General features: G+C 48.9%; 1 protein-coding gene across 2 annotated transcripts; it reads left to right on the forward strand.

Annotated features, from left to right (window-relative positions):
• The first annotated feature begins 11,048 nt into the window (after positions 1-11,048).
• On the forward strand, positions 11,049-90,532 carry LOC147122504 (cyclin-dependent kinase-like 2). Of its 2 annotated transcripts, XM_086006000.1 has the most exons (13): positions 11,052-11,377; positions 23,271-23,461; positions 44,433-44,627; positions 49,338-49,516; positions 50,581-50,693; positions 54,490-54,629; positions 60,040-60,128; positions 61,345-61,480; positions 66,830-67,155; positions 70,207-70,300; positions 74,052-74,205; positions 78,200-78,303; positions 82,789-90,532. In XM_086006000.1, the coding sequence occupies exons 2-13, from the start codon at positions 23,282-23,284 to the stop codon at positions 82,852-82,854; spliced, it is 1,776 nt and encodes a 591-aa protein (XP_085862126.1). In that variant the 5' UTR covers positions 11,052-11,377; positions 23,271-23,281; the 3' UTR covers positions 82,855-90,532. The 2 variants fall into 2 exon arrangements, with proteins under 2 accessions (XP_085862131.1, XP_085862126.1); XM_086006005.1 differs by lacking the exon at positions 78,200-78,303 and having other exon boundaries at positions 11,049-11,377.
• The last annotated feature ends 53,647 nt before the right edge of the window (positions 90,533-144,179 follow it).

Raw genomic sequence — 144,179 nt, forward strand, 5'->3', positions numbered from 1 at the left:
GTGCAGCACTCCCTCAGCACTGTCCCTCCGACAGTGCAGCACTCCCTCAGCACTGACCCTCCGACAGTGCAGCACTCCCTCAGCACTGCCCCTCCGACAGTGCAGCACTCCCTCAGCACTGCGCTGGGGTGTCAGCCTAGATTTTGTTTTTGTGCTCAATTCTCTGGAGTCCTTCTGACTCAGACGAGAGTGCTAATAATAATAATAATTCAACTTTATTGTCATTGCACAAGTACATGAACAACGAAATGTGATCTTGCAAGCTCCCATGACTGGGAGAAGCAAAGCCGCTGCGTCGGTGCGCGCCGCCATTCCATTTCCACCATTCCTCCTGTCCGACAATCTTCAGCCCAACGCCCGGGCCTGCTCACCAGCCGCTCCTCCCTCCATGACCTTCTCACCAACCGCCCCTCCTCGGGGCTCCTTCCGTGACCTTCTGCACCTGGTCTTCCCTGATGGTCACCCCTCCAGGTACTAACCAGGCCTGGCTCTGCTTAGCTTCCAAGCCTTGCCAGTGACCCTGTCCCTGGTGTTAGTGGTGTTGGCTGAAGGTTTGAATGTCTGTTGGGCCAGGATGATGGGAGAACTCCCTACACTTTTGGAAAAAGGCCACAAGATCTTTTATGTCCAGCGGAATAGTCGGGTGAGGCCTCGGTTTAACCGGCACCCCTGACAATGCAGTGCTCTCAGTACTGCACTGACGCGGCCCTTTAGATATACGTGCTCAATATCCTAGAATGGGGCTGGAGCCTCTGACTCGGGTGAGAGTGTTGCCACTGAGCCAAGCTGTCACTTAAATGTTTCTTTTGAGGTACAACCTGCAGATATTGACAGTAAAATGTTTATACCATAATCCTTGTGCACATTCTGTAATGGTCACCAGTCGACATTTGAAGTATTTCCAAAAACCTTGTGGCGCCGTTTCCAGTATGTGTTTGCAATCCCCTCTCTCTTTTGCTGTATCGCTGGATATTGAAAATACCTGGAATGATCGTCTGCGTAGGGCAGTGCAGCCAAAATCTGAAACCTTTTAGGAGGTAGTTGATTTGGGGTGGGGGGGGGGAGTGGGTGCTGTAGATTTATGTGGGTGGATCACCTAAAAGGCTTCCCTCGCTCCTTAATTTTGCAAATTAATTAATTGCGCAGGAAAATTAATCTAGAAACATGCTTGTTTAATCTTCGATCTAGATTTGAAACTCCGATTGCAGAATGTAAATGCAGACTCGCCAAACAGTTTGTTTCTTGTGTTAATGGCTGAATCTGGTTTCATATCAATTGTCGCATAAACATTTACTTACTGCAATTAAGAATTTAGTGATTCTTTATCCTGAACATTTTTGCTTCCTCTTTTTTCTGTTTGAAATGGACCGATTGTCCAGTGTTCTGTGTATGAAATATAAATAGAAAATGCTGGAGACACTCAGCAGGTCAGGCAGCATCTGTCAAGAGAGAAACAGAGTTAACGTTTCAGGTCGATGACCTTTCGTCAGAACTGAAAAAAGTTAGAGATGTGACAGGTTTTAAGCAAGTGTAGGGGCAGGGGGAGGGAGGAAAGAACAAAAGGGAAGGTCTGTGATCGGGTGGAGGACAGGAGAGATTAAATGACGAGGGATGATTGTACAAAGCAAAAGGAGATGGTAATGGGACAGGTGAAGAACCAAAAGATGGGTCTAGAGGAGGTGTAAATGGGAATATCAGAATCATCAACAGCTGTCATGTGGAAAAAGTAGTGGCCGAGGTTATGGTCTGAAATTGTTGAACTCTATGTTGAGTCCCGAAGGCTGTAAAGTGCCTCATCGAAAGATGAGCTGCTGTTCCTTGAGCTTACCAGACTGATACCTGGGATGGCAGGAATGACGTATGAGGAGAGATTGGGTCGATTGGGCTTATACTCGCTGGAGTTTAGAAGAATGAGAGGGGATCTCATTGAAACTTATAAAATTCTAACAGGACTAGACAGACTAGATGCAGGAAGGATGTTCCCGATGGTCGGGGAGTCCAGAACCAGGGGTCACAGTCTAAGGATAAGGGGTAAGCCATTTAGGACAGAAATGAGGAATTTCTTCACCCAGAGAGTGGTGAACCTGTGGAATTCTCTGCCACACAAGGCAGTTGAGGCCAATTCATTAAATATATTCAAGAAGGAGTTGGATATATTTCTTAAGGCTAAAGGGATCAAGGGATATGGGGAGAAGGCAGGGACAGGGTACTGAATTTGGATGATCAGCCATGATCTCATTGAATGGCGGAGCAGGCTCGAGGGGCCGAATGGCCGACTCCTGCTCCTATCTTCTATGTTTCTTACGTTGAGCTTCGTTGGAACAGTGTGAGACTGAGGTCAGAGTGGAAGTGGAGCGGAGAATTAAAGTGACAGGTTTTGTGTATGAAGTTAGCTCGAGTTCTTTGTTTTAAGAGTCAAATTTTTTGTTGTACTCAGTGGATTTGATGGTAAAAGATTTCTGTATTTAATGAATTCTATACCTGTGTTTTCTGTACATAAAACAATCGGCCCGTATTGTTGAGTATAATTCACATATAAAACTGCTACAGACTTGATGCAAATAAGATTGGAGTTAGCAACCATCATCGAGTTTACCCGTAGGGACTTCAAATTTCAGAAATTGACCTAATTGAATAGTTGTGAGAAGTCACACAACACCAGGTTATAGTCCAACAGCTTTATTTGAAATCACAAGCTTTCGGAGCGCTGCTTCTTCGTCAGGTGAAGTGAAGAGATGTATATAGACACAGCATATATAGTCAGAGAACACTGCCAGATGATTACAGGTAATCTTTCTAACTGCCCTTTATCCCACCTCGGCAGAGAGATAATCACAGCAGGTCCGGCCTGTGATTTCCAGCAAAAAAAATCTATTCTTTGTTTTTTGTTTTTCATATAGACCCCAACATCTGCAACATTTGACCCCTGGTGACCCCACCTCATTGTTCTTTGATGTAATGTTTTCCTGACTGACCTGTTTGGACACCATCCACACCTTTGATTGCTGTGATTATCTCTCTGCTGAGGTGGGATAAAGGGCAGTTGGAAAGATTACCTGTAATCATCTGGCAGTGTTCTCTGACTATATATGCTGTGTCTATATACATCTCTTCACTTCACCTGACGAAGGAGCAGCGCTCCGAAAGCTTGTGATTTTAAATAAAGCTGTTGGACTATAACCTGGTGTTGTGTGACTTCTCACATTTGTCCACCCCAGTCCAACACCGGCATCTCCACATCATAATTGAATAGTGAAAGAGGCTCAAGGGGCAGGATGGCCTCCACCTTGTTCCTATGTTTCCACACACCCACATCTCTATTCTCTTTGCGCCAGTCTCTCCTTATTTAATTAATTTAGACTCCCTGGCTGGGGAGTCTAGAACCAGGGGTCACAGTCTCAGGGTAAGGGGTCGGCCATTTAGGACTGAGATGAGGAGAAATTTCTTCACTCAGAGGGTGGTGAATCTTTGGAATTCTCTGCCCCAGAGGGCTGTGGAGGCTCAGTCGTTGAGTATATTCAAGGCTGAGATCGATAGATTTTTGGATATTAAGGGAACCAAGGGATATGGGGATCGGACGGGAAAGTGGAGATGAGGCAGAAGATCAGCCATGATCTTATTGAATGGCGGAGCAGGCTCGAGGGGCCAAATGGCCGACTCCTGCTCCTATTTCTTATGACCTGTTGTCTTTTGTCTCGTTCCCTCTCTCATTTCTTAAGTATACTAATAAGGACTACTGCATGGTCTTTATGTTTGGGAGTGTTGATTACTGCCTTAGACACTGACCCTGGATGCACCTACCTGGGTTTTGGCCATCATTCCATACCCAAACATCGCTGTTTATTTGCATCTTTCACAAGCTGATTAGCCTGTATTTCAGGTGAGTGGAAATAACAAAAGCAAAGTCTCTTCATAAAGTTACAGCCGAGATTCCTGCATTAGAGCCAAACTATGGGGAGACTGTTCCTCGAGTCTGGAATTCTCTCCTTAAACCTCTCCTCCTCTATTAAGACGCTCCCTAAAACCGACCTCTTTGACCAAGCTTTTGGTCACCTATCCTGATATCTCCTTATGTGGCTCGGTGTCAAATTTTGTTTGATAATCGCTCCTGTGAAGCAGCCTGGGACCTTTTACTACATTAAAGGCGCTATATAAATGCAAGTTCTGGTGCGATAGACAGGAGTTGTGTTCCTCAGTTCTATTTGGCTATTCACGCACCACGCAAACACACACAATCTTGATTTGCATGTGACTAAATTTTGTGCAAATTGTTTGCCCCCCACCCCATCCTTTCCACCCATTTTTCTTCTGGGATGTCATGCTTGGCAGAAGCCGCTGTGACCCCACCTCCCGCGTTGTGTAATCTCCAGCTTTCACACTTCTCTTCTGAGCAGAATTTTCTTGACTCCCAGGTCCAGTTCCTGCAGCTTTTAACGTATAACTTTCAACCTTTTTTAAAACCTTTTTTTCATGAGTTGGACTGGGCTCATTACATGCAAAACCTCTGTAGGTGGATTGGACTCTTGAAAGGATTAGAAATCGAGAACCCTTCACAAATGGAAAGAGCTGCTTCTCCCTGGCTTAGGCCAGCCACGTTTATAAAAAAAAAAAAAAAAATCATCAAAAATCTTCCGCTCTGTTTTTATGCTCGCCAGACTCGAGAGTTTAGGAATTCATAGAAATTATGTGTGTTTTATAACAACACGATGACTCTTGGCAGGCGACCCCCCCAATGAGTCCAATCTTTTCTTGCTCTAAAGGAACCTGGAGAGACGAGTCCAATTAAAGGGCCATTCCACTTGTACTGTGGCCATTTTTTAGGCATCCCTTGGCGAGGTCTCAATGGGCAATGTTTGTAAGGCAGCTCAAGGAATAGAATCATAGAACAGCACAGAATGAGGCCATTTGACCCATCGAGTCTGCGCCGGCTCTTTCGAAGAGCAATCCAGTCAGTCCCACTCCCCCGCTCTCTCCCCAGATCCCTGCAATTTGTTCTTCAAGTATCCTTCTTAGGCAGTCCCTTGGAACCGAGGATGACTTGCTTCTACACTAAAAATGAGTTCTCAGGTGACTGATGAGTCCAATGCGGGACCTACAGTCTCTGTCACAGGTGGGGCAGACGGTGGTTGAAAGGGCGGGTGGGTGGGGTGCTTGGGTTGACGTGCGCTGCCTGCGCTTGGCTTCCGCTTGCTCCCGGCGAAGAGACTCGAGGTGTTCGGTGCCTTCCTAGATGCTTCTCCACTTTGTGCGGTCTTGGGCCAGGGATTCCCAAGTGTCAGTGGGGATGTTCCACTTTTTCAAGGAGGCTTTGAGGGTGTCCTTGAAGCGTTTCCTCTGCCCACCTGGGGCTCTCTTGCCGTGCCGGAGCTCCGAGTAGAGCGCTTGTTTTGGGAGTCTCATATCGGGCATGCGGACAATGTGACCCGTCCATCGGAGCTGATTGAGCATGGTCAAAGCTTCGATGCTGGGGACGTTGGCCTGAGTGAGAACACTGACGTTGGTGTGCCTATCCTGCCAATGGATTTGCAGGATCTTGCGGAGGCACCGTCGGTGGTACCTCTCCAGTGCTTTGAGGTGCCTGCTGTACATGGTCCATGTATCTGAGGCATACAGCATGCCTCAGTTTCTTTCCACAGAACTCTCGAGGTCTGTTTTCCTTATCTGTTAAAAGGTAGCTGGCAGCCTTCACATCTTACAACCGTAGCAGTCTATTTTACATTTTTCAACAGAAAGACTGCTCCTGTTCGAGGTCTTCTTTATCTGTTAAAAGGGTTTGTACAAAGTTCTCACAGGAACCAGCCTGTCAGCCTCCCGAAGCATGCTGGTATATTAAATTTGGTCAACTTTTTTTGTAAAGTTTGGTTTAAGTTACAGCAAATGGCTTATTCTTAGTGTCATTATTATTGGTATCCGTTTGTTTGATTTTGACACTACAATGTCAAAAATGAGCGTACACACAATTAGTCAATTTAAAAACATCAGAAGTGGGGGATATTATGATTTTTTTTCAGAAAATGCTCTTTAGAAAGTGACGAGGGATCTTTAACACCCACTCTCTTGGTATTGCACTAAAGTGTCTGCCGAGCTTATGTGCTCAAGTCCTGGAGCAAGGCTTGAATCAGAGGCCTGATTCAGAGGTGAGCGCATTGCGTTCCCTGTAAACTGCACTTTGTTCTGCGTGGCCTGTTTCTTTTAGTGCACGATCTTTTCTGCGCAGGCACGGTAATTACAATAAGAACATAAGAAATAGGAGCAGGAGTCGGCCATTTGGCCCCTCGAGCCTGCTCCGCCATTCAATAAGATCATGGCTGATCTTCGACCTCAACTCCACTTTCCCGCCCGATCTCCATATCCCTCGATTCCCTTGAGTCCAAAAATCTATCGATCTCTGTCTTGAATATACTCAACGACTCGGCCTCCACAGCCCTCTGGGCTAGAGAATTCCAAAGATTCACCACCCTCTGAGTGAAGAAATTTCTCCTCATCTCAGTCCTAAATGGCCGACCCCTTATCTTGAGACTGTGACCCCTGGTTCTAGACTCTCCAGCCAGGGGAAACATCCTCCCTGCATCTACCCTGTCGATCCCTGTAAGAACAGTGGAGAAGCCGCTGAGCGGCCTGTGCTCGCCATTACTGCGCGGCCACGCTCAGTGGGAACATTGGGTGAGAGTGCAACCAACTGAGCCAAGCTGACACTCGATATTTATCATTCCCCATTTTAAAATGTTCCTCAATCTTTATTTCCAGTTAAGTATTTCCCAAACTCTCCACTACTAAATTTTAATAGCTGATGCAGAAAATAATTTCGACGCCAAGTTTTGTTGCGGGAATTGAGCACAAAATGTACTTTTTTGTGAGGTTCACTGAGTTGTGACATCTGTCACCGAGCCAGTGAGTGCCAGCGCAATGCTGACACCGTCCACTTATTCCAATTGACCATTGTTGATGTTCACCAAGAACCGTAGCCTAGCAACTGAGTGATTGCAGAGTAACTATGCTGTCCTTTCCAGTAAGAACTGAAGGGATTATAGTTGCTTTCAGGAAGGCAAGAACCATCTGATTTTCAGCAAGTGTGTGCTGCGAGTGTTTTAAGTTTTCTGAGCAGAACGATCGTCATTTAACAGCCCGTCCTCCCAAGGATATCATGACTTTTTATTACATCGAATGTACAGCCCAGAAACAGGCCATTCGGCCCAACTGGTCCGTGCCGGTGTTTATGCTCCACATGAGCCTCCTCCCACCCCTCTTCATCTCACCCTATCGGCACATCCTTCGATTCCCTTCTCCATGTACTTTTCTAGCAGGGTCAGCCGTGGCTCAGTGGGCAGCACTCTCGCCTCTGAGTCAGGAGGTTGTTGGTTCAAGTCCCACTCCAGAGACTTGAACGCAAAATTCTAGGCTGCCACTCCAGTGCAGTGCTGAGGGAGTGCCGCACTGTCGGAGGGGCAGTACTGAGGGAGCGCTGCACTGTTGGAGGATCAGTACTGAGGGAGCGCCGCACTGTCAGAGGGGCAGTACCAAGGGAGCGCTGCACTGTCGGAGGGGCAGTACTGAGGGAGCGCCGCACTGTCAAAGGGGCAGTACTGAGGGAGCGCTGCACTGTCGGAGGGGCAGTACCGAGGGAGCGCTGCACTGTCGGAGGGGCAGTACTGAGGGAGCGCCGCACTGTTGGAGGATCAGTACTGAGGGAGCGCCGCACTGTTGGAGGGGCAGTACTGAGGGAGCGCTGCACTGTCGGAGGGGCAGTACTGAAGGAGCGCCGCACTGTTGGAGGATCAGTACTGAGGGAGCGCCGCACTGTCGAAGGAGCAGTACTGAGGGAGTGCTGCACTGTCGGAGGTGCCGTCTTTCGGATTAGACATTAAACCGAGGCCCCGCCTGCTCTCTCAGGTGGACGTAAAAGATCCCACGGCACTATTTTGAAGAAGAGCAGGGGGAGTTCTCCCTGGTGTCCTGGGGCCAATATTTATCCCTCAACATCACTAAAAATAGATGATCTGGTCATTATCACATTAATGTTTGTGGGAGCTTACAATGCACAAATTGGCTGCCTCGTTTCCCACATTACAACTGTGATTACACTTCAAAAGTACTTCGTTGGTTGTCTGGCGGTCGTGAAAAGTGCTATATAAATGCAAGACTTTCTTTTTTCCCCTTAAATGTATTTATACTATTCGCCTCAACCACCCCCTGTGGCAGCGAGTTCCACATTCTCACCACTCTCTGGGTAAAGAAGTTTCTCCTGAATTCCTGATTGGATTTATTAGTCACTCTCTTATATTTATGGCCCCTAGTTCTGGTCTCCCCCACAAGTGGAAACATCTTCTCTATGGCCAACCTAGTGAAGCCCTTCATGATTTTAAAGACTGCTATCAGGTCACCCCTCAGCCTTCTCTTTTCTAGAGAAAAGAGCCCCCAGCCTGTTCAATCTTTCCTGATGGGTATAACCTCTCAGTCTGGTATCCTTGTGAATCTTATTCCCACCTTCTCCAGCGCCTCTACATTGTTTTTATAATATGGAGTCCAGTACTGTGCACAGTGCTCCAAGTGTGGAGGCCAGTACTGTGCACAGTGCTCCCAAGTGTGGAGGCCAGTACTGTGCACAGTGCTCCAAGTGTGGAGGCCAGTACTGTGCACAGTGCTCCAAGTGTGGAGGCCAGTACTGTGCACAGTGCTCCAAGTGTGGAGGCCAGTACTGTGCACAGTGCTCCCAAGTGTGGAGGCCAGTACTGTGTACTGTGCACAGTGCTCCAAGTGTGGTCTCACCAAGGTTCTGTGTTTAAAAAAGTAATGCAGGGATTATTTACTGGACCATTTAATAGAACTAAAATGAACAGAAAAGGTCATTACGAAATTGGATTGTGCACATTGGAAGGTAATTATCCCACATATGAGGGAGAAGCAATCCACTGCTGTACACCAGGTCTATCCAACATGAAGTTCCAAAGCCACATGCAACCTGGAGACTTGGTGAACTAGCCTTGGAAGCCCAGGCAGTTCAGTCTGATTTGTACTTGTATTTAAAATTTGAATTTTGTAAGCTGCAAGCGTGCAAAGGGTCGTTGGTGCTGTCGCTTCATTAGAAGACAATGTCAGCCATGGCTCAGTGGGCAGCACCCTCGCCTCTGGGTCCGAAGGTTGTGGGTTCAAGTCCCACTCCAGAGACTTGAGCACAAAAATCTAGGCTGACACTCCAGTGAAGTACTGAGGGAGCGCCACACTGTCGGAGGGGCAGTACTGAGGGAGCGCCGCACTGTCGGAGGATCAGTACTGAGGGAGCGCCGCACTGTCGGAGGGGCAGTACTAAGGGAGTGCTGCACTGTCGGAGGGGCAGTACTGAGGGAGCGCCGCACTGTCGGAGGGGCAGTACTGTCGGAGAGGCAGTACTAAGGGAGAGCTGCACTGGCGGAGGGGCAGTACTGAGGGAGCGCCGCACTGTCGGAGAGGCAATACTAAGGGAGAGCTGCACTGTCGGAGGGGCAGTACTAAGGGAGCGCTGCATTGTCAGAGGGGCAGTGCTGAGGGAGCACCGCACTGTCGGAGATGCAGTACTAAGGGAGAGCTGCACTGTCGGAGGGGCAGTACTGAGGGAGCGCCGCACTGTTGGAGGGGCAGTACTGAGGGAGCGCCGCACTGTCGGAGAGGCAGTACTAAGGGAGAGCTGCACTGTCGGAGGGGCAGTACTGAGGGAACGCCGCACTGTCGGAGGGGCAGTACTGAGGGAGCGCCGCACTGTCGGAGGGGCAGCACTGAGGGAGCGCCGCACTGTCGGAGGGGCAGTACTGAGGGAGTGCCGCACTGTCGGAGAGGCAGTACTGAGGGAGCGCCGCACTGTCGGAGAGGCAGTACTAAGGGAGAGCTACACTGTCGGAGGGGCAGTACTGAGGGAGCGCCGCACTGTCGGAGGGGCAGTACTGAGGGAGCACCGCACTGTCGGAGGGGCAGCACTGAGGGAGCGCCGCACTGTCGGAGGGGCAGTACTGAGGGAGTGCCGCACTGTCGGAGAGGCAGTACTGAGGGAGAGCCGCACTGTCGGAGGGGCAGTACTGAGGGAGTGCTACATTGTCGGAGGATCAGTACTGAGGGAGCGCCGCACTGTCGAAGGGACAGTACTGAGGGAGCGCCGCACTGTCAGAGGGGCAGTACTGAGGGAGCGCTACACTGTCGGAGGGTCAGTACTGACTTCTTCGTCAGAACTGGGATGAAAGATGTCTACTACTGCTAGACAACTTGAGGTGCATTTACCTGATTAGAAAATGTAAAAAAGGTGGCTGAGTTTATAACTCTACCAGATTGAGGAGGGGGTTCCAATATTTATAATGCATTTACTTCACTATTTGTGTTTGTGTCTAATTTTCAACTGTAGCAGCGCACAGGCTGTCTGCAGCTCACTGACTCGGTGCCAAGTATGTTGTTTTCTCCACAGATGCTGACTCACCTGCCCTGTGCTGCCAGCATTTTCTGTAAGGCATTTCCAGCATCTGCATGCAGTCTTTTCCTTTGTTCAGTCCCAGCTGTCCATCACCAACTGGGTGAACTTTTTGTGCAAACCTTTTTTTTTCCGACTTTTTTTCCCCCCCCAAAAAAGTTAATGAGGGAAATGGAACCAGAAACATAATCAAAGTTCCATGTTCTGTTGAAACATAGAAACATAGAAGATAGGAGCAGGAGTCGGCCATTCGGCCCCTCGAGCCTGCTCCGCCATTCAATGAGATCATGGCTGATCATCCAAACTCACTACCCTGTCCCTGCCTTCTCCCCATATCCCTTGATCCCTCTAGCCTTAAGAAATATATCTAACTCCTTCTTGAATATATTTAATGAATTGGCCTCAACTGCCTTCTGTGGTAGAGAATTCCACAGGTTCACCACTCTCTGGGTGAAGAAATTCCTCCTCATCTCAATGAAGATTTTGTACATAGAATAAAACTTATTTTATTGTGCGACAGAGCAATTTCAGCTAGTGTTTTTGTTTATGACTTGGTTCTGCAGCTGGGCTGGTGCATGGTGTTGTGGAGAGAGTCACTTGTTGCTGTTGGTAACACTAACACACACACACAGACTCCTTCTCTCTGTCCCGGTGGTGAGGGTGTCCTGCCCAGAGGGACGGGACTGGGACTGGGACTGGCCAGGCTCTCTGGTCCTTGGTCCTCGCAGGGTGAGAAGCACTGCCCAGGTGCTGAGCCTTATTCACTGTCACCAAAGGTTCAGCACAACCAGACGCAGCTCTGTCGGGCTTTTATGTGACGAGGGAGGGGAGGAGATCTGGAAATGACAAAAGGCGTCGAGTCTCTTCACAAATCCAGCGGCGGACCTCGGCTGCTCCCGCGGGTGCCCCGGGCCGATGGATGAGTTGAGCCGAACCCGACTTATGGAGGTACAGTGAGCAACGTCAGGGAGATCAGAAATCGAATCATAATCCAGAGAGTCACTGGGCAGAGAGAGACTTGGGGAGAATTGGGCTGCAGATTGAAAGTGGATGGAGATATTAGGCGGGTACTGAGAGACTCGGGGATGTTACTGGAAATAGTTTAGTCTGTAGTTTGATAATTGGATAATTAAAGCGGAGTTGGATAAACCCCGCCTTGAGGCATTGGTCCTGAGCCGGAGGGACATTAATATATTCAAGAAAAGTGGAGTCTTTACAGCATTTTCTCTCCGAGTTTATTGAGACATCTTTGCTTTTACTGATTTCAAAACTTTGAACGTTCAAAACTTTGCATAGTTCTGGGATTCAATCAAGCGTCCAGTGGAGTTACTGTGTCATTGAGTTAAATGTTCAAGACTCGCGGGTTCCAGAACCAGAGGAAGAAAGATGCACACTTTAGATTTAGTTCCTCTACACAGAGTGGGATGAACGCGGATAACAGACTGTCCAGGGAGAAAGTTAATGAAGGGAGAATTGGACAGATATGGAGAGTCTAGAACCAGGGGTCACAGTCTCAGGATAAGGGGTCGGCCATTTAGGACTGAGATGAGGAGGAATTTCTTCACTCAGAGGGTGGAGAATCATTGAAATTCTCTACCCCAGAGGGCTGTGGAGGCTCAGTCGTTGAGTATATTCAAGGCTGAGATCGATAGATTTTTGAATATTAAGGGAATCGAGGGATATGGGGATAGTGCAGGAAAGTGGAGTTGAGGTCGATGATCAGCCATGATCTCATTGAATGGTGGAGCAGGCTCGAGGGGCCGAATGGCCGACTCCTGCTCCTAATTCTTATATTCTTATATTTAATAGAGACATTCATATTTATGGGCTTTGATAGAGTTAATAAGGAGAAACTGTATCTAGTGGCAGGAGGGTCGGTAACCAGAGGACACAGAGTGAAGATAATTGGCAAAAGAACCAGAGGGGGAGAGGAGGAGAATTGTTTTTACCCAGCGAGTTGTTGTGATCTGGAACGCGCTGCCTGAAATGGTGGTGGAAGCAGATTCAATAGTGACTTTCAAAAGGGAATTGGATAAATACATGAAAGATTAAAATGTGCAGGGCTGTGGGGAAAGAGCAGGGGGAGTGGGACTAATTGGAGAGAATCTTTCAAAGAGCCGGCACAGGCACGATGGGCCGAATGGCCTCCCTCTGTGAGATTCTACGATTTGAGGGAATGAGCTCTTGAGAAGCTTTCACTTTCGGCACTGGCCAGATGGACGGCAGAGGGTTTTACTGACCTGTACTTTCTTATATTCCTCAATGGCAGTGTTACACAAGTAAACACACTCATTTACTGCAAGGGTGATAGTTAAGAACTTGCATTTATATAGCACCTTTCACATCCTCAGGATGCCCCAAAGTGCTTCACTGTCAATGAATTATTCTCAATTGCAGTCAGTGTTATGTAGGAAACGCAGCAGCCTGATTGTGCACAGCAAGCAAACAGCCAATTAGATCAATGACGAATTAATCTGGTTTTGCTGGTGGCGGTGGAGGGATACATGTCAGCTAGCACAATGGAAGAACTCTCCAACGCGTTTTCAAATAGCACCAGGGGAATCCCTTGACATTCACCTGCCTACGCAGACCGGGGCCTGGGTTTAATGTCTTATCCAAGAGACAGCATTCCCTCAGGAATGCAGCGCTCCCTCAGGAATGCACTGGAGTGGAAGCTTACACTAGGAGCACAAGTGGTGAAGGGGAGTGTGAACCCATGACCCACTGGCTCGGAGGCAAGAGTGTTACCTTACACCCAGAGCCAAAACTGACATTCAAAGCAAAGGATATTCTCGCACCGTTCAAGCTGACAGATGATGAAAGTGCACCAGAGTGACGGCAAAGCGCGACAGGTATTTCACGGTCAAGAAATTGTCCTTGTTTACAGCAGCTGATCCACTGTGAGTGCACAGACACAGTTCAAGCTCAAGAACAAGTGCGATTCATCCGGCCCATATAATAGACTCGTGCACCTGCCACAAGCAACGAGAACGGCCCAGCCATAAATGCTAAATAGAACAAATGTGCAGTTGTATGTTAGGAATGTAGGGGCAGGAGGAGGCCATTCAGCCCCTCTAGCCCGTTCCACCATTCAATGAGATCACAGTGGATCTGTACACAACTCCATTTCCACACCTCTGCTCCTTATCCCTTCATTCTCTATCGATCCCACTCTTGTAAACTTCAATTGACCCCCACCATCCACAGCCTTTTGGGGGTGAGATCTCCACTACCCTGATTATAAAAAGGATATCGCCATATTAGAGAAAGGACCTAGAGGCACTGGAGAGGGTGCAGAGAAGACTTACAAGGATGATACCAGAAATGCTTGTTTTTGTATGCAATATTTACAAAGCCAAGTATCCCAGACACTTTCTTACCCACCTTATCAACTTGCCCTGCCACCTTCAAAGATTTGTGAATATTTACCCCCCGGGTCCCTCTGCTCTTGTATCCTCCTCAAAATAGTACCATTTAGATTATTTCATAAGAACATAAGAAATAGGAGCAGGAGTCGGCCATTCAGCCCCTCGAGCCTGCTCCGCCATTCAATAAGATCACGGCTGATCTTCGACCTCAACTCCACTTTCCCGCCCAATCCCCATATCCCTCGATTCCCCTAGAGTCCAAAAATCTATCGATCTCTGTCTTGAATATACTCAACGACTGAGCCTCCACAGCCCTCTGGGGTAGAGAATTCCAAAGATTCACCACCCTCTGAGTGAAGAAATTCCTCCTCATCTCAGTCCTGAATGGCCGACCCCTTATCCTGAGACTGTGACCCCTGGTTCTAGACTCTCCAGCCGAAGATTGTTTTAGCAGGATTGAAGGAGCTTTTTGAGTTCAGGCCATGACCAGTTTGGACTAACAAGTACTGTACCAGCGTAAGGTATTCCCCCCATGTGATTTGATTCAAGCCCACCTGAATAGTAAACTTGGAATTTGAACAGTACCAGGAGTTCTGAGTTCAGGACAAGTTCAAACGATGCCAATCTGAGCCGAGTACAAGGGCAGCACAAGTAAAGAGAAGTCTCCAGCCTCAGTGGGAGTGTTCTGCCTGAGAACTGCTCAGCAAGTTGATTTGTAAAGTTCTATGCTGATACCAGCCCTGGAAACAACTTCATCTGTCTTTTGGACGAGATGTTAAACAGAGGTCCCACCCACCCTCTCAGGTGGACGTAAAAGATCCCACGGCCACTATTTCGAAGAAGAGCAGGGGAGTTCTCCCCGGTGTCCTGGCCAATATTTATCCCTCAACCAACATCATTAAAACAGATGATCTGGTCATTATCACATTGCTGTTTGTGGGAGCTTGCTGTGCACAAACTGGCTGCCGCGTTTCCTACATTACAACAGTGACTCCACTTCAAAAAGTACTTAATTGGCTGTAAAGCGCTTTGGGACGTCCTGAGGTTGTGAAAGGCGCTATAGAAATGCGAATCTTTCTTTCTTTACCTGGGGGTGGGGAGTGTTGTCTTAAATTAACTCTAACCTCTTCCTGTCTGACAATTTGTAACAGATTAGAATAGTTTATGATAACAAAACATCTGTTGCTTAGTTACCTAGTTTAGGTTGAGTGGTATCAGCTCTCAGTTCCCAATTATAGCATTAGACATGTCTGAACGTTCATTATTATCATTAGGAGATGATATTAGGTCATGATGTTGAGCGGTAAAGCAGAACTTAGTCAAGTGAGGCTGTGATCACAACTCACGATCCCTCACTCTCGTGGGCAGTTAGATTGCTTCCATCCAATCTTCTGTTGTCTTTTTGAAAGAGATGATTTGCCAGATGAGCCTTGATAATTGATCGAGCTGGAAATCATTCTTAAAATTAATCCTTATTTACCAGAAAGGGGAAAAAAATAACGTAAAGGGTGCATTACCTGAATAGGTGATCCTAGATCTTTGCTGTGGTAACTAAACCAAAGGCCAAGTTGATGTAAAGACTACTTGACGTAAGAAAACTACTAGGCACTTGGTCTAAGCATTAAACAAAGCTTTAATCAACTGTTTTACAACATGGCGGTCTAGTTGTGTCCTTCACTAGTTCCTGTTAAGAATGTCCTGCGCAAGCTGGGCCCGTGCCTGAGTATTTATACTCACCCTGGACAGCGCCACCCGTAGGCCGCTCAGTGTTATTTCATGTCTTTCTTTCATGAATGACTGATTCACGTCACTACTTTTCGGCTTCTTGATGTTACCAATTCACCTTGTGACATGTGTGCAGTATAATAAAGAGTAATGCAGTCAGGTAAGGTCAAATTCAGCAATCCCACATTCCCCGGAGGGAGCCTTGCTCGATGGGAGGACCATTCTCCGACCAATCTGAGAGCACAGTATCAATGAATAAACTCCATCAATATTTCCCCACAGTCAACCCATCCAATTAAATGACACCTCATTTCAGTTTAAGAACATAAGAATTAGGAGCAGGAGTCGGCCATTCGGCCCCTCGAGCCTGCTCCACCATTCAATAAGATCATGGCTGATCTTCGACCTCAACTCTACTGTCCCGCCTGATCCCCATATCCCTTGATTCCCCGACAGTCCGAAAATCTATCGATCTCAGCCTTGAATATACTCAACGACTCGGCATTCACAGCCCTCTGGGGCAGAGAATTCCAAAGATTCACAACCCTCTGAGTGAAGAAATTTCTCCTCATCTCAGCCTTAAATGGCCGACCCCTTATCCTGAGACTGTGACCCCTGGTTTGGGTCACACGGGATCCTCCTGATTAAATTCACTTTCTGCTGAACTCAATTCTGCAGCACTTTATCCGTTTTATTCTCCAAAAGCTTTTATTTTTGATTGTGAATAAAGAAAATACCAGCCTTGAATATGAATTAAGTCAGCAGCAAATCTTGGCAATCATAAATAATTCTCATAGATCACAAGGACCCCAATTGAGCCCCTGGATTATTACCACTTTGTTTGACTCTCCTGCAGTCAAGGTGCTGCTTATCTTGTATTATTGAAGACTATTGACCCAATCTTCCAAAATTAAGTCGATATGAACATATGGTATGAATCAGCGGACTTTAGATTTTGCCTCTGTTAAATTATTAGAAGTGAGAAAGACTTGTGCCCTGAACTTATACTGTGAATCCCAACATGTACAGCGTGTCCGTGGTTCAAGTCCCACTCCGCTGACACGCCAGTGCATTTGGAGGGAGTGATGTTGGTTGAGGGATAAATATTGGCCCCAGGACACCGGGGAGAACTCCCCTTCTCTTCTTCAAACTAGTGCCGTGGGATCTTTTACGTTGACCCGAGAGAGCAGATGGGGCCTCGGTTTAACGTCTTACCCGAAAGACAGCACCTCCGACAGTGCAGCACTCCCTCAGTACTGCCCCTCCGACAGTGGGGCGCTCCCTCAGTACTGCCCCTCTGACAGTGCGGCGCTCCCTCAGTACTGCCCCTCCGACAGTGCGGCGCTCCCTCAGTACTGCCCCTCTGACAGTGCGGCGCTCCCTCGGGACCTCAAAGGCAGTAATCTCAGGATTGCTACCAGTGCCACGTGCTGGTCAGAGTAGAAATAGAAGGATATTTCAGATGAATACGTGGCTAGAGGAATGGTGCCAGGGGGAGGGATTCAAATTCCTGGGACATTGGAACCGGTTCTGGGGGAGGTGGGACCAGTTCAAACCGGACGGTTTGCACCTGGGCAGGGCCGGGACCGATATCCTAGGGGGAGTGTTTGCTAGTGCTCTGGGGGAGGGTTTAAACTAAAATGGATGGGGGTTGGGAACCTGAGCGGGGAGACAGAGGAAAGGGAAACAAGGATAAAAGCAAAAGACAGGAAGGAGAAAAACAAAAGTGACAGGCAGAGAAATCAAGGGTTTAAATCAAGCATGGCCACAGTAAATAATAATTCTAATAGGTGTAAGAGCGTTAAAAAAACAAGCCTGAAGGCTTTGTGTCTTAATGCGAGGAGCATTCGTAATAAGGTGGATGAATTAGCTGCGCAAATAGAGGTAAACGAATATGATTTGATTGCGATTACGGAAACATGGCTCCAGGGTGACCAAGGCTGGGAACTCAACATCCAGGGGTATTCAATATTCAGGAAAGATAGGCAAAAAGGAAAGGGAGGTGGGGTAGCATTGCTGGTTAAAGAAGGGATTAACACAATTGTAAGGAAGGATATTAGCTCTGATGATGTGGAATCTATGGGTAGAACTGAGAAATACCAAGGGGCAGAAAACGTTAGTGGGAGTGGTATATAGACCTCCAAACAGTAATGCGAAGGTTGGGGACGGCATTAAAAGGGAAATTAGAGAAGCGTGCAATAAGGGCACAGCAGTCATCATGGGTGACTTTAATCTACATATAGATTGGGCTAACCAAATTAGTAACAATACAGTGGAGGAGGAATTCCTGGAGTGTTTAAGGGATGGTTTCCTGGACCAATATGTCGAGGAAACAACTAGAGATCAGACCATCTTAGACTGGGCATTATGTAACGAGAAAGGATTAATTAGCAATCTTGTTGTACGAGGCCCCTTGGGTCGGAGCGATCATAATATGATCGAATTCTTCATTAAGAAGGAGAATGAAGTAGTCGAATCAGAGACTAGGGCCCTAAATTTAAATAAAGGAAACTACGATGGTCTGAGGCGCGAGTTGGGTAGGATTGATTGGGGAATGTCACTCGAAGGGTTGACGGTGGATAGGCAATGGCAAACATTCAAAGACCGCATAGATGAACTACAGAATTTGTTCATCCCAGTTTGGCATAAAAATAAAACAAAGGTGACTCAACCGTGGCTAACAAGGGAAATTAGGGACAGCATAAGATCCAAGGAGAGGACATATAAATTGGCCTGAAAAAGCAGTAAACCTGAGGATTGGGAGCAGTTTAGGATTCAACAAAGGAGGACAAAGGGATTAATTAAGAAAGGGAAAATAGAATATGAGAGTAAGCCTGCAGGGAACATAAAAACTGACTGTAAAAGCTTTTATAGATATGTGAAGAGAAAAAGATTGGTGAAGTCAAGTGTAGGTCCCTTGCAGTCAGAATCAGGGGAATTTATAATGGGGAACAAAGAAATGGCAGACCAATTAAATACATATTTTGGTTCTGTCTTCACAAAGGAGGACACAAATAACCTCCCAGAGATGTCAGGGAACATAGGGTCTGATGAAAGAGAGGAACTGAAAGAAATCAGTATTTGTAGGGAAATGGTGTTAGGGAATTTGATGGGATTGAAGGCCGATAAATCCCCAGGGCCTGATAATCTACATCCTAGGGTACTTAAGGAAGTGGCTTTAGAAATAGTTGATGCTTTGCTGATCATCTTCCAGCATTCGATGGAATCTGGAACAGTACCCATGGATTGGAGGGTAGCTAATGTTACCCCACTATTCAAAAAAGGTGGTAGAGAGAAAACGGGGAATTACAGACCGGTAAGCCTGACATCGGTAGTGGGGAAAATGCTAGAGTCCATTATAAAAGATGTAATAGCAGAGCACTTGGAAAACCGTGACAGGATCGGACAAAGTCAACATGGATTTACAAAAGGTAAATCGTGCTTGACTAATCTACTGGAATTTTTTGAGGATGTAACTGGTAAAATAGGTAATGGAGAACCAGTGGATGTGGTGTATTTGGACTTTCAGAAGGCTTTCGATAAGGTCCCGCATAATAGATTAGCGTGTAAAGTTAAGGCACATGGGATTGGGGGCAAGGTATTGACTTGGATAGAGAACTGGTTGGCAGGCAGAAAGAAAAGAGTTGGAATAAACGGGTCTTTTTCCGAGTGGCAAGCAGTGACTAGTGGGGTACCGCAGGGATCGGTCCTTGGGCCCCAGCTATTCACAATATATATTAATGATCTAGACAAGGGAACTAGATGTAATATCTCCAAATTTGCAGACAACACAAAGCTGGGTGGGCGTGTGTGCTGTGAGGAGGATGCCGAGAAACTCCAGGATGATTTGGACAGGTTGGGTGATTGGGCAAAAGCATGGCAGATGCAATATAACGTGGATAAATGCGAGGTTATCCACTTTGGTGGCAAAAACAGGAAGGCAGATTATTATCTGAATGGCAATAGATTGGGAGAAGGGGAAGTGCAACGAGACCTGGGTGTCCTTGTGCACCAGTCGCTGAAGGTAAGCATGCAGGTGCAGCAGGCGGTTAAGAAGGCAAATGGCATGTTGGCCTTCGTAGCGAGAGGGTTTGAGTACAGGAACAAAGATGTCTTGCTGCAGTTGTACAGGGCCTTGGTGGGACCGCACCTTGAGTATTGTGTGCAGTTTTGGTCGCCTTATCTGAGGAAGGATATTCTTGCCATGGAAGGAGTTCAGCGAAGATTCACCAGGCTGATACCTGGGATGGCTGGAATGACGTATGAGGAGAGATTGGGTCGATTGGGCTTGTACTCGCTGGAGTTTAGAAGAATGAGAGGGGATCTCATTGAAACTTATAAAATTCTGACAGGACCGGACAGACTAGATGCAGGAAGGATGTTCCCGATGGTCGGGGGAGTCCAGAACCAGGGGTCACAGTCTAAGGATAAGGGGTAAGCCATTTAGGACAGAAATGAGGAGGAATTTCTTCACCCAGAGAGTGGTGAACCTGTGGAATTCACTGCCACAGAAGACAGTTGAGGCCAATACATTAAATATATTCAAGAAGGAGTTCGATATATTTCTTAAGGCTAAAGGGATCAAGGGGTATGGGGAGAAGGCAGGGACTGGGTACTGAATTTGGATGATCAGCCATGATCGCATTGAATGGCGGAGCAGGCTCGAGGGGCCGAATGGCCTACTCCTGCTCCTATCTTTTATGTTTCTATGTACTGCCCCTCCGACAGTGCAGCACTCCCTCAGTACCGCCACTCCGACAGTGCAGCACTCCCTCAGTATTGACCCTCCGACAGTGCAGCACTCCCTCAGTACTGCCCCTCCAACAGTGCAGCACTCCCTCAGTACTGCCCCTCCGACAGTGCAGCAATCCCTCAGTACTGACCCTCCAACAGTGCAGCACTCCCTCAGTACTGCCCCTCCGACAGTGCAGCGCTCCCTCAGTACTGCCCCTCCGACAGCGTGGTGCTCCCTTAGTACTGGCCCTCTGACAGTACAGCACTCCCTCAGTACTGCCCCTCTGACAGTACAGCACTCCCTCAGTACTGCCCCTCCGACAGTGCAGCACTCCGTCAGTACTGACCCGCCAACAGTGCAGCACTCCCTCAGTACAGCCCCTCCGACAGTACAGCACTCCGTCAGTACTGACCCGCCAACAGTGCAGCACTCCCTCAGTACTGCCCCTCCGACAGTGCAGCACTCCGTCAGTACTGACCCGCCAACAGTGCAGCACTCCCTCAGTACTGCCCCTCTGACAGTACAGCACTCCCTCAGTACTGCCCCTCCGACAGTGCAGCACTCCCTCAGTACTGCCCCTCCGACAGTGCAGCACTCCCTCAGTACTGACCCTCCGACAGTGCGGCGCTCCCTCAGTACTGCCCCTCCGACAGTGCAGCACTCCCTCAGTGCTGCCCCTCCGACAGTGCAGCACTCCCTCAGTACTGCCCCTCCGACAGTGCAGCACTCCCTCAGTACTGACCCTCCGACAGTGCAGCACTCCCTCTGTACTGCCCCTCCGACAGTGCAGCACTCCCTCAGTACTGCCCCTCCGACAGTGCAGCACTCCCTCAGTACTGACCCTCCGACAGTGCAGCACTCCCTCAGTACTGCGCTGGGAGTATCGGCCTTGATTACGGGCTCAAGTTCGAGCAGGGAGGTACGAGTCAGACTGAGCAGGAAAATGCTGAACTGCGACTGATTGCCTGGAAGCAGTTTCCGCAAGTGGTTAATTGTTAATGTGGGAGCTTGGCATCACTTCTCCCATTTAGTTATGAACGATTGATTTACTCTTCCTCCATGTCGTATATCCTGCTGACAAATCTAACCATCAAGCTCAGTTTTACAGTGTTGTCACTCCCACTGAGAAGAGTTTGGATTAAGAGGTGTTTGTGAGAATTATTCACGGCCCGCGTGACAGACGCTGGTGCATCACTGAAGCAGAGGCCTCGCTTTCGACAACACAATAACCTTTTGTATTGACCTGCCAGAAAGGTGCTCAGACCGTGTGACCGGGCATTGAGTTTCAAGGTCTCAATGTCTGTAACAATAACTCTGGTTTTCATTCTGAGCGGCCTTTGTGATCCACAGACTGACAGGAGTATGTTTCAAACCAGACATCCTGGTCATATCAGAGCAGCTCGTACTGAGGCTGCTACTTTCTTCCAAAGAGTGACTTTTTCCATTCGTTGTGGCAATTTGTAGATTCTTCGAATATTGAAGCTAAACTCTGAAGTTCTTCTACTTTGAAATATCTCATATCTCTAAGATTACCCACATGCCACAAATTTTCATCCTTATTTTCAAATCCCTCCATGGCCCTCGCCCCCCCCCCCCTCCCTATCTCCGTAACCTCCTCCAGCCCCACAACACTCCGAGATCTCTGCGCTCCTCCAACTCTGGCCTCTTGAACATCCCCGATTTTAATCGCTCCACCATTGGCGGCCGTGCCTTCAGCTGTCGAGGCCCCGAGCTCTGGAATTCCCTCCCTGATGTGCCAAATAGCTGCCCGAATCCGTGAAGTTAAAGCTTAAGACTGAAGCCTTTTATTAAGTAAGAATCATGGCAGAGTTAACAGAGTTCATCATCGACCGAGCCCTTGGTAGAACATACCAGAAGAGGGGCGGGGCCAGGGAGGAGCATTAGTGGTTCCCCCCGGTGGAACATTCCAGACATTACAAGTACAAGTACAAATATCAGAACACAGAGTTTATTTCATCACCCTCCCTAAACCTCTCCGCCTCTCCTCCTTTAAGGCACTCCTTAAAACCGACCTTTCACCTGTCCTAATATCTCTCTATGTGGCTCAATGCCAAATTATCTCTGAAATCGCTCCTGTGAAGCGCCTTGGGATGTTTTACAATGTTAAAGGCATGGTATCAATGCAAGTTGTAATGTGAAGTTAAGATTTATATTTTGCTCTCTCGGCAGGGTACGGGTTAAAGCACATATTGTGTACCATCATTGTTGAATTTTCTGGTGATTGAGACAGCCGCCACTCATGGTAATTAATGCTATTGGTCACCTTGTCATCGAATGCCTGTAAATGGCAAGTATTCTTTCATTACATTACATAGAATGTCCACCACAGAAACAGGCCATTCGGCCCAACTGGTCCGTGCCGGTGTTTCTGCTCCACACCACCCTCCTCCCACCCCTCTTCATCTCACCCCATCTGCATATCCTTCGATTCCTTTCTCCCTCATGTGTTTATCCAGCCTCCCCTTAAATGTATCGATACTATTTGCCTCAACCACTCCCTGTGGCAGCGAGTTCCACATTCTCACCACTCTCTGGGGAAAGAAGTTTCTCCTGAATTCCCGATTGGATTTATTAGTGACTCTCTTATATTGATGGCCCCTAGTTCTGGTCTCCCCCACAAGTGGAAACATCTTCTTTACGTCTACCCTATCGAATCCCGGCATAATTTTAAAGATCTCCATCAGGTCGCCCCTCGGCCTTCTCTTTTCTGGAGAAGAGCCCCAGCCTGCTCAATCTTTCCTGATGGGTAGAACCTCTCCGTTCAGGTATCATCCTGGTAAATCATTTTAGCACCTTCTCCAGTGCCTTGATATCCTTTTTGTAATATTGTGCGATACAAGTTTAACATCGCCGCTTTTCAATTGAATCCCTCTGGAGACGAACCCCTTGTGTTTGTTTTTTGCATTTTTATTGTGGCCGTTAACGTAATTTAGAAAACACGAGAATACATTTTAAAAAATCGCCTTCCATGTTAATGTTTGTGTGCTTACAGTTCACAGGTGGATGTTAACAGGTATGGAAAAGTATGAACAGCTGGGCCTGGTGGGGGAAGGGAGCTATGGAATGGTGATAAAATGCAGGAACAAAGAGAATGGAAGAATTGTAGCCATCAAAAAATTCCTCGATAGCGATGATGACAAAATGGTGAAAAAAATTGCCACGAGGGAAATAAGGTTATTAAAGGTGAGTTATTTCATGCTTCTAAAATAGTAATTAATTCTCGGGATGTGGGCGTCGCTGGCAAGGCCCGGCGTTTATTGCTCGTCCCCCTCACTGCTCTCGAGAAGGTGGCGGTGTTGCATATTGTTTAACCGCAGCAGAAGCCATGCTGTTACTCACAGGGAGCGGAAACTGGAAAGGAAGAGCCACACCTGAGCCATTCTCACTCCTGCAGCAGTTGGATACAGGGCAGTGCTGGCGCTCACCAGTCAGAATGGGTCGCGTGAAACGGGGGAAATGTTCAAAAAGTAAAGAGCATTTCACAAATATAAACTTGAAAGGTTTAGAAAAGTGAAAGAGGGCATTACAGTAAATAGCTTTCAATTGGGTTGCAAAGCCAGCTTCTACTATTTAGTAATTTATTACAACCAAGCAACATTTTCATATCCATTGAGCTTATTGTTTGTCCAACTTCCCCTGAAATACATCTATACTATTCGCTTCAACCATTCTCACCACCCTCTGGGTAAAGAAGATTTTCCTGAATTCTCTATTGGATTTATTTTTTTATTTGTTCCTGGGATGTGGGCATCGTGGGCAAGGCCAGCATTTATTGCCCATCCCTAATTGCCCTTGAGAAGGTGGTGGTGAGCCGCCTTCTTGACCCGCTGCAGTCCGTGTGGTGAAGGTACTCCCACAGTGCTGTCAGGGAGGGAGTTCCAGGATTTTGACCCAGCGACGATGAAGGATCGGCAATCTATTCCCAAGTCAGGATGGTGTGTGACTTGGAGGGGAACTTGGAGGTGGTGGTGTTCCCATGCGCCTGCTGCCCTTGTCCTTCTAAGTGGAAGAGGTCGCGGGTTTGGGAGGTGCTGCCGAAGAAGCCTTGGCGAGTTGCTGCAGTGCATCTTGTAGATGATACATACTGCAGCCACGGTACGCCGGTGGTGGAGGGAGTGAATGTTTAAGGTGGTGGATGGGGTGAATGTTTAAGGGTTTAAGGTGCTGGATAGGGTGAATGTTTAAGGGTTTAAGGTGCTGGATGGGTTGAATGTTTAAGGGTTTAAGGTGCTGGATGGGGTGCCAATTAAGCTGCTCACAAGCTGTCTGATTATAACCTACAGTTGCCAGTTAGCAATAAAGATCAATCTTCCAGGGATTTACAAAGGTAGGGTGTGTCTCTACACATGGCCAGGACCCATATCCACTTCCCACTTGCTCTGAGATGACACATCAGCCAGCATGTTCAGATACGCTGTGAGTTGCGAATCGCTAGAACTTGCCAGTTGGTTTACATCGCTCCGCCCTCAGCCTCCCCGTTACTTTTAGGATCATAGAATTATAACCGCACAGAAAGAGGCCATTCAGCCCGTCGAGCCCGTGCCAGCTCTCTGCAAGAGCACTTCAGCTAGTCCCAACCCCCGCACTTTCCCCGGAGCCCTGCAAATGTTTTTCCTTCAGGTACTTATCCAATTCCCTTTTGAAAGCCACGATTGAATCTGCCTCCACCACCCTTTCAGGCAGCGCATTCCAGATCCTAACCACTCGCTGCGTGAAAATGTTTTTCCTCATGTCGCCTTTGGTTCTTCTGCCAATCACCTTAAATCTGTGTCCTCTGGTTCTCAACCCTTCCACCAATGGGAACAGTTTCTCTCTATCTACTCCGTCCAGACCCCTCATGATTTTGAACACCTCTATCAAATCTCCTCTCAATCTTCTCTTCTCTCAGGAGAACAACTCCAGCTTCTCCAGTCTATCCACGTAACTGAAGTCCCTCATCCCTGGAACCATTCTTGTAAATCTTTTCTGCACCCTCTCTAAGGCCTTCACATCCTTCCTAAAGTGCGGTGCCCAGAATTTTAATAAAGCTACTATCCCTCGACTGCCGAGGTTGAGAGAGCACCGAAGAATAGTCTTCATGAAACTGCCAGGAAGCAGAGATACTTACCCAGCACTGGATTACCGAGGATTTCAGATCAGTAGTCACCAGCAAATCATCATGGATTAAAAAGAAAATAGATAATTATTTCCTTATTAAGTACATAAGGAGGCATGGAATGGGAACAGGTCATATTACATCGTACTTACAGCACAGAAACAGGCCATTCGGCCCAACAGGCCTGTGCCGGTGTTTGTGCTCATAGATTGTGTTTACCCCTTTCAACAACAACTTGCATTTATATAGCGCCTTTAACGTAGTAAAACGTCCCAAGGTGCTTCACAGGAACGATTATCAAACACAATTTGACATCGAGCCACATAAGGAGATATTAGGACAGGTGACCAAAAGCTTGGTCAAAGAGGGAGGTTTTAAGGAGCGACTTAAAGGAGGAGGGAGAGGCGGAGAGGTTTAGGGAGGGAATTCCAGAGCTCAGGGCCCAGGCAGCTGAAGGCACGGCCGCCAGTGGTGGAGCGATTAAAATCGGGGACGCGCAAGAGGCCAGAATTGGAGGAGTGCAGAGATCTCGGGGGGTTGTGGGGCTGGAGGAGATTACAGAGATAGGGAGGGGGTGAGGAGGCCACGGAGGGAGTTGAAAACAAGGATGAGAATTTTGAAATCGAGGCGCTGCCGAACCGGGAGCCAATGTAGGTCAGCGAGCACAGAGGAGAGAGCGAATGGGGCGCTCCCGTGAAGCGTCTTGGGACGTTTTACTATGTTAAAGGCGCTATATAAATGCAAGTTGTTGTTGATAATGAAGATATTTATCGAACATTCACATGGCAGTGATACTTAAGCGATTCTTTTCTGAGGTGAATGCATAAGTGAGACAAAACCCCCAATGCACGCGGTGGAAGTGTTGGTGAAGAGGTTACGCAGGTTTATGAAAGAGTAACTGTTACATCTCTGTACCTGAGTATTGGAAAACACAACCTATTGTTCTCTAATTACTGCTGCCATTCAGCCTGTCGGTATCATTGACAGGCATAGACATAACATGTAAAGATGATATGGAACATTATACTGTTGTGCTGAGTTCTGATGTCCAGTTAGGCCATAAGTTTGAATTGGCAAGTATTCATTTAGCACTCTAGTTACACAACAACACATATTAGTAATCCTCAGCGCGTGCTTATGCTGTGGTTACTTCCTGTAGATTAAGCTGGTAAATTGGCCAGAGTCAGTTGATGAACATAAGTTTTTTTTTAATGGCCCTGAATTTGCGGTGGGTAATAAAGGGAATTGGAGAAGTACCTGAAGGAAAAACATTTGCAGGTTTACGGGGAAAGGTCGGGGGAGTGGGACTGGCTGAAGTGCTCTTGCAGAGGGCCAGCACGGGCTCGACGGGCCCAATGGCCTCCTTCTGTGTTGTAACCATTCTATGATTCTACTACCCCTCTGAAACTGACCGCAAGTTCAGGGCGTAACGCACGCGCGGCCTAACGCGGAAATCCTGAAGTTGCGGTCAGTCATTCACTGCTCCGACACTGGCTGCGCTGTGGCTCCACCCCACAGCCCCCCCCCCCCCCCCCCCACACAGCCGGCAATCAGGGAAACTGACAAAAACGTTGGCTTTTCCACGGTAATATCGCTGGGAAGGTGACATCATGTCCGTGCCGGCCGACAAAGAGTGATCCAGCTTAATCCCACTTTCCAGCTCTTGGTCCGTAGCCCTGCAGGTTACGGCACTTCAAGTTCATATCCAAATACTTTTTAAATGTGATGAGGGTTTCTGCCTCTCCCACCCTTTCAGGCAGTGAGTTCCAGACCCCCACCACCCTCTGGGTGAAAAAATTCTCCTCAACTCCCCTCTAAACCTCTGACCAATTACTTTAAACCTGTGCCCCCTGGTTATTGACCTCTCTGCTAAGGGAAATAGGTCCTTCCTATCCACTCTATCTAGGTCCCTCATAATTTTATACACCTCAATTAAATCTCTCCTCAGCCTCCTCTGTTCCAAAGAAAACAACCCCAGCCTCTCCAATCTTTCCTCATCGCTAAAATTCCCCAGTCCTGGCAACATCCTCGTAAATCTCCTCTGCACCCCCTCTAGTGCAATCACATCCTTCCTGTAATGTGGTGATGGTGATGGTGCAGATGGTTGCCAAGTTTGCAGTCAGTGGTTTTCGTGGTACTGTACTGAGCGACTACAAGCGGTGCAGAAACGTGAAGTGTAGGTAAATACAGCAGCTATACTGCAGCATGCGCCATCTGTTGCCCACAGTCTGTGATTCCACCAGTTACTGCCCAATTGATTAACTGCAGGGCTGCAAACAATGGTTGGTGAGATATGATGTGGCTGAGATACACAAACCATGGATATACTGTTACACCGCACTAACTGCCTGTTGGAAAGACAATTGCTTCATGTTTTATGGGGTGCTTGATGTATGCAGATAGATAAATTGTGTTCTCCGTGGATCGCCTCATTAGAGTGAGTATGACGTATTTTACCAGTACTATAAGTAAAAAGAAATAAAGAAAGACTTGCATTTATATATCGCCTTTCATGACCTCAGGACTTCCCAATTCAGCATTGCACAATTTACAACCAATGAAGTGTAGTCACTGTTGTAATGTAGGAAATGCAGCAGCCAATTTGTGCACAGCAAGCTCCCACAAACAACAACGTGATAATGACCCGATAATCTGTTTTTAGTGGTGTTGATTGAGGAATAAATATTGGCCCCAGGACACCGGGGAGAACTCCCCTGCTCTTCTTCGAAATAGTGCTGTGGGATCTTTTACATCCACCTGAGAGAGCAGACGGGGCCTCGGTTTAACGTCTCATCTGAAAGATGGCACCTCCGACAGTGTGGAGCTCCCTCAGTACTGCCCCTCCGACAGTGTGGAGCTCCCTCAGTACTGCCCCTCCGACAGTGCGGCGTTCCCACAGTACTGCCTCTCCGACAGTGTGGAGCTCCCTCAGTACTGCCCCTCCGACAGTGCCGCGCTCCCTCAGTACTGCCCCTCCGACAGTGCGGCGCTCCCTCAGTACTGCCCCTCCGACAGTGCCGCGCTCCCTCAGTACTGACCCTCCGACAGCGCGGCACTCCCTCAGCACTGCCCCTCCGACAGTGCAGCACTCACTCCGTATTGCTCCTCCGACAGTGCGGAGATCCCTCAGTACTGACCCTCCGACAGTGCAGCACTCACTCCGTACTGCTCCTCCGACAGTGCGGAGATCCCTCAGTACTGACCCTCCGACAGTGCAGCACTCACTCCGTACTGCTCCTCCGACAGTGCGGAGATCCCTCAGTACTGACCCTACGACAGTGCGGCACTCCCTCAGTACTGACCCTCCGACAGTGCGGCACTCCCTCAGTACTGCTCCTCCGACAGTGTGGTGGAGACTCCCTCAGTACTGCGCTGGAAGTGTAAGCCTAGATTTCTGTGATCAAGTCTCCGAGGGCCAATTCTGCATGAAGTGAGGCTCCCCGTCAGGCGCTCAGCATTGCAGAATTTGCTGTCGCATTCTTTCTTAACATTTATGTTTCACAGCATTAATAAGATAATATCCACTGCAGCAGAAACGTGCTTTGAGGTGAATTTAGATTTAGATGAACATTAAACCCGCTGAATATTGCTTTCATTAGTAAATTACCCATTGTCAGCTGATGAATATATATTTTTTTAATATACTCATTATGGGAATTGGCACCACCTGGGAGTTGACACAACAAATAGATGAGATAACAAGGTCTCAAATTAGACCTATTACAACTTCACTTATGTGGAGAGACTGGAGAAGCTGGGATTGTTCTCCGTGGAGCAGAGGTTTAAGGGGAGATTTAATAGAGGTGTTCAAAATTATGAAGGGTTGTGATAGAGTAAACAGGGAGAAAAACAGTTTCCAGTGGCAGGAGTGTCAGTAACCAGAGGACACAGGGTGAAGGTGATTGGTAAAAGACCCAGAGGGGAGATGAGGAGAATTTTATTTTACGCAGCGAGTTGTTGTGATCTGGAACGCGCTGCCTGAAAGGGCGGTGGAAGCAGATTCAACAGTAACTTTCAAAAAGGAATTGGATAAATACTTGAAAAGAAGGTATTACCTTTTGGTAAGAAAAATAGTGAGGTCACATATTACTTGGAAAATAAGAATCTAAATGAGGTAGAAGAGCAAAGGGATCTGGGAGTACAAATACACAAATCACTGAAAGTAGTGACATGGGTTAACAATAAGAACATAAGAAATAGGAGCAGGAGTAGGCCAATCGGCCCCTCGAGCCTGCTCCGCCATTCAATAAGATCATGGCTGATCTGATCCTAACCGCCAATCTACTATCGCAGAACCATCTCCTGAATCTAACAGAATTAGACACACGAAATAGGAGCAGGATCAGGCTACACGGCCCCTGGGCCCGCTCCGCTACCCACAGGGCCATGTCCGATCCGAACCTAGACTCATGTCCAAATTCCTGCCCGCTCCCCGTAACCCTCAATTCCCTTTACTTCTAGGAAACTGTCTATTTCTGCTAGGCCATAAAAAAAGCAAACCAAGCACTAGGGTTTATTTCTAGAGGGATAGAATTGAAAAGTAGGGAAGTTATGCTAAACCTGTATCGAACCTTGGTTAGACCACACTTGGAGTACTGCGCACAGTTCTAGTCGTCATATTATAAAAAGGATATAGAGGCACTGGAGAGGGTGCAGAGAAGATTTACAAGGATGATACCAGAAATGCGAGGGTATACATATCAGGAAAGGATGAACAGGCTGGGTCTCTTTTCTCCTGTAAAGAGAGGGCTGAGGGGTGACCTAATAGAGGTCTTTAAAATTATGAAAGGTTTTGATAGAGTGGATACAGAGAGAATGTTTCCACTTGTGGGGAAGAGCATAACTAGAGGCCATCAATATAAGATAGTCACCCAGAAATCCAATAGGGAATTCAGGAGAAACTTCTTTACCCAGAGAGTGGTGAGAATGTGGAACTCGCTACCACAGGGACTGGTTGCGGTGAATAGTATCGATGCATTTAAGGGGAGGCTGGACAAGCTCATGAGGAAGAAGGGAATAGAGGGTTATGCTGATAGATTTAGATGAGGAAAGACGGGAGGAGGCTCGAGTGGAGCATAAACACCGGCATGGACTGGTTGGACCGAATGGCCTGTTTCTGTGCCGTATATCCTATGTAAGAAATTTGCAGGGCTGTGGGGAAAGAGCAGGGGGGAGTGGGACTAATCGGAGAGCTCGTTCAAAGAGCCGGCACAGGCACGATGGGCCGAATGGCCTCCTTCTGTGCTGTATGATTCTACAATTCTAAAAAATGCACATTTATAAAATAAAAATATTAATGGATGGGTAGCTAGATATGAATTTGCCTTTTATTCTGTTAATTATTATGGTCCAGTTAAATACACTCCGCCCGTTATGTAACAGAGTTCTGTGGTAGTACTAATGAACGTGTTGGTTAATATGTTGTTGAAGTTATTTTAATCTCTTTGTTTAACGCGTTCTTGGGTATCTGGACAAGCCTGAACAAGTTTTGGAATGCAGTTTGCTTGTTGCGTAGGTTTAGTATCTGTTTTTCAGTTACCTACTAAAATAAGGAGATACAAGTCTGCTTAAGTTTATTTGATTTGTTTGAATGGCACAGATGATTGTTTTAATTAAGTGTTTGTTGGTTCTTTATGATGGATTTATTTTACATAGAATGTACAGCACAGAAACATTCGGCCCAACTGGTCCGTGCCGGTGTTTATGCTCCACACCAGCCTCCTCCCACCCCTCTTCATCTCAGCCTATCAGCATCTCCTTCTATTCAACAACAACAACTTGTATTTATATAGCGCCTTTAACGTAGTAAAATGTCCCAAGGTGCTTCACAGGAGTATTTTAAGACAACAAATTTGACACCGAGCCACATAAGGATAAATTAGGGCAGGTGACCAAAAGCTTGGTCAAAGAGGGAGGTTTTAAGGAGCGTCTTAAAGGAAGAAAGAGAGGTAGCGAGGTGGAGGAGTTTAGGGAGGGAATTCCAGAGCTTAGGGCCCAGGCAACAGAAGGCACGGCCACCAATGGTGGAGCGATTATAATTGGGGATGCTCAAGAGGGCAGAATTAGAGGAGCGCAGATATCTCGGGGGGGTTGTGGGGCTGAAGGAGATTACAGAGATAGGGAGGGGCGAGGCCATGGAGGGATTTGAAAACCAGGATGAGAATTTTGAAATCGAGATGTTGCTTAACCGGGAGCCAATGTAGGTCAGCGAGCACAGGGGTGATGGGCGAACGGGACTTGGTGCGAGTTAGGACATGGGCAGCCGAGTTTAGGATGAGCTCAAGTTTGTGTAGGGTGGAATGTGAAGTGCCATGGGACGTTTTGCTATTCCTTTCTCCCTCGTGTGTTTATCCAGCTTCCCCCTAAATGCATCTATACTATTTGCCTCAACCACTCCCTGTGGTAGCGAGTTCCACATTCTCACCACTCTCTGGGGAAAGAAGATTCTCCTGAATTCCCTATTGGATTTATTAGTGACTCTCTTATATTGATGGCCCCTAGTTCTGGTCTCCCCCCACAAGTGGAAACATCTTCTCTACGTCGACCCTATCGAACCCCTTCATAAATTTAAAGATCTCGATCAGGTCACTCTTCAGTCGCTTTTCTAGAGAAAAGAGCCCCAGTCTAGATACATAGATACATAGAAGATAGGAGCAGGAGTAGGCCATTCGGCCCTTCGTGCCTGCTCCGCCATTTAATGAGATCATGGCTGATCCTTTAATTCAGTATCCCGTCCCCGCCTTCTCTCCGTAACCCTTAACCCCTTTTGCCCGTAGAAATATATCTAATTCCCTCTTAAATATATTTAATGAGCTGGCGTACACTGCCCTCTGTGGCAATGAGTTCCACAGGTTCACCACTCTCTGAGTGAAGAAATTCCCCCTCATCTCTGTCCTAAATGGTTTAGCCCTTATCCTTAAATTATGTCCTCTAGTTCTGTTTTCACCCACCAAGGGAAACATTCCTTCTGCATCCAGTCTGTCTAGACCTGTCAGAATTTTATACACTTCTATGAGGTCCCCTCTCAATCTTCTAAACTCCAGTGTGTACATCCCTAAACTACATAGTCTCTCCTCATAGGTCATTCCCGCCATTCCTGGTATCAGCCTGGTGAATCGCCGCTGCACCCCCTCCATGGCAAGAACATCCTTCCTCAGATGAGGCGACCAAAACTGTACACAGTACTCGAGGTGTGGTCTCACCAGTGCCCTGTACAGCTGCAGCAAGGTATCCCTGTTCCTGTATTCTAACCCTTTTGCTATGAAGGCCAGCATACCGTTTGCCTTCTTGACCGCCTGTTGCACCTGCATGCTCGCCTTCAGTGACTGGTGTACAAGAACACCCAGGTCTCTCTGTACTTCCCCCTCTCCCAATCTATTGCCATTTAAATAATAATTTGCCCTCCCGTTCCTGCACCCAAGGTGGATAACTTCGCACTTGTCCACATTATAGTGCATCTGCCATTTATCCGCCCAATCGCCCAGTCTGTCCAAATCGCTCTGGAGCTTCCTGGTCTCTTCCTCTGAGCCCACCCCACCTCCTAGTTTAGTGTCGTCTGCAAATTTGGAAATGCTGCATCCGACTCCCTGATCCAGGTCATTAATGTAAATTGTGAACAGCTGGGGGCCCAGGACAGATCCCTGTGGTACCCCACTTGTTACTGCCTGCCATTCAGAAAATGAGCCGTTTATTCCAACTCTCTGTTTTCTATCTGACAGCCAGTTCCCTATCCACGCCAAAACTTTCCCCTTTATCCCATGAGCCTCAATTTTCCATGCTAATCTTTTATGTGGGACCTTATCGAAGGCCTTTTGGAAGTCCAGGTACACCACATCTACTGGCTCTCCCCCATCTATTCTACCAGTTACTCCCTCAAAAAATTCCAATAGATTAGTCAAGCACGATTTACCCTTTGTAAATCCATGTTGACTCTGTCCTATCCTGTCCCCATTTGCTAAGTGCTCCGCTATTTCATCCTTAATGATGGACTCCAGCATTTTGCCCACAACTGATGTAAGGCTTACAGGTCTGTAATTACCTGCTTTTTCCCTACCCCCCTTTTTGAATAGTGGGGTAACGTTAGCTACCCTCCAATCCATCGGCACTGTTCCCGAGTCTAATGAATTCTGAAAAATCATCCTTAGTGCATCCGCTATCTCTAGGGCCACCTCCTTCAGTACCCTAGGATGCATGTTATCAGGCCCTGGGGATTTGTCCACCTTCAATCCCTTTAGCTTCCTTAACACCATATCCTTAGAGATATTGATTTGCGTCAGTTCCTCCTTTGCCAATGTCCCTATTTTTCCCGATATCCCAGGGAGGTTTTTTGTGTCTTCCTTCGTAAAGACTGACCCAAAGTATGCATTTAGTTGATCTGCCATTTCCTTATTTCCCATTATATATTCCCCCGTATCTGACTGCAATGGACCAACTTTGGTTTTCACCAGTCTTTTCCTTTTGATATATTTATAAAAGCTTTTGGAGTTAGTTTTTATATTTTCCGCCAGCTTGTTTTCGTAAGCTATTTTGCCCCTCTTGATCATGCCCTTTGCCCTCCTTTGCTCTATCTTAAACTGTTCCCAATCTTCCGCTCTGGCGCTTTTTTTGGCTATTTTATACGCCCTATCTTTGGATTTTATGCTGTCTCTAATTTCCCCTGTTATCCACGGTTGAGTCACCTTTTTAGATTTCCTTTTATGCCAGATTGGTATAAACAATTTTTGCAATTTTGTCATTCTATCTTTAAATGTTTGCCATTGTTTATCTACCTCCAGTCCTCTCAGGAACGTTGTCCAATCAGACCTACTCAGTTCCCGTCTCATGGCATCATAATTCCCCTTGTTTAAATTCAGGACCTTAGTCTCTGAGTCAATTTCTTCGCTCTCCATTTCGAGTGAGAAATCGATCATGTTATGATCGCTCTGACCCAAGGGTCCCCGTACAACAAGATTACTGATTAGTCCCTTCTCATTGCACAGTACCCAGTCCAATATAGCCTGTTCCCGAGTTGGTTCCTCGACATATTGATCCAGATAACCATCCCTTAAACACTCAAGGAATTCCTCCTCCTCATTATTTTTACTGATTAGGCTAGTCCAATCTATATGTAAGTTAAAGTCACCTATGATGACAGCTGTGCTCTTATTGCACGCTTCTCTAATTTCCCTCGTGATGCCCTCCCTAACCTCTATTTTACTATTTGGAGGCCTATATACCACTCCTATTAATGTTTTTCGCCCCTCGCTATTTCTTAGCTCCACCCATATAGATTCTGTATTAACTGAGTTAATATCCTTCCTTTCAATTGCATTTATCCCCTCTTTTACTAGCAATGCTACCCCTCCTCCCTTTCTTTTTTGTCGATCCTTCCTAAATACTGAATACCCCTGTATGTTAAGCTCCCAGCCCTGCTCACCCTGCAACCATGTTTCCGTAATCCCAATTAGATCATAATTATTAACCTCTATTTCCACAGCTAATTCATCTACCTTGTTCCTGATGCTTCTCGCATTAAGGTATAAAACCCTCAGGCTTTTTTTATGCTCACATTTTTTATGAATTAGTTTGGCCCTTTGTTTTTTGTTCCTCACCCTTTTACCATTTATTTCTGTCTGCCTTTCACTTTCCTCTATTTCACTACATAGGTTTCTATCCCCCTGCCATACTAGTTTAAATGCTCCCGAACTGCTTTATCAAAAATTACCCCGAGAACATCAGTTCCATCTCTGCACAGGTGTAGACCGTCCCTTTTGTATAGGTCACACCTACCACAAAACTGGTTCCAATGCCTCAAAAATTTAAAACCCTCCCTCTTACACCACTGCTCAAGCCACGTATTTAGCCTAACTATCCTGTTCTCTGTACTCTTACTAGCACGTGGCACTGGTAGTAATCCAGAGATTACTACCTTCGAGGTCCTACTTTTTAGCTTGGCTCCTAACTCCCTAAATTCTACTTGTAGGACCTCTTCCCTTTTTTTAGCTACGTCGTTGGTACCAACATGTATCACGACAACTGGCTGTTCCCCCTCCCCCTCCAGAATGTTCTGCACCCGCGCCGAGACATCCTTGACCCTTGCACCAGGGAGGCAACATACCATCCTGGAGTCTCGGTCGCGACCACAGAAACCCCTATCTATTCCCCTTACAATCGAATCCCCTATTACTATAGCCCTGCCACTCTTTTTCCCTCCCTTCTTTGCAACAGAGCCAGTCATGGTGCCATGAGCCTGGCTGCTGGTGCCTTCCCCCGATGCGTCACCCCCCCCGACAACAGTACCTAAGACGGTGAACCTGTTGCTAAGGGAGACAACCCCAGGGGATTTCTGCACTACCTTCCTACCCTTGCTCTGCCTTTTGGTCACCCATGTACTGTCTACGCTGGCCTTAACCTGCGGTGTGACCAACTCACTAAATGTGCTATCCACACCCCTCTCAGAATCGTGGATGCTCCAAAGTGAGTCCATCTGCAGCTCAAGGGCCGTCATGCGGTCCCACATGAGCTGCAGCTGGACACACTTCCCGCACACATAGATTGTTACTTGTCTTAAAAGTATTACAATAGTGGGAATGAATGTGCTTGAAGGAGGTGATGTTCCTGCACAAATAAAATACAATCTTGGTTTGGATCCCTTCAAATAAAATTAATTATTTTAAAAATAATTGACATATATAGGAGTTAAATTCAGTGATGCTGCACTCCTCATGGGGAGGCTCCTTTTCGGGAACATGAGTCGGGGAATCAGCGCTACAGAAGTGTGGCCCTCTCTCTCTCTCTCTCTCTCTGACCTGTGTCCCATTGACTGGGGCTGCCAGCCAGGACTGTGGGAACGCTGGATTAACCGTGTACTCTTTGCGGGGCTGTGGGGAGAGAGCAGAGGGAGTGGGACTAATTGGACTGCTCTTTCAAAGAGCCGGCACAGGCACGATGGGCCGAATGGCCTCCTTCTGTGCTGTAAGATTCTTCTCAGGAATAATCTTAAACAGTTCAGCTTTTGATATGAACTTAGTTTTAGATGGATATTAAACTTTCTAAATCTTGTTTTAGTAGTAAATAGTTAGTTGATTACTCTATATTTTTTTTAATCTACAAGATGGTGACAGAGTTAAAGAAAGAAAGACTTGCATTTATATAGCACCTTTCTCAACCACTGGATGTCCCAAAGCGCTTTACAGCCAATGAAGTACTTTTTGAAGTGTAGTCACTGTTGTAATGTAGGAAACGCGGCAGCCAATTTGCACACAGCAAGCTCCCACAAACAGCAATGTGATAATGACCAGATAATCTGTTTTAATGATGTTGATTGAGGGATAAATATTGGCCCCAGGACACCGGGGAGAACTCCCCCCTACTCTTCTTCAAAATAGTGCCATGGGATCTTTTACGAGAGGGCAGGCGGGGCCTCGGTTTAATGTCTCATCCGAAAGACGGCCCCTCCAACAGTGCGGTGCTGCCTCAGTACTGCCCCTCCGACAGTGCAGCGCTCCCTCAGTACTGCCCCTCCGACAGTGCGGCGCTCCCTCAGTACTGACCCTCCGACAGTGCAGCACTCCCTCAGTACTGCCCCTCCGACAGTGCGGCGCTCCCTCAGTACTGCCCCTCCGACAGTGCGGCGCTCCCTCAGTACTGCCCCTCCGACATTGCGGCGCTCCCTCAGTACTGCCCCTCCGACAGTGCAGCGCTCCCTCAGTACTGCCCCTCCGACAGTGCAGCACTCCCTCAGTACTGACCCTCCGACAGTGCGGCGCTCCCGCAGTACTGCCCCGCCGACAGTGCGGCACTCCCTCAGTACTGCCCCTCCGACAGTGCGGCCCTCCCTCAGTACTGCCCCTCCGACAGTGCAGCGCTCCCTCAGTACTGCCCCTCCGACAGTGCAGCACTCCCTCAGTACTGCCCCTCCGACAGTGCGGCGCTCCCTCAGTACTGACCCTCCGACAGTGCGGCGCTCCCGCAGTACTGACCCTCCGACAGTGCGGCGCTCCCGCAGTACTGCCCCTCCGACAGTGCGGCGCTCCCTCAGTACTGCCCCTCCGACAGTGCGGCACTCCCTCAGTACTGCCCCTCCGACAGTGCGGCGCTCCCTCAGTACTGACCCTCCGACAGTGCGGCGCTCCCGCAGTACTGCCCCTCCGACAGTGCGGCGCTCCCTCAGTACTGCCCCTCCGACAGTGCGGCACTCCCTCAGTACTGCCCCTCCGACAGTGCAGCGCTCCCTCAGTACTGCCCCTCCGACAGTGCGGCGCTCCCTCAGTACTGACCCTCCGACAGTGCGGCGCTCCCTCAGTACTGCCCCTCCGACAGTGCGGCGCTCCCTCAGTACTGACCCTCCGACAGTGCGGCGCTCCCGCAGTACTGCCCCTCCGACAGTGCAGCACTCCCTCAGTACTGACCCTCCGACAGTGCGGCGCTCCCGCAGTACTGCACTGGGAATGTCAGCCTTGACTTTTGTGCTCAAGTCTCTGGAGTGGGGACTAACCAACAACCTTCTGACTCAGAGGCGAGAGTGCCGCCCACTGAGCCACAGCTGACACACCTGGAGATAGAATTCAGAAACTTGCTCCACAGCGCACTTACTGGCCAGAGCTTGTAACGGCATCTACTAACAACTATTTACAGACAAGGGGCTAGAAATTTGGTGCCTTAATGCCTCCTGTTAGCACCTCCGGGGGGCGCTAATGGGGTGCTAAGGACTTTCCGCCTGGGCGCGGCGATGTTACCACCACCCACGAAATTCACCTGCCGGTTTGCGGTGGCGGCAATCCTTAGCGTCACGATCTCCTGTGCCCGGAGATCGTGACGTCATCTGGCTGCGCATCGCCCCAGTAGCGCCCCGGATCCGAAATTCAATTCCGCCCCCTGCAGCATCGGCGGGCGAAAACACCGACGGCTGCAGGAGGTGTTGGTCGGGAGGTCGGGCGCTTCAGGGGCAATGATTAAAGGCGAGGTGGCCGAGGTAGGTGAAAAAAAAATCTGAAACGTTCTTTCTGGTTTTTTTTCTTTCTTCACCGGCCATCGATCAGCCCGGCACTCTGCTGCAGTGCACTGGGCTGATCAGGCCGGATCGCGGCTGCCGTCGGGGACCAGGTAAAGCCTGCAGCGATGGCCCTTCCCTTTAAGGGAGGGAAGGAGCCTTCCAACGCGGCAGCGCTGCACCGCCCAGTGTTGCGGCGCGCCAGGGATGAAGTGGGCGCTTGATATAGCGCTCCACTTCCTTCCTGGTGCGCAAAAGCGAATTTTCCAAAAGCTGGGTCCTATTAGCGCCTGGCGCTACATTTCCCAGCTGTGGAAAGTTACCGCCCCCAAATAGGACGACACCGAATTTCTCCCCCTTGATCTCCAGTCTAAATGTTTACATAGGTGATGCGCTATCAATTACTCATAAAAGACGGAGAGTTAGGAGAGTAACTAAAAGGCTTTTATTAGCAAAGAACAGAGCATGCCTCTCGTGGTTGACTGGGTTCCAAGAAGGTAGGGGGCTGCAGAGCAGTCACCTTTATACCTGGGCCTGTGGGTGGAGCCAGGGGCGGAGCCAGCAGAGGCATGCTAAGGCATGCATAGATACAACAGTGTGCAACAACAACAACAACGGTGAACAACAATAACAGTGGTTTACCACATTCACCCCTTGTTTAAAATTGAGTCCGGCGGGGTGAAGTGTACTAAAGGTTCGTGTAAGTAAGTCTATCAGGTGGCCTTGTATGCCGTCCTGATCGTCGTGGTGGCGGTGGTGGTGGTGCAGCATCCAACGTTGAATCTGGCGTCTCATTGAGTGGTTGGGTGGTCAATGACGGGTCCTGGGGCTGCGGCATGCCGTCTACCGGGGTTGGGTTGTGGGTAGTGGTGGATGGCAATGGTAGTGTTTCAGGGGCACCCGAAGGTGCGAGGTCTCGTATGGAGACTGTGTCCTCCCGCAATGGTAGTGTTTCAGGGGCACCCGAAGGTGCGAGGTCTCGTATGGAGACTGTGTCCTCCCGCCCGTCCGGGTATGCCACGTAAGCATACTGGGGGTTGGCGTGGAGGAGGCTCACCCTCTCGACCAGGGGGTCCGTTTTATGGGACCTCACGTGCTTCCGCAGTAGGACGGGTCCTGGAGACGTCAGCCATGTCGGTAGCGAGGCCCCCGACGTGGACTTCCTGGGGAAAGTGAACATTTTTTCATGGGGGGTGGCATTGGTGGCCGTACAAAGCAGTGACCGAATGGAGTGGAGCGTCGCAGGGAGGACCTCCTGCCAGCGAGAGGTCGGAAGGCCCTTAGATTTTAAGTTTAAGAGGACGGCCTTCCAAACCGTCACGTTCTCTCTTTCCACCTGGCCGTTCCCCCGGGGGTTGTAGCTGGTGGTTCTGCTTATAGCAATACCTCTCGTGAGCAGGTACTGACGGAGTTCGTCACTCATAAAGGATGAGCCCCGGTCGCTATGGATATAGCTAGGGAAGCCGAACAAGGCGAAAAGGTCATTCAGACATTTAATGACCGTGGTACTGGTCATGTCCGGGCACGGGATGGCAAACGGGAAATGGGAGTACTCATCAATTATGTTGAGGAAGTACACGTTGCGGTCAGAGGAGGGGAGGGGCCCTTTAAAATCGACGCTCAGGCGCTCGAAGGGGCGAGTGGCCTTGATCAGGCTTGCTCTGTCTGGCCTATAAAAATGCGGTTTGCACTCGGCACAGATTTGGCAGTTCCTGGTCATGGTCCTGACCTCCTCGATGGAGTAGGGCAGGTTACGGGATTTGATGAAATGGAAGAACCTGGTGACCCCCGGGTGGCAGAGGTCATTGTGGAGGGTCTGCAGTCTATCGACCTGCGCGTTGGCGCATGTACCACGTGATAGGGCATCTGGGGGCTCATTGAGTTTCCCGGGCCGGTACAAGATATCGTAATTGTAGGTGGAGAGTTGAATTCTCCACCTCAAGATCTTGTCGTTCTTGATTTTGCCCCTCTGATTATTATTAAACATAAAAGCTACTGAACGCTGGTCAGTGAGCAGGGTAAATCGTTTTCCGGCCAGGTAATGCCTCCAATGTCGCAACGCTTCCACAATGGCCTGGGCCTCCTTTTCGACAGAGGAGTGTCGAATCTCGGGGCCCTGGAGGGTCCTTGAGAAAAAGGCCACGGGTCTCCCCGCCTGGTTAAGGGTTGCAGCTAGGGCGAAGTCGGATGCGTCGCTCTCCACTTGGAAAGGGATGGACTCATCCACTGCGTGCATTGTGGCCTTCGCAATATCTTTTTTTATGAGAGTGAAGGCTGCACATGCCTCTGCTGTCAGGGGGAAGGAGGTGGACTTGATGAGGGGTCTGGCTTTGTCCGCATAGTTGGGCACCCACTGAGCATAGTAAGAGAAAAACCCTAGGCATCTCTTCAGTGCTTTTTGGCAGTGGGGGAGGGGGAGCTCCATAAGGGGGCGCATTCTGTCGGGGTCGGGGCCGATGACTCCGTTCTCCACTACGCAGCCAAGAATGGCGAGGCGCGTGGTGCGAAACATACATTTGTCCTTGTTGTATGTTAGATTCAGCCGCTGGGCCGTACGGAGGAATTTCTCTAGGTTAACGTCATGGTCCTGCTAGTCGTGGCCGCAGATGGTGACATTGTCTAGATAGGGGAAGGTGGCCTGCAGCGCGTTCTGATCAACCATTCAGTCCATCTCCCTTTGGAAGACCGAAACCCCGTTGGTGACGCCGAAGGGGACTCGGAGGAAGTGGTAGAGACGACCGTCAGCTTCAAAAGCTGTGTACTGGCGGTCCTCAGCCCTGATGGGGAGCTGGTGGTATGCCGACTTCAGATCAATCGTCGAGAACACCCGGTATTGTGCTATCTGATTGACCATGTCAGATATGCGGGGGAGTGGGTATGCATCTAACTGGGTGTAGCGATTGATCGTCTGGCTGTCGTCAATAACTAGGCGCTGTTTTTCGCCAGTCTTCACTACCACCACTTGTGCTCGCCATGGGCTAGTGCTACCCTGAATAATCCCTTCCTTCAGGAGTCTTGCTACTTCGGATTTAATGAAGCTCCTATCCCCGGCACTGTACCGCCTGCTTTTGGTAGCGATGGGCTTACAGTCGCGGGTGAGGTTAGCGAACAAGGGGGTGGGGGGGAGACTTTAAGCGTGGAGAGGCTGCAAATGGTGCGCGGCGGGTGATTTAAAAGCTGCTGGCTGCAGACTGTGAGTGGGGGGAGGGGTCCGCCGTACGCTAATGTGACACTTTTAAGGTGGCACTGAAAATCCAACCCCAGTAGAACGGCAGCGCAGAGATGGGGCAGGACAAGAAGTTTAAAATTTTTGTATTCTGTGCCCCTTACTGAAAGGGTCACTACACAGTAGCCACCGACGTCTGCTGAATGGGATTTGGAAGCCATAGAGATCCGATGGCGCGTTGGCAGGACCGGGAGAGAGTAACTGCGCACCGTGTCGGGGTGGATAAAGCTCTCCGTGCTCCCGCTGTCGAAAAGGCAGGTAGTGGCGCGGCCGTTTACCGTAATGTCCATCATGGACCTGGACAGTTGGTGAGGAAGAGATTGGTCCAGCGTCACGGAGGCCAGCGTATGGTCGAGCGAGTCGCTGTGGTCGTCAGACGAGGCGGTGGTTGAGTCTGGGTCACCCGCGATTGGAGTTGGAGGCGTCCAAGATGGCGGACAAAATGGCTGCGCCCATGATCCCGATCCCCACGCGGCTGGAGGTGTCCAAGATGGTGGACAAGATGGCTGCCCCCACGGTTCACACGCGGCGCTGCTGGCGTTAGCGGTTTTACCTTTGCAGGCGCTGACGTAGTGTCCTTTCTTCCCGCAGCCAGAGCAGGTAGCGTTTTTCGCAGGGCAGCGTGCTCTGGGGTGTTTTGCCTGGCCACAAAAGTAACATTTCGGGCCCTTGGACATCGCTGCAGCAGTTGGTGCCGGGGGTGGCGGTCCCATGACCCAAGGTTGCGGCGTCCACGATGCGGAGCGGTTAGGAGAGAATGTGTCCATATTCCGGTGGGCCGCGTCTAGCGAGAGCACGAGGGACACTGCCTTCTTCAGGTCGATTTCGCCCTTCTCCAGCAGTCTCTGCCGGGAGTAGTCGGATTTGAGGCCTGCAACGAAGGCATCTCGGATAAGTCCCTCCGCGTGTGTCGCGGCCGATACCTCTTTACAATCGCAGGCTCGGCCGAGTATCTGTAGTGCCCGTAGGAATGCCTCCACCGATTCCCTGGACTGCTGTTTGCGGGATCTCAGGAGGTGTCTGGCATAAACCGTATTTACCGGGCGTGTGTATTGTCCTTTTAGCAGATCGATAGCCGCCGTGTAGGTAGTCGCGTCCTGGATGAGCGTGTAGACTTGGTGGCCCACCTTGGAGGCCAGGATTTTTAGTTTGTTTCCATCTAGTGTCACGGCTGAGGCTTCCAGGTAAGCTTCGAAGCAACGCAGCCATTGTGCGAACTTGGTAGACGAACCCGCCTCTTGAGGGTCTAGGTCCAGGCATGTTGGTCTGAGGGCGTGCAGCAGCGCCTGCTGCTCAGCGTTTGGTGCCGTCGTTTGCTGCAGCGCCTGCTGCTCAGCGTTTGGTGCAGCAGCCTGCTGCTCAGCATTTGGTGCCAACATTTTGTTTTTGCTAATAAAATTGATGCGCTATCAATTACTCATAAAAGACGGAGAGTTAGGAGAGTAACTAAAAGGCTTTTATTAGCAAAGAACAGAGCATGCCTCTCGTGGTTGACTGGGTTCCAAGAAGGCAGGGGGCTGCAGAGCAGTCACCTTTATACCTGGGCCTGTGGGTGGAGCCAGGGGCGGAGCCAGCTAAGGCATGCATAGATACAACAGTGTGCAACAACAACAACAACGGTGAACAACAATAACAGTGGTTTACCACAATAGGCAGTTTCCATGTTAAATGTTGACATAAAAGCGTGACCAAAAATTGTGACAACAGGAAATGTGAACATACACAAGATATTTAAAGTATAGACACATGTGCTTGTGGGCATTGTTTACTGTTCAATGTGGATTACTTAACTGAAGGAAAGTAAACCAATGTCTCTAGACACCGAAGGGTGTTGGTCTCCAGCCCACATCACTCTCGCTAATTGAATGTGAAATGGCTTTGATTGAACTCCTCAATACTGGGTTTAATCTTTAACCATTATCAGGAGTCCTTTTGAATGAAAATGTCTTTGGCTTCTAGATTCATATTTTCATAAACATGCCTTAATATTTGGAACGTAGAATCTTACAGCACAGAAGGAGGCCATTCAGCCCATCGTGCCTGTGCTGACTATGATACAGGAATTTTTAAAAATTCGTTCCTGGGATGTGGGCGTCGCTGGCAAGGCCGGCATTTATTGCCCATCCCTAATTGCCCCTTGAGAAGGTGGTGGTGAGCCGCCTTCTTGAACCGCTGCAGTCCGTGTGGTGAAGGTGCTCCCACAGTGCTGTTAGGGAGGGAGTTCCAGGATTTTGACCCAGCGACGATGAAGGATCGGCCGATATATTTCTAAGTCAGGATGGTGTGTGTCTTGGAGGGGAACTTGGAGGTGGTGGTGTTCCCATGCGCCTGCTGCCCTTGTCCTTCTAGGTGGTGGAGGTCGTGGGTTTGGGAGGTGCTGCCGAAGAAACCTTGGCGAGTTGCTGCAGTGCATCTTGTAGATGGTTCACACTGCAGCCACGGTGTGCCGGTGGTGGAGGGAGTGAATGTTTAAGGTGGTGGATGGGGTGAATGTTTAAAGTGTTCACTTCGACATAGCATAAGTTTTAAGTAAGTGTCAAAATAATGTGTTTCTTTCAAAATATCTTTTACACCTTTTATGGTATTGTGGACATGTTTTGTATTTATTCTTTCGATGTCGGCATATCATGGAAGGCAGTAGTTACCGTCGATCCTTAGTCACCCTTGAGAGAGACGAGTCTATTTTTACTTTTTAAGAACTGTCAAGCTGCCTTTTCCTGTCTGGTCAGGTGCTCTCTTCACCGGCTCCGCATCTTGTGCAGCTGTGCGAGAATTTCAAAATTTTTGTCCAGAAATCTGCAAACGCCCCCCCCCCCCCCCCCCCGCACCCAGGAGAAACTGTTTCCTCTTCTTGTTTTAACAGCAACTCCGACACGAGAACCTGGTCAACCTGCTGGAGGTGTGCAAGAAGAAAAAGCGCTGGTACCTGGTTTTTGAGTTCGTGGACCACACTGTATTGGATGACTTGGAACAGTTCCCGAATGGGTTGGAGTACGGCAAAGTTAGAAAATATCTGATCCAGATCCTGCGAGGGATGGCTTTCTGTCACAACCACAATGTGAGTGAGGCGCCCTGGAATCATAGGATCAGGGGAATTTACAGCACAGAAGGAGGCCATTCGACCCATGGGGGGGGGGATTTTTCAGGGGGGGGGTCAGTGGGCGTGTTCGGTGGTGGGCCGGGTGGGAAAATGTTTTTTTTTGACAGCGGGTCGTGACCCCGCCGCCACGCATTTTTCCCAGATGTCGGGTCTGTCAGCGCTGAACAGACCCGACACGCAGCAGCGGGGCAGCCAATCCAGGTCATTATGACGTTGTTAACAGGCCATTAAACAGTATTTTGAGCTCACCTGTACATTTGACGAGGTCGCCCACGGGGTCCACGCTGCTCGGGGATCACGTCAGGTAAGCAGGTCAGGAGTTGTATGACCATGGAATCATCTCATTACTTGACAGCTGCAAATTTGCTATAAAAGCTCCCATCTCACAGCTGTTCACTTTCCGAGCTCAGAAGCTGCCCCATGATGCGCCAGGTTGGCACGACCCCACACCAACACCACAAAGCATCCCTGCAATGCCCAAGCCATTCCTTTCACACACATGACCATTACGGGAGATACCCTTATGTCTCACCATTCACTGCAACTCACTAAGCCATTTCCAAAGGTTCACACAAGTCTGTCCAAGAACGCAAAGTGTTGAAAATAAAGATTTCAATATTTGACAGCACATTAACAGAAACTTCACATGAACATTGGCTAAAACACACGAGTGGCTACCCTTGTGTGTTGTTAGTTGGTATGATTGGACTAGGATGAGGGTGAGTGTGAGGGGTGGCTAGTGAGATGGGGAAGTGATAATGTACATAGAGGGGGATGGGTGGAGGTGCAAGGTAAGTTGCTGTGAGTAAGGATGTGCAGGAGTAGGGTAGGGAAGGCAGAGTGATGGGGATGTGATGAGTGGCACAGCAGGATGAGGTTGAGTGTGGCGTTGTACTAACATTTCGTGATCTACTGAGATCATTGAAGGGTTTGTGCCTGGTCCTCCTAACGACATTTCTGCTTGTGTCCTCCTGTGCAATGTGTAACTAGGCCGCAGCGATCTCCTGGGGAGGTCTCTTCCGCCCGTTGGAAGGGATGAGGACCTCCCTGCGTGCTGTGACTCCCTCCATAAACATATGACGCATCATCAAATGACATCATCAGACCCACTTCCTTCAGTTGGCCGGCAAATGCACTGGACGGGCTTAACAAGCCCAATCAGGGGAAAATTATTTTGGACAGCGGGCTGGAGCCAGCAGCAGGACTGGGACCCGCCACTGACGTCGCCCGCCTAGGACCCGCCGAGGTTGGTAAAATTCAGCCCATTGTGTTTGTGCCGGCCGACAAAGAGCTCTCCGGCCTAATCCCACTTTCCAGCTCTGGGCCCGTAGCCCTGTAGGTTACGGCACTTCAGGTGCATAGCCAAGTACTTTTTAAATGTGATGAGGGTTTCTGCCTCTCCCACCCTTTCAGGCAGTGAGTTCCAGACCCCCACCACCCTCTGGGTGAAAACAGTTCTCCTCAACTCCCCTCTAATCCTTCTACCAATTACTTTAAATCTCTGACCCCTGGTTATTGACCTCTCCGCTAAGGGAAATAGGTCCTTCCTATCCACTCTGTCTCGGTCCCTGATAATTTTATACAGCTCAATTAAATCTCCCCTCAGCCTCCTCTGGTCCAAAGAAAACAACCCCAGCCTATCCAGTCTTTCCTCATAGCTAAGATTCTCTACTCCCAGCAACATCCTGGTAAATCTCCTCTGTACCCTCTCTAGTGCAATCACATCCTTCCTGTAATGTGGTGACCAGAACTGTACGCAGTGCTCTAGCGGTGGCCTAACTCGTGTTTTATACAGTTCAAGCATAACCTCCCTGCTCTTATATTCTATGCCTCGGCTAATAAAGGAAAGTATCCAGTATGCCTTCTTAATCACCTTATCTACCTGTCCTGCTACCGTCAGTGACCTTGAGGAATACACAGAGTGTCCCTGCTCTCTCTTCATTACGACTCACAGAGGCTGCTATCTGACATCATTCAGAATAACAGGACACCTCCTTCATTAACTTGGTATAATTAGTCAGTTGTTTGGTTAATTGGAACAATGCACACTCCCTGCCTCAATGTATTGTCTGGTGTCCCGTGTATATGACCAGATATTGTACAGGACCAGTACTAGCTGTCTTGTCCCAGGTTCGATTGATCCGTCCGTTATAGGAAGATACCGGACTGGACAACACTCTGCTCCATCTGACCCATCCTAAAAACTAATATCCATCAATCACCCACTCTCTCAAATATCTGTCCAATTCTCCCTTAAATTCCTCCACATTGTTTACCTCTCTCAATTGCTCATTCCATGCATTCAGTCGGTTAAATTGAAACACCTTCTGGTTTTTAAGCCTGAAATCTGTGCCACCTGCCCTCGGGTTTGTGGTAATCTCAGAATGTGTTAACATAAGAACATAAATGGAATTTAACCCTGAAAAATGTGAGGTGATGCATTTTGGGAGGACTAACAAGGCAAGGGAATACACAATGAATGGTAGGACCCGAGGAAGGACAGAGGACCAGAGGGACCTTGGTGTGCATGTACATAGATCCCTGAAGGCAGCAGGACAGGTAGATAAGGTGGTTAAAAAGGCCTATGGGATACTTGCCTTCATTAGCCGAGGCATAGAATATAAGAGCAGGGAGGTTATGATGGAGCTGTACAAAACGCTAGTTAGGCCACAGCTGGAATACTGTGTGCAGTTCTGGTCGCCACACTATAGGAAGGATGTGATTGCATTGGAGAGGGTGCAGAGGAGATTCACCAGGATGTTACCTGGGCTGGAGCGCTTCAGCTATGACGAGAGACTGGACAGGCTGGGGTTGTTTTCCTTGGAGCAAAGAAGGCTGAGGGGGGACCTGATTGAGGTGTACAAAATTATGAGGGGCATAGATAGGGTAGATAGAAAGGAACTTTTCCCCTTCGTAGAGGGGTCAATAACCAGGGGGCATAGTTTCAAGGTAAGGGGCAGGAGGTTTAGAGGGGATTTGAGGAAATACTTTTTCACCCAGAGGGTGGTTGAAATCTGGAACTCACTGCCTGAAAGGGTGGTAGGGGCAGGAACCCTCACAACATTCAAGAAGCATTTAGATGAGCACTTGAAACACCATAGCATACAAGGCTACGGACTAAGTGCTGGAAAATGGGATTAGAATAGACAGGGCTTGATGGCCGGCGCGGACACGATGGGCCGAAGGGCCTCTTTCTGTGCTGTATAACTCTATGATTCTATGACTCTATAAGAAATAGGAGCAGGAGTAGACCATATGGCCCCTCGAGCCTGCTCCCCCATTCAATAAGATCATGGCTGTATAAAAATAACATTATAAAAATTAACCAGCTTAGAAATAACAAACTAAAGCTATCTGAAGATCATGTGTTCCATCTCAATCTATTTTTTTAAAAACCTCATTACGTTGGAAAAATGTACTTTCCCCAATCTTATTTCTGAATGAAATCGATTGAGAGCACGTGTTCCCACTGCTGACTGCTGTCTAACATTGAGCTGAGCTTCTGACCCCATAGCCTGTCCATCGCCGAGACCCAACAACAGTAACAAGAACGGTCAAACTGCGGGGTGCTACTGCTGCGCGATGTCTTGCCCGACAGGACCACAGGTCGGAGATTGAAGTGCAAGAGGTTCAGCACACCTGGTTCGCGGGGCTTATGATTTTTTGGCTGTTGATTTTATCTGATGGCTGGGGAACCAGTCGTCCCGCAGATCAGGCACGCTGACCTTTGCACTCGATCTGCCTTTCCGATCGGCGAGCCACCACGGTTTCCAAGCTAATGTGGCTGCACGGTCTGTACATTAAACATATCGACGGGAGATCATAGAATCACACAGCACAGGAGGAGGCCATTCGGCCCATCGTGCCTGTGCCAGCTCTTTGAACGAGCTCTCCAATTAGTCCCACTCCCTGCTCTTTCCCCAGAGCCCTGCACATTTTTCCATTTCAAGTATTTATTCAGGTATCTGGGCAGTGTGAATAGTTAGTTTGCCAATCCAGGTTGTGGTATCAAGATTCAATGTTCAAATGTAGTTATTGACTTACTTGTTACTTGACTAAATTTACTAGAATGATTCCAGGGATGAGGGGATAGAGTTACGTGGATAGACTGGATAGGCTGGGATTGTTCTCCTTGGAGCAGAGAAGGGTAAGAGGAGATTTGATCGAGGTGTTTAAAATCATGAGGGGTTGAGACAGAGTAAATAAAGAGAAACTGTTTCCAGTGACTGAAGGGCCAATAACCAGAGGACACGGATTGAAGGTGAAAGAACCAGAGGCGACATGAGGAAGTAATTGTTTACGCAGCGAGTGGTTAGGATTTGGAATGCGCTGCCTGATAGGGCGGTGGATACAGATTCAATAGTAGCCTTCAAAAGGGAATTGGATCAATACTTGGAGAAATAATTGCAGGGATATGGGGAAAGAGCGGGGAGGGAGTGGGACTAACTGGATTGGTCTTCGAAAGAGCCGGCGCAGACTCGATGGGCCGAATAGCCTCCTTCTGTGCTGTACTATCCTAGGATTCGATGAGAAAGCGTCTCCCTCTCAATAGGAGAGGGGTAAGAATACTGAGTGAAATAATTGTGTAATGTAGTTCACAGTGGATTAAAAAGTAACTGGAGTATTTTGGTACTCGGCCTGTTTAACCCGGTATGTATTTTCTTTCAGATCATTCACCGTGACATCAAGCCAGAAAACATACTGGTGTCTCAGTCCGGGGTGGTTAAGCTGTGCGATTTTGGCTTTGCGCGGACACTAGCAGCCCCGGGGGAGATTTACACCGACTATGTAGCCACTCGTTGGTACCGAGCCCCTGAACTGTTAGTCGGAGACACCAAGTATGGGAAGTATGTACTTCAGAAAATCTAACTCTCCAAGCGACGGAATCATTCTCCAACAGCAACTGCCCAAAACCCAAATGCACAACATTCTTTCTTTCTGTCTCTTTCTTTCTATCATTCTGTCTCTCTCTCTTTCTTTCTGTCTCTCTCTCTTTCTGTCTCTTTCTTTCTGTCTCTCTTTTTCTGTCTCTCTCTCTCTCTCTTTCTATCTGTCTCTCTTTCTGTCTTTCTCCTGCTCAGTATTAAATTCAAAGGACGGCACTTGGAGGGAGTGAGTGGTGGGGCAAACAAACAAACATAGGAACAGGAGGAGGCCATTTGGCCCTTCGAGCCCATTCCACCATTCAATTAGATCATGGCTGATCTGTACCTCAAATCCATTTACCCGCCTCTGCTCAATATCTCTTACCTAACATCCATCAATCTCAGTTTTGAAATTTTCAATTGACCCCCCCCCGGCCTCAACAGCTTTTTGGGGGAGAGAGTTCCAGATTTCCACCCCCCTTTGTGTGAAGAAGTGCTTCCTGACATCACCCCTGAACGGCCTGGCTCTAATTTTAAGGTTCTGCCCCCTTGTTCTGGACTCCCCTCCACCAGAGGAAATAGTTTCTCTCTATCTACCCTATTGAATCCTTTAATCACATTTAAACAACTTAATCAGATCACCCCTCAAATGAACACACTGGCCCCTTGAAGTCTCCTCTATCTGTTGCCTGTAAGGTTTCTGCATCTCAAACTAGTGGGTTCTGAAGTCTTTCATCCCTGGAACCATTCTGGTCAATCTCCTCTGCAACCTCTCCAAGGCCTCGACATCCTTCCTAAAGTGCGGTGCCCAGAATCGGATGCAATACTCCAGCTGAGGCCTAACCAGTGTTTTATAAATTTACTAGCTGGGGGGGCCCGGCGTTGCCATACACCTCCAGGTCTCTCTGTCCCATTTAGTTCATGTTGCCTCTCCTCATTCTTCCTACCAAAATCCATCACTTCACACTAGTTCAGGAAAGATATTCTGTTCTCCAAATGAGATAAATACCAACCGTGTGATCTGTGCCCACTGCTGTCTCCTTCAGATCCGTGGATGTATGGGCTGTCGGTTGCCTGGTAACGGAGATGCTGACGGGAGAGCCACTTTTCCCCGGAGACTCCGATATTGATCAATTATATCACATCATCAGGTGTTTTGGTGAGTGCAGCGGCTTGACTCTCAGGAATAGTTCATGGGCAAGGGCTGATACGGAGCTGCCTGATCCGGTCCTTTGCTTTATATTGGAGGCAAAGTTACCTCTAACTTTGGTTTTGGGGCCGCGCGGCCCCTTCAAAATTCCGCGCATGCGCAGTTCTTCCCTCTAGAAGCCGGTGAGCCGGGTGCGCGGGATCTCCAGAGGGTGGCAACTACCGCGCAGCTCAAAGGGACATTGGGTAGGGGCTGCCGTTAAACACAATTATGCAATTGATTTTTTTCCCATTCACTTTCTTCTGATTGTGATATTTAACATTGTTTTAAATTCATTTATGGGATGTGGGTGTCTCTGGCAAGGCCGGCATTTATTGCCCATCCCTAATTGCCCTCGAGAAGGTGGTGGTGAGCCGCCTTCTTGAACCGCTGCAGTCCGTGTGGTGAAGGTGCTCCCACAGCGCTGTCAGGGAGGGAGTTCCAGGATTTTGACCCAGTGACGATGAAGGAACGGTGATATATTTCCAAGTCGGGATGGTGTGTGACATGGAGGGGAGATGGGAAAGAACAGCACAGCCAGTTGAAGCAGAGCGTGGATAGTTACGGCCAGTACTTTGTGTGAGGTCTTTGGATTGATCGAGAGGGTGCTGAGGGGCAGCTTCGGCAGCTCTTGTGTCCCTGACGCACACGGCAGAAGCCTGGCTCTGTTCCGGCCAGGATTTCAATTTCCGCCCCTACGCACTGCTCACCCCATCAAGAAGACTTTCCCTGTCGACAGCAAGTGCTGGCACCACTGTCCAGAAGCTTTGTAACTTGGCAGCTGCGAGATGGAGCGTGAACAATGAGTGAATGTCGGAGGATGGTTGTCAGACTGTATTAAAATTGCATTAGCTCTTCTACCAGCGTGTGTTGCTGTGGAGGCTGTAACGCAGGATTTTTATGAAAGTGTTGCCCCCACCCCCCCAGCTAACATTTGGCAGGACTGATGGATTCCGGAGCTCTCGTGCAGATCAATGTTACCCCATTGAAATGCATCCCATCTGTGACCACTGCCAGCCCCAGTCTTCTGTAAGAAAGATGCGAGTCCGTTTAAGATTAGACCCAATATTTTCATAATCCAGTCGGCTTTACATCTCCCAAATATCAAAGTCTTTGCATTAACATTCCGCTGTTTAATTCTGGTTCCTAACAACAACAACAGTGGCTGACCTTTTACGTGCTGTTAATAATTTATTCACTCAGCTATTTCTTTTTCCAAAGTGAATATGATATTCCGTATCTCTGTTATTCCCGAGTCCCATCATACTGATCCGTTAACCACTCACTGATTCTTGGATCCAGTAACTGTGCTGAGGACAGCATCCACCTGCATTCTGTAATCATTGGGATTATGCTTCCGCTAATCTTCGATAATTAGGATTGTTGTTTCACCTCATTAAAACAAACAGGACTTGCATTTCTCCAGCGCCTTTCACCACCTCCGGACGTCTCAAAGCGCTTCACAGCCAATGAAGCACTTTTTGAAGTGTAGTCACTGTTGTAATGTAGGAAACGCAGCAGCCAATTTGCGCACAGCAAGCTCCCACAAACAGCAATGTGATAATGGCCGGATAATCTGTTTTCGGATGAGACGTTAAACTGAAGCCTCGTCTGCTCTCTCAGGTGGACGTAAAAGATCCCATGGCACTATTTGAAGAGTAGGGGCATTACCCCCGGTGTCGTGGCCAATATTTAGATATGAACCAAAAAATACCCCAGACTATTGGTCATTATTTCATTGCTGTTTGTTGGAGCTTGCTGTGCGCAAATTGGTTGCCATTCTTGCCTATGTTACAACAGTGACTACACTTCAAAAGTAAGTAATTGGCTGTAAAGTGCTTTAGGATGTCCGGAGGTCGTGATAGGTGCTATATAACTGCAAGATCTTTCCTAAATACAACAATTATCTTGAAGTGTGTTTTGATGAACTGCCACGGAAGTCAACATTTTCAGGTAAATTCACCAATCTTGCACTCGGAGGGCGCAAAAGGAAGCGTGTCAGTGAATCGGCGTTACAGTGTTGTAACCCTCCCTCCCTCCCTCCCTCCTGTCCATGCTCCCTGTCAACCGGGGCTCAGTGGGCAGCACTCTCTCATCTCTGAGTCAGAAGGTTGTGGGTTCAAGTCACACTCCAGAGACTTGAGCACAAAAACCTGGACTGACACACCAGTGCAGGACTGAGGGAGCGCCGCACTGTCGGAGGGGCAGTGCTGAGGGAGTGCTGCACTGTCGGAGGGGCAGTACTGAGGGGGTGCTGCACTGTCGGAGGGGCAGTGCTGAGGGAGTGCTGCACTGTCGGAGGGGCAGTACTGAGGGAGTGCCGCACTGTCAGAGGGGCAGTACTGAGGGCGCGCCACACTGTCGGAGGGTCAGTACTGAGGGAGCGCCGCACTGTCGGACGGGCAGTACTGAGGGAGCGCCGCACTGTTGGAGGAGCAGTACTTAGGGAGCGCTGCACTGTCGGAGGGGCAGTGCTGAGGGAGCGCCGCACTGTCGGAGGGGCAGTACTGAGGGAGCGCCGCACTGTCGGAGGGGCAGTACTGAGGGCGCGCCACACTGTCGGAGGGGCAGTAACTGCGGGAGCGCTGCGCTGTCGGAGGGGCAGTACTGAGGGAGCGCTGCACTGTCGGAGGGGCAGTACTGAGGGAGCACCGCACTGTCGGAGGGGTAGTACTGAGGGCGCGCGCACTGTTGGAGCGTCAGTACTGAGGGAGCACTGCACTGTCGGAGGGGCAGTACTGAGGGAGCGCTGCACTGTCGGACGGGCAATACTGAGGGAGCGCCGCACTGTTGGAGGAGCAGTACTTAGGGAGCGCCGCACTGTCGGAGGAGCAGTACTTAGGGAGCGCTGCACTGTCGGAGGGGCGGTACTGAGGGAGCGCTGCACTGTCGGACGGGCAGTACTGAGGGAGCGCCGCACTGTCGGAGGGGCAGTACTGAGGGAGTGCCGCACTGTCAGAGGGGCAGTACTGAGAGAGCGCCGCACTGTCGGAGGGGCAGTACTGAGGGAGCGCCGCACTGTCGGAGGGGCAGTACTGAGGGAGCGCCGCACTGTTGGAGGGGCCGTCTTTTGGATGAGACGTTAAACTGAGGCCCCATCTGCTCTCTCAGGTGGGCGTAAAAGATCTCATGGCACTATTTTGAAGAAGAGCAGGGGAGTTCTCCCCGGTGTCCTGTGGCCAATATTTACCCCTCAATCAACATAACAAAAAAGCAGATGATCTGGTCATTCTCACGTTGCTGTTTGTGGGAGCTTGCTGTGCGCAAATTGTCTGCAGTGTTTCCTACATTCCAACAGTGACTACACTTCAAAAAGTACTTAATTGGCTGTAAAGCGCTTTGGGATGTCCTGAGGTGGTGAAAGGCGCTGGAGAAATGTGCGCGTGGGATTGGTTAATGTACCTTTTTGTGTGGGACGCCTCTGTTCAGTGGATTCGGGAGCAAGTGCGAAGCCAACAGTCTCCCATCTGGCCTCCTGATGTCGCCGGAGAAGAATTTCCAACAGGAAGGGGTAATCTTTACGAATGCATGCACCCGGCCAACTTGGAAATTCAGATGCAGAGATCAGTACGCTCAAGTCCTGCCCATTAAAGTGAATAACCTCTGTTGACCTCTGCCCAGTGCTCCGAGATGTGGTCCATTCATGTGAGGGTCTGTATTAGGCACTGATTCCTACAATTTACCACCATGGTTCCTTTTGATTTGCAGTGTGCAACTTAATGAAAGGTTCTTTCTTCAATATTTACAAAATATTTTTCTGCCCCAGGTAATCTGACTCCTAGACACCAGGAACTTTTCTACAAGAATCCCTTATTCGCCGGACTGCACCTGCCTGTAATCAAAGAAACTGAACTCCTTCAAAATCGCTATCCCAAAATCCCCTTCCTGGTCTTAGACTTAGTAAAGGTACGTGACATTGTTTGAGTCATAGGAACAGGAGGAGGCCATTTAGCCCCTCGAGCCTGTTCCGCCATTCAGTTAAATGCTGGCTGATCTGTATCTTAACTCCATCAACCCGCCTTGGTTCTGTAGCCCTCAATACCCTTACCCAACAAAACTCTATCAATCTCAGTTTTGAAATGAGAGAGCACCAAATGTGGCAGGAGAGGACGAACTGGAAGAAAGCAGCAAACATGGGGATACCTTGCACCCAGTAGATGGGCCAAGTTTCCATGTCACAAAGTGTCTCCTCTCAACCTGACGTACGTTCACTGTTGGCCCACGCCAAGCGTTGAGACAGAGCTTTAGTGCCAGCTGTGGCTCTCTCGTCTGAGAGGCTCAAGTCCCAGGCCAGAGACTTGAGCACAAAAGTCCAGGCTGACACTCCCAGTGCCAGTACTGAGGGAGCGCAGTACTGAGGGAGTGCCGCACTGTCGGAGGGTCAGTACTGAGGGAGCGCCGCACTGTCGGAGGGGCAGTACTGAGGGAGCGCCGCACTGTCGGAGGGGCAGTACTGAGGGAGCGCTGCACTGTCGGAGGGGCAGTACTGAGGGAGTGCTGCACTGTCGGAGGGGCAGTACTGAGGGAGCGCCACACTGTCGGAGGGGCAGTACTGAGGGAGTGCCGCACTGTCGGAGGGGCAGTACTGAGGGAGCGCCGCACTCTCGGAGGTGCAGTACTGAGGGAGCGCTGCACTGTTGGAGGGGCAGTATTGAGGGAGCGCTGCACTGTTGGAGGGGCAGTACTGAGAGAGCAACGCACTGTCGGAGGGGCAGTACTGAGGGAGCGCCGCACTGTCGGAGGGGCAGTACTGAGGGAGTGCCGCACTGTCGGAGGGGCAGTACTGAGGGAGCGCCGCACTGTCGGAGGGGCAGTACTGAGGGAGTGCCGCACTGTCGGAGGGGCAGTACTGAGGGAGCGCTGCACTGTCGGAGGGGCAGCACTGAGGGAGCAATGCACTGTCGGAGGGGCAGTACTGAGGGAGTGCTGCACTGTCGGAGGGGCAGTCCTGAGGGAGCGCTGCACTGTCGGAGGGGCAGTACTGAGGGAGCGCCGCACTGTCAGAGGGGCAGTACTGAGGGAGCGCAGTACTGTCGGAGGGGCAGTACTGAGGGAGCGCCGCACTGTCGGAGGGGCAGTACTGAGGGAGCGCTGCACTGTCGGAGGGGCAGTACTGAGGGAGCGCCGCACTGTCGGAGGGGCAGTATTGAGGGAGCGCCGCACTGTCGGAGGGGCAGTACTGAGGGAGTGCAGCACTGTCGGAGGGGCAGTACTGAGGGAGCGCCGCACTGTCGGAGGGGCAGTACTGAGGGAGCGCCGCACTGTCGGAGGGGCAGTATTGAGGGAGCATCGCACTGTCGGAGGTGCCGCCTTTCGGATGAGACGTTAACCGTGGCCCCGTCTGCCCTTTCAGGTGTATGTAGAAATCCCTCGGCACTATTTCGAAGAAGAGCAGGGGAGTTCTCCCCAGTGTCCTGGAGCCAATATTTATCCCTCAACCAAAAATTATCTGGTCATTATCACATTGCGCTCTATGGGATCTTGCTGTGCGCAATTTGGCTGCCGCATTTCCTCCATTACAATAGTGACTACACGTCAAAAAAAAAGTACTTCATTGGCTATAACGCGGTTTGGGACATCCTGAGGTCATGAAAAGCGCTGTAGAAATGCAAGCCTTTCTGTTTAAACAGCTCTTTGAATGTTTAACCTGCATGGCTGCACTACAGGTTATACATTCAAGCTGCAACTTACAACAGGAACGCTGCTCACAGTTGCAATGACTAGGATCTGGAGTAGTTATGCCAGGTTTTGATGGTTCCCGGTGTTTTTGTTTTACTTATCATAGAATCATACAACACAGAAGGAGGCCATTCGGCCCATCGTGCCTGTGCCAGCTCTTTAAAAGATCTCTCTGATTAGTCCCACTCCCCCCCTGCTCTTTCCCCACAGCCTTGCAATTTTCAACTCCTTTATGTGTTTATCCCATTCCTTTTTGAAAGCTACTATTGAATCTGCTTCCACCGCCCTTTCAGGCAGCGTGTTCCAGATCACAACGCGCTGCGTAAAAAGCATTCTTGGGGGTTCTGCTGGTTTCTGCTGGAGTTGTGGTGGGAGAGCTGGAGACCCTGGTGGAATTTCAGGACCTAAATTTCCTCTTAGCATGTCATAGTGACACCGTACAGCGCTCTGAACTCGCAGAGTTGCACAGGACAGGGAACTCATTGTGTGACGTATTGTACTTCATTTCAATACCACTCACAAATATTTGGGCTGAAAATTCAGGAAGTGCAGTCCATTTGGAAATTGGGAGCCCTAGTCGGAATCTGTACCCCATCGTCCATCCTCACCAGAGCTTTAACATCTTCTAAAAACTTTGGAGCGGTGAATTAACTGTTAACACCACAAACTCCATTCCCGAGCCACTGACTCCATCCCTCTCCCTAGCATCTGTCAGAGGTTGGTCCACACTGTTTGCAACCTTGGTGTTATATTTGTCCCTGAAATGAGCTTCCGACCACATATCCGCGCCATCACTAAGACCGCCTATTTCCACCTCCGTAACATCGCCCGTCTCCGCCCCTGCCTCAGCTCATCCGCTGCTGAAACCCTCATCCATGCCTTTGTTACCTCTAGACTTGACTATTCCAACGCACTCCTGGCCGGCCTCCCACTTTCTACCCTCTATAAATTTGAGGTCATCCAAAACTTGGCTGCCCGTGTCCTAACTCACACCAAGTTTCGTTCACTCATCACCCCCTGTGCTCGTTGACCTGCATTGGCTCCCAGTCCAGCAGCAATCGATTTTAAAATCTTCATCCTTGTTTTCAAATCCCTCCAGGGCCTCGCCCCTCCCTATCTCTGTAACCTCGTCCAGCCCCACAACCCCCGAGATCTCTGCGCTCCTCCAATTCAGCCCTCTTGAGCATCCCCCGATTTCCATCGCTCCACCATTGGCGGCCGTGCCTTCAGCTGCCTGGGCCCCGAGCTCTGGAATTACCCCCCTAAACCTCTCCGCCTCTCTCCCCTCTTTTAAGACACTCCTTAAAACCGACCTCTCTGACCGAGCTTTTGGTCACCTGCCCTAATATCTCCTTATGTGGCTCTGTGTCAACTTTTGTTTTATAATGCTCCTGTGAAATACCTTGGGACGATTTACTATGTTAAAGGCACTTTTCCTTCCTGTCTCTTTTTCACTTCCTCTTAATCCAATCTTTCTTTCCCTCTCTCTATTTCTCTTTCTGTACCTGATTTGACTCTAATTCACCCAATTTCTTTTTCCCTCATTCCTCTGTTTCTTTCTCAATCCTTAAATCTCATTGGTTAAGGAGATAGACCGTTGGTCCCGTCCTCCACGGAGGTCCCTCGTCGCCCCGATATCAGCTCGCACTGCCAGCAAGTTACGGTCCAAAAAATTTGAGAGCTGAAGGGTGCGGAATAAAAGTCTAACTAAGGGGGCACGCCGCGAGATACCCCACTCCAGCAAGATCTGGGGCCATGTGACAACCCAGTAGTCATAGCAACCGGCACCAAGCTATTTTCTTTTGCGATTGACTGGAAAAAATAATCGTTTCAGCTGGTGAGAAATTTCTATTTGTAGTTTCATTCAAAACTGTTTCAAAATGAGGCAGAAGGAACAGGAAGAGGCAATATACACTTAATGGCACAGTTTTAAAGAGTGTGCAGGCACAGAGGGATCTGGGAGTTAATGTGCATGGGTCCCTGAAGGTGGCAGGACATATTGAGAGAGTGGTTAACAAAGCATATGGGCCTAGAAATTGGGGTGAGGCGCCAAGTTCGCCTGGGCGCAGAATTTTGCGCAGCGTTCGGAGCAGTAGCGATCGTCAGATATTCAGCCTCAGTGCCCCTAGAGGAAGACGGGGCACGGCTCGAGGCGCTCTGTGACCCTCTTAGGGCGCTGAAAGTGAATTTCACAGTGCAACGTGCCGCAGCGCCACACGCTGCGGCACGGCACGCTGCGGTACTGCAGCCCTTCCTCCCATTGTTAAGGGGGAGGGGCCTGCAGCAGCGCGAACCCCGATGGCGAGTGCCGGCAAAAGAGCCCGGCACCGTGGAGAAGTGCCGGGCTCTTGGGAAACAGCCGGCAATGCCGCCGGTGGGGGGATCTGGAGGCCGGGGACGGAGGTGCTGGCAGGCGGCCGCCGAAAAAACCGGCCGCCCCGCACCTCCACCTTAACTTGCGCCTCTGCCGGCGCAGTAAGGCCCCGTGAACCGGGCGCGGGTAGCGAGCGGCGCAACAGCGGCGTTCGCTACCAAATATCGCGATCGGGGCGCGAATGGGGCGCTGCGCACACCGATGATGTCATCGGTGGCGGTGCAGCGCAACAGGCTAACGACACCATTAGCGCCCCTGCTGAATATCGCCGGAGACGCAGCCAGTGGCGCTACAGCCACTGACTGCCTCTTTAGGCGCTAACAGGTGGCGCTACTCACCCAATTTCTCCCCCATGGGATCTTGGGCTTCATAAATAGAGGTATTGAGTGCAAAAGTAGAGAAGCTATGTTGAACCTTTATAAAGTGCTGGTTAGGCCACAACTGGTGTATTGCAACCAGTTCTGGTCACCACACTTTAGGAAGGATGTGAAGGCCCTTGAGAGGGTGTAGAGGAGATTTACCAGAATGGTTCTGGGGATGGGGGATCTTAGCTACAAGGACAGGTTGGAGAAGCTGGGTTTGTTTTCATTAGAGCAAAGGAGGTTGAGGGGTGATTTGATCGAGGTGTACAAGATTATGACGGGTTTGGATAGGCTAGACGGGGAAAGGTTGTTCCCATTAGTTGATGGTACAAGGACTAAGGGGCACAGATTTAAGGTTTTGGGCAAGAGATACAGGGGGACGTGAGGAAAAACCTTTTTATGCAGCGAGTGGTGAGGACCTGGAACTTGCTGCCGACGGAAGTGGTGGAAGCGGAGACACTCAATGTTTGCAAGGGGAGACTGGATAGGCACTTGAGGGAAATAAACTTGCAGGGCTACGGGGATAGAGCGGGGAATGGGACTGGCTGGATTGCTCTACAGAGAGCCGGCACGGACTCGATGGGCCGAATGACCTCCTTCTGTGCCGTTATGACTCTATGACATGATTTCATTGTTAGCGGTGCAGGTAATGTAATACAGTCTCGCTACCTCTCTCTCCTGTAAGACTCTCCTTGAAACCTCCCTCTTTGACCAAGCTTTTGGTCACCTGCTCTAATATCTCCTTATGTGGCTCGGTGTCAAATTCTGTCTGATAATCGCTCCTGTGAAGCACCTTGGGACGTTTTACTACATTAAAGGCGCTACATAAATGCAAGTTGTTGCTGATACAGGAGGATTGTATGTTTAACATTGCTCTGAACTGTTGCTGTTTCCTTTCCAGAAATGTTTACAGATCGACCCTGATAAACGGCCATCCTGTACCGAGCTGCTGGAACACGACTATTTCACAATCGATGGCTTTTCTGAAAGGTGAAGTAAAGCAAAATAAAGAAGAGTTTTGTGATTATGTTGGGTCACCAAGACTCCTGGATTATCCTGGAGTCTCCAGGAATTAAAGATAAATCGCTGGAACACTGCGGCGAGCAAAAACCCACGGAGAGAAATCAAAAGGGGCGTCAAGAAAATATTGTGTGTTATTTTCATTTACTTTGAACAGTTTTGAAGCCTGACATCGGTAGTGGGGAAAATGCTAGAGCCCATCTTGGGACATTTGACTACGTTAAAGGTGTGGTATAAATACAAGCTGCTGTTGTTTAGTGGCCAACATCTAATCATATGATCACATGACCTCAGTAACAGTGAAACTTCTCCCTGTGTTCACTGGAAACTTTAATCACATGTTCTGCTCCCATGTGCAAGTCCTCTATCTTCTAGATGACAAACTGATAATTTAACAGGGGAATGATAATACAAAGGGGTGCCTCACGTCGAGGACTGAGACTGGACCTGTTAGCCCACAGACAGAGATCTCGCTCTCACCTAATACTACCTGAAGTGGTATTGACCCTGAAGTTACACCATGAGAAACTAAGGCACGATCGGTGAACACATTTATCTTAAACCTCTCTCTCTATCATCTCATTGGTAAGGCGACAGCACTTTTAAAACCAGCAGGTTAACGTCTCCACTATTTTGGAGAGATTTCTACCGAATGCTGAATGTTTGTATGTTGGTATTCTGAAAGAAAGTCTTGCATTTCTCCAGCACTTTTCACCATCTCAGGATGTCCCAAAGCGCTTTACAGCCAATGAAATACTTTTTGAAGTGTAGTCACTGTTGTAATGTAGGAAATGCAGCAGCCAATTTGCGCACAGCAAGCTCCCACAAACAGCAATGTGATAATGACCAGATAATCTGTTTTAGTGATGTTGGTTGAGGGATAAATATTGGCCCCAGGACACCGGGGAGAACTCCCCTGCTCTTCTTCGAAATAGTACCGCGGGATCTTTTACATCCACCTGAGAGAGCAGATGGGGCCTTGGTTTTACGTCTCATCCGAGACACACATGATGGAGTAAGGAATAGAAGGATATGCTGATTGGGTAAGAGGGGTGGGAGGAGGCTGGTGTGGAGCATAAACATGGACCTGTTGGGCCGAATGGCCAGTTTCTGTGCTGTACATTCGATATAATTCTGTGAAGGACAGTTGGAAAGTAATTTGATTTGGTCTTGTGTCTGTAACTAGATTTACCCGAGAGCTTGGAGTTCGAAATCAGAAGGACTTGAAAGATAATCTTCCGCTACCCAAGAGGTCAAAAATTGGCAAGAAGGATGTGGAGGAACTATCAGAAGACCAGAAAAAGTCTGTGACAAATTCAAAGGTGAGTCGGGCCCGGTTATGGGACTGTTTTGGGGATTGTGTGAACACAAGGAGAATCCTGTCACAAAGTTGAAGTGAACGAAATGCAAATCTCTTTCGAGTAGAGTCTTTCATCTCAATTCGTGAGGCCTGTTGAAGATTTGGACTGGTCAATCTTCCCCTGTCCATCCACAAGATAAAGTACGCGAGGGAGTAAGGAATAGAAGGTTATGTTGATAAGGTGAGATGAAGTAGGGTGGGAGGAGGCTGGTGTGGAGCCGAAATATCAGAGAGCCACTGATAAATCCAATCGGGAATTCAGGAGAAGCTTCTTTACCCAGAGAATGGTGAGAATGTGGAACTCGCTACCCCAGGGTGTACGGTAGCACAGTGCCTATGTTACTGAACTAGTAATCCAGGGGCCTGGACTAATGATCCAGTGAGTTCAAATCCCACCACGGCAGCTGGGGAATTTAAATTCAGTTAATTAAAAAAATCTGGAATAAAAAGCTAGTATCAGTAACTAGACCAGATTGTCGTCCTTACCCGGTCTGGCCTATATGTGACTCCAGACCCACAGTAATGTGGTTGACTTTTAACTGCCCTCTGAAATGGCAGCTCACCACCACCTTCTCAAGGGCAATTAGGGATGAGCAATAAATGCTGGCTTATAAAATTCTAACAGGACTGGACAGACTAGATGCAGGAAGGATGTTCCCGATGGCGGGGGAGTCCAGAACCAGGGGTCACAACCTAAAGATAAAGGGTAAGCCATTTAGGACAGAGACGAGGAGGAATTTCTTCACCCAGAGAGTGGTGAACCTGTGGAATTCTCTACCACAGAAGGCAGTTGAGGCCAATTCATTAAATATATTCAAGAAGGAGTTGGATATATTTCTGGAGGCTAAAGGGATCAAGGGATATGGGGAGAAGGCAGGGACAGGGTACTGAATTTAGATGATCAGCCATGATCGCAGTGAATGGCAGAGCAGGCTCGAGGGGCCGAATGGCCTACTCCTGCTCCTATCTTCTGTTTCTATGGCTCTACCAGCGACGCCCACATCCCAAGAATTAAGTGATGATGGAGGAAAAGAGTGGGTAATCATTCAGTCCCAACCAAGACCTGGCCATCTTGCTATTGTCTCAGCTCGCTCCCACGCAAGTTATGCAGACATGTTATGTGCCTGTTTTATGGATTCTCTTCTGTCGTTCTGTTCTCAGTGACCTCAGTTTATATTGTGGCACAGGGTTTCAGGGCTTTTAGCCCCTTGAACTGAAGTAAGAATATAAAGAGGCTATACGCCCTTAGTCATATCATATAGGTGATTCCCTTCATGGCTTCGCCCCTCCCTATCTCTGTAACCTCCTCCAGCCCCACAACCCCCCGAGATCTCTGCGCTCCTCTAATTCTGGCCTCTTGCGCATCCCCGATTTTAATCGCTCCACCATTGGCGGCCGTGCCTTCAGCTGCCTGGGCCCTAAGCTCTGGAATTCCCTCCCTAAACCTCTCCGCCTCTTGTCCTTTACGAAGCTCCTTAAAACTACCTCCACCTGTTCTAATATCTCCTTATGTGGCTCGGTGTCAAATGTTGTTTGATAATCGCTCCTGTGAAGCGCCTTGGGCCATTTTACTACATTAAAGGCGCTATATAAATGCAAGTTGTTGTTATTTTGCTCCTGGTGGGTGTTTTCATAGAATCACAGAAATTTACGGCACTGAAGGAGGCCATTCGGCCCATCGTGTCTGTGCCGACCGACAAAGAGCTCTCCAGCCTAATCCCACTTTCCAGCTCTTGGTCCGTAGCCCTGTAGGTTACGGCACTTCAAGTGTATAACCAAGTACTTTTTAAATGTGACGAGGGTCTCTGCCTCTCCCACCCTTTCAGGCAGTGAGTTCCAGACTCGGTGGCAGTGAGTTTTACTGACTCATTGAGGTGTTTTGATTAGTTTGCAGCAGCAAGCTGCTCCAGAACCTCGAGTCTGCAGTCGGTGGGAGAGAGTGAGGGACCGGACCTGGAACTTTAATGGTGGTCTCTCGCTCTCTCTGTTTATTGTGGGTGTGATTCTTGGACATGATGGTGCCCTGTTTAGCATGTGCTTAGCAGCAGCCAATCAGAAGAGGGCGCCCACATCCAATCCCAGCCCAGGATCATTAGACATGGCTCCCACGGATCAATCAGATCTCTCGAAGGTGCTGAACGGAGGACGGACACATTGGCTTGGATTTTGTGCTTGAAATAACAGTGAGGCTATATCAACGGTAGCCATCATTAAAGAGCAAATCAGACAGCAGCTTACGGCGACCACACACGTGCGGTTAAACGTGGCAATGAGGAAGTTGCTGTCCGAGTTACCCTGCTCCTCCGCAAGCTTCGCTACACTGGTATTTCGCCGAGAGACTCGGCATTCAAACACAGGAAGGGCATGAGGTTTGGGTACTACCCCGCTAAACACGCCAGAAAAGGTTAGGGCTGGTGCATTCAGGTGTAAGTGAATTTTTAATGGCACGATGAGCAATGTTCCCCCTAAGACGCGCGGCGGCGCATCGACCGCGAGGTCCCGCGCAGGTTGGTCAGCAGCCGCTGCCGCTGGGAGAGACACTGCGCACGCTCAGCCGCGCAGCAAATTTAAAGGGCCCGCGCAGGAAAAAAAAATTAGAGGCAACGTTGGTGATGAGTCTTAATTACTGCCAAACAACCTCTCTGGCACTGAAAATTAACTTTTACAAGTGTGGAGTCTCATTCCTTCAGATTTTAATTATTGTTGGAGATTTAAAAGTTTTTTTAAAATTTAAATAATTTTTTTTCTTTTTAACTTTTTCGTTGTCTCTTATAATAATATAATAATTCAACTTTATTGTCATTGTACAATGCACAAGTACATGAACAACAAAATGTGATCTTGCAAGCTCCCATGATTCCAGTACAAATAACATTAACATTAAACGTAAATAGCACCGTCCTGGGAGAAGCAAAGCCGCTGCGTCTGTGCGCGCCGCCATTCCATTTCCACCATTCCTCCTGTCCGACAATCTTCAGCCCAACGCCCGGGCCTGCTCACCAGCCGCCCCTCCCGGGGCTCCTTCCGTGACCTTCTCACCAACCGCCCCTCCTCGGGGCTCCTTCCGTGACCTTCTGCACCTGGTCTTCCCTGATGGTCACTCCTCCAGGTACTAACCAGGCCTGGCTCTGCTTAGCTTCCAAGCCTTGCCAGTGACCCTGTCACTAGTCCCAGGAACAGGGCACTTCTATCACACTTAATCCCATTTTTCGTTCCCTCTCTTTATTTTGCTTCCTGTACGTGATCTAGCATTGAATTAAATATTCTAACTTACACCCCCTGGTTCAGACTCTGCGTTTGCCTCAGTAAGGATTCTTCAATCTGATTGGTTAAGGAGACACACCGTTGCCTTCCCTGCTCGCACAGGCCTCGGAACCCCTGTAGAGGGCGCCGCGCTGTTTTAGATTTCTAATCGCAGCAAGTTCCAGTGCAGAAGCCCGAAGAACGTCTGCGAGCAAGTGTAAGGAACAGCGAGCTCCGTTCGTTCACCACTGACCGCAAAATCCAAAAACGTTAACATAATATTTTACATAAGAATTAGGAGCAGGAGTCGGCCATTCGGCCCCTCGAGCCTGCTCCGCCGTTCAATGAGATCCTGGCTGATCTGATCTTGGCCTCAACTCCACTTCCCTGCCCGCTCCCCATAACCCTCGACTCCCTAATCGTTCAAAAATCTGTCTATCAAATATTTTCTCAGAGAACGAAAGACTTGCATTTCTCCAGCGCCTTTCACAACCACCAGACATCCCAAAGCGCTTCACAGCCAATGAAGTACTTTTTGAAGTGTAGTCACTGTTGTAATGTAGGAAACAGGGCAACCAATTAGTGCACAGCAAGCTCCCACAAACAGCAATGTGATGATGACTGGATAATTTGTTTTTGTTATGTTGGTTGAGGGATAAATATTGGCCCCAGGGATAACTCCCCTGCTCTTCTTCGAAATAGTGCCATGGGATCTTTTATGTCCACCTGAGAGAGCAGATGGGGCCTCGGTTTAACGTCTCATCCAAAGACGGCACCTCCGACAGTGCGGCGCTCCCTCAGTACTGCCCCTCCGACAGTGCGGCGCTCCCTCAGTACTGCCCCTCCGACAGTGTGGCGCTCCCTCAGTACTGCCCCTCCGACAGTGCGACGCTCTCTCAGTACTGCCCCTTCGACAGTGCAGCGCTCCCTCGGTACTGCTCCTCCGACAGTGCGGCGCTCCCTCAGTACAGCCCCTCCGACAGTGCAGCGCTCCCTCAGTACTGCCCCTCAAACAGTGCAGCACTCCCTCAGTACTGCCCCTCCGACAGTGCGGCACTCCCTCAGTACTGTCCCTCCGACAGTGCGGCGCTCCCTCAGTACTGCCCCTCCGACAGTGCGGCGCTCCCTCAGTACTGCCCCTCCGACAGTGCGGCGCTCCCTCAGTACTGCCCCTCCGACAGTGCGGCGCTCCCTCAGCACTGCCCCTCCGACAGTGCGGCGCTCCCTCAGCACTGCCCCTCCGACAGTGCGGCGCTCCCTCAGCACTGCCCCTCCGACAGTGCGGCGCTCCCTCAGCACTGCCCCTCCGACAGTGCGGCGCTCCCTCAGCACTGCCCCTCCGACAGTGCGGCGCTCCCTCAGCACTGCCCCTCCGACAGTGCGGCGCTCCCTCAGCACTGCCCCTCCGACAGTGCGGCGCTCCCTCAGCACTGCCCCTCCGACAGTGCGGCGCTCCCTCAGCACTGCCCCTCCGACAGTGCGGCGCTCCCTCAGCACTGCCCCTCCGACAGTGCGGCGCTCCCTCAGCACTGCCCCTCCGACAGTGCGGCGCTCCCTCAGCACTGCCCCTCCGACAGTGCGGCGCTCCCTCAGCACTGCCCCTCCGACAGTGCGGCGCTCCCTCAGCACTGCCCCTCCGACAGTGCGGCGCTCCCTCAGCACTGCCCCTCCGACAGTGCGGCGCTCCCTCAGTACTGCCCCTCCGACAGTGCGGCGCTCCCTCAGTACTGCCCCTCCGACAGTGCGGCGCTCCCTCAGTACTGCCCCTCCGACAGTGCGGCGCTCCCTCAGCACTGCCCCTCCGACAGTGCGGCGCTCCCTCAGCACTGCCCCTCCGACAGTGCGGCGCTCCCTCAGTACTGCACTGAGAGTGTCAGCCTAGATATTTTTGCTCAAGTCTCTGGAGTGGGACTTGAACCCACGACCTTCTGAATTGGAGGCGAGTGTGCTGCCCACTGAGCCACGGCTGACACACGTACTACACTGTTTAGTTTTTCTGATGGAGGGAGAGAACGATATGGGTGCGCGGGAGAACTGAAGGATGCTTTCTTACCTTCTCGGAAAACAGGATGAAGATGCGGAGTCGCGGAACAAGGAGAGCAAAGCAGACGGGAAACTACCGAAAACAAAAGCGTCGAAAGTTGAGCCTGAGAAAGCTGCCAAGTTGGAGAGGGCTTCAGGGGACTTGTGTGAGAACGTTGTCGACAGTGGAATGTTCCGGGGCTTGGGGTCAAGTAAGGTCGCGTCTCAGGGACTGGTGAAAGAACAAAACTCCGGCTTCGATGGTCCAAAGTCACCAGCTGGCACGGTCATTCCTCCCATTGCTCCAAACCCTTCCACCCTCGGTCTGACCTTGAGTTCTGGCATTGGAGTCTCCGGGCAACCCAGCCTCTGGTAGGTCCAACCAGGTAACCACGACATGGTGGTAGCCAATGTTTCCTTTTTCAGCTCCATTTAAATAGAGTAGGAAACAAGAGATGGATTCACCCCCAAACTGACAGACAACAACTTCCATTTCCTAAGTGGGGAGCCTTGCCCTCAGGCAGTTCATGTCGCTGCCTTGCTGCTTGCGTCAGCTTGGCTCGATTGGTCGCACTCTCACCTATTGGGGGTCATTTTGAGTTTGTGCGCTGGTATCAAACGAGTGATCGCGAGTCGACAGCCTGGTCTACATCTCTCCCCCATTTTTATTTCTGTTGCAGTCAATCGGAGACGGTAGCAGAGTGGTAATGTTACTGGACCAATCATCCCGAGGCCTGGATTAATGATCGGGAACCATGAGTTCAAATTGGAATTTAAATTCAGTTAATTAAATAAATCTGGAATAAAAAGCTAGTATCAGTAATGGTGACCGTGTCATTAAAAACCCACCTGGTTCACTAATATCCTTCAGGGAAGGAAATCTACTGTCCTTACCCGGTCTGGCCTATATCTGACTCCAGACCCACAGCAATGTGGTTGACTCTTAACTGACCTCTGAAATGGCCCAGCGAGACACTCGGTTGTAACAAACCGTGACAAAGAAGTATAACATTGAATATATGGGTCACTGAATATATTTAAGGTGGAGATAGACAGATTTTTGAACGATAAGGGAGTCGAGGGTTATGGGGAGCGGGCAGGGAAGTGGAGTTGAGGCCAAGATCAGATCAGCCATGATCTTATTGAATGGCGGAGCAGGCTCGAGGGGCCGAATGGCCGACTCCTGCTCCTAATTCTTACGTTCTTATGTAACGGCACTGTGGGACTACCTTGACTGCAGCGGTTCAAGAAGGCGGCTCACCACCACCTTCTCGAGGGCAACTAGGGATGGGCAATAAATGCCGGCCTTGACAGCGACGCCCACATCCCAGGAACAAATAAAAAAAAGTGAGATGGACCGGTTCTGCAGTCACATATTTCAAAATAAATATTTTAATTAGAATAAATCATAGAATCTTACAGCAACAGGAGGAGACCATTCGGCCCATCGTGCCTGTGCCGGCTCTTTGAGCGAGCTCTCCAATTAGTCCCACTCCCCCTGCTCTTTCCCTAGAGCCTTGCACATTCTTCCTCTTCAAGTATTTATCCAATTCCCCTTTTGAAAGTTACTATTTTATTGCCTATTGGACAAAGTAAGGATTGATTAGATTATATTTACTGTTTATGTTATTATAAATTTCACCGTGCCAGGCCATCGATCACTGGGGAGGGTTAAGGTCAGGTCACTGGTTTAACTTAATGGAACACCGAGAGCCAAACATACAGTTAAAACCCAGCCACTGTATCACTTGACGTCACAAATTATAACATCAGGATCAACAAGAAAATCTCCTGCCAAATTTCCAGAGACAATCCTACAGTCATCACCCATCGCATGTGTTAAGAGTAAAAAACACAGCGACCCCTCCTTTAATAGACTGAATCCATTATATGAAGGAATTAGAAAACGTAAGGATCCCAACACCAATCTGTTGGACATTTCACCCCTTCACCCCATCCCATTCCTGCATCTGAGGAAGGATGTTCTTGCCATGGAGGGAGTTCAGCGAAGATTCACCAGACTGATACCTGGGATGGCAGGAATGACGTATGAGGAGAGATTGGGTCGATTGGGCTTATACTCGCTGGAGTTTAGAAGAATGAGAGGGGATCTCATTGAAACTTATAAAATTCTAACAGGACTAGATGCAGGATGTTCCCGATGGCGGGGGAGTCCAGAACCAGGGGTCACGGTCTAAGGATAAGAGGTAAACCATTTAAGACAGAGATGAGGAGGAATTTCTTCACCCAGAGAGTGGTGAACCTGTGGAATTCTCTACCACACAAGGCAGTGGAGGCCAATTCATTCAATATATTCAAGAAGGAGTTGGATATATTTCTTAAGGCTAAAGGGATCAAGGGATATGGGGAGAAAGCAGGGACAGGGTACTGAGCTTGGATGATCAGCCATGATCTCATTAAATGGCAGAACAGGCTCGAGGGGCCGAATGGCCTACTCCTGCTCCGATCTTCTATGTTTCTATGTTTCTATCACAGTCGGCACAGGCACGATGGGCTGAGTGGCCTCCTTCTGTGCTGTATCATTCTATGATTCTATGGGGGTAAAATTGGGTCGTGCCCCATTTGGGGTGCTAACTTCGCCATTAGCGCCCCCGCGCCCGAAATTCACTGGTAGCACCCCAAGAGGGAGGCGGGGCTCTACTGGAAGCGCCCCGTCTCCCTCTTGGGCCGCTGCGAGTGAATATCGCGCCGCTACATGATGCTGCGCCACGCGCTGCGGCACGTCGTGCCACGGTACTGTAGGCCTTCCTCCCCTTAATAAAGGGGAGGGGCCTAGCGCAGCGCGACCCGGGGCCCAGCTGGGCTGCCAGGGATCGGGAGTGCCGGCAAAGGAGCCCTGAGTGCCGGGCTCACGGAGCGCTGCTGGCACTCCGCGGGGGGGGGGGGGGCGGGTCAGGAGGCCGGGGACGGCAACGGGGGCAGGTGCTGGCAGGCGGCCAGCAACAAAAATGGCCACCTGGCACCTCTCCTTTAATTAGCGCCCCCCCGGCCGCAGGTAGACCCCCCTGATCCCAGCGGACATAGCGTCCGGCGGTAAGTCAGGGGGCGCTACTGAAGATCACGAGCGGGGCGCTGCGCACGGTGATGATGTCATTGCCGGAGGCGCAGCGCCACAGGGCGCTAACGGTTACTGCCACCGCTAACCTCCCGCTGAATTTCGCAGGTGGCGTTGGCGGCGCTGCGCCCGGGCGCTAGTTGCTTTGCGAACGGGAGGCGCAAATCAACCGAATTCTTCCCCCATGAATGAACTCTGCGGAAACGCTGGGTTCTTTGCCCATATACGATACTCGCCAATACTGCTGACCCCATAGGACGGGGAGGGGGCAGACGGACAGCGTTCCAATGGTTGAACGAGAATACAAACTGGGATCTTTCCTCGTCTTATTCTTCTTTCCTCCTCAGGGTGAAGAACAAGATGAAGAAACACATAAACCCGCTGAGGAAACTGAACCAGCCTCCTCCGGCCAACCTCTTCGGCTTGTATTTAAACGGGCAGGTAGGTCTGGGCTCCGACAGGCGGACTCAACGTAAACACCTTGGCTGTCACCGGCACCGATCGCTCGGCACACCTCACCACTGTGCCCGCTGGGAAATCACCGAGACTGCGTCTCACCATTTCCCACCCAAGTGAAACTCTAAATTGTGTGGGAATCTGTGACCGTGACACAGCTTCCTGGTTAAAGGAGGATGGGAATGGGTTAGTTGGGAGAACAACCCGGAAAAATGTAACACACAACAATAAACACAGGAACACAAGAATCAGGAGCAGGAGTCGGCCATTCGGCCCCTCAAGCCTGCTTCACCATTCAATAAGATCACGGCTGATCTTCGACCTCAACTCCACTCTCCTGCACTATCCCCATATCCCTTGATTCCTCTCGAGTCCAAAAATCTATCGATCTCTGTCTTGAATACACTCAACGACTGAGCCTCCACAGCCCTCTGGGGTAGAGAATTCCAAAGATTCACCACCCTCTGAGTGAAGAAATTTCTCCTCATCTCAGTCCTAAATGGCCGACCCCTTATTCTGAGTCTGTGAGCCCCTATCCTGCCACCCATTCCTGGTATCCCGAGAGTTTAGGGAATGACGGGGGAACAGCTGATTTCAAATAGATTTAAGGTACAGGAAACTTTGTGTTATCCGGAGGCTAAATGTCCGGCAAGCTCGAGCCACCGGCAAAAATCAGGAGCCGTTTCCTTAGGTTTTTTTTCTTTTCGTTGCTTTTTTCTCAACAGTCAGGCTCTGCAAGGTCTGTAGCTAAGCAACAGCTTCAACTAGAGATGCTACAGAGACGCTTGCCGACTGTTTAGAAGCTGTTGCTAAGCAACAGGGTTTGTTGATTCACACGGAGCTGAAAAGCTCCGTATGTTTCAACATCAGCGCTGGAGTGTCCGGCAGTTTTGAGGGAGCGGCAACAGCTCGGTCCCGTCGGTGCCGGATAGCACAAAGTTTCCTGTAATTGGCAAAAGAACCAGAGAAAAGAAAGAAAGAAAGACTTGCCTTTCTATAGCACCTTCCACGACCACCGGATGTCACAAAGCGCTTTACAGCCAATGAAGTACTTTTTGAAGTGTAGTCACTGTTGTAATGTAGGAAACGCAGCAGCCAATTTGCGCACAGCAAGCTCCCACAAACAGCAATGTGGTAATGACCAGATCATCTGTTTTAGTGATGTTGATTGTGGAACAAATATTGGCCCCAGGACACCCTCAAAGGGCAATATACCCTTTCTGAGGTGCGGTGCCCACAACTGCAGATAAAGGATTACTTTTTGTACCCGTGCACGAGCTTTTCGAGATCTGGACACCTGGACACCAAAGGGGCTCACAGACTCAGAATAAGGGGTCGGCCATTTAGGACCAGGATGAGGAGGAATTTCTTCACTCAGAGGGCGGTGAATCTTTGGAATTCTCTCCCCCAGAGGGCTGTGGAGGCTCAGTCGTTGAGTATATTCAAGGCTGAGATCGATAGATTTTTAGACTCTAGGGGAATCGAGGGATTTGGGGATCGGGCTGGAAAGTGGAGTTGTGGTCGAAGATCAGCCATGGTCTTATTGAATGGCGGAGCAGGCTCGAGGGGCCGAATGGCCGACTCCTGCTCCTATTTCTTATATTCTTATATAAAAACAGAAAATGCTGGAGATACTCAGCAGGCCAGGCAGCATCTGTGAAGAGAGAAACAGAGTTAATGTTTCAGGTTGATGACCTTTCGTCAGAACTGGTATTCTTATATATTATATTCTTATATTCCCTTTACTCCTCCACTGTTCCTAGTCTCACGCCATAAAGAAAATATTCCGATTTGCATTCCTGGTGTTCAAAGCTCCATGCTAGGATCACTAATTCATAAAATCTACCCCATTTTTCAGTGTGTATAGACTGGCAGAGAGTGAGCCTTGGAGTGGCTCAGATCGCGAGTCTTTGTCCAAATGTGCTCCAACCTGTAATATGTGGACTTTGGCGCCACTTTCTGGTAAGATCCAATACTGCAAGCACAGCTCCGTAACCAACATCTCAAAAACTCCTCCACTGCGCAGTTGACAGACAGTGTCCGATGTCAATGCCTCATAACAGCTCACGGTTATTCCTGAGCACGGGTTCTGGTGAGTGGCATTAGTGTTTAGGTGTGACTGCCTGAACAACAACTTATATTTATACAGCACCTTTAATGTAGTAAAACGTCCCAAGGTGATGCACAGGAGTGATTATCAAACAAAACTTGACACCGAGCCACATAAGGAGATATTAGGGCAGGTGACCAAAAGCTTGGTCAAAGAGGGAGGTTTTAAGGAGCGTCTTAAAGGAGAGAGAGGCGGAGAGGTTTAGGGAATGAATTCCAGAGCTCGGGGCCCAGGCAGCTGAAGGCACGGCCGCCAATGGTGGAGCGATTATAATCAGGGATGTTCAAGAGGCCGGAATTGGAGGAGCGCAGAGATCGGAGGGTTGTGGGGCTGGAGGAGATTACAGAGATAGGGAGGGGCGAGGGCCATGGAGGGATTTGAACACGAGGATGAGAATTTAAAATTGGAGGCGTTGCCGGACCGGGAGCCAGTGCCGGTCAGCGAGCACAGGGGGCGATGCTGCCACAGTCGGGTCGGGTGGTGAGTGCGCGCTGCGGACTGTCAAAGTGTGTACACACATCCTCCGCGTAACATCGTGCAAACGTGGCTTTCTGTACATTTACTCAGACTTAACGTCACAGAGTCAAAAGTCAAATTCAAACGTACAGGATTCGATGGCAGTCTCTGAATAATATTTTTTTTTAAATAAAAGCTTGTTCATTTTTTTTAAGCTATTATTACTTTGGTGCATTATTGCTGCTGCTGTTACTCCTTAAGGGAATAAGAGAATGTTTCTCGGAAGAATCTCGCCTACTTTGCGAAAGGGTGAGTTCTTCGGGATTTTCACTGTCTTCCAGCTGTGCGGCATCACCTGATGCTCTGCGCTTGCAGTGCCTTGTCCAGCCAGCAAGTGGCGCCCAAAATCCAAATTATCAGGAATGGGGCACATTTGTAAACATCACACAGCGCAGAGGAAGGCCATTCGGCCCATCGTGCCTGTGCCGGCTCTTTGAAAGAGCTCTCCAATTAGTCCCACTCCCCCCTGCTCTTTCCCCAGAGCCCTGCAAATTTTTTCCTTCAAGTATTTATCCAATTCCCTTTTGAAAGTTATTATTGAATCTGCTTCCACCGCCCTTTCAGGCAGCGCATTCCAGATCATAAAGACTTGTTGTGTAAAAAAAAATTCTCCTCATCTCCCCCTCTGGTTCTTTTGTCAATTATCTTCAATCTGTGTCCTCTGGTTACTGACCCTCCTGCCATTGGAAACAGTTTCTCTTTATTTACTCTGTCAAAACCCCTCAGTTTTGAACACCTCTATTAAATCTCCTCTTAACCTTCTCTGCTCTAAGGAGAACAATCCCAGCTTCTCCAGTCTCTCCACGTCACTGAAGTCGCTCATCCCTGGAACCATTCTGGTAAATCTCCTCTGCACCCTCTCCACGGCCTTGACATCCTTCATAACAACCCACTGCGTAAAAACTTTTCTCCTCGTCTCCCCTCCGGTTCTTTTAATGCACGTACGGAGAAGTGAGTTAACATATTGATTTCTGTAGCCTACATATCGACAGTCACCACGCCTCAAGGTAATTCGGTGTTCGCGACGCGCCTTGCAATGTTTCTGACAGACCTGATTAAAACATTATATAAATGCAAGTCTGCCTTTCTGTCTAATCTTCACTCGCTTAGCTCCAGCACGAGAAAGCAGAGCACTCCGTCCAGCTGGAGAGAGTGGGGGTCGCGAGCAAAAAGAAATGGGGGGCTTTCAAATCAGAACGGGAGGATGTGCGTCTCCCAGAACTGAGCAGCTGCAACCATCTCCCGGAGCTCAAAGCAGCAGAAGGTAAAGAGGCCAAATGTCGACTCTGCTGTAACTCGCCCTCAGTCTCAGTCTCTAGAATCTCCCTGTCTGCAAAATTACATGGAATGTACACCACAGAAACAAGCCATTTGGCCCAACTGGTCCGTGCCGGTGTTTCTGCTCCACACCAGCCTCCTCCCAGCGCTCTTCATCTCACCCTATCAGCATATCCTTCTATTCCTGTCTCCCTCATGTGTTTATCTAGCTTCCCCTTAAATGTATCTATACTATTCGCCTCAACCACTCCCTGTGGTAGCGAGTTCCACATTCTCACCACTCTCTGGGTAAAGAAGTTTCTCCTGAATTCCCTGTTGGATTTATTAGTCACTACCTTATATTGATGGCCCCTAGTTTTACATACGAACATACGAATTAGGAGCAGGAGTCGGCCACGCGGCCCCTCGAGCCTGCTCCGCCATTCAATGAGATCATGGTTGATCTGATTACTCCACATTCCCGCCTACCCCCGATAACCTTTCACCCCCTTGCTCACCAAGAATCTATCTACCTCTGCCTTAAAAATATTCAAAGACTCTGCTTCCACCGCCCTCTGAGGAAGAGAGTTCCAAAGACTCACGACCCTCTGAGAAAAAAATTCTCCTCATCTCGGTCTTAAATGGGCGACCCCTTATTTTTAAACAGTGACCCCTAGTTCTAGATTCTCCCACAAGAGGAAACATCCTCTCCACATCCACCCTGTCCAGACCCCTCAGGATCTTATATGTTTCAATCAAGTCACCTCTTTCTCTTCTAAACTCCAGCGGATACAAGCCTAGCCTGTCCAACCTTTCCTTATAAGACAACCCGCCCATTCCAGGTATTAGTCTAGTAAACCTTCTCTGAACTGCTTCCAACGCATTTACATCCTTCCTTAAATAAGGAGACCAGTACTGTACACAGTACTCCAGATGTGGTCTCACCAATGCCCTGTACAACTGAAGCATAACCTCCCTACTTTTGTATTCAATTCCCTTCGCAATAAACAATAACATTCTATTAGTTTTCCTAATTACCTGCTGTACCTGCATAGTAACCTTTTGCGATTCATGCACTAGGACACCCAGATCCCTCTGCATCTCAGAGCTCTGCAATCTCTCACCATTTAGATAATATGCTGCTTTTTTATTCGTCCTGCTAAAATGGACAACTTCACATTTTCCCACATTATACTCCATTTGCCAGATCTTTGCCCACTCACTTACCCTATCTATAACCCTTTGTAGCCTCCTTATGTCCTCTTCACAATTTACTTTCCTACCTATCTTTGTGTCATCAGCAACTTTAGCAACCATACCTTCGGTCCCTTCATCCAAGTCATTTATATAAATTGTAAAAAGTTGAGGCCCCGGCACTGATCCCTGTGGCACACCACTCGTTACATCTTGCCAACCAGAAAATGACCCATTTATGCATACTCTCTGTTTCCTGTTAGCTAGCCAATCTTTTATCCATGCCAATATGTTACCCCCTACACCATGAGCTTTTATTTTCCGCAATAACCTTTGATGTGGCAACTTATCAAATTCCTTCTGGAAATCTAAGTACAGTACATCCACCGGTTCCCCTTTATCCACAGCACATGTTACTTCCTCAAAGAACGCCAATAAATTGGTTAAACATGATTTCCCTTTCACAAAACCACGTTGACTCTGCCTGGTTACCTTGAACTTTTCGAAGTGCCCTGCTATAACGTCTTTAATAATAGCTTCTAACATCTTCCCTATGACAGATGTTAAGCTAACTGGCCTGTAGTTTCCTGCTTTCTGTCTCCCTCCCTTTTTGAATAAAGGAGTTACATTCACTATTTTCCAATCTAATGGAACCTTCCCTGAATCTAGGGAATTTTGGAAAATTAAAACCAACGCATCAACTATCTCACTAGCCACTTCTTTTAAGACCCTAGGATGAAGTCCATCAGGACCCGGGGACTTGTCAGCCCACAGCTCCAGCAATTTGCTCAGCACCACTTCCCTGGTGATTGTAATTTTCTTGAGTTCCTCCCTCCCTTCCATTTCCTGATTTACAGCTATTTCTGGGATGTTACTTGAATCCTCTATAGTGAAGACCGACGCAAAATACCTGTTCAATTCAACTGCCATCTCCTTATTTTCCATTATTAATTCCCCAGACTCACTTAATCTCCCCCACAAGTGGAATCATCTTCTCCACGTCTACCCTATCGAACCCCTCTATAATTTTCACGATATCGATCAGGTCACCCCCTCAGTCTTCTCTTTTCTAGAGAAAAGAGCCCCCAGCCTGTTCCGCCTTTCCTGGTAGTTATAACCTCTCAGTTCTGGTATCATCCTTGTCGATCTTATGGTTGGTTACAGAAGCAGATCAGGTTTACATCACTTAGTTAATGCTTTTGTTATTTTGCATCTGATGAGGACACTGTGATATGGCTTAGCCGTTATTCTTAATAAACCTGTTCCATAGTTTAAACAAGAACAGATTATCTGGTCACCATCACATTGCTGTTTGTGGGATCTTGCTGTGCGCAAATTGGCTGCCACGTTTCCCACATTACAACAGTGACCACACTTCAAAAAGTACTTCATTGGCCGTGAAGCGCTTTGGGACGTCCTGAGGTGGTGAAAGGCGCTGGAGAAATGGGAGTCTTTCTTTATTTCTTTCTTTCTTAGCCGAAGCCAAGGTCTGAGAGAATATTTATTCCACCACTCCCATGGTCCAGGTGATGGGGGCGAGGCCTCCTGATGTAGCCAGTCAGCTAAATAGAGTAAGAGGGGTTCTGCTCACTCCCCGGGCTTGCTGCATTACCAGGTATAGGAGGTATGAACATAGGAACAGGAGGAGGCCACTCAGCCCCTCGAGCCTGTTCCACCGTTCAGTGAGATCAGGGCTGATTTGTATCTTAACACCATCTGCCCGCCTCGGTTCCGTAACCCTTGATACTCTTACCTAACAAAAATCTATCAATCTCAGTTTTGAAATTTTAATTGACCCCCAATCTCTACAGCTTTTTGGGGGGTGGGGGAGTTCCAGATTTCCACCACCCTTTGTGTGAAGAAGTGCTTCCTGACATCACCCCTGAACAGCCTGGCTCTAATTTTAAGGTTCTGCCCCCTTGTTCTGGACTCCCCCCACCAGAGGAAATAGTTTCCCTCTCTATCTTCGACAGCACCTCCCAAACCCGCGACCTCTTCCGCCTAGAAGGACAAGGGCAGCAGGCGCATGGGAACACCACCACCTCCAAGTTCCCCTCCAACTCACACACCATCCTGACTTGGGAATATATCGGCCGATCCTTCATCGTCGCTGGGTCAAAATCCTGGAACTCCCTCCCTAACAGCACTGTGGGAGCACCTTCACCACATGGACTGCAGCGGTTCAAGAAGGCGGCTCACCACCACCTTCTCAAGGGCAACTAGGGACGGGCAATAAATGCCGGGCCTGCCAGCGACGCCCACATCCCAGGAACAAATTTTAAAAAATCTACCCTATCAACTCCTTTAATCATCTTAAACTCCTCAATTAGATCACCCCTTAATCTTCTAAACTCGAGGGAATACAAGCCCAGTCTGGGCAACCTGTCCTCGTAATTTAACCCTTTTAGCCCCCGGTATCAGTCTGGTGAATCTGGGCTGCTCCCCCTCCAAGGACAATATATCCTTCCTGAGGGGCGGGGCCCAGAACTGAACACAGTCACTCTAAATGCAGACTAACCAGAACTTTACATAACTAATACAAAAGCAAAATACTGCGGATGCTGGAAATCTGAAATTAAAGCAGAAAATGCTGGAAACACTCAGCAGGTCAGGCAGCATCCGTGGAGAGAGAAACAGAGTTAACGTTTCAGGTCAAAGACCCTTCGTGAATGTTGGATTTGGGGATCCTGACAATCGAATCCATTCTTACTTCTTTCACATTTATTAAAAGCTTCAGTGAGATTATTGCTGTTGGATACATGACTTGTTCTGTGAAGGGTAACTCTGCAGCATTTCATCTTTCCCAGCCAAGCATTCAAAAATCAGGAAGGAAAGCAGGAAAATCGCGGAATCCAAAATTCCCTCCCTGGCGGCCATGGAACTAATTCACCAGCCCAGCCTCGCCTCACAGGTAAGCACGCGTACGTACACACACACCCTCCTGCACACTCATACACGCGCACACACACACCCTCTCGCACAATCATACACATGCACGCACTCTCACGCACACTTATACACACACTCTCACGCACACTTATACACACACTCTCACGCACACTTATACACACACTCTCACGCACACTTATACACACACTCTCACGCACACTTATACACACACTCTCTTGCACACTTACACACACACACACTTACATGCACTCGCACTCGCACACTCGTGCTTGTGTGCGCGCACGCAATGACTCGCACACACCTGGACACACGCACTCACACATGCACTCACATACGCACTCACTCATACACACTCACATACGCACATGCATGGACGCACACACACGCACACACCCGGACACATTCACCCACTCACACACACTCACGCACTTACACACACACACACACACTCACGCACTTACACACACACACACACACACCCGCACACACACACATTCTCTCACACATACCTATGCGCACATAAGAACATAAGAAATAGGAGCAGGAATAGGCCACTTGGCCCCTCGAGCCTGCTCCGCCATTCAATAAGATCATGGTTGATCTTGGGCTCAAAGCCACTTCCCCGCCCGCTCCCCATAACCCTTCACTCCCTTATCTTGCAAAAATCTGTCTATCTCCACCTTAAATGTATTTAATGACCCAGCCTCCACAGCTCTCTGGGGCAGAGAATTCCACAGATTTACGACCCTCTGAGAGAAGAAATTCCTCCTCATCTCAGTTCTAAAAGGGCGACCCTTTATTCTGAAACTATGCCCCCGAGTTCTAGATTTCCCCACGAGGGGAAACATCCTCTCTGCATCTACCTTGTCGAGCCCCCTCAGTATCTTATATGTTTCAATAAGATCCCCTCTCATTCTTCTAAACTCCAATGAGTATAGGCCCAGCCTGCTCAACCTTTCTTCACAAGTCAACCCCCTCATCTCTGGAATTAACCTCATGAACCTTCTCTGAACTGCCTCCAATGCAAGTATATCCCTCCTTAAATAAGGAGACCAAAACTGTACGCAGTACTCAAGGTGTAGTCTCACCAATACCCTGTACAGTTGTAGCAGGACTTCCCTGCTTTTATACTCCAACCCCCTTGAAATAAAGGCCAACATTCTATTTACCTTTTTGATTACTTGCTGTACCTGCATGTTAACTTTTTGTGTTTCATGCACAAGGACCCCCAGGTCCCTCTGAACTGTAGCATTTTGTAATCTCTCTCCATTTAAATAATAATTTGCTTTTTTATTTTTCCTGCTAAAGTGGATAACCTCACACTTTCCCACATTATACTCCATCTGCCAAATGTTTGCCCATTCACTTAGCCTGTCTATATCCCTTTGCAGATTCTTTGAGTCCTCTGCACAACTTGCTTTCCCACCCATCTTTGTATCATCCGCAAACTTGGCTACATTACACTCGGTCCCTTCATCCAAGTTATTAATGTAGATTGTAAATAGTTGAGGCCCCAGCACCGATCCCTGTGGCACCCCACTAGTTACTAGTTACCGTTTGCCATTCTCTCGCACTCACTCGCTTTCTCTCACGACGGACACACATTGATACAGACACACTTTCACATAAAGACTCTCACACAGAAACTCACATGCACATACATCTAAGCACACACATACATGTTCTCATACAAACATATGCACACACATGCTTTCATATACCGGGGGTGAAACTGATCTTCGCCAGTAACACGAAACAGGCTCGAAGTGAATTGGCTGCTCCTTAATAATATCGATCGATTAATTTAAAACAATCCTTCAGAAAAGTTTATGCAAATTTGCTTCAAAAAGACATATTGACGAGTATTGATTTCCTAAATGGGAGGAAAGGGCGGTGAAGTATGTAGGGTGTCCAGTTCCATTCACAATGTAAAATAACTGATGCAAAGCAGGGCTGGTATTTAATCATTTGTTGACTGTGGGAATATTTTTGCACCGTGTGGAGGACACTGGGATACATTTTGAATTTAAACAAAGAGGGAGAGAAAGTATTGCATTTATCAGAACATAAAAAATAGGAGCAGGAGTCGGCCATTCGGCCCCTCGAGCCTGCTCCGCCATTCAATAAGATCACGGCTGATCATCGACCTTATCTCCACTTTCCTGCACTATCCCCATATCCCTCAATTCCCTTAATATCCAAAAATCTATCGATCTCAGCCTTGAATACACTCAACGACTGAGCCTCCACAGCCCTCTGGGGCAGAGAATTCCAAAGATTCACCACCCTCTGAGTGAAGAAATTCCTCCTCATCTCAGTCTTAAATCGCCGACCCCTTATCCTGAGACTGTGACCCCTGGTTCTAGACTCTCCAGCCAGGGGAAACATCCTCTCAGCATCTACCCTGTCAATCCCTGTAATAATTCTCTATGTTTCAATGAGATCACCTCTCATTCTGCCAAACTCTCGTGAATTTCTATAGCGCCTTTCATGACCTCAGGACGCCCCAAAGCGCTTTACAGCCAATGAAGTTCTTTTTGAACTGTAGTCACTGCTGTAATGTGGGAAACACGGGAGTAAAGGGAAAGATCGCAGCCAAACTCAATCCTATCCGTGCCCAACATCCACTCATTTTGAATGGCAGGTCAGAAGCAGGAATCCTGGCTGATTTTGTCCCTTTGTCTTCGGACCTGCAGTTCTGAGACCAATCGGAGTGTTCCTACTCTTCTAGGTGTCAGCCGTGGCTCACCGGTAGCACTCTCTCGCCTTTGGATCAGGAGGTTGTGAGTTCAAGTCACACTCCAGAGACTTGAGCACAAAATCTAGGCTGACACGGAGAGAGTGCTGCACTGTCGGAGGGGGCAGTACTGAGGGAGTGCTGCACTGTCGGAGGGGCAGTACTGAGGGAGCGCCGCACTGTCGGAGGGGCAGTACTGAGGGAGCGCCGCACTGTCGGAGGGACAGTACTGAGGGAGCGCCGCACTGTCGGAGGGGCAGTACTGAGGGAGCACCGCACTGTCGGAGGGGCAGTACTGAGGGAGCGCCGCACTGTCGGAGGGACAGTACTGAGGGAGCGCCGCACTGTCAGAGGGGCAGTACTGAGGGAGCGCCGCACTGTCGGAGGGGCAGTACTGAGGGAGCGCCGCATTGTCGGAGGGGCAGTACTGAGGGAGCGCCGCAGTGTCGGAGGGGCAGTACTGAGGGAGCGCCGCACTGTCGGAGGGGCAGTACTGAGGGAGTGCCGCACTGTCATTCGTGCTGTCTTTCAGATGAGACGTTAAACCGAGGCCCCGTCTGCTCTCTCGGGTGGACGTAAAAGATCCCATGGGACTATTTTGAAGAAGAGCAGGGGAGTTCTCCCCGGAGTCCTGGCTCGATATTTATCCCTCAACCAACATCACTAATAAACAGATGATCTGGTCATTATCACATTGCTGTGTGTGGGAGCTTGCTGTGCACAAATTGGCTGCCGCGTTTCCTACATTACAACAGTGACTACACTTCAAAAAGTACTTCATTGGCTGTAAAGCGCTTTGGGACGTCCTGAGGTTGTGAAAGGCGCTGGAGAAATGCAAGGCTTCTTTTTACTGTTGCCTTCCCGGGTTTGCTGACTGAGCCTAGACTGTCTACCTCAGTGCCCCGTCCCCTGGAGCACTGACCCACCCATTCATTTCAGCTCATTACTTGTTTCCTTCCATATTGAGAAATGAAAACCCTCGTCTCACCAGACTGATGGAATTGGGCAACGAGTGCAAGGTATTTGTTGTCTCATCCTTGTTTTCAAATCCCTCCGTGGCCTCGCCCCCTCCCTGTCTCTGTAACATTGTTCGGCCCTACAACCCCCCGAAATCTCTGCGCTCCTCCAATTCTGGCCTCTTGCGCATCCCCGATTTCCATCGCTCCACCATTGGCGGCCGTGCCTTCAGCTGCCTGGGCCCCGAGCTCTGGAATTCCCTCCCTAAACCTCTCCGCCTCTCCCTCCTCCTTTAAGATGCTCCTTAAAACCAACCTCTTTGACCAACCATCTGCCCTAATATCTGTAGAAGGGTTTCAACCTGAAACGTTGACTCCATTTTCTCTCCACGGATGTTGCCTGGCCTGCTGAGTTTTTCCAGCATTTTCTGTCGTTATTTCGGATTTCCAGCATCTGCAGTATTTTGCTATCGTCATCGTGCCCTAATATCTCTTTGTGGCTCGGTGTCAAATTTTGTTTGATAATCGCTCCTGTGAAGCGCCTTGGGACGATTTACTACGTTAAAGGTGCTATATAAATAGAAGTTATTGTTGTTGTCTGTTTCACTGACGCTGGACTCCAACACCTTAAAGGAGGTGAGAGGTAGGAGTTTGGTTCTGGGCTGTGCAATCACCGGCCATTGTGCGCTGAAGGGATATGTTTTGTGTGGCTGGGCAAAGGAAGAGTAGCTTTAGCACTTGGAATTATTCAAAGAACAGCGAATGCATTCTCACTCTTTTTTTTTCTCTGCAGAGCTCGCTGAATTCCTTGCAGGAAGGTGCAGAGAGTAATTTCCCTCGAGTTAAACCCTTCCCTTAGACACCGAAGAGTGGAGGATGTGAAGCGGACCGTTCCCTCAGTGTCTCGGGATACACACATGGATCGCACTGGCTTCACCCTGAGGCATCAACCTCGCACTGTCTCACCGCACAACTCTCGCTCTCTCCTAATTGAACCGCACAAGCTGATTGTGGGTGAATCATAGGCCAGGGCAGGCTGCACTCACACCACCCCAAGTACGAACACCATGGCGGGGCTAAACTCAACCAATCTGGTCTGTCGCGTACGTTCTGACAGAGAGGAAGAGTACAAAGAGTGTTAGCGAAAAGACAAATCTCTTCTGAACTTTGGAAATGAACTCACACGTTTGATTGTGGTGGAAGAGATGGTGTATTAAAAACAGAAAGACTTGCATTTCTCCAGCGCCTTTCACCACCTCAGGACGTCCCAAAGCGCTTTACAGCCAATTAAGTACTTTTTGAAGTGGAGTCACTGTTGTAATGTAGGAAGCACGGCAGCCAATTTACGCACAGCAAGCTCCCACAAACAGCAATGTGATAATGACCCAGATCATCTGTTTTATTTAGTGATGTTGGTTCAGGGATAAATATTCCCCAGGGCACCGGGAAGAACTCCCTGCTCTTCCTCGAAATAGTGCCGTGGGACCTTTAAGGTTCACCTGAGATGGCAGGACAGACCGGGTCTCGGTTTAACGTCTCATTCGAAAGATGGCACCTCCGACAGTGCGGCGCTCCCTCAGTACTGCCCCTCCAACAGTGCAGCGCTCCCTCAGTACTGCCCCTCCGACAGTGCGGCGCTTCCCTCAGTACTGCCCCTCCGACAGTGCAGGGCTCCCTCAGTACTGCCCCTCTGACAGTGCAGCACTCCCTCAGTACTGCCCCTCCGACAGTGCAGCACTCCCTCAGTACTGCCCCTCCGACAGTGCGGCGCTCCCTCAGTACTGACAGTGCGGCAGTGCGGCGCTCCCTCAGTACTGTCCCTCCGACAGTGCAGCGCTCCCTCAGTACTGCCCCTCCTACAATGCAGCGCTCCCTCAGTACTGCCCCTCCGACAGTGCAGCGCTCCCTCAGTACTGCCCATCCGACAGTGCAGCACTCCCTCAGTACTGCCCCTCCGACAGTGCGGCGCTCCCTCAGTACTGCCCATCCGACAGTGCAGCACTCCCTCAGTACTGCCCCTCCGACAGTGCGGCGCTCCCTCAGTACTGCACCGGAGTGTCAGCCTAGATCTTGTGCTCAAGTCTCCGGAGTGGGACTTGAAACCACGACCTTCTGACTCAGAGGCGAGAGAGTGCTGCCCACTGAGGCAAAGAAGTGACAAAGGAGCTTTAGTACGTGGACTTATTAAAATAAAAACACCTTGGTCCAACGATACCTATACAATTTAAATATGAGCTTCTCAGCAACAACACCTAAAGGAAGGGGCCTCGGAGGTGGACCTCAGTAGAAGCAACATCACTTAACATTGGAAGGACTGAAAGGTCATTGTAATGGTCGGCTTACTGTCTATTATAGGTTAAAGTTAATAGCAGACATGACAGGTAGCCGTGACGTAGAATTGTGACAGAGAAAGTATATAGGATTAGGAGGAGCCCTTCGAGCCTCACCCGCCATTCAATGAGATCGTGGCTGATCAGTATCTTAACTCCATTTACCCGCCTCGGTTCCGTAACCCGTAATACTCCTACCCAACAAAAAATCAATCTCAGTTTTGAAATTTTCAGTTGACCCCCAGCCTCAACAGCTTTTTGGGGGAGAGAGTTCCAGATTTCCACCACCCTTTGTGTGAAGAAGTGCTTCCTGACATCACCCCTGAACGGCCTGGCTCTAATTTTAAGATGATGTCCTCTTGTTCTGGACTCCCCCCCCCCCCCCACCCCCACCCCCAACCAGAGGAAATAGTTTCTCTCGATCTTCTGCAGCACCTCCCAAACCCGCGACCTCTCCCACCTAGAAGGACAAGGGCAGCAGACGCATGGGAACACCACCACCTCCAAGTTCCCCTCTGAGTCACACAACATCCTGACTTGGAAATATATCGGCCGATCCTTCATCGTCGCTGGGTCAAAATCCTGGAACTCCCTCCCTAACAGCACTGTGGGAGTACCTTCACCACACGGACTGCAGCAGTTCAAGATGGCGGCTCACCACCACCTTCTCAAGGGGCAACTGGGGATGGGCAATAAATGCCGGCCTTGCCAGCGACACCCACATCCCATGAACTAATTAAAAAAAAATCTATCCTATGAACTCTTTTCAACATCTTAAACACTTCAATTAGATCACCCCATAATCTTCTAAATACGAGCGAATACAAACCTAGTCTATGAAACCTGTCCTCATAATTTAACCCTTTTAGCCCCCTGATCATTCTGGTAAACATAATTGTAATATAAAATTACAACTTTGTCAGCGATCAATACAGGAGGTCCAAGATGAACTTAACTGGACAATGAGAAATGGAGGAGTTTAAGGGAAACTTAAAAAAAAAATGTTGCCCCATTTTCTACATGTTATGTTCGCTCTCCTGGTGTTTCCATGCTGAGGGGTCAGGCAGGAGATGAGCACCCAGTGTCTGCCAGTCTGTTCACGGAGCAGATGTATTACCGAGTCTTCCTCTCTTTGGGCCTGCTTGACACAATGGGCTAGTTGGATTTACAAAAGGTAAATTGTGCTTGACTAATCTACTGGAATTTTTTGAGGATGTAACTGGTAGAATAGATAAGGGAGAACCAGTGGATGTGGTGTATCTGGACTTTCAGAAGGCTTTCGATAAAGTCCCGCATAAGAGATTAGCGTGTAAAGTTAAGGCACATGGGATTGGGGGCAAGGTACTGACTTGGATAGAGAACTGGTTGGCAGACAGGAAGCAAAGAGTTGGAATAAATGGGTCTTTTTCCGAGTGGCGGGCAGTGACTCGTGGGGTACCGCAGGGATCGGTGCTAGGACCCCAGCTATTCACAATATATATTAATGATCCAGACAAGGGAACTAGATGTAATATCTCCAAGTTTGCAGATGACACAAAGCTGGGTGGGCATGTGTGCTATGAGGAGGATGCCGAGAAACTTCAGTATGATCTGGACAGGTTGAGTGATTGGGCAGATGCATGGCAGATGCAGTATAATGTGGATAAATGCGAGGTTATCCACTTTGGTGGCCAAAACAGGAAGGCAGATTATTATCTGAACGGCAATAGATTGGGAGAAGGGGAAGTGCAACGAGGCCTGAGTGTCCTTGTGCACCAGTCGCTGAAGGTAAGCATGCAGGTGCAGCAGGCGGTTAAGAAGGCAAATGGTATGTTGGCCTTCGTAGCGAGAGGGTTCGAGTACAGGAACAAGGATGTCTTGCTGCAATTGTACAGGGCCTTGGTGAGACCACATCTTGAGTATTGTGTGCAGTTTTGGTCGCCTTATCTGAGGAAGGATGTTCTTGCCATGGAGGGAGTGCAGCGAAGATTCACCAGGCTGATACCTGGGATGGCAGGAATGACGCATGAGGAGAGATTGAGTCGATTGGGCTTATACTCGCTGGAGTTTAGAAGAATGAGAGGGGATCTCATTGAAACTTATAAAATTCTAACAGGACTAGACAGACTAGATGCAGGAAGGATGTTCCCGATGGCGGGGGAGTCCAGAACCAGGGGTCACAGTCTAAGGATAAGGGGTAAGCCATTTGGGACAGAAATGAGGAGGAATTTCTTCACCCAGAGAGTGGTGAACCTGTGGAATTCTCTACCACAGAAGGCAGTTGAGGCCAATTCATTAAATATATTCAAGGAGGAGTTAGATATATTTCTTAAGGCTAAAGGGATCAAGGGGTATGGGGAGAAGGCAGGGACAGGGTACTAAATTTGGATGATCAGCCATGATCTCATTGAATGGCGGAGCAGGCTCGAGGGGCCGAATGGCCGACTCCTGCTCCTATCTTCTATGTTTCGATGACTCTTTCGCAACCCTCGGGGGGGGGAAAGGCTCTAAAGCTCTCTTTTGCTTACTAACAGATCTCTACCTTGGGGTTTTAAAGCAGGTCGGTTTCCCGGCAGATTGCCATTTGCTATTCTCTCTAAAGAAACCAAAGAATTACAAGTCTCTTCCCACAATACAGACAGCTGCTGCCTCTGCACTCTAATGGCACGAGAACCCACTCCCCCGCCTCCTGCCAGGGAATGTTTGATGTTGCCGATGAACCCTACAAACTCCAATTTGACAAAAGCATTTCATAACAAGGGACGACTCCACCCAATCCGACACTCCCAGTGAGGGAGCGAATTGGAGGGAGTAACGCAGCCCTTGGCTGGACCGTGACGGGCTGTGGACTCCTGAGCTGACCTCCCCTGAGTTCTGGGAGCGCTGGGTAGTGGAATCGCTGCTGGCATTTCTTCTTTCTGCTGAATCTCAGTTCAAATCTCATCAAGAACAACAACTTGCATTTATATAGCGCCTTTAACATAGTAAAACGTCCCAAGGCGCTTCACAGGAGCGATTATCAGACAGAATTTGACACCGAGCCACATAAGGAGATATTAGGGCAGATGACCAAAGCTTGGTCAAAGAGGTAGGTATTAAGGAGCGTCTTAAAGGAGGAGAGAGAGGTAGAGAGGCGGTGAGGTTTAGGGAGGGAATTCCAGAGCTCGGGGCCCAGGCAGCTGAAGGCACGGCCGCCAATGGTGGAGCGATGGAAATCGGGGATGTGCAAGAGGCCAGAATTGGAGGAACACAGAGATGTCGGAGGGTTGTGGGGCTGGAGGAGATTAGAGAGATAGGGAGGGGCGAGGCAATGGAGGGATTAGAAAACAAGGATGAGAATATTAAACTCGAGGCATTGCCAGGCCAGGAACCAGTGTCGGTCAGGCAGCACAGGGGGTGATGGGTGAACGGGACTGGGTGTGAGTTAGGACACGGGGCAGTGAGCACAGGGGGTGATGGGTGAACGGGACTGGGTGTGAGTTAGGACACGGGGCAGTGAGCACAGGGGGTGATGGGTGAACGGGACTGGGTGCGAGTTGTAATGATATCAGCAAATAGTGATGTTATTTGCCTGTTTGATTATGATGCCTTACCAGCATGTTTGCATGTATTGATTACTTATGCCTGACCAGCAGAGGGCATGTGACAGAGACAAGCAGTTTGGTTTAGTTTTGGTTTCGTTCTAGATGGATCACTAGCATGGTGTCTCCTGTAATGCTGTATAAAGAGTTGAACAGACTTTAGATTAAAAGACATTCTCTTTCATAAATGTCTCGTCATTGAACCCACAAAGAAATCAATACATGGTGTCAGAAGTGATTGAAAGAGATGAAGAGGAAAAATCTGAAGTTAAATCAGCTCTCCACAGATTAGCAAGCCAAAAGAGAACACCGTTACTTACCATTAGAGAATAGCTAACGAAGTGAAAAATGGAAGGTTTACTCCCACCGGCGATGCTTCAGTTGACAGGTAATGTGGCTGAAAATTGGAGAAGGTTCAAACAATGTGTGGGGTTGTATTTATCAGCAATCGGAGCTGACAAGATAGTAATAAAAGGAAATCGTCACTGTTCTTACATGTCGTGGGTGATGAAGCGCTGGAGGTGTATAATAACTTCACATTCGCTGCTAATGGAGACAAAATGAAGCTAGATAAAATAATGGAACAGTTTGAGGCCTACTGCATACCTAAACGTAACGTGACGTTTGAGAGGCACAGATTTTTCACGTGTTCAGAAAACGGGTGAGACTATTGATCAGTATGTGACTGAACTGAGAAACAGAAGCAAATCGTGTGAATTTGGGGGACTGACAGACTCGCTGATAAAAGACAGACTGGTGTGTGGTATTCCAGATAATGGTCTAAGGGAAAGACTGCTAAGAGAGCAAGATCTAGACCTGGGAAAAGCCATAGCACTGTGTAGGGCTACAGAGACTGTGAAGTTGCAGGCAAAGGAGCTGTTCAGTGACAATAGCTGCAACGTGGATGCAGTGAGAAAGAACGGATACAAACCGTTTAACAAAACGAGCGCCAATGTGAAAAAAGAGGCATGGCCAGCGAACGAAAATGAAAGGGACAATCGAAAGTCATGTAGTCGATGCAGTACACAGCATCCACCAAAAAAGTGTCCAGCATATGGTAAAAAATGCAATAGTTGCAACAAAAACAACCATTATGCCCATTGCTGCAAGAACCAAGTGCAACAAAGCAAGGTCCATGCAGTAGATGAAAGCGACATAGAGGAGTTCTATGTAGATGTTGTGTCTGAAAACAAAAAAGAAGAAAGAGACTGGATGTTGACACTAAAAGTGAATGACATACACATTCCATTTAAATTGGATACTGGAGCACAAGTTAATGTGATATCAGAGACTGATTTTAAGAAAATTAGACCCAGACCAAAGATACATGGAATAAAAGTGAAAGTGACAGGATACTCAGGTACTGATATACCAGTGAAAGGAAGATGCATTGTCAAAGTAACACACGAGGACAGAGAGACACGCTAGCATTAATCGTGGTGCCAAAGGATGTGCAAGCCATACTAGGTTTAAAAACCTGTGAGAGACTGAACCTGGTAAAGAGAGCCCTCATTGTGGAAAGCGAAGGAGAGACAGTCTATGATGAACTGAATGTTGCGAACACACCGGGTAAGCTGATGTATACAGCAGACATGTTGTCCAGAGCTGTTGGCCCAGGAGAGCCTGCAAACACAGTGAAAAGACTGATGTACAAGGCAAAAGACAGTGGAACTGACTTCTACCAGAGCATGCTTGTATACCGCACAACGCCGCTCGAGTGTGGTAAGTCACCAGCCCAACTCCTTATGGGACGTCGGCTAAGGTCAAACCTACCCATCCCGGAGAACATCCTGAAAACAAACGAGGGGGAGAAAGTGAGGAAGTTCAAAGAACAACAGAAAGAAAAGCAAAAGTACTACTATGACAGAGGAACACAAAACCTACCTGAACTCCACACTGGTGACCAAGTAAGGTTCAAAGACAAAACAAACATATGGACTCAGAAGGGAACTGTCCTGAGCGAAGTTCAACCAAGATCATACACCATTCAGACAGATGAGGGTGCTGTTCTGAGAAGAAATCGTCGAGATCTTCTCATGGGACCAGCCACAGCAAGTCAAAAGACTGATACTGTTGAACAACCTGATCACACAGCTGAGAAACCATCATCTGAGGCAACAACTCAGATTCAAGGACAATCAATCAGAAAATCCTCAAGACACATGAAGCCTCCTGAGAGACTCATTGAGCAAATTTAAGGACTATTGTTATAGAAGGAAGTAATGTTATCTTATTCTTTCTTCAAGTTCTAGTGTATTGACATATTTCATGTGAACACACAAAGCAAGGTTAAAAAACCTTGCTCATGATAATGATAATGTAAGTTCATTAATTGTTACAGTTAAAATGCAGATTAATACAAAGAAAACATGTTGTTAGTTAAAAGTAAAATACTTTTGTTTTAAGAAAGGGAGATGTAATGATATCAGCAAATAGTGATGTTATTTGCCTGTTTGATTATGATGCCTTACCAGCATGTTTGCATGTATTGATTACTTATGCCTGACCAGCAGAGGTCATGTGACAGAGACAAGCAGTTTGGTTTAGTTTCGGTTTCGTTCTAGATGGATCACTAGCATGGTGTCTCCTGTAATGCTGAATAAAGAGTTGAACAGACTTTAGATTAAAAGACATTCTCTTTCATAAATGTCTCGTCATTGAACCCACAAAGAAATCAATACACGAGTTAGGACATGGGGCAGTGAGCACAGGGGGTGATGGGTGAACGGGACTGGGTGCGAGTTAGGACACGGGGCAGTGAGCACAGGGGGTGATGGGTGAACGGGACTGGGTGTGAGTTAGGACACGGGGCAGTGAGCACAGGAGGTGATGGGTGAACGGGACTGGGTGCAAGTTAGGACACGGGGCAGAGAGCACAGGGGGTGATGGGTGAACGGGACTCGGTGCGAGTTAGGACACGGGGCAGTGAGCACAGGGGGTGATGGGTGAACGGGACTGGGTGTGAGTTAGGACACAGGGCAGTGAGCACAGGGGGTGATGGGTGAACGGGACTGGGTGTGAGTTAGGACACGGGGCAGCAGAGTTTTGGATGAGCTTAAGCATGGCCGGGTGGTGCAGTGGCATTTTATTCTGTGTCAATAGCCCAGTGAGTCTCAATCTCATTCTGTGTGAGGGGGATATTCAAATCTCTGCATTCTGGGGAAAATCAAGGGGCATCTCACACGATCTGAAGCATCCCCCAGGCTTGTCATACATCGCCAACTATCTAACCCCTATTTCCCTGCACTTTCACCACATCCATTTCTATTCTTCCTTTTCAAATACTTATCCAGTTACCTTTTAAATTATGTGACAGTCTCTCGTTCAACAGTTCCGTTTGGTAAACACTGGGGGTTCAATTCATCATTGGCAGGAACACAGGATGAGCTAAAGCCAACGGGCAGCCCTTTAATATCCCGCCTAATCGACTATATTGAAGTCAATGGAAAAGTAGCTCGGGGAGGAGGTGTAATACCGTCTCCCAGTCAATGTTCCCTCTAATCTTTCACAACGCGCGAAATCTAACATTGGAAAAGCCGGTTTCTGGCTACACAGCTTCGAGGGAATGTTGCTCCCGATACGTTGTCACTTCTGCTTTAGGCCAATTTCACCCTTGGTGTGAAAAAAAAAAGTTTTCTCACTTAGTTATTGCTAAACATTTATCAATCACTGGTTCGGCCCCAGCTGGAGTATTGGGTCCAATTCTGGGCACCGCACTTTAGGAAAGATGTCAAGGCCTTGGAGAGGGTGCAGAGGAGATTTACTGGAATGGTGCCGGGGATGAGGGACTTCAGTTATGTGGAGAGACTGGAGGAGCTGGGATTGTTCTCCTTGGAGCAGAGAAGGTTAAAAGGAGATTTAACAGATGTGTTCAAAATTATGAGGGGTTTCGATAGAGTAAATAAGAAGAAACTGTCTCCAGTGGCAGGAGGGTCGGTAACCAGAGGACACAGATTTAAAATAATTGGTAAAAGAACCAGAGGGGAGATGAAGAGAATGTTTTTTACGCAGCGAGTTGTTGTGATCTGGAATGCGCTGCCTGAAAGGGCGGTGGGAGCAGATTCAATAGTAACTTTCAAAAGGGAATTGGATAAATACTTGATGGGGAGAAATTTACAGGGCTGTGGGGAAAGAGCAGGGGGGAGTGGGACTAATTGGAGAGCTCATTCAAAGAGCCGGCACAGGCACGATGGGCCGAATGGTCTGTGCTGTATCGCTCTATGACTGTACCTACCCCTTTGATCTTCTAATAATGATTCAGAGTCAGTGCCCACTTGTTACTGATTTACCGACCGATGGGAAGAACCCTTCACAATCCACCCTCGCAGAATCGTTCAGCACTTTGAAAGCCTCCAATAGTTCACCTCACCCACCCGTTACTCTTCTGTGTTCAAGTGAAAAATTCTTTGCGCCTTTCTTTAAGGTTAATGTTGTGTTAAAGGTCCTATTTTTTAAAAATGTAAATAAATGAAATTTAAAAAAAAAATGAAAGACTTGTATTTCTATAGCGCCTTTCATGAGCACGGCACTTCCCAAAGCGCTTCACAGACAATGAAGTACTTTTGAAGTGTGGTCACTGTTGTAATGTAGGAAACGCGGCAGCTAATTTGCGCACAGCAAGCACCCACAAACAGCAATGTGATAATGACCGGATCACCTGTTTTAATGATGTTGATTGAGGGATAAATATTTGCCAGGATACCAGGGAGAATTCCCCAGCTCTTCTTCAAAATAGTGGCCATGGGATCTTTTACGTCCACCCAAGAGGGCAGATAGGACATCGGTTGAACGTCTCATCCAAAAGACGGCACCTCCGACAGTGCAGCGCTCCCTCAGTACTGCCCCTCCGACAGTGCGGTGCTCCCTCAGTACTGCCCCTCCGACAGTGCAGCGCTCCCTCAGTACTGCCCCTCCGACAGTGCAGCGCTGCCTCAGTACTGCCCCTTCGACAGTGCAGCGCTGCCTCAGTACTGCCCCTCCTACAGTGCAGCGCTGCCTCAGTACTGCCCCTCCAACAGTGCAGCGCTCCCTCAGTACTGCCCCTCCGACAGTGCAGCGCTCCCTCAGTACTGCCCCTCCGACAGTGCAGCGCTGCCTCAGTACTGCCCCTCCTACAGTGCAGCGCTGCCTCAGTACTGCCCCTCCAACAGTGCAGCGCTCTCTCAGTACTGTCCCTCCGACAGTGCAGCGCTTGCTCAGTACTGCCCCTCCGACAGTGCAGCGCTCCCTCTTTACTGCCCCTCCGACAGTGCAGTGCTCCCTCAGTACTGCCCCTCCGACAGTGCAGCGCTCCCTCAGTACTGCTCCTATGACAGTGCAGCGCTCCCTCAGTAATGCCCCTCCAACAGTGCAGCGCTCCCTCAGTACTGCCCCTCCGACAGTGCTGCGCTCCCTAAGTACTGCCCCTCTGACAGTGCGGCGCTCCCTCAGTACTGCCCCTCCGACAGTGCGGCGCTCCCTCAGTACTGCCCCTCCGACAATGCGGCACTCCCTCAGTACTGCCTCTCCGACAGTGCAGCGCTCCCTCAGTACTGCCCCTCCGACAGTGCAGCTCTCCCTCAGTACTGCCCCTCCGACAGTGCGGCGCTCCCTCAGTACTGCCCCTCCGACAGTGCGGCACTCCCTTAGTACTGGCACTGATTATTTGCTCAAATCCTGGAGTAGGGCTTGAATTTACGACCTGCTGACTCTTTGCGCTATACATGTAAAGTTATCTTAAGCTAAAGTTATCAATTTAATTTTTTTTTAAAGAGTTTATTAAACTACAAGAAAAGCACAGAAACAGTTAAACTCCTGGTGTATCTGCCGTGATTACTCACAGCTTGTTAGACCTAAATTGCTTCAGGTTGTTGTAATCAGAGCCCATAAGCAGAAAAGGTAATGAGTGCGTGTGTTGGTAAGTGACGAGTTGGCGACTGGTTAACGAGCACTTACGGTCAGAGTGCGGCTTCTAATTATAGTATCTGTATCGGATCATTTCTGTCTGTATGAGCAAAATTTCCTGATGTCAAACTACTTTGTATCATTGCACAATGATCACTCTCATTGTTAAGTGGCGGTTTCAAAAACCTGGCCTGTTGAAAAGCGAGGGGAGTGTGCATCAGTACAGCTCACTGCAGATTGTTTTTAAGATGCGTTGCGAGGTATTTGCAGTTGTCAGCAAAACTGCAGGACTTGCTTTTGTTAAGCCAAAAAAGACGGAGCAAAGTGAGAGCTTTGAATTTGAAAGCGCACACATCTGGAAGTTAAAAACAATGCTTTGAGACGGAAGTTAAAAAGGTCCCAATTTCCCAAATCTCTTCCAAACTTTGGAACTGAACCCACACTTTTGCTTGTGATGGAAGAGATGGTGTATTAAAAAAAGAACTTGCATTTCTATAGCGCCTTTTCACCAGCTCGGAATGTCCCAAAGTGCCTTACAGCCAATCGAGTCATTTTTTGAAGTGCAGTCACTGTTGTAGGAACCGCGGCGCACAGCAAGATCCCACAATCAGCAATGTGATAATGAGTAACCTACATTTTGTAATTTGGGGGGTTGACACTGTAAGATTAAAAGTTCTGTCATCCATGATTTATAATTACAGGCAATCCCTCCAAAGTCTAATCTTCAGAATCGCCTTTAACAAAGAACTTTTAATCTCTCTATTCGATCTGGAACGCGCTGCCTGAAAGGGCGGTGGAAGCAGATTCAATAATAACTTTCTAAAGGGGAATTGGATAAATACTTGAAAAGGAAAAATTTGCAGGGCTGTGGGGAAAGAGCAGGGGGGAGTGGGACTAATTGGAGAGCTCGTTCAAAGAGCCGGCACAGGCACGATGGGCCGAATGGCCTCCTCCTGTGTTCTCTGATGCTACGACTTCCCCCAGAATGTCAGGATTGTAAAACAAGGTGCTAAACAGGTCGCGCAAACCGTACCAAACAAATAATCTCAATTTGCTGTATGTTTAGAATTACATAGAACAGCACAGAAACAGGCCATTCGGCCCAACTGGTCCGTGCCGGTGTTTCTGCTCCACACCAGCCTCCTCCCGCCCCTCTTCATCTCACCCTATCAGCCTATCCTTCTATTCCTTTCTCCCTCACGTGTTTATCTCGATTCCCTTTAAATGCAACAATCGAGACATCAGGGCAGCTGAAAACATTTTTCTAAAAGGAACAAAGTATCACCTTGCAGATGGAAAACACTCTAATAATGCTGTTAAATCCGTGAATTTTGATGTATGGTGTCCTTCAATAAATCGACAGAGACTGCAGAGGAACAATCAACAGGTGTTTACTGGATGAAGGTTACTCTAAAACTAAAGTACAGATCCCTACTCAGGTTTTATATACAGGTGTGGTCACTGCCGGTACTACAGTATACAGGAGCTGTAAAAAGTAGTTCTCCCCTTAAAGGTACATACACTACAATTCCTCCCCTTTTAGATTAACAGTACCATAACATTCATTTAACAATTAACACTTTTAACATGCAACATTAACTGCAAATAGTCCATTTATAAATTCAGTCTTTGGGGCGGCTTCCTGATCCTTTCTGGATAGCGCCTTTCCTGAGTGTCTTGCTCTTGGTGCGGAGGCGATTCTGGCCCCCTGTCGTCGGTTGGTTCATCAGCTTCCGATGCTACTGTTTCTGGGGTAGATGCTACCTGTACGTCGGGTTCATCACCAGGTACACGAGACCTGGGGTTGACTCGTTCCTGTGACTCTAGGATCTGGTCGACATGGCGTCTCACAATGTTCTCCCCAACATCCACTGTGTACATTAGTGGCCCCTGCCGTGTGCATATCATTCCTGGTTGCCATTTCTCTGTTCGGTAGTCGCGGGCCAAGACTGGTTGCCCTACATTGAAGCTCCTTGTCGGCTTCTCATTGATGTGCTGGAATTGCTTATTCTCAACATATCTTCGTACATTTGGTCTGAGCAAATCCAGACGAGATCTCAACCTTCGGTTAAAGAACATCATGGCCGGGGTCTGGTTGGTGACTGCATGTGTCGCATTTCTGTAGGCTAACAGGAAATTGTCCACCTTATGCTGCAGTGGAATGTCGTCATCGCACATGGCCCTTACTGCTTTTTTAAAGGTTTGTACGAACCTCTCAGCCAATCCATTTGTGGCTGGATGATACGGGGCGGATGTGTAATGCCTTACCCCATTCCTTTTCATAAATCTTTGAAACTCTTCGGACACAAACTGTGGTCCGTTATCAGAGCAAATCTGCTCTGGCAAGCCGTTCCTGGCAAATATGGTCCGTAGGACTGCAATAGTTTTCTCCGTGGTGGTGGAGAACATTTTGATCACCTCAGGCCATTTCGAGTGCCCATCCACGGCTATTAAAAACATTGAGTCCATGAATGGACCAGCAAAATCAATATGCACCCGTTGCCATGGAGATGAGGGCCACTCCCATGGGTGTAGAGGGGCATGTAGTGGTGCATTTTGGACCTTCTGGCATCCTGAGCAGCTCTTTGTCAGATCCTCGATTTGCTGATCGATCCCCGGCCACCACACATAAGCCCTAGCAAGGCTTTTCATTTTCACCCCTCCCAGATGGCCTTCATGAAGCTCATTGAGCACTCTCTCCCTTAATTTGGGTGGAATTAGCACACGGGATCCACACATCAAGGTCCCCATGCATACTGACAGCTGTTCTCTTCTGGATGAGAATGCTGGCAACAGTGAGTCGCCATGTGCTGGCCATCCCTTCACCGTCAAATCATATACCCGAGACAGTGTCGGGTCATTTCGGGTCTCCTTCTCTATACCAGCGTTAGTTACTGGCAAGCATTCAATTATAGTCGAATGAAATATTTCGACAGGATCCACTGCTGGTGCTTCCTCCGCAGTAGGCAGTGGCAGGCGTGATAGCCCATTAGCGTTTCCATGCTGTTTCGTGCCTTTATATTCTATTTCATATTGGTGCGCCCCTAGAAAAAGGGACCATCTTTGTAGCCGTTGCGCAGTCATCACCGGAACGCCCTTCTTTGGATTAAAGATGGAGACAAGTGGTTGGTGGTCAGTCAGCAAGGTGAACTTCTGCCCGTGCAGATAGTGGTTGAACTTTTTCACTCCCCACACTAGGCTGAGGGCCTCCCTGTCAATCTGGGCGTAGTTACACTCGGCTGAGGTTAGTGACCAAGACGCAAAGGCTACTGGCCTCTCCGAGCCGTCCGGGAATTTGTGCGACAGCACCGCTCCAATGCCATAGGGTGACGCATCACACGCCAACCGAATTGGTAGTGCTGGGTTGAAATGAGCCAACACCTTTTATGATGTGATCAATTCTTTGCACTTCTGGAAAGCTCGTTTACATTCGTCATTCCACTTCCATGGTACCCCCGTTTGCAGTAGGGTGTTCAGTGGGTGTAGTACTGTAGACAAATTCGGCAAGAACTTATGGTAGTAGTTCACCAACCCGAGGAACGACCTCAGTTGTGACACATTTTCCGGTGCTGGAGCCTTGACTACTGCCTCAATCTTTTCAGGGGACTTATGTAACCCCTCTTCATCAATAACGTGGCCACAATACGAGATCTGCTTCTGGAAAAACTCGCATTTGTGGCGATTAGCTCGGAGCCCATAATCCTTCAATCTAGTGAGCACCTGCTCCAGGTTGGCGAGGTGATCACTGTCATTTTCGCCCGTGACCAGGATGTCGTCCAAATAACACTGGGTCCCTGGAACCCCTTGCAGGACTTGATCCATTGCCCTTTGCCAAATAGCCGGAGCTGATGCTACCCCGAACACCAGCCGGTTGTATTGGTAGAGACCTTTATGAGTGTTGATCGTGAAGTACTGTTTCGAGGCTTCTTCTACCTCCATTTGCAGGTACGCCTGGGCCAGATCAATCTTAGTGAAGCGTTTCCCTCCAGATAGCGAGGCGAAAATATCTTCAATCCGCGGAAGCGGATATTGTACAGTGTGAAGGATTGGGTTCACCGTCACCTTAAAGTCCCCACAGATGCGAACCTTCTTTGGTTCGCCAGGCGTATTACTCGATGACCTCTTCATTACAGGAACGATGGGTGCAGCCCACTCGCTCCAGTCCACTTTGGATAGTACTCCTGAACGTTCCAAACCTTCCAGCTCTGCTTCGACGGCTGGGCGGATCGCATAAGGTACCGGTCTGGCCTTAAAAAACTTTGGGCTTGCATTTTCCTCTATTTTGATCATTGCTGTTATGCCTTTTAGTGTTCCGAGTCCCTCCTGGAACACTTCTTGTGCGTCAGTTAGCATTTTTGACAGTCGTCCAGGTGTGACGTCGTCATCCTTTTTGGCATCTACAGTCAGTGCTTGTATGGAATGCCAATCTAGCTGTATCTTCCGGATCCATTCATGCCCTAGTAGTGGTGGTCCTCCATCTGGCAATACATATAGGTCCATTTTTGGTGTTTCCTTGCCGTTGTATATCACGTTCACCCTTATTTTTCCTTTGGGGTAGACTTTTTGCCCTGTGTACGTCTTCAAGACAATCTCTGTATCTCTCAAGGGTATATGTGAGAATAGCCGCTTGTAGTCCCTTCGGTTTATGACTGTTAGGGCTGATCCTGTGTCCAATTCCATTTTCACTTGGACTCCGTCTATCTTGAGCGTGACCCAGATAGTTTGGTGATCCTCCATTTTGATTACATTATGTAGTTTCAGACAACCCAACTCCTTGCTTCCGGAGTCTGTATCACTTTTCTGTTCATCTGAACTACTCTCCGTCACCTTATGTACCTTTTTGTACTTCTCCTGTGGAGATTTCTTGCTGCTGGTTTTCTTTCCCGACCTGCAGACACTTGCTATGTGTCCTACTTTTCCACACTGTCTGCACACTTGGTCCTTGAACCAACAATCCTTATGGTCGTGTGTTGTTCTGCCGCAACAATAACACTTCACTGCTCCATATGACATTTCATTTGTGCCATATTCTTGCGGTCTCCGTTGTATCTCTGCAGCGCCCTGTGCGGCTGCTTCGTGTGATACTGCCATGCTGAAAGCCTTGTGCAGTGTAAGATCCTTTTCTGATAGAAGCCGTTTCTGGGTTCCTTCACTTTGAAGCCCACACACAAACTTGTCCCTTAAAGTATCTGCTAGTCCCGTTCCAAACTGGCAGTGTATCGATAGTTTGTGCAGTTCCGTTAAATACTCAGCATTACTTTCGTCTTTATGCTGGTTCCTTTTGTGAAACTTAAATCTTTCTGCTATCAGCAGCGGTGTGGGGTTTAAGTGGTCCTGTAGGATTGCCACTATGCTTTCAAAATCCTTTTCCACTGGCTTCTCTGGGGTTACTAGGTTTCGCAGTAAGCCGTACGTTTTTGCACCCATGGAATTCAACAATACCAGTGCTTTCCTGACATCTGGCACTTCATTCGCCTTGCAGTACACTTCTACATGTTCTATATATGTTGCCCAATCTTCGACTTCATTGTCGAACGCTGTGACACTGCCACTCTTCGGCATCCCTGGGTGTGGTTAGACTGGCTAAAAATGGCGTCTCCCGCGCTCTCCCTTCTTCTCCGCTGGCTCAAAATGGCATCTCCCGCGCTTCCTTTCCTCCCCCGCGGACGCTGTTCAGCCCTTGAAACCCCGGCCGTGCTCTGCGCGTTTTCCCCTCTCTCATTGACGCCGCTCAGTCTTCAACCGCGGCTGCGCCCTGTGCGCTTTACCCTCTCTCTTACCCCGTCGACGCTGCTCGGCCTTTTTCTGTGCCGTCGGTCGGCTCCAGCTGTCGCTGTCCGGGAAGGGTCTGCGCCGTACCTGCTGCCAGCCGCTGCGCTGGATCGTCGCGACTGGGGAACCAAGCCCAGCTCTCCACAGCCTCCTCTGCGATGTTCAAGTCCTCTCCGGATGGTCGACGCCCGCACTGGTGGAATCGGCCTTCTACAGAGTTGCAGGTAGGTTCGAATTGACTCGTCGCCACTGTTAAATCCGTGAATTTTGATGTATGGTGTCCTTCAATAAGTCAACAGAGACTGCGGAGGAACAATCAACAGGTGTTTACTGGATGAAGGTTACTCTAAAACTAAAGTACAGACCCCTACTCAGGGTTTATATACAGGTGTGGTCACTGCCGGTACTACAGTATACAGGAGCTGTAAAAAGTAGTTCTCCCCTTAAAGGTACATACACTACAAATGCAAACGAAGTGGGATCGTCGCAGAGTGACTTTCTTCGAAACTTGCTGTTGGCCTAGGATTGATCAGGATTCTCTGCCCCAGAGGGCTGTGGATGCTGAGTCGTTGAGTATATTCAAGGCTGAGATTGACAGATATTTGGATATTAAGGGAATCGAAGGATATGGGGATCGGGCGGGAAAGTGGAGTTGAGGTCAAAGATCAGCTGTGATCTCATTGAATGGTGGAGCAGGCTCGAGGGGCCGAATGGCCGACTCCTGCTCCTATTTCTTCTGTTCCTATAGGATGGACGGGCACCCACTTGCAGTAAAGAGGTCGTTCTCACAGAAACCACTGCCGGGTTCCTCTGCTCCCTCAGACTTGACTTGAGTTGGGATTTCACTTTCTTGTATCTCTTGGGCCGGTTCCTTTGGAATTTCAGGTTTCACAGCCCAAACAAAGCACGGATACCGAGGCATTTCAGTTAAACCAGGGCATGGAATGCACTAAGCCTGGTAGACTGACCCCTGCTCCCTTTCCTCAACCTACCCCCCGCCCGCCCCCCCACTTCGAGTAACACTCCTGGCCCAGGCTGCAGCCATTGCTGCATTTACATTGCGGGAGGACATTTGCAGTCTTGTGCCACAGTGTAGCAGGTGGATTGGCCACTTAACTTGTAAAGAGTAAGATCCAAAATTTGAACATAGCAGAACCAAAAAGTTTATTTTTCTAAAATGATTGTTTAATAAAAAATGTAAATGCTTCTGATAGCACACAGGCAAACGATGATGGGGGCCTATATTCTGTATAACAGTATTTATACATAAAACTAAAAAGAATAAATTTGCGGCAATTAGCAGTGTATTTAACTCTCCTTCCTAAATAAATGAAACTGTACCCATTGCGTTCATCTTATTAAGTGGAAGTTACAGATTAGCTATCAGTACCAGGCATACGAACATAAGAATTAGGAGCAGGAGTCGGCCACTCAGCCCCTCGAGCCTGCTCCGCCATTCAATAAGATCATGGCTGATCATCGACCTCAACTCCACTTTCCCGCCCAATCCCCATATCCCTCGATTCCCCGGGAGTCCAAAAATCTATCGATCTCAGCCTTGAATATACTCAACGACTGAGCCACCACAGCCCTCTGGGGTAGAGAATTCCAAAGATTCACCGCCCTCTGAGTGAAGAAATTTCTCCTCATCTCAGTCCTAAATGGCCGACCCCTTATCCTGAGACTGTGACCCCTGGTTCTAGACTCCCCAGCCAGGGGAAACATCCTCCCTGCATCTACCCTGTCAATCCCCCCTCCGAATCTTATATGTTTCAATGAGATCACTGTAAAGTCTGTGGGTTGTGCAGTTAATTACGACACAGACTTCAGGAGTAACATACAACAGGACTTTACTATTCGAAGGTCAGGGCGAATCTGCCCTATAAATCATGCCACAGCACTTATATACCGGTGTGGTCACCGTCGGTATTACCGTATACAGAAGCCAAACAAGTAGTGCCACACCTAAAATAGTTCTCTTAAAGGTGAACGGTTACATACAATAGTCTCTTAAAGGTAGACAGTTACATACACTACAATCCTCCCTTTTTAGCTTACAACATACGTATTCCCCATTAACATAACATATATTCAATTTCATGTAAAACAATTTACAGATATAGTCTCTGCGGAAAACAGTTCACAGGTTCAGTCTCTGTCCGAACAACATCTCTGTGGTGTAGCCGGTTCACATTGCTAGCGTGACTCATCCAATAGTCTTTCCCTTGACGTAACAGCTTGAACTTCCGTCCTGCTGAACCAGCAGTGCTGACTTTTACAAACCGCTGGACTGCCTTAGTAATTTTTCCCTACTTTCCCATTAGAAGTGATAATGATTTAGATGGTTATCATCTTCGGCTTCGTCTTTTCCTTTTTTGCTTCTTGGAGACTCTCGGGGCTCCCTTATCAGCTGCCAGCTGTAGCGCCACCATCTCCCTATGTTCCTTAGACTTTAAGTGCTTCATCCTGATTTCTGCACTTTGGGAGTTTTCATCACAAGCTGGGCAGACCAAGTCCTCGTAATATTCCGTGTCACTCAACAGGTCATGGTAATATTCGGTGTCATCCTGAGCTAGTCTAGCGAGAGGGCCTGCTACTTCTTCCTTACCCAACTGGACGTTAGCCGACTGTTGTTCCCTCCCTAGACATCTTTCTTGAAGAGACTTCTTTATGCGTTCATATTCATCCCACTCTTCCTGGGTTTCCTGCAAATCCTTCACTAATGACTTCAATACTTCCCCTTCCATCGGAGATTGATTGATCGGGCTATTCAATCCTTCTACTGGAGCATCTGTTTCAACATTCTGTTGTTCCCATTGATGTGATTCAGCGTACTTTTGGCATCCCAGTAAAATCCGTGTTGCACCCTCAGCTATATCCGTAACTTTTGAGAGCTCCGAACTCCTTCCCTCTGAAGATTGAAGCTCGTGTTCAGATTGTTCCCATTGCAGGGTCTTGTCCCTCAACATATGAAGGAGTTGGCTGACCGTTAACTCTTCCACGGGAACACTGTGAATCAGAGTCTTCTCCATTTCATCCACCTTTTCCTCCAATGCTTTCACCTTCTTTTCCTCTTGTACTTTGGCTTTCAGCGCTCGGAGAAGTTGTGCCTTGATGCTCTCTAGCTCATGTCTTACAGTCTCTGTGTTTCTTACAGTTTCCTTTTCTTCCACTGAAAGGATTCCCAGTTGACTCTGTTCTTCAAGTTGTTGAACCTCGGTCATTGCCGCCTCATATTTGTCTTGGGTTTCCTTCAATAATTTTCTGAGTTCTTGGACATCTTGCCTTTCATGTTCTGCCATGTCTTTCACCTCTAATTTCTCATCTATGGATGGAACTTCTACCGATGAGTCTGTCTTGGCCTTGAGCTCATCAAGAATTTCCTGCAGCCTTTGGACTTCTTGCTCATGTTCAACCTTTAGTTGCTCATATGCTTCTACTGAAACTAGCTTTTCGGAGGTTGCCGAGTTAACCCCCTCCAGAATTGTAGCCTGGGCCTGTTCATACTGTTCTTTCAACTTCTTACACTCTGCTTGTAAAGAGTCGTAGAGAAGAACTGGAATAAAATCCTGGCTTCCTGAAGATTCCTCTTCATTTGCTTCTTCCGCAATTTTCTGTTGGAGTTCAGCCAAGGCTGCTATGCTATCCGCCTCTTGAAGTCTCACTGCCATCAAATCTTCTTTATTCTTGCAGTCTATCTCAGCCATTTTCCCTTTACTTTCATTTAACTGAGTGAGTAGTCCCTTATTCTGGGCTGAGAGATATTGCACCTTCTCCTGTAGACCATTGCACTCCTTCTCTGTTCGACCTAGCTGGTTACTGCTGATTTGGTTCTGTGTTTCAAGTTCCAACATCCTTTGCTTAGCTTCTTTCAGTTTCACCCCTATAAGCTCCTCTTGCAACATGGCCACATTATTCTCATCAGGTAAAGAAGCGTTTCTCTTTTCTATGCCCAAGATTTTTTTCTGCATCTCTTTAAGTGCACACTGTGATTCAGCTTCCCTTAACCTTGCCTGCACTAGCTCCGTCTCCAATTGCAGAACAAAATCCTCAGTGTAGCGTGGGTTGCCTTTATGCTGTATCTCTAGATCATGCAAATATTCTAACTCCTGAACATCATAAGGGAGATGTGATTGGTAATTGGTCACGATGGCTCTATGGTCGCTCTCTGCTTGAGCCAGCAGGTTCTGTTGTCTTTCCAGACTCTCCCATTCGGTGTCATAGAACTTTTTCATTGTTTTCATCTCTTGTACGAGACAGTAACTCAATTGTTCTAATTGTTGTCGTACTTTGAGATAACGTTGAGTTCGAGCCCGGTGTTCCTCCGTAATGCATATGTCTGTAACTTGAACAGACTCAAAATTCTCTGTCTTTATACACGCCATCGTTTTTCCAACCTTAGTCAGTGAGTTCATGTTAACCTTGTTTTTCATACTTGGGCTGGACTTATCGTCTTCCGGCTCAGAGTCTGAGCTGCTTGTCTGCACCGAGTCCTCACTCGTCATTGCTTGTAGGTAGTGCCATTCCATGTCTATTTTCTTGATCCACTCCCGTCCTAGAAGTGGTGGTCCTCCCTCAGGTATTACGTGTAAGTTCATTCTTGGGTGTTCTTTACCCCTATCTCTCACCTTGACTCTTATCTTTCCCATGGGGTATACTTTATGCCCCGTGTATGTCTGCAATACGAACTTGGTATCTCTTAAGTGTATATGTGAGAAGAGCCGGTGGTAATCCCTTCGATTTATGACTGATACAGCTGATCCAGTGTCCAACTCCATTTTCACTTGGATTCCAGCTATTTTTAGCATGACCCAGATAGTTTGTAGGTCAGCTTCCTTACTCACATTATGAATTCTCAGACTACCCAGCTCCTGGCCGTTTGGGTCTGAGTCTGAATTCTGTTCATCTGAACTCTTCTCAGCCACCTTGTGTACCTTGTTGTACTTTTCCTGTGATGGCTTCCTTTGGTTGTTGGTCTTCTTCCCTGACCGGCATACCTTAGCGATGTGACCCAGTTTGCCACATTTCCTACATTCCTGGTTCTTAAACCAGCATTGGTTCTGATCGTGTGTTGTCTTCCCACAGCGATAGCATTTTGTTATACTCGAGGTAATTTGGTCCACACCGAGTGCCGCTGCCTTTAGCTGCATTTCCGCAGTTCCTTTCGCTGCGGCTTCGTGCGATGCTGCTATAAGGACAGCCCTGTCAAGTGTAAGGTCGTTCTCTTCGAGTAATCGCTTTTGCGTCCCTTCCTTGGACAGTCCGCATACGAACTTGTCTCGCAATGCCTCTGTCAGATTCCCTTCAAACTGGCAGTATTTCGCTAGTCTACGCAGTTCGACCAAGTATTCCGCGTTGCTTTCGTCTTTCCGTTGCGTTCTCGCATAGAATTTGAATCGTTCAGCCAACATCAACGGTGTGGGGTTCAAGTGATCCTTCAGAACAGCCACTATCTCATCGAAAGTCAGATCCGCCGGTTTAGCTGGTGATAGTAGATGCTTCAAGAGCCCGTATGTCTTTGCGCCCATCGAGTTTAGCAAGGTTATAGCTTTGTTGTCTTCTTCTATTTTGTTGGCCTCACAATAGATCTCAATGCGTTCCACGTACGTGGCCCAGTCTTCTATCTCCGAATTAAAATCGTTGATGTTACCACGCTTAGGCATCTTCCTCTCTTTGGGAACAACACAAGTATTTCTTTAAATTATTATTTCTTTTTTTTTCTAAGATGGCGGTTTTCCCGCGAAAATGGCGGTTTCCCGCTCTTATCTTCTCTCCCCGCCACTTCAATGGCGGTTTCCCGCTTCTGTCTTCTTCCCCGCCTAATGGCGGCTTCCCGCGTTTCTTCCCTGGCGGGAGGGGTACACTTTCCCCACGGGCGACGGCCGCTGGCTTTCAGGTTCACAGCCTGCGCGTTGGCTTCAAGGCTTTCCCTTTTTTTTTATTTTATGGCAGGGCGACCGGCTCTGGGTACCCCGTTGACGGCGAACAGGTTCAGCCGCTGGGCTGGCTCTCGCACAGTTCCCCTTGCTCAGCTCTGTCTCTCTCCTGCTCGCTCGGCTCTACCGGCGCTGGGTACACCCCGTTGACGGAGGACAGTTCAGCCGCTGGACTGGCTCTCGCACAGTTCCCCTTGCTCGGCTCTGCCTCTCTCCCGCTCGCTCGGCTCTACCGGCGCTGGTTACACCCCGTTGACGGAGGACAATTCAGCCGCTGGACTGGCTCTCGCGCAGTCTCTCTTGGTCGGCTCTGCCTCTCCCGCTCGCTCGGACCCCAATCGCGCCTCCCAGCCCTCTCGCAGTCTGGTGCTTCTCTCCCCGGCTGCGGCTGAGTTTCTCTCTTCCCGCGCCTACGCTCCCGGTCGCAGCACTTCGTGGCTTCGGTCACCGCCCGGCTTTTCCCGCCGGTCGCGGTCTCTCACGACGCCGTTGGACCCGACTTTTTGTCCGGCTCCTTTTCCCCCTCGACCGTGGTCGAGTGCCCAGCCCTTATCCTCCGGCTATTCTTTTCACTTTCCCTTACTCACAGTCACCGTGGCAGAAGGGACAGTCAGTGCCTGTTGCTGATGGAAGTTTTTGTCGCTAAAGTCTTCCTCCTTTCTATTGCTGCAGCCTTGAGTTTTCTCCCAGCCGAATGACGAGGGCGGTTGCCTCTTTTCGACGCTCTTTCGTTGCTTTGAAAATATTGTTGCCGCAGGGTACGATCGGACTCGTCGCCACTGTAAAGTCTGTGGGTTGTGCAGTTAATTACGACACAGACTTCAGGAGTAACATACAACAGGACTTTACTATTCGAAGGTCAGGGCGAATCTGCCCTATAAATCATGCCACAGCACTTACAGGTATTACCGTATACAGAAGCCAAACAAGTAGTGCCACACCTAAAATAGTTCTCTTAAAGGTGAACGGTTACATACAATAGTCTCTTAAAGGTAGACGGTTACATACACTACAATCACCTCTCATTCTTCTAAACTCCAGAGAGTATCGGCCCAATCTACTCAATCTCTCCTCATAGGACAATCCTCTCACCCCAGGAATCAATCTGGTGAACCTAGTGATATACCTATCAATTCCTCCAATAAAAGGCGAAGAGTTACGAAGGTGACTAAAGGTTTTTATTGACTAAATAACAGAGCCCACTCTCGTGGGTGATCCGATCCAAGCAGGAGGAATACCAGCCAGTCGCTCACCTTTATACCTGGCCTGGTGGGTGGAGCCAAGGCGGAGTCGGCAGTGGTCATCCCAGGTATAGCAGTGTGGCAAGAGGCGACCTCGTACCGTGATACAATAGTGGTCAGTGATACAGTTATAACGAACAGTGGTGAACAGTGCTAACTACTAACAGTGATACGATAGTGAACGTGGTTTACCACATTCACCCCTTGTTTAGAATTAAGTCCGGCGGGGTGAAGTGTACTACCAATTCTGGTAGGTCAGTCTGTCCGGAGGCTTCGTAAGCCTCTCCGATCGCCGCAGCGGTGGTGTTGCCTTATCCGGTGCTGGTGCCTTATCCGGTGTTGATGCTGGTGTTTGCGTGGTCGGCGAGGGCTCGTGGGGTTCCGGCATGCCGTCTACCTGGACTGAGGTTGGGGGGGGTGGTGGCGGTGTTTCCGGATCGGCTGAGGGTGCGAGGTCTCGTAGGGAGACAGTGTCCTCCCGCCCGTCTGGGTACGCCACGTAGGCGTACTGGGGGTTGGCGTGCAGGAGGTTCACCCTCTCGACCAGGGGGTCCGTTTTATGGGTCCTCACGTGTTTCCGCAGCCAGACCGGCCCCGGGGCGGTCAGCCAGGTTGGTAGAGTGGTTCCCGTAGTCGACTTCCTGGGGAAAACGAACATTCGTTCATGGGGGGTGGTGTTAGTGGCCGTGCAAAGTAATGACCGGATGGAGTGCAGCGCTGTCGGGAGGACTTCTTGCCAGCGGGAGGTTGGGAGGCCCTTAGACTTTAAGGCTAAGAGGACGGCCTTCCATACCGTCGCGTTCTCTCTTTCCACCTGACCGTTACCTCTGGGGTTGTAGCTGGTGGTCCTGCTTGCTGCAATACCTCTCTCTAGGAGGAATTGCCGGAGTTCCTCGCTCATGAAGGAGGAGCCCCGGTCGCTGTGTATATAGTTCGGGAACCCGAACAAGGCGAAGAGGGCATTCAGGCACTTAATGACCGTGCTACTGGTCATGTCGGGGCAGGGGAAGGCAAAGGGGAAACGGGAGTACTCATCAACGATGTTGAGGAAGTACACATTACGGTCAGAGGACGGGAGGGGCCCCTTAAAGTCGATGCTCAGGCGCTCGAAGGGGCGGGTGGCCTTGATCAGGCTTGCTCGGTCCGGCCTATAGAAGTGCGGTTTGCACTCCGCACAGGTCTGGCAGTTCCTGGTCATGGTCCTGACCTCCTCGATGGAGTAGGTCAGGTTGCGGGCCTTAATGAAATGGTAGAGTCTGGTGACTCCGGGGTGGCAGAGCTGGTCGTGGAGGGTCTGAAGCCTATCGATATGCGCGCTGGCGCATGTCATTCGTGAAAGGGCATCAGGGGATTCGTTCAGCTTGCCTGGCCGGTACAAGATCTCATAATCGTAGGTGGAGAGCTCGATTCTCCATCTCAAAATCTTGTCATTCTTGATTTTGCCCTTCAGCTTGTTATTAAACATGAAAGCCACCGAACGCTGGTCGGTGAGGAGGGTAAATCGTTTGCCTGCCAGGTAGTGCCTCCAGCGCCGTACTGCCTCCACGATCGCCTGGGCCTCTTTCTCGACCGACGAATGTCGGATCTCGGGGCCCTGTAGGGTCCTTGAGAAGAAGGCCACTGGCCTCCCCTCCTGGTTTAGGGTGGCGGCTAAGGCGAAGTCGGATGCGTCGCTCTCCACCTGAAAGGGGATGGACTCGTCCACTGCGTGCATCATGGCCTTGGCTATGTCTCCCTTAATGAGGGAGAAGGCCGCGCACGCCTCCTCCGTGAGGGGGAAGGAAGTGGCTTTCAGGAGGGGTCTGGCTTTGTCCGCGTAATTGGGTACCCATTGGGCATAGTAGGCGAAAAGTCCCAGGGTTCTCCTAAGTGCTTTAGGGCAGTGGGGGAGGGGTAGCTCCATGAGGGGGCGCATTCTTTCTGGGTCGGGGCCGATGATTCCGTTCTCCACTACGCAGCCGAGGATGGCAAGGCGCGTGGTGTTAAACACGCATTTCTCCTTATTGTAGGTGAGGTTCAGCCGTTGGGCCGTACGGAGGAATTTCTCCAGATTCGCGTCATGTTCCTGCCGGTCGCGGCCGCAGATAGTGACGTTATCTAGGTAGGGGAATGTAGCCTGCAGTTCGTTCCGGTCAACCATCTGGTCCATCTCCCTTTGGAAGACCGAGACCCCATTAGTGACACCGAAGGGGACCCTAAGGAAGTGGTATAGGCGCCCATTCGCCTCGAAGGCGGTATACTGGCGGTCCTCAGGGTGGATAGGGAGTTGGTGGTAGGCCGACTTCAGGTCGATGGTCGAGAATACTTTATACTGTGCAATCTGATTGACCATGTCAGATATGCGGGGGAGGGGGTATGCGTCCAGCTGGGTATATCTGTTTATGGTCTGGCTGTAGTCGATGACCAGGCGGTTTTTATCGCCGGTCTTTACGACTACGACCTGGGCACGCCAGGGGCTGCTGCTCCCCTCGATAATGCCCTCTTTCAGGAGGCGCCGCACCTCAGAGCTAATGAAGGCTCTGTCCCCGGCGCTATACCGCCTGCTTTTGGTAGCGACGGGTTTGCAGTCAGGGGTAAGGTTAGCAAACAGAGAGGGTGGCGGGACCTTGAGGGTGGAGAGGCTGCAGGTGTTACGCGGTGGGCGGTTTAACGTTTGCTGGTTGTTGACTGTGAGTGGGGGGAGGGGTCCACCGTATGCTAGGGTTACGCTTTGGAGGTGGGATTGGAAGTCCAGCCCTAGTAGGACGGCAGCGCAGAGATGGGGGAGGACGAGGAGTTTAAAGTTTTTATACTCCGTGCCCTTAACCGACAGGGTCACGACACAGTAGCCGCTGATGTCCGTGGCGTGGGACCTCGATGCCATCGAGATTCGGCTGCGCGTTGGTAGGACAGAGAGGGAGTAGTGGCTCACCGTGTCTGGGTGGATGAAGCTCTCCGTGCTTCCGCTGTCGAACAGGCAGGTCGTGGCGTGGCCGTTCACTTTGATGTCCATCATTGACTTGGACAGATGGTGCGGGCGGGCTTGGTCCAGGGTGACGGAAGCTAGTGTGTAGCTGAGCGAGTCGTTGTCATCTGCGGGCGAGGCGGTCGGGCGTGGTGAGTAAAATGGCGTCTCCCACGAGGTAGGGCCCCATGAGGCACTATTGGGGTCGGTTGCCTTAATCAAAGATGGCCGCACCCATGACTCATGTGTGGGGATGCTGGCCTCAGTTGCCCTAAACAAAGATGGCCGCCCCCATGACTCATGTGTGGGGATGCTGGCCTCAGTTGCCCTAAACAAAGATGGCCGCCCCCATGACTCATGTGTGGGGATGCTGGCCTCAGTCGACCTCGGGTGCTTCTCCTGGCCACAAAAAAACAGCCGGCGGCCCGATCGCGGATGCCCGATGTCGGGGCCGGTGCCGGGGGTGGCGGGGCCGGTCGGGTCCGGGACGCCGACGCAGAGGTAGGTCCCGGGGGCGGCGCTGGGAAGGGTGCTGTGGTAGGGGTCGGGCCCGAGTCCCAGGGTCGCGAGCAGTACCTGGTGAATGCTTCCTGATCTTGGTGGGCCACTTCCAGGGAGATAGCGAGGGCTTCAGCTTTTTCCATGCTGAGGTCTTTAGCTTCCAGCAGTCTTTGCCGTGAGTACTCGGACCGTAGGCCTTTCAGGAATGCGTCGCGGATATTATCTTCAGTATTTTCGGCTGCCGACACCGATTTAAACTCACAGTTCCTGGCGAGTGCATATAGCGCCTGTGAGAATTCGGCTACTGATTCTCCTGGCTGTTGCGGCCGTGATCTTAGGAGGTGCCTAGCGTACATGTAGTTTACCGGGGTCCGGTACTTCTGTTTCAGCAGGTTGATGGCGGTCTCGTAGGTAGTCATGTCCTCGATGAGAGTGTATACTCTCGGGCTCAGTTGTGCCTGCAGGACACTTAGTTTGGATGCCTGAGGGACGCTGGATTCTCTCAGGTATGATTCGAAGCAGACCAGCCAGTGTTTAAAGTCTGCGGCTGAGTTTGCTGCTCGTGGGTTCAGGTCCAGGTACGGCGGTCTGAGGGCTCGCAGCCAAGCTGGCTGGTGTGGCTGTGCTCCTGGGAGCTGCGCTGGTGGCTCCTCCGCCGGTTGTGACTCGTTGTCGGACATCATTAAATTTAGTCAATAAAATTGATATACCTATCAATTCCTCCAATAAAAGGCGAAGAGTTACGAAGGTGACTAAAGGTTTTTATTGACTAAATAACAGAGCCCACTCTCGTGGGTGATCCGATCCAAGCAGGAGGAATACCAGCCAGTCGCTCACCTTTATACCCGGCCTGGTGGGTGGAGCCAAGGCGGAGTCGGCAGTGGTCATCCCAGGTATAGCAGTGTGGCAAGAGGCGACCTCGTACCGTGATACAATAGTGGTCAGTGATACAGTTATAACGAACAGTGGTGAACAGTGCTAACTACTAACAGTGATACGATAGTGAACGTGGTTTACCACACCTAGAACACGGTGTTTTATCTCTAATGATAAACTGTGGAGGAGCCGAGAGATTTAGGGGTTCATGTACAGAAATCACTAAAAGCTGGTGGACAGGTTCAAAAAAATAATTGAAAAGGCTAATGGAATGTTGGTCTTTATCTCAGGAGGCTGGAATACAAAGGGCTGGAAGTGATGCTACTGTTGGATATCGCTTCAGTCAGACCCCGTCTGGAGTGTCTGTGTTCAGTTCTGGGCCCCGCTCCTCAGGAATTATATATCGGCCTCGGAGGGGGAGCAGCGCAGATTCACCAGAATGACACCGGGGAATAAACGGTTAAATTCCGAGGACAGGTTGCACAGACTGGGCCTGTATTCCCTCGAGTTTAGAAGATTAAGGGGTGATCGAATTGAAGTGTTTAAGATGATTAAAGGAGTTGATCGGGTGGAGAGAGAGAAACTATTTCCTCTGGTGGTGGGGGGAGTCCAGAACAAGGGGGCAGAACCTTAAAATTAGAGCCAGGCCGTTCAGGGGTGATGTCAGGAAGCACTTCTTCACACAAAGGGTGGTGGAAATCTGGAACTCTCTCCCCCAAAAAGCTGTTGAGGCTGGGGGTCAATTGAAAATGTCAAAACTGAGATTGATAGATTCTTGTTCGGCAAGGATATTAAGGGTAGATGGAGTTAAGATACCGATCAGCCGTGATCTAATTGAATGGCGGAACAGGCTCAAGGGGCTGAATTGCTTCCCCCTGTTCCTATGTTCCTAAGTATTACTGGATTATAAGTAGTTATTATTGATTTATACTATCCCGGTGGATCAGAATTAGACACTGGTGCGCAGAAAAGTTTCTACTATTCAAGGATGAGATTACAGAATCCAAGAGATTCGCTGCTATCTCAGGATGAAATGGGTTTAGTGCACAATCTGTGGATTACAAGGAGCTGTACTATTCAGGGCCTCTCTACTGTAAGAAGAGGAGGTAGCAATGGATTACAAATGGACAGAGGCATGTGCAGAGCTACTGGTAGAAGCTCTTCCCTTTCATAATTATACAATTTCATAGAAAGATACAGCACAGAAGGAGGCCATTCTCATCAAGACTTCTACGACAGTGGAGTGTATGTGCTTTAAGTCAGAACTACTTTTTACAGCTCCTGTATACTGTAGTACCGGCAGTAACCACACCGGTATATAAGCTGTGCGCATGCCTCTGTACCCCAGTCTAGAGATGACCCTCCTCCAGTAAAGACCTGTTGTTTGTTTATGTACAGCATCCGTGTAATTCTTTATCCACTGAACCACGGATCTAACAGTGGCGACGAATGTTGATGCGAATCTACCTGCAACATTAAACAAAGAAAAAAATAGTCGAGTCCAGGAACATGGGCATCGACCGCGAGCAACCGCCCAGCAGTCAGGCAGAGATTCAACTTCGCTGGGGAGGCTGTGGAGAGCCGGGCTTGGTTCCCCAGCCACAACGAGCAGTAAGAGACCGACGACAGGTCCTGAGCAGACCCTTCCCGAGCAGCGGCGGCTGGAGCCGACCGACGGCAGAGAGAGAGAGCCGGGCAGCGTCGACGGGGTAAGAAAGAGGGTGAAGAGAGCAGGGCGCAGCTGGGGATTGATCACCGAGCGGCGTCGAGGGAAAATACTGCAAACCGGAGAGAGAGAGGGTAAGAAACAGCCGGGTTCTAGACTGAGCGGCGTCGACAAATATCAAGAGAAGAACGCGCAGAGCACAGCCAGGGATCACGGGCTGATCAGGGTCCGTGGGGCGAAGCAAGGGGAGGCGCCATTGAGCTGCGGAGAAGCAGGGAGAGCGCGGGAGGCACCATTGAGCTGAGGAGAAGAAGGAAGAGCGCGGGAGATGCCATTTTGCGAAGCCGCAGCGGAGAAGACGGGCGAGCGTGAGAAGGAAGGAAAGCGCGGGAGATGCCATTTTGTGCCAGCGGAGAAGAAGGGGAAGCGCGGGAGGCGCCATTGGGGATAGTTAACGCACAACCAAGGATGCCGAAGAGTGGCAGTATCTCTACGTTCGACAATGAAGTCGAAGATTGGGCGACATATGTGGAACATATTGAGGTGTACTGCAGGGCGAATGAAGTGCCAGATGCTAATAAAGCACTGGTTCTGTTAAATTCCATGGGTGCAAAAACTTATGGGTTACTGCGAAATCTAATAACCCCAGAGAAGCCGGTAAACAAGGATTTTGGAAGCATAGTAGAAATCCTACAGGACCACTTAAGCCCCACACCGCTGTTGATAGCAGAACGATTTAAGTTCCATAAAAGGAACCAACACAAAGACGAAAGCAATGCTGAGTACCTAACGGAACTGCGCAAGCTATCGAAATACTGCCAGTTTGGAGCGGGACTAGCAGACACGTTAAGGGACAAGTTTGTGTGTGGGCTACAAAGTGAAGGAACCCAGAAACGGCTTCTATCAGAAAAGGACCTTACGCTGGACAAAGCTTTCAATATGGCAGTATCACACGAAGCAGCCGCAAGGGGCGCTGCAGAGATACAACGGAGACTGCAAAAATACGGCACCAACGAAATGACCTATGGAACAGGGAAGTGCTATCGCTGCGGCAGAACAACACATGACCAGAAAGATTGTTGGTTCAAGGACCAAGTGTGCAGACAGTGTGGGAAAGCAGGACACATAGCAAGAGTCTGCAGGTCTGGGAAGAAAACCAACAGTAAGAAATCTCCACAGGAGAAGTACAAAAAGGTACACCAGGTGATGGACAGTGGTTCAGACGAACAGAAAAGTGACACAGACTCCGGAAGCAAGGAGCTGGGTTGTCTGAAACTACATAATGTAACCGAAATGGAGGATCACCAGACTATCTGGGTTACACTCAAGATAGACGGAGCCCAAGTGGAAATGGAATTGGACACAGGGTCAGCTCTAACAGTCATAAATCAAAGAGACTACAAGCGGCTATTTTCACACATACCCTTGAAAGCTACAGAGATTGTCTTGAAGACGTATACGGGGCAAAAAGTCTACCCCAAAGGAAAAATAAGGGTAAAAGTGACATATAAAGGTCAGGAAATACCTAAAATGGATATATATGTATTGCCAAATGGAGGACCACCACTGCTAGGACGTGAGTGGATCCGGAAGATACATTTAGATTGGCATTCCATACAGGCACTGAAGGTAGAGGCCAAAAAGGATGACGACGTCACACCTGGACGGCTGTCAAAAATGCTAACTGATGCAAAAGAAGTGTTCCAGGAGGGACTAGGAACACTAAAAGGAATAACAGCAATAATTAAAATAGAGGATAATGCAAACCCAAAGTTTCTGAAGGCCAGACCAGTGCCTTATGCGATCAGACCAGCTGTTGAAGCAGAGCTGGAAGGGTTGGAACGTTCAGGAGTACTGTCCAAAGTGGACTGGAGCGAGTGGGCTACACCCATCGTCCCTGTAATGAAGAGGTCATTGAGTAATACACCTGGGGAACCAAAGAAGATCCGCATCTGTGGGGATTTTAAGGTGACAGTGAACCCAATCCTTCACACGGTGCAATATCAGCTTCCACGAATTGAGGATATTTTCGCCTCGCTATCTGGTGGTAAACGCTTCACCAAAATTGATCTAGCCCAGGCGTACTTGCAAATGGAGGTAGAAGAAGCTTTGAAACATTACCTTACGATCAACACCCATAAAGGTCTCTATCAATACAACCGGCTGGTGTTCGGGGTAGCCTCGGCTCCGGCTATCTGGCAAAGGGCGATGGATCAGATCCTGCAAGGGATTCCAGGGACCCAGTGTTATTTGGACGACATCTTGGTCACGGGCGAAAATGACGGTGATCACCTCGCTAACTTGGAGAAGGTGCTCGCCAGATTAAAGGAATATGGGCTACGAGCTAATCGCCACAAGTGCGAGTTTTTCCAGAAACAGATCTTGTATTGCGGCCACGTCATCGATGAAGAGGGGTTACATAAGTCCCCTGACAAGATTGAGGCAGTAGTCAAGGCTCCAGCACCGGAAAATGTGTCACAACTGAGGTCGTTCCTCGGGCTGGTAAACTATTACCACAAGTTCTTACCAAATTTGTCTATGGTACTACACCCGCTGAACACCCTACTGCAAACAGGGGTACCATGGAAGTGGGATGACGAACGTAGACGAGCTTTCCAGAAGTGTAAAGAATTGATCACATCAAAAGAGGTGTTGGCCCATTTCAACCCAGCACTACCAATTCGTTTGGCATGTGATGCATCACCCTACGGCATTGGAGTGGTGCTGTCGCACAAATTCCCAGACGGGTTGGAGAGACCAGTGGCCTATGCGTCTCGGTCACTAACCTCAGCTGAGCGCAACTACGCCCAGATTGACAGGGAGGCCCTCAGCCTAGTATGGGGAGTAAAAAAATTCAACCATTATCTGCATGGGCAGAAGTTCACCTTGCTGACTGACCACCAACCACTTGTCTCCATCTTTAATCCTAAGAAGGGCGTGCTAGTAATGACTGCACAGCGGTTACAAAGATGGTCCCTGTTTCTAGGGGTGAATCAATATGAAATAGAATATAAAGGCACGAAACAGCATGGGAACGCTGATGGGCTATCGCGCCTGCCACTGCCTACAGTGGAGGAAGCACCAGCAGTGGACCCAATCGAGATATTTTATTCGTCGATAATTGAACGATTGCCAGTAACAAACGCGGATATAGAGAAGGAGATCCGCAATGATCCGACGCTGTCACGGGTATATGAATTGACGGTGAGGGGATGGCCAACACATGGCGACTCACTGTTGCCAGCATTCTCATCCAGAAGAGAACAGCTGTCAGTATGCCAGGGGACAGTGATGTGTGGATCCAGAGTGGTGATTCCACCCAAGTTAAGGGAGAGAGTGCTAAAGGAGCTACATGAAGGTCATCTGGGGGGAGTGAAAATGAAAAGCCTTGCTAGGGCTTATGTGTGGTGGCCGGGAATCGATCAACAAATCGAAGACCTAACTAAGAGCTGCTTAGGATGCCAGAAGGTCCAAAATGCACCACCACATGCCCCTCTACACCCATGGGAGTGGCCCTCCTCTCCATGGCAACAGGTGCACATTGATTTCGCTGGTCCATTCATGGACTCAATGTTCTTAATAGCAGTGGATGCTCATTCAAAGTGGCCTGAGGTGATAAAGATGTCTTCAACCACTACAGAGAAAACGATTGCAGTCCTACGGACCATATTTGCCAGAAACGGTTTGCCAGAGCAGATCTGCTCTGATAATGGACCACAGTTTGTGGCCGACGAGTTCCAAAAATTCATGAAAAGTAATGGGGTAAGGCATTACACATCCGCCCCGTATCATCTAGCCACCAATGGTTTGGCTGAGAGGTTTGTACAAACCTTTAAGAAGGCGATAAAGGCCATGTGCGACGAGGAAATTCCACTACAGCATAAGATGGACAATTTCTTATTAGCCTACCGAAACGCGACACATGCAGTTACCAACCAGACCCCGGCCATGATGTTCTTTAACAGAAGGTTGAGATCTCGTCTGGATTTGCTCAGACCAAATGTGCGAAGAAATGTTGAGGACAAACAATTCCAGCACATCAACGAGAAGCCGACAAGGAGCTTCAATGTAGGGCAACCAGTCTTGGCCCGTGACTATCGAACAGAGAAGTGGCAACCCGGAACGGTATGTACAAGGCAGGGGCCATTAATGTACACAGTGGATGTCGGGGAGAACATTGTGAGAAGCCACATCGATCAGATCTTAGCATCACAGGAAGGCGTCAACCCCATGTCTCGAGTACCTGGGGATGAACCCGACATACCGGTAGCATCTACTTCAGACCCAGTAGCAGTGGAACCCGATGAACTACCCGATGAAAAGGGGTCAGAATCGCCTCTGCACCAAGAACAAGAACCTCCGGAAAGGCGCTATCCCGAAAGGGTCAGGAAGCCGCCCCAAAGACTGAATCTATAAATGGACTTTTTGTTATTGAATGTACATGTAAAAATGTGATTGTTATTTGGATATTAAGGGGGTATTATTAATCTAAAAAGGGAGGAATTGTAGTGTATGTGCTTTAAGTCAGAACTACTTTTTACAGCTCCTGTATACTGTAGTACCGGCAGTAACCACACCGGTATATAAGCTGTGCGCATGCCTCTGTACTCCAGTCTAGAGATGACCCTCCTCCAGTAAAGACCTGTTGTTTGTTTATGTACAGCATCCGTGTAATTCTTTATCCACTGAACCACGGATCTAACAGACAGCAACTCCCAAACCCGCGGCCTCCACCACCTAGAAGGACAAGGGCAGCAGGCGCATGGGAACACCACCACCTCCAAGTTCCCCTCCAAGTCACACACCATCCTGACTTGGAAATATATCGGCCGTTCCGTCATCGTCGCTGGGTCAAAATCCTGGAACTCCCTCCCCCACAGCACTGTGGGAGCACCTTCACCACACGGACTGCAGCGGTTCAAGAAGGCGGCTCACCACCTTCTCAAGGGCAACTAGGGATGGGCAATAAATGCTGGCCTTGCCAGCGACGCCCACATCCCATGAGTGAATGAAAACACAACTTCGGCCCATCATGCCTGTGCCGGCTCTTTGAACGAGCTCTCCAATTAGTCCCACTCCCCCCTGCTCTTCCCATAACCCTGCACATTTCTCCTTTTCAAGTATTTATCCAATTGCCTTTTGAAAGTTATTATTGAGTCTGTTTCCACCGCCCTTTCAGGCAGCGCGTTCCAGATCACAACAACTCGCTGCGTAAAATAAATTCTCCTCATCTCCCCTCTGGTTCTTTTGCCAATGACCTTATATCTGTTACCCTGTGAAGCTGAGCCTAACAGCTATGATGTGTGATATTAATGTAAGAACACAGGCGAAGATTCCCCACCTGGAGTGCGATTTTGTAAAATATGCTCCTAAATCTCAATTATAAGCAGCTACACCAATACCGTTATCAAACGCGTAAGGGGTTTAAGCCTTGTTACTTCCCAGCTATAAGGATCAAGGTAATTCGACAAAAAAGCAATGTGTGATTAAGGCATTTATCCATAGCAATAACAATATAATTTTCTCTGCTGAATTTACATTCCTTGTGTGTCAGCTGTGCCTCAGTGGGCAGCACTCTCGCTTCTGAGTCAGAAGTGTGGGTTCAAGTCCCACTCCACGAGACTTGAGCACAAAAATCTAGGCTGACAGTCCCAGTGCCCTACTGAGGGAGCGCCGCACTGTGGGAGGTGCCATCTTTGGTGTGAGACATTAAACCAAGGCCCCATCTGCCCTCTAAGGTGGGCATAAAAGATCCCACAGCCACTATTTCGAAGAAGAGCAGGGGAGTTCTCCCCGGTGTCCTGGGGCCAATATTTATCCCTCAATCAACATCACTAAAACAGCTGATCTGGTCATTATCACATTGCTGTTTGTGGGAGCTTGCTGTGTGCAAATTGCCTGCTGCGTTTCCTACATTACAACAGTGACTATACTTCAAAAAGTACTTAATTGGCTGTAAAGCGCTTTGAAAGATGCTGTATAAATCGAGTCTTTCTGTCTCAAATTTCATAAATAATGTAATCTGCTGTTTTTCTTAAATCTGGGTATTAAGAATTCTTCTGTTAAAGATTTATCTGCCTCTAAGTACCTTTTGAGAGTAAGGAGGTAACTGCACATCAAAGCACTCAACTAGGTAATATGATTGGGTTTTTATCACCTTAAGCTGTGGTTCTGCCTTGATGCCGCCCGTCACAATGAGAGAGACTGTGTCGTGTCTCTTTGTTGAGTCTTGCCACCTTGCCTCAATGATGTTTAATCCTCTTGTCTTTTTCCTTCAGACTTTTCCACCCAATATTTTTGTTGAACTATCAGACTATCGTTAGATTGTTCTACCTCTCCCGTATCTTTTTAAAAATTTGTTCATGAGATGTGGGCGTCGCTGGCAAGGCCAGCATTTATTGCCCATCCCTAGTTGCCCTTGAGAAGGTGGTGGTGAGCCGCCTTCTTGAACTGCAGCAGTCCGTGTGGTGAGGGTGCTCTCACAGTGCTGTTAGGGAGGGAGTTCCAGGATTTTGACCCAGCAACGATGAAGGATCGGCGATATATCTCCAAGTCAGGATGGTGTGTGACTTGGAGGGGAACTTGGAGGTGGTGGTGTTCCCATGCGCCTTCTGCCCTTGTCCTTCTAGGTGGAAGAGGTCGCGGGCTTGGGAGGTGCTGCCGAAGGAGCCTTGGCGAGTTGCTGCAGTGCATCTTGTAGATGGTACACACTGCAGCCACGGTGCGCCGGTGGTGGAGGGAGTGAATGTTTAAGGTGGCGGATGGGGTGCCGATCAAGTGGGCTGCTTTGTCCTGGGTGGTGTCGAGCTTCTTGTGTGTTGTTGGAGCTGCACTCATCCAGGCAAGTGGAGAGTATTCCATCACACTCCTGACTTGTGCCTTGTAGATGGTGGAAATGCTTTGGGGAGTCAGGAGGTGAGACACTCGCTGCAGAATACCCAGCCTCTGACCTACTCTTGCAGCCACAGTATTTATGTGGCTGGTCCAGTTAAGTTTCTGGTCAATGGTGACCCCCAGGATGTTGATGGTGGGGGATTCGGTGATGGTAATGCCGTTGAATGTCAAGGGGAAGTGGTTAGACTCTCTAAGGCCAGATCCTCCTCCTGTTCATCCTGAAGGTCGCGCTGCTCCGCAACAGAAACCGCCTCCTCTGATCTCCCTCCCCCGGGATCTCCATCCTCAATTCTGACACCAAATCAGAAAAGTTCCTGCTCTTCTTTGTCTGCTAAATCAGGAGCTTCCTGACATGAACCTTGTCATTCCTGTGGAAATGACTTATGAAGTAATGTTCGGTGGCCTGCTGGTGGCGCTGTCCAGGGAGAGTATAAATACTCGGGCACGGGCCCAGCTTGCTTCGGACATTCTTTAACAGGAACTAGTGAAGGACACAACTAGATCTCCATGTTGAAAAACAGCTGATTAAAGCCTTGTTTGATACTCAGACTAAGTGCCCAGTAGTTTCCTTACGTCACTTCCATTTGGCCATTGCTGCCTCCTTTTCACCTCCCCTCCTTACCCTTTACTTTCCCCCCAAACTCATCCCTCTCTTCCCCGTCACTTTATAGTTTCTTCCCCATCTCAGTCTTTGAATTTGTCAAATTCATTTCCTCCATGAAGACCACCACCTTTTCCCATCACCCCCTTCCAAACCAACTCCTGATTATCCTTCCCGTGGCACCAAGTTCACCAATGTTGTCAACCTCCCTTTATCCTCCAGTACTGCCTCATCTCCAGCTTTGACCCGTCTAATTTCTCTCTAATCTTTCCAAGTTCTGTGAACATAGAATTGGCACAGAACTCTGCCCACCTCAACTGGCAAAGGTACTTTGTCAAGTCCATCCAATTCAGTTTCCAACTTTCCCATGGTATCCCGACTGCCCTGGTCAAAGTCACCAGTAACATCCTTTGGGATTGCATCCATGGCGTGTTGTCCTTCAATATCCTTCTTGACCTCTCTGACGCAGTCGCCAATGTTGACCACTCCATTGTCGTTCACTGCCTTGCCTCTGTCATTCATTTTAATGATGCCACTCTCTTCTGTTTCCCTTCCTACTTGAGCAAACACAGTCACTACATCTCCTGGAATCATACAGAAGGAGGCCATTCGGCCCATCGTGCCTGTGCCGGCTCTTTGAAAGAGCTCTCCAATTAGTCCCACTCCCCCCTGCTCTTTCCCCACAGCCCTGCACATTTCTCCTTTTCAAGTATTTATCCAATTCCCTTTTGAAAGTTACTATTGAATCTGCTTCCACCGCCCTTTCAGGCAGCGCATTCCAGATCACAACAACTCGCTGCGTAAATAAAATGCTCCACATCTCCGCCCTGGTTCTTTTGCCAATGACCTTATATCTGTTACCCTGTGAAGCTGAGCCTAACAGCTATGGTGTGTGATATTAATGTAAGAACACAGGCGAAGATTCCCTGCCTAGAGTGCGATTTTGTAAAATATGCTCCTAAATCTCAATTATAAGCAGCTACACCAATACCGTTATCAAACGTGTAAGGGGTTTAAGCCTTGTTGCTTCCCAGCTATAAGGATCAAGGTAATTCGACAAAAAAGCAATGTGTGATTAAGGCAATTATCCATAGCAATAACAATATAATAATCTCTGCTGAATTTACATTCCTTGTATGTCAGCTGTGGCTCAGCGGGTAGCACTCTCGCTTCTGAGTCAGAAGGTTGTGAGTTCAAGTCCCACTCCAGAGACTTCAGCACAAAAATCTAGGCTGACACTCCCAGTACAGTACTGAGGGAGCGCCGCACTGTCGGAGGGGCAGTACTGAGGGAGCGCCGCACTGTCGGAGGGACAGTACTGAGGGAGCGCCGCACTGTCGGAGGGGCAGTACTGAGGGAGCGCTGCACTGTTGGAGGGGCAGTACTGAGGGAGCACCGCACTGTCGGAGGGGCAGTACTGAGGGAGTGCTGCATTGTCGGAGGGGCAGTACTGAGGGAGCGCCGCACTGTCGGAGGGGTAGTACTGAGGGAGCGCTGCACTGTCGGAGGGGCAGTACTGAGGGAGCGCTGCACTGTTGGAGGGGCAGTGCTGAGGGAGTGCTGCATTGTCGGAGGGGCAGTACTGAGGGAGCGCTGCACTGTTGGAGGGGCAGTACTGAGGGAGCGCCGCACTGTCAGAGGGGCAGTACTGAGGGAGCGCCGCACTGTCGGAGGGGCAGTATTGAGGGAGCGCCGCACTGTCGGAGGGGCAGTACTGAGGGAGCGCTGCACTGTCGGAGGGGCAGTACTGAGGGAGCGCTGCACTGTCGGAGGGGCAGTACTGAGGGAGCGCTGCACTGTTGGAGGGGCAGTGCTGAGGGAGTGCTGCACTGTTGGAGGGGCAGTGCTGAGGGAGTGCTGCATTGTCGGAGGTGCCATCTTTTGTGTGAGACATTAAACCGAGGCCCCGTCTGCCCTCTAAGGTGGGCATAAAAGATTCCCATGGCCACTATTTCGAAGAAGAGCAGGGGAGCTATCCCCGGTGTCCTGGAGCCAATATTTATCCCTCAATCAACATCACTAAAAACAGCTGATCTGGCCATTATCACATTGCTGTTTGTGGGAGCTTGCTGTGCGCAAATTGGCTGCCGCGTTTCCTACATTACAACAGCGACTACACTTCAAAAAGTACTTAATTGGCTGTAAAGCGCTTTGAAAGATGCTGTATAAATCAAGTCTTTCTGTCTTAAATTTAATAAATTATAGCCCAGAAATTCGGGTCTCCACGGGTGAGTACGCGCTGGGTACTCACGCGTAGGCCCAACGAAAGTGCCGGTTTCCTGCATGCACTGGGAATGCGCGAGAAACCGGAACTTCCGTTCCCTTGAAAGAAGGGATTCAGAGGTGGAACGTGTGCGCCGGAGAGGCAGCGCGTGCGCATCGAACTTATGTTTTTTTTGCAGCTTTCTCCGGAAGGGCAAGTCTCCAGCAGTTACACTTTTAAAAAGCAGGTGCAAGGCCTGCTTTTAACAAGGTAAGTGGTGAATTAATTAAAATTAAAACATTTTTTCCACAGGTTTATTATTTTTAAATACTTTAAAGAAAGGTAAGTTTATTTTTAGCCCCATTAGAAAATGCAATTAATTTTTTCAAAAATTTATATTATTGTTTAAAATAGTTATTTCATGTAATTTATAGTTATTTTAAAAATGTGATTTAAAAAAATAATTATTTGATGTTTTAGTGATGTTTTGGGGCTTATAGTATTTATAAGTTTGACAGCTCTTCCTGTCAAATCTATGAATACAGATTCCCTGCTATCATGTCTGACTAATTTGATTGAATTTTTTGAGGGGGTGACTAGGTGTGTGGATGAGGGTAACGCAGTGGATGTGGTATACATGGATTTCAGTAAGGCCTTCGATAAAGTCCCGCACAGGAGACTGGTCAAGAAGGTAAGAGCCCATGGAATCCAGGGTGCCTTGGCACATTGGATACAAAACTGGCTTAGTGGCAGAAGGCAGAGGGTGATGGTCGAAGGTTGTTTTTGTGACTGGAAACCTGTGGCCAGTGGGGTACCACAGGGATCGGTGCTGGGTCCCTTGCTGTTTGTGGTCTACATTAATGACTTGGATATGAATGTAAAGGGTATGATCAGTAAATTCGCGGATGATACTAAAATTGGTAGGGTGGTAAATAGCGAGGAGGGTAGCCTCAGTCTGCAGAACGATATAGATGGGTTGGTCAGATGGGCGGAACAGTGGCAAATGGAATTTAACCCGGAAAAGTGCGAGGTGATGCACTTTGGGGGGTCTAACAAGGCAAGGGAATACACAATGAAGGGAAAGACCCTAGGCAAGACGGAGGGTCAGAGGGATCTGGGTGTGCAGGTACACAGATCCCTGAAGGCGGCGGAACAGGTGGATAAGGTGGTAAAAAAGGCATATGGGATACTTGCCTTCATTAGCCGAGGCATAGAATATAAGAGCAAGGAGGTTATGATGGAGCTGTATAAAACACTGGTTAGGCCACAGCTGGAATACTGTGTGCAGTTCTGGTCGCCACACTACAGGAAAGATGTGATCGCGTTAGAGAGGGTGCAGAGGAGGTTCACCAGGATGTTACCAGGGCTGGAGCGCTTCAGCTATGAAGAGAGACTGGGCAGATTGGGTTTGTTTTCCTTGGAGCAGAGGAGGCTGAGGGGGGACATGATTGAGGTGTACAAAATTGTGAGGGGCATAGATAGGATGGATGCTGAGGAGCTTTTCCCCTTAGTAGAGGGGTCAATAACTAGGGGGCATAGATTCAAGGTAAAGGGCGGGAGGTTTAGAGGGGATTTGAGAAAGAACTTTTTCACCCAGAGGGTGGTTGGAGTCTGGAACTCACTGCCTGAAAGGGTTGTGGAGGCAGAAACCCTCACAACATTTAAGAAGCATTTGGATGAGCATTTGAAATGCCATAGCATACAAGGCTACGGGCCAAATGCTGGAATATGGGATTAGATTAGACAGGGCTTGATGGCCGGCATGGACACGATGGGCCGAAGGGCCTCTATCCGTGCTGTATTACTCTATGACTCTATTGGCTCTCCATGGCCCACATGATCCCAGGGGACGCTTCGAACTAACTGCGCCCCTGGGATACGCAAGCACTGCGTGCCGGCAGTTGGAGGAGGCCCAGGATCAGAATCCCACGCGGACCCACGGCTCAACGGCCGGCGCGCTAGGTAAGTGCAGGTTGGAGGTTTGCAACCGCGGGAAGCCCCCAACCCGAATTTCTGGGCCAATTGTTGAGTCTTGCTTTCTTGGCACAATGATGTTTAATCCCCTTGTCTTTTTCCTTCAGACTTTTCCACCCAATATTTTTGTTGAAGTATCAGACTATCGTTAGATTGTTCTACCTCTCCCGTGTCTTTTAAAAAATTTGTTCATGAGATGTGGGCATCGCTGGCAAGGCCGGTATTTATTGCCCAACCCTAGTTGCCCTTGAGAAGGTGGTGGTGAGCCGCCTTCTTGAACTGCCGCAGTCCGTGTGGTAAGGGTACTGTCACAGTGCTGTTAGGGAGGATTTTGACCCAGCGACGATGAAGGATCGGCGATATATCTCCAAGTCAGGATGGTGTGTGGCTTGGTGGGGAACTTGGAGGTGGTGGTGTTCCCATGCGCCTGCTGCCCTTGTCCTTCTAGGTGGAAGGTTTCTTTTTCAACAAGGCTATTGATTCAGTGTCAACAACTTATCTTATCTCAATAGCCTGAATGCTGTTCACAGCTTCTCCATTGTTGAGGCTTCCAGATTTCCAAACCCAGTTTGTCATGTTACAAAGGCTAGAATTCTTTCATAGAATGGTGTATTTTTCTGGTGGATATTCTGAATAAGACTAAACTGTAAAAATGTAGAGAAGGTAAGATTTGAGAATAAGGATCTCTGATAATAGAATTGTAAGCTTTCTGTTTTTGGAACTGTTAATGTTGCGATTGAAACACCTACTGTAATTACATGTCGGTTCTTTAATAAATCTATATATTTTTAGAATTGTCTCACATAATACTTCTGTATCAAACTCGTGAACTCAATCTCTGTACGCTCTTTGGTGAGGAGTTGCAGAATTCTGGGGGAGTTTTCCGGACCCTCATAATATCCGGAACGTTACAGTCCAGCTAAACTTATTAAAAGTGCTATCTGGAGGACAGTAACATCTTCAGGTTGTTCCTTTCCTTTAGGGAGAGATAGTCCAGACCTTTAGACCCAATTAAGCCTCTTTAGGATTCGGCTACCTCAAACTTTAGTTGAAAGTGAACGTCTGAGGAATACGCCTGATCCGGGGTAGCCCGAACGGTGTTAGGACTAGTAATTATCCCTTCATGCTCACGTCTCTGGGGTGGGACTTGAACGCACAACCTTCTGAGTCAGAGGCAAGAGTGCGACCCACTGGGCCACATCATTGTTTCATTCTTTTCTTTATATGGCGTTCGAGTTGGACTGGTGACTTTTATCAATTGGATTGGAAATCTCCATTTCTGCTCGATTTTTAATGGACCTTTTCCGATGGCGCACTGGGGAAATCCACCACGTACTGTTGTACTAAAGGACACAGATCAGAAAGATCCCAGGCTTGGACTTCCAGTCTGTGTTGAGCTAACTGACCAGTCTGACCGGGCCAGTGCCTACAATGAGAGGGAACAATGTGACTGGTTATTATTTATGGCAGCATATTGTGGCACCACTATTCCCGGCCTGCATGGAGATGATTGGGTAATTTCCCCCGTCAATCATACCGAGACTGGGATTGATTTTCCGCACATCATTTCTATTGTGTAACTATCCTCCACTCACTGCATTTTGCTGGAGAAATAATCCTGCTTTTATCGGGAGACTTTGCTGTAGTTTCGGCCATGAGTTTGGCCACAAGCCCTGCCCCTGCCTCCAACCCATTGGCTGATGCAGTGGTGTCAATATTCACCTTAGAGGTGGTGCAACAAAGGTTCACTGGATTGATCTCTGGGATGAGAGGATTGTCCTATGAGGAGAGATTGAGTAGATTGGACCTAAACTCTCTGGAGTTTAGAAGAATGAGAGGTGATTTCATTGAAACTGAGGGGGATTGACAGGTTAGATGCTGAGAGGATGTTTCCCCTGGCTGGAGAGTCTAGAACCAGGGGTCACAGTCTCAGGATAAGGGGTCGGTCATTTAGGGCTGAGACGAGGAGGAATTTCTTCACTCAGAGAGTTGTGAATCTTTGGAATTCTTTACTCCAGAGGGCTGTGCCTGCTTAGTCGATGAGTATATTCAAGGCTGAGATCGACAGATTTTTGAACTCTAGGGGAATCAAGGGATATGGGGATCGGGCGGGAAAGTGGAGTTGAGGTTGAAGATCAGCCGTGATCTTACTGAATGGTGGAGCAGGCTCGAGGGGCCGTACGGCTGACTCCTGCTTCTAATTCTTATATTCTTATGTCCTTATCATTCACTCTGATTATTTATTCACAGAAGCCAGTAAACGTGGGTTAAACAGTATGCTACAGTACTAGTGGCCTGGAGACAGTTTGCAAAGGTGTTAAGTAAATAAACCAATCCCACAAGTCTCTTTTGTAGATCTTGAGATGAAATGGTCCATGGAAAGAAAGTATGGACTCTTGCTCCTCAGCAAATGATGATACAAAGCCCACAACTGCTCGATGAGGTGATGACACCTTTCACAAAGTTGGGTCCAAGCTGCTCATGGTTTTCTACCCATTCTTGTTCAATGGCTCTGACACCTGGTCACTGAACAGGAACATTTATCCCAGTGTGGCGGAGCCACTAAGGGACTCCGATTAATTGTATATAATTCCCTTTAATAATATGTTAGCTGCGGCCTGAGTCTGTATCTTTGTTTTCACTGTTTACATGTACAGAGCGCGATCACTTTAATAGCGCGGGTAAATGCGATGACGTCACGCCGTTCATCACGTGATCCCCCACCGGCGGGAAAAATGTGATGACGTCATGACATCAGCCACGGGACCGCCCAAGCAGTCCTCGTGGAGCCTCCGAACTGACTAGACCTATATTCGATGTTCTCCTGTAATTATCCGTTAAACTCTGTTAGTTTTCATTAAACCTCGTTTATTTGATCGCCTGAGTGGACCTCAGTCTTTTGGATAGGAACTAGACATTCCTACACCAGGATCTTTGGAGGATTTATGTAAGCGCTGGGTCCAGCAATGCCATTATTTTAAAATTATCATCCTTGTTTTCAAATCCCTCTATGGCCTCGCCCCCTCCCTATCTCTGTAATCTCCTCCAGCCCCACAACTCTCCGAGATCTCTGCGTTCCTCCAATTCTGGCCTCTTGAGCATCCTCGATTTCCATTGACCCCACCATTGGCGGCCGTGCCTTCAGCTGCCTGGGCCCGGAGCTCTGGAATTCCCTCCCTAAACCTCTACACCTCTTTCCTCCTTTAAGACGCTCCTTAAAACCTGCCTCTTTAACCAAGCTTTTGCTTACCTGTCCTAATATCTCCTTATGTGGCTTGGTGTCAAATTTTGTTTGATAATTGTTCCTGTGAAGCACCTTGGGACGTTTTACTACGTTAAAGGCACTATATAAATACAAGTTGTTGTAAGGTGACCAAACTGCCCAACGCAGAAAATCTTGATTTTTACGTATTTATATATAATGCATTTGATGACCTGGCACGTGCTGTGAAACCACGCCAGTTAATAAAGATAAATACAATCAGTACAGACGTGTGCAAGTACTATTTACAAAACTGCTGCGATGAATGAACCACAGCAGATTTACGGTAAGTCTAACAATTACCTGCTATAACAGTCTAGACTCAGTTGCTACATCATTAAGTGTCAAAGAAAAGTGTGTTTTGAGGCACAATAGATATTAAATATCGGAGTCAAATCTGGTGAAGGAGATTATAACAGTTAACAATATTGCACAACATACTTGAGATTTTTGTGGTATATTCCAGGTATATCGCCTTTGGGTAAAAATGTCCTTTCGTACCTCACAACACAATAATATTGTTTTGCAAAACTTAGTGTACACAGATACCAAGCTTAACAGTGTACATAAGAACATAAGAAATAGGAGCAGGAGTCGGCCATTCGGCCCCTCGAGCCTGCTCCGCCATTCAATAAGATCATGGCTGATCTTTGACCTCAACTCCACTTTCCCGTCCTATCCCCGATCTCCATATCCCTCGATTCCCCTAGAGTCCAAAAATCTATCGATCTCAGTCTTGAATATACTCAACGACTGAGCATCCACAGCCCTCTGGGGTAGAGAATTCCAAAGATTCACCGCCCTCTGAGTAAAGAAATTCCTCCTCATCTCAGTCCTAAATGGCCGACCCCTTATCTTGAGACTGTGACCCCTAGTTCTAGACTCTCCAGCCAGGGGAAACAACCTCTCAGCATCCACCCTATCAAATCCGTTAAGAATCTTGTATGTTTCAATGAGATCACCTCTCATTCTTCTAAACTCCAGAGAGTATCGGCCCAATCTACTCAATCTCTCCTCATAGGACAATCCCTTAGTGGAATGCTCAGTTTCTGCTGGCGAGTTTCCCACTTTAATGGATAATTAAAGGGGGGGATAGTTCTGGTTATTAGACAGAATCATAGAATGGCGACAGCACAGAAGGAGGCCATTTGGCCCATCGAGCCCATGCCGGCTCTCTGCAAGAGCACTTCAGCTAGTGTTAGTCGTGGCTCAGTTGGTAGCACAGTCGCCTCTGAGTCAGAAGGTCGGGGGTTCAAGTCCCACTCCAGAGGACTTGAGCACCTAAAACTACGCTGACACTCCAGTGCAGTGCTGAGTGGAGCGCCGCACTGTCGGAGGGGCAGTACTGAGGGAGCATCGCACTGTCGGAGGGGCAGTACTGAGGGAGCGCTGCACTGTCGAAGGGGCAGTACTGAGTGGAGCGCTGCACTGTCGGAGGGGCAGTACTGAGGGAGCACCGCACTGTCGCAGGGGCAGTACTGAGGGAGCGTCGCACTGTCGGAGGGGCAGAACTGAGTGGAGCGCTGCACTGTCGGAGGGGCAGTACTGAGGGAGCGCTGCACTGTCGGAGGGGCAGTACTGAGGGAGCGCCGCACTGTCGGAGGGGCAGTACTGAGGGAGCGCCGCACTGTCAGAGGGGCAGTACTGAGGGAGCGCTGCACTGTCGGAGGGGCAGTACTGAGGAAGCGCCGCACTGTCGGAGGGTCAGTACTGAGGGAGTGCTGCACTGTCGGAGGGGCAGTACTGAGGGAGCGCTGCACTGTCGGAGGGGCAGTACTGAGGAAGCGCTGCACTGTCAGAGGGGCAGTACTGAGGGAGTGCTGCACTGTCGGAGGGGCAATACTGAGGGAGCACTGCACTGTCGGAGGGGCAGTACTGAGGGAGTGCTGCACTGTCGGAGGGGGAGTACTGAGGGAGTGCTGCACTGTCGGAGGGGCAGTACTGAGGAAGCGCCGCACTGTCGGAGGGGCAGTACTGAGGGAGCACTGCACTGTTGGAGGGGCAGTACTGAGGGAGCACTGCACTGTTGGAGGGGCAGTACTGAGGGAGCGCTGCACTGTTGGAGGGGCAGTACTGAGGGAGCGCTGCACTGTCGGAGGGGCAGTACTGAGGGAGTGCTGCACTGTCGGAGGGGCAGTACTGAGGGAGTGCCGCACTGTCGGAGGGGCAGTACTGAGGGAGCACTGCACTGTCGGAGGGGCAGTACTGAGGGAGCACTGCGCTGTTGGAGGGGCAGTACTGAGGGAGCGCTGCACTGTCGGAGGGGCTGTACTGAGGAAGCGCAGTACTGAGGGAGTGCCGCACTGTCGGAGGGGCAGTACTGAGGGAGTGCCGCACTGTCGGAGGGGCAGTACTGAGGGAGTGCTGCACTGTCGGAGGGGCAGTACTGAGGGAGTGCCGCACTGTCGGAGGGGCAGTACTGAGGGAGTGCCGCACTGTCGGAGGGGCAATACTGAGGGAGCACTGCACTGTCGGAGGGGCAGTACTGAGGGAGTGCTGCACTGTCGGAGGGGCAGTACTGACGGAGCGCCGCACTGTCGGAGGGGCAGTACTGAGGGAGTGCTGCACTGTTGGAGGGGCAGTACTGAGGGAGCGCCGCACTGTCGGAGGGCCAGTACTGAGGAAGCGCTGCACTGTCAGAGGGGCAGTACTGAGGGAGCGCTGCACTGTCGGAGGGGCGGTACTGAGGGAGCGCCGCACTGTCGGAGGGGCAGTACTGAGGGAGTGCTGCACTGTCGGAGGGGGAGTACTGAGGGAGTGCTGCACTGTCGGAGGGGCAGTACTGAGGGAGCACTGCACTGTTGGAGGGGCAGTACTGAGGGAGCACTGCACTGTTGGAGGGGCAGTACTGAGGGAGTGCTGCACTGTCGGAGGGGCAGTACTGAGGGAGCACTGCACTGTCGGAGGGGCAGTACTGAGGGAGCACTGCACTGTTGGAGTGGCAGTACTGAGGGAGCGCTGCACTGTCGGAGGGGCAGTACTGAGGAAGCGCCGCACTGTCGGAGGGGCAGTACTGAGGGAGCGCCGCACTGTCGGAGGGGCAGTACTGAGGGAGCGCCGCACTGTCGGAGGGGCAGTACTGAGGGAGCGCCGCACTGTCGGAGGGGCAGTACTGAGGGAGTGCCGCACTGTCGGAGGGGCAGTACTGAGGGAGTGCCGCACTGTCGGAGGGGCAGTATTGAGGGAGTGCCGCACTGTCGGAGTGGCAGTACTGAGGGAGTGCCGCACTGTCGGAGGGGCAGTACTGAGGGAGTGCCGCACTGTCGGAGGGGCAGTACTGAGGGAGCGCCGCACTGTCGGAGGGGCAGTACTGAGGGAGCGCCGCACTGTCGGAGGGGCAGTACTGAGGGAGCGCTGCACTGTCGGGGGGGCAGTACTGAGGGAGCGCCGCACTGTCGGAGGGGCAGTACTGAGGGAGCGCTGCACTGTCGGAGGGGCAGTACTGAGGGAGCGCCGCACTATCGGAGGGGCAGTACTGAGGGAGCGCCGCACTGTCGGAGGGGCAGTACTGAGGGAGCGCCGCACTGTCGGAGGGGCAGTACTGAGGGAGCGCCGCACTGTCGGGGGGGCAGTACTGAGGGAGCGCCACACTGTCGGAGGGGCAGTACTGAGGGAGCACCGCACTGTCGGAGGGGCAGTACTGAGGGAGCGCCGCACTGTCGGAGGGGCAGTACTGAGGGAGCTAGTAACCAATAGAGTGTGAGTTCAAATCCTACCATGCCTGCATGCAGCAAGACCGGGACAACAGTCAGGCTTGGGCTGATAAGTGGTAAGTAGCATTCGTGGCACACAAGTGCCAGCCAATGATTATCTTCAACAAGAGAGCGTCTACCCACCGCCCCTTGACATTCAACGAAACTCGCCAAATCCCCTGATGTAAGAAAAAGGAGGCTTACCATGAAGTAACTTTAAAGTAAGCTTTAAGTAACTTATAAACACACTATATACAAGAGATGTCTTTACCATGCCTCTGGTAGAAGCCTCTTACAATACTGAACAGACCAGTATTTATACCAGTCCAACAGGAAGTGACATATGACAGGAAGTGAGGTATGTACACAGTTCATAGTTCATAGTTCACAGTTCACAGTTCACAGGAAGTGATGACATAACTTCCCGGAAGTTATTATTTTTATCACATCCCCCACCATCAACATCCTGGGGGGGTCACCATTGACCAGAAACTTCACCGCCTTAAACATTCACTCCCTCCACCACCGGCGCACCGTGGCTGCAGTGTTAACCATCTACAAGATGCACTGCAGCAACTCATCAAGGCTTCTTCGGCAGCACCTCCCAAACCCGTGACCTCTTCCACCTAGAAGGACAAGGGCAGCAGGTGCATGGGAACACCATCACGTGCAAATTCCCCTCCAAGTCACACACCATGCCGACTTAGAAATATATTGGCCGTTCCTTCATCGTCGCTGGGTCAAAATCCTGGAACTCCCTCCCTAACAGCACTGTGGGAGCACCTTCACCACACGGACTGCAGCGGTTCAAGAAGGCAACTCATCACCACCTTCTCAAGGGCAATTAGGGATGGGCAATAAATGCTGGCTTTGCCAGTGACGCCCACATCCCAGAAATGAAAAAAACGATTACGATAAGGTAGACGTAGAGAAGATGTTTCCACTTGTGGGGGAGACCAGAACTAGGGGCCATAAATCTCAGATAGTCACTAATAAATCCAATAGGGAATTCAGGAGAAACTTCTTTACCCAGAGAGTGGTGAGAATGTGGAACTCGCTACCACAGGGAGTGGTTGAGGCGAATAGTATCGATGGATTTAAGGGGAAACTAGATAAACACATGAGGGAGAAGGGAATAGAAGGTGATGCTGATGGGGTGAGATGAAGAGGGGTGGGAGGAGGCTGGTGTGGAGCATAAACACCAGACGGACCAGTTGGGCCGAATGGCCTGTTTCTGTGGCGTAAATTCGCTGTAATGGTAAAGTGCTCCAAATTCTGGAAAGTTTCCGGGGGTTACTTTGACTTGGGCGATTGTGAACCGGCAGTGACTTCAATGGAAATGAAGATCGGGCGGAGATGTAAAAATGGTCTGCCGATTCACTATCGCTAGTTTTACGCTATGGCCCGATAGTCAAAAATGACCCCCCATCGTGTCTCCATCAGTTATGTTGCTGCGACACAGCATAAGTGCACACGTGAAGGGAGAGCTGAGGAATATTACCACAAGATGAAATTAAAATGTTAACATTGCAATGTGTATGTTAGTGAAACGTCTGCGAATCACAACCTAAAACCCTATAGACATGTGTCACTCCTCGAGGAATGACTCAACTGGTGCAGGTTTGGTCTCATTAAGTGTGTGGTTAATCGTTTCAAGGTGTCTGAGCAGCAGTATTGTTCAGGGCGTGTTCTGACTGGGTCGTTAGCTCAGCATTCGTCTGTAACAACAACTTGCATTCACATCAAGCCTTTATCATAGAAAAACATCCTGAATTGCTGCGAAGAAGCGTAATCAGAGAAAGATGGGCGCTGAGCAAAATCTGGGATATTAGGAGGGGCGACTAAAAGCTCAGGTCAAAGAGGTGGGTTTTATGGAGAGAGAGGGGGCTTGGCAGACTGATACTGAGAGGATGTTTCCCCCTGGCTGCGGAGTCTAGAACCAGGGGGCACAGTCTCAGAATAAGGGGTCGGCCATTTAGGACTGAGATGAGGAGGAATTTCTTCACTCAAAGGGTGGTGAATCTTTGGAATTCCCTGCCCCAGAGGGCTGTGGAGGCTCAGTCATTGAGTATATTCAAGGCTGAGATCGATAGATTTTTGGACTCCAGGGGAATCGAGGGATATGGGGATCGGGCGGGAAAGTGGAGCTGAGGTCGAAGATCAGCCAAGATCTTATTGAATGGTGGAGCAGGCTCGAGGGGCCGAGTGGCCGACTCCTGCTCCTAATTCTTATGTTCTTATGTTCTTAAAGGAGGAGAGAGATACGGAGAGGTTTAGGGAGAGAATTCCAGAGCTCGGGACCCAGGCAGCTGAAGGCACGGCCGCCAATGGTGGGGCAAAGCGAGTGGGGGGATGCGCTGGTTAGTCTACATTGTTAGAGTGGAGCTGATTTGGAGATTGGTGGAATGGTTTGTAAGAACATAAGAAATAGGAGCAGGAGTAGGCCAATCGGCCCCTCGAGCCTGCTCCGCCATTCAATAAGATCATGGCTGATCTGATCCTAACCGCCAATCCACTATCACAGAACCATCTCCTGAATCTAACAGAATTAGACACACGATAAGAATGATGTCTGTTCTTTAATGTGTATGAGGGCAGTGACAAGGGCTGTTAATGCAGAGGGGGCTGTTAATTACTTTTCAGAGTGAATTGAGACAGTTAATGGGAGGGATATCGTTTCAACTGATCCCTGTCCTCTCTGCTGTGCCCCCCCCTCACCTACTGTGGGCTAACAGGCCCTGTTTGTTCCTGCTCCACTTCCTCCAGCTGCCCCTCCAACCAGAGTACATAAGCAATACTGGGCACCCAGAACAAGCAGCGGGTGCTTAGTCAGGGTGAGTGGGGACAAAAATAACGAGAAGAAGATTAACGGGGTAGCTTACAAAGGCCTTGGAAATGCAATGGATTCCGCATCACAAGCATCTCTATAACCTTCCACCTTCAGCTACATTCTTGTAGCAACTCTGGCCAGTCAGTTTCTGAGGCCAATCCTGCGAGATTTTACTTCCGTTCCAACCAGCTAAAATAGCTATATTCATTAGGCACCTGCCAGTTTCCGATGGGGGCCTATCTGGCACGTTTCAGGGCTGCGGTTAAAATGGCGATCGGGGGGTTCCCAGCGGGAGCGGGACGGTTATTGGGATTTTAACCGCTCGCCCGTCAGGCGTGTAGGGTTAAAATCGGGGCCCCGCTGTTTGCCATTGTTACCATTAGAGGGAATAAGAACTGTTAGAATTTCATGATCTTTCACCCACTCCAGGATATGTGTGTTAATAAAACCCGGTGCGATCCAGACTACCCAGGCACCTGGGGCTCCAAGCACTGTGTCAGAGAGCATCTTGTGAAATGGTGGCAACCAATAACACCAATAATAAAGTTGGAGAACCCCTTGTAGTAACTGACATGAATCAGTCATTCATGAAAGAAAGACTTATGAAATAATACTGAGCGGCCTACGGGTGGCGCTGTCCAGGGAGAGTATAAATACTCGGGCACGGGCCCAGCTTGCTCAGGACATTCTTAACAGGAACTAGTGAAGGACACAACTAGACCTCCATGTTGTAAAACAGTTGATTAAAGCTTTGTTTAACGCTTAGACCAAGTGCCTAGTAGTTTTTTTTACATCAGTAACTATCTAGCTGTAAATATTCACAGCGTGGATGAATAGTCAGAACAATGGCCTGGAACTTGCGGTCCTGATGATGGTGAACTTGCAGCATTCGCCGTCATTTCACCTTTGAAACTGACCGCAACTTCAGGACGTAGCGCGTGCGCAGCCTAACGTGGAAATCCGGAAGTTGCGGTCAGTCATTCACTGCTCCGACACTGGCTGTGCTGTGGACACATCACCCCCTCACTCCGAACCGGCAATCAGTGAAATAGAAACATAGAAAAATAGGAGGTGGAGTAGGCCATTCGGCCCTTCGAGCCTGCTCCGCCATTCAATATGATCATGGCTGATCCTCTATCTCAATACCATATTCCCGCTCTCTCCCCATCCCCCTTGATGCCTTTTGTGTCTAGAAATCTATCTATCTCCTTCTTAAATATATTCAGTGACTTGGCCTTCACAGGCTTCTGTGGTAGCGAATTCCACAGGTTCACCACCCTCTGAGTGAAGAAATTTCTCCTCATCTCAGCCCTAAATGTCCTACCCCGTATCCTGAGACTGTGACCCCTCGTTCTAGACCCCCCCAGCCATGGGAAACATCCTCCCTGCATCCAGTCTGTCTAGCCCTGTCAGAATTTTATACGTTTCTAAACTCTAGTGAATACAGGCCTAGTTGACTCAATCTCTCCTCATACAACAGTTCTGCCATCCCAGGAATCAGTCTGGTGAACCTTCGCTGCACTCCCTCTATGGCAAGTATATCCTTTCTTAGGTAAGGAGACCAAAACTGCACACAGTACTCCAGGTGTGGTCTCACCAAGACACTGATCCGACAAAAACTTCTCCTTTTTCGAACAAATTTCAGTTAGAAACCTCATAAAAAGTTAGACCCATTGAAATGAGGTGTAACTGGGTTTTTAGGGCAGCACGGTGGCATAGTGGTTAGCACTGTTGCCTCACAGCGCCAGGGACCCGGGTTCGAATCCGGCCTCGGGTGACTGTCTGTGTGGAGTTTGCACATTCTCCCCGTGTTTGCGTGGGTTTCCTCCGGGTGCTCCGGTTTCCTCCCACAGTCCAAAGATGTGCGGGTTAGGTTGATTGGCTATGATAAATTGACCCTTAGTGTTAGGGGGATTAAATACGTGGGGTTACGTGTTGGTGTAGGGGTTACGGGGATCGGGTGGGATATGTGTCGGTGCAGGCTTGATGGGCCGAAATGGCCTCTATCTGCACTGTGGGGTTTCTGTGATTCTGTGATCTGAGTAATAACTACTGATAGACAACCGTTCTGGTCCTGAAAAACAAATGTTATATTTGGGGGAACGTCATATTTCTCTATTAAGTTAAAAATTATTAGATTTTAAAATTAAAGTTTGTTCATGACATTTCAGCTTCTACCTCAGCCCAATGTGTATGTCCCAATCTTTATTTTGCTCTGTGTGAATTTTTTTTAGAAAGTGATTGATTATTAGTGCTTTCTATTTCCTGGTTCCCCTAGCCCACTGGGCCAAACTTCCGCTAAGATTTTCCCCTGCCCTAGCCCTGAACTCACATCTTTCTCCAGTTTCTCTCCGATCTCCCCTCTTGACCTCTCCGCGCTCATCTTGTCCATGAGACCCACTTCCTGCTCCCTTGACCCTATTCCCACCAAACTGCTGACCACCCAACTTCCTTTTGTGGCTCTCATGTTAACTGATATTGTTAATGGTTCTCTCTCCTCAGGTACTGTCCCCCTCTCCCTCAAATCTGCCGTCATCGCCCCTCTCCTCAAAAAAACAACCCTTGACCCCTCCATCCTTGCAAACTACTGCCCCATCTCCAACCTCCCTTTCCTCTCCAAGGTCATTGAACGTGTTGTCGACTCCGAAATCCGTGCCCATCTTTTCCGCAATTCCATGTTTGAATCCCTCCAATCAGGTTTCCGCCCTTGCCACAGCATTGAAACGGCTCTCTTCAAAGTCACAAATTACATCCTTTGTGACTGTAACAAAGGTAAACTATCCCTGCTCACCCTTCTTGATTTGCCTGCAGCCTTTGACATGGTTGACCACTTCATCCACCTGCAACGCCTCTCCACCGTCATCCAGCTGGGTGGGACTGCACTCACCTGGTTCTATTAATAAGAACATAAGAACATAAGAAATAGGAGCAGGAGTAGGCCAATCGGCCCCTCGAGCCTGCTCCGCCATTCAATAAGATCATGGCTGATCTGATCCTAACCGCCAATCTACTATCACAGAACCATCTCCTGAATCTAACAGAATTAGACACACGAAATAGGAGCAGGATCAGGCTACACGGTGTATTGATTTCTATGTGGGTTCAATGACGACACATTGATGAAAGAGAATGTCTTTTAATCTAAAGTATGTTCAACTCAGTTAACAGCATTACAGGAGACACCATCTTAGAGATCCATCTAAAACGAAACTAAAACTAAACTGTCTCTCTCACATGCCCTCTGCTGGTAAGGCATAAATAATCAAACAGGCAAATATGCTGGTAAGGCACAATAATCAAACAGGCAAATACCATCACTATTTGCTGATATCATTACATCTCCCTTTCTTAAAACAAAAGTATTTTACTTTTATCTAACAACATGTTTTCTTTGTATTACTCTGCATTTTAACTGTAACACTTAATGAACTTACATTATCATTATCATTATCAAGGTTTTTTAACCTTGTTTTGTGTGTTCACATGAAATATGTAAATACACTAGGACTTGAAGAGAGAATAAGATAACATTACTTCCTTCTATAACAAGAATCCTTAAACTTGCTCAATGAGTCTCTCGGGAGGCTTCACGCGTCTTGAGGATTTTCTGATTGATTGTCCTTGAATCTGAGTTGTTGCCTCAGATGATGATTTCTCAGCTGTGTGATCAGGTTGTTCAACAGTATCAGTCTTTTGACCTGCTGTGTGATCAGGTTGTTCAACAGTATCAGTCTTTTGACTTGCTGTGGCTGGTCCCATGAGAAGATCTCGACGATTTCTTCGCAGAACAGCACCCTCATCTGTCTGAATGGTGTATGATCTTGGTTGAACTTCACTCAGGACAGTTCCCTTCTGAGTCCGTATGTTTGTTTTGTCTTTGAACCTTACTTGGTCACCAGTGTGGAGTTCAGGTAGGTTTTGTGTTCCTCTGTCATAGTAGTACTTTTGCTTTTCTTTCTGTTGTTCTTTGAACTTCCTCACTTTCTCCCCCTCTTTTGTTTTCAGGAGGTTCTCCGGGATGGGTAGGTTTGACCTTAGCAGACGTCCCATAAGGAGTTGGGCTGGTGACATACCACACTCGAGCGGCGTTGTGCGGTATACAAGCATGCTCTGGTAGAAGTCAGTTCCACTGTCTTTTGCCTTGTACATCAGTCTTTTCACTGTCTGGACCGATTTTTCCACTAGTCCATTGGACTGTGGATAGTGAGGACTTGACGTTGTGTGGACAAAGTCCCACTCTTTGGCAAAGTGTCGGAAACTTGCATTGTAAAACTGGGGTCCGTTGTCTGTGAAGAACTCGCTTGCCACGCCATGTCTGGAGAATATGGCTTTCATACATGTTATCACAGTATCTGCAGTGGTGGTGTACAGTCTACAAACCTCTGGATACAGGGAGTAATAGTCTGTGACTACAAGATAGTCCTTCCCTTGACATACGAATAGGTCAGCGCCTACCTTCTGGTAAGGTCTGTCTGGCGCTGGGTGTGGCTTTAGTGGTTCTACCGGATTGCTTGCTCGATATTTCAGGCATATTGTGCAGTTTGACACCTCATTTGTCACATCTTGGTTGATTCGTGGCCAGTACATCACCTCTCGTGCTCTTTTCTTACACTTTTCGATTCCCAGATGTCCTCCATGGATCCTTTTTAGCATCTCTTTTCTCAGACTCTTTGGGATAACTATTTTACTTCCTTTGTAGATGATGTCTTCGACCACTGATAGTTCCGCCCTGCAGTTCCAGTGCTCTGCCATGTCAGGTGAGCAGTCTTGCTTCATTTTGGGCCATCCATCCAAGATGCTTTTCCTCAGTCGTCTCAGTGTTTCATCTTTGTTTGTCTCAGTCTTTATAAGCTCCATTTTTGCATCTGCTATGGGCAGTGCACTTGTGATCATGTCCACGTAGGCGTTCATTTTTTCATCCATTTTGGTGCTTGCGGGCTCACTTGGGTCAACAGCTCTGGACAACGTGTCTGCTGTATACATCAGCTTACCCGGTGTGTACGCAACATTCAGTGTATAGCGTTGCAGCCTGATCATCATTCTTTGTATTCTAAGCGGACAGCTATTTAGTGGCTTTTGGAACAATGCAATCAAGGGCTTATGGTCAGTCTCTACACTGATTGCTTGTCCTGCCACAAACTGGTGAAATCTTTCACAGGCGTATGTGATGCTGAGCAGCTCCTTTTCTATTTGAGCATATCGCGTCTCCGCGTCTGTCATTGAGCGCGATGCATATGCAATAGGTTGCCAGTAGTCATATTGTTGCAGAAGAACGGCACCGAGCCCACTCTGTGATGCATCTGATGATATCTTGATGGGTCTCGCTGGGTCATAAAACCTCAGAACTGGTTCCTCTGTGAGCAGTTTCTTTAGATCGCTCCATGACTTCTCATGCTCATGATTCCATTCCCATTCTATGTTCTTTTCAGTTAGTCTTCTCAGTGGCGCCATCTTTTCTGAGAGGTTGGATATGAATTTACCCATGTAGTTGATCATTCCATTAAACCTCTGCACGTCCTTTTTGCATTGTGACTTTGGCATATTCTCAATGGCGGACACCTTTCTGGGATCTGGTCTGACGCCCTCACCGCTAAGAATACCTCCCACGAATGTCAGTTCTGTCACCCCGAGCTGGCATTTCTCTCTATTCAGCTTCAGGTTTGTTTTCCTTGTTGCTTCCAGCACTTTTTTCAGTCTCTCGTCATGCTCAGTTCTCGTGGTTCCCCATACTATGATGTCATCCATTGATGTATCAACTCCCTCCAGGTGCTCATAGATCATATGGATAGTTTTGTGATACACCTCAGGAGCTGAGGCAATGCCAAATGGTAACCTTAGGAATCTGTATCTGCCAAATGGACTGTTGAACGTGCACAGTCTTGAACTTGCCTCGTCCAGTTTCATCTGCCAAAATCCTGATGATGCATCTAACTTGCTGAAATACTTTGCATTTGCAAACTGTGACATGATTTCCTCACGTGTCGGAAGCTTGAAGTGCTCTCTCTTTATTGCTCTGTTTAGATCTCTTGGATCCAGGCAAATTCTGAGCTTTCCATTCTTTTTGTCCACTACAACGAGGGAACTCACCCACTCAGTTGGCTCATCTATCTTCTGAATCACGTTCAGGCTTTCCATCCTGTCCAACTCTGCCTTCAGTTGCTTTTGAAGAGCAAACGGAACTTTTCTGCATGGATGTATGACCGTTGGCATACTTTTATCTACTCTGATCGTGTGTTCTCCTGGAAGGCAGCCTAGACCCTTAAATAGGTCGTTGTACTCTTTCATGAGTTCATCATAGACTGACTCTCCTTCGCTTTCCACAACGAGGACTCTCTTTACCAGGTTCAGTCTCTCACAGGCTTTTAAACCTAGTATGGCCTGCACATCCTTTGGCACCACGATTAACGCTAGTGTGTGCTCTCTGTCCTTGTGTGTCACTTTGACAATGCATCTTCCTTTCACTGGTATATCAGTACCTGAGTATCCTGTCACTTTCACTTTTATTCCAAGTATCTTTGGTCTGGGTCTAATTTTCTTAAAATCAGTCTCTGATATCACATTAACTTGTGCTCCAGTATCCAATTTAAATGGAATGTGTATGTCATTCACTTTTAGTGTCAACATCCAGTCTCTTTTTTGTTTTTTGTTTTTAGACACAACATCCACATAGAACTCCTCTATCCCGCTTTCATCTACTGCATGGACCTTGCTTTGTTGCGCTTGGTTCTTACAGCAACGGGCATAATGGTTGTTTTTGTTGCAACTATTGCATGTTTTACCATATGCTCGACACTTTTTTGGTGTATGCTGTGTACCGCATCGACTACATGACTTTCGATTGTCCCTTTCATTTTTGTTCGCTGGCCATGCCTCTTTTTTCACATTGGCGCTCTTTTTGTTAAACGGTTTGTGTCCGTTCTTACTCACTGCATCCACGTTGCAGCTACTGTCACTGAACAGTTCTTTGCCTGCGACTTCACAGTCTCTGTAGCCCTACACAGTGCTATGGCTTTTCCCAGGTCTAGATTTTGCTCTCTTAGCAGTCTTTCCCTTAGACCATTATCTGGAATACCACACACCAGTCTGTCTTTTATCAGCGAGTCTGTCAGTCCCCCAAATTCACACGTTATCACAGAATCACAGAAACCCCACAGTGCAGATAGAGGCCATTTCGGCCCATCGAGCCTGCACCGACACATATCCCACCCGATCCCCGTAACCCCTACACCAACACATATCCCACCCTAACACTAAGGGTCAATTTATCATAGCCAATCAACCTAACCCGCACATCTTTGGACTGTGGGAGGAAACCGGAGCACCCGGAGGAAACCCACGCAAACACAGGGAGAATGTGCAAACTCCACACAGACAGTCACCCGAGGCCGGATTCGAACCCGGGTCCCTGGCGCTGTGAGGCAACAGTGCTAACCACTATGCCACCGTGCTTATGCTTCTGTTTCTCAGTTCAGTCACATACTGATCAATAGTCTCTCCCGTTTTCTGTACACATGTGAAAAATCTGTGTCTCTCAAACATCACGTTACGTTTAGGTATGCAGTAGGCCTCAAACTGTTCCATTATTTTATCCAACTTCATTTTGTCTCCATCAGCAGCGAATGTGAAGTTATTATACACCTCCAGCGCTTCATCACCCACGACATGTAAGAACACTGACGCTTTCATTTTATTACTTTTCTCGTCAGCTCCGATTGCCGCTAAATACAACTCCAAACGTTGTTTGAACCTCCTCCAATTTTCAGCCACATTACCTGTCAACTGAAGCTTCGCCGGTGGGTGTAAACCTTCCATTTTTCACTTCGTTAGCTATTCTCCAAAGGTAAGTAACGATGTTCTCTTTTGGCTTGCTAATATGTGGAGAGCTGATTTAACTTCAGATTTTTCCTCTTCATCTCTTTCAATCACTTCTGACACCATGCATTGATTTGTATATGTGGGTTCAATGACGACACATTCATGAAAGAGAATGTCTTTTAATCTAAAGTATGTTCAACTCAGTTAACAGCATTACAGGAGACACCATCTTAGAGATCCATCTAAAACGAAACTAAAACTAAACTGTCTCTCTCACATGCCCTCTGCTGGTAAGGCATAAATAATCAAACAGGCAAATATGCTGGTAAGGCACAATAATCAAACAGGCAAATACCATCACTATTTGCTGATATCATTACACACGGCCCCTGGGCCCGCTCCACTACCCACAGGGCCATGACCGATCCAAACCTAGACTCATGTCCAAATTCCTGCCCGCTCCCCGTAACCCTTTACTTCTAGGAAACTGTCTATTTCTGTTTTAAATTTATGTAATGATGTAGCTTCTACAGCTTTTTGGGGCAGCATATTCCATGGACCTACCACCCTCTGAGTGAAGTAGTTCCTCCTCATCTCAGTTTTGAAAGAGCAGCCCCTTATTCTAAGACTATGCCCCCAGTTCTAATTTCACCCATCATCGGGAACATCCTCCCCGCATCCACCCGATCCAACCCCTTCACAATCTTATATGTTTCAATAAGATCGCCTCTCATTCTTCTGAACTCCAATGAGTAGAGTCCCAATCTACTCAACCTCTCCTCATATGTCCATCCCCTCATCCCCGGGATTAACCGAGTGAACCTTCTTTGTACTGACTCGAGAGCAAGTATGTCTTTTCTTAAGTATGGACACCAAAACTGTATGCAGTATTCCAGGTGCGGTCTCACCAATACCTTGTACAACTGAAGCAATACCTCCCTATTTTTATATTCTATCCCCCTAGCAATGAAAGCCAACATTCCATTGGCCTTCTTAATCACTTGCTGCACCTGCATACTAACCTTTTGAGTTTCGTGCACCAGGACCCCCAGATCCCTTTGTACTTCAGTACTTTCCAGTTTCTTGCCATTAAGATAATAACTTGCTCTACGATTTTTCCTGCCAAAGTGCATAACCTCACACTTTCCAGTATTGTATTCCATCTGCCAAATCTCTGCCCACTTACTTAGCCTGTCTATGTCCCCTTGCAGGTTTTTATGTCCTCCTCACTCACTACTTTCCCTCCCATCTTAGTATCATCTGCAAACTTTGATATGTTACACTCGGTCCCCTCCTCCAAATCGTTAATATAGATTGTAAAGAGTTGGGGACCCAGCACTGACCCCTGTGGAACACCACTAGTTACTGATTGCCAGTCCAAGAATGAACCATTTATCCCAACTCTCTGCCTTCTGTTAGATAGCCAATCCTCTATCCATGCCAGAATATTACCCCCAATCCCGTGATTTTTTTATCTTAAGCAATAATCTTTTGTGTGGCACCTTGTCAAATGCCTTTTGGAAGTCTAAATACACTACGTCCACTGGTTCCCCTTTATCCACCCTATACGTTACTTCCTCAAAGAACTCCAGCAAATTTGTCAAACATGACTTCCCCTTCATAAAACCATGCTGACTTTGTCCTATTAAATTATGATTATCCAAATGTCCTGTTACTGTCTCCTTAATAATGGACTCCAATATTTTACCTACCACAGATGTTAGGCTAACCGGTCTATAGTTTCCAGCCTTCTGTCTACTGCCCTTTTTAAATAAGGGCGTTACATTAGCAGTTTTCCAGTCTGCCGGGACCTTTGCTGAGTCCAGGGAGTTTTGGAAAATTATTACCAATGCATCCACAATCCCTACCGCCACTTCCCTCAAGACCCTAGGATGTAAGCCATCAGGTCCAGGTGATTTATCCGCCTTGAGTCCCATTATTTTACTGAGTACCACTTCCTTAGTGATTTTGATCGTGTTTAGCTCCTCCCCCCGTTTAGCCCCCTGTTTGTCCAGTGTCCAGTCTTATCTATCTAATCGTAGTCAGAGAATCACCTGCAACGGCTTCTCTTCCCGCTCCCGCATCGTTAGCACTGGTGCCCCCCAAGGATCTATGCTTGGCCCCCTCCTATTTCTCATCTACATGCTGCCCCTTGGTGACATCATCCGAAAACACAGCCTCAGTTTCCACATGTACGCTGATGA

This window comes from Somniosus microcephalus, chromosome 2, assembly GCF_052327205.1.
Source record: "Somniosus microcephalus isolate GS21.2 chromosome 2, FLI_Smic_1.0, whole genome shotgun sequence".
Classification (NCBI taxonomy): Eukaryota; Metazoa; Chordata; class Chondrichthyes; order Squaliformes; family Somniosidae; genus Somniosus; species Somniosus microcephalus.

Coding starts and splice junctions, on each gene's coding strand:
- LOC147122504 (XM_086006000.1), top strand. CDS start 23,282: ATGTTAACAGGTATGGAAAAGTATGAACAGCTGGGCCTGGTGGGGGAA. Junction 61,481..66,829: donor AGTCTGTGACAAATTCAAAG/GTGAGTCGGGCC, acceptor CTCGGAAAACAG/GATGAAGATGCGGAGTCGCG. Junction 74,206..78,199: donor GGAGCTCAAAGCAGCAGAAG/GTAAAGAGGCCA, acceptor CATCTTTCCCAG/CCAAGCATTCAAAAATCAGG.